Below are 121896 nucleotides of genomic sequence, written 5' to 3'. Positions count from 1 at the left end.
TAGAAGTGGTCTAAAATTATTTTAGATTTGTGGACCTCATATTTACTGAACGTGTAAAACTTCAGGTAGCAGAACTCTTAACACAAAAATGATTGTGATCAACTGACATTGTGCTAGTGTTTGCTACCTTAACTTATTCCCACCCTATGTTAAACTTCCAATGTGCTCTGGAGATGGGGGTGTTGAATGAGTCGGTTTGCAAACGTGAACTTTTTTTTGTTTTGGTCATGTAGCACTGTAGGGTTAAATTGATGCCTTTATTACCTTCACAAGTATGATTCACATTAAGAGATTTGGCAGAAGTAAAAGCTACTGGCTTGTTTTATTGAAGTAGTGTAAAACCAATATTTTCCCCTGTGCAAGAAATTGCATGTGCTGTACAGAAAGTCAGTGGTGAGAACTAGAAGAAAAATCCTTGAACATATTGAATACATGTGTACCACACTGAGGATGTTAGTACCCTCACTGCTTCAAATAAAGCTTTTACATCAAAATAATGAATTTACAGTGCAATGTGTAGCAAAAATTTTGCAGGTATAAATATTAACATGTTATGTTTTCTTTATGTGTAGCAGGAAGCACTGGCAGATGCAATTTATTGCCTATGAGGTCAGGGTGCCAAGTTCTTGGCATTGCAGTTACAGAATGTCTTCTAGTTACAAACCTCAACTTACTTTTAGGTGGTGGTGGTGTTTGTTGCTCCTCTTCAAACATTTCTGTGTTGTGCAGAGTCATATTCCTTTATTTGAATGAAAACCAAAAACTCTAAATAGCCCCATAAACAAAAGTATCCTGCAGTTAATAGTCCAAACTTTAAATGTGTTTCTGTGAAACAGGTACCAGTGTGCCAACAGTATCAGTCAAACATTGAAATCACCTTTTAAGGCACGGAACTTGCACATTCCCCACTTCTCGGTCTTTGAAAGATCTGTGACAAGAAGACACGTAGGGAGCATCAGATATTTACAGCCTACATGCTGAAGTTGATAACTGCTTCAACCTTTTGTATTCGAATTTCCTACGCACTGTTATAAAGTTTGTTCGTTTTTTTTTTGTATTCTACATTATGAAGAACACTGTTCGAGAACATGGAATGAGTGATGGTATATAACAGCAAAGGGACGGCAGCCCGAACTTAATTCTGTATACTTTATTACTGTTAAAGTGGTTATACTATTTGTAATGATACAGGTTACAATAATCATGCCTTTTGACACCTCTGTATGGTATTTAAGTCAAACAGCAGAGTAGAAGTCATCTGCAAGTTCATATTGGAAAGTCAACAATTACAGGAAAGCAGATCAACAAATCAGTGGCCATGGACAACCCTGTGGCTGTGCTTAAGTATATCTTGCCGCCCCCCCTCCATATAAAATTGTTCATTAGGATAAAACACTGATTAATGAGGTGGCTGATTTTTCCCCAATGGGCTCATTTGGTGGCATATATTCAAAACATAAATGAATTCCTATGAGCAATTATTACTGCACCTGCTTGTACGTAAGTCGCATGAAAATGTCTGCTGAATTAGGACTGGAACCCAGAACTTTTGGAGGACAGATGAGGGACTGGTTAAAGTAAAGCTATGAAGGCAGATCACGAGTAGTGCCTAGATGGCTCAGTAGGTGAGAGTCCTGCTATAGGAAAGATTTCAGGTGTGAGTCCAAGAGTAGCACACTTCTAATCTACCAGAACAGTTCTCTCACCCCCCCCCCCCCCCCTGCAGAACGATTCATTTTGGAAGGGATTTGTGTGTTACTTTTTAACAAACAATTGCCACTCCATTTGTTGTGTGTTCAGTAGAGGAAGAGCAGCATCTTGCCATGGGAGCACCATACAGCTCAATTTTTAAAACAAATCTTATTGCTCTATTTAGAAGTCTTGCTTCATTTGCTAATGATTTTGGCACCACAATGCACTATCATCGGTAATGAACTGGGTCACCACTATGAACACCTTGACAGAAGACTACTGAGTCAGTGTGTGACGAGTATAGTGTGATCAGAAAATGTAAACACAGGTGACCACCTTAGATATCCTTCCAGCAAAATAGATATCACAATGAATGAACTGTTGTCAACATCTTGTGCTACAACACAATTGTCAATGTACAGTATACTTACTGTCAACAAGTGATTGTTGGATTCAATTCATTAAGACATTGCAAAATGACTATTAAACTTTTTACTTTTTCATTTGTTATTTACAAAAGTTTTCAACAGATGAGTAAAATTAAGTAAAGCTTTAATTTTCCACAAAAGTTTGTTCACTCATACAATCATCTCAAGTTCCCTTGCATAATCTATCACTTGTTCTGAAAGTTCTATTGATGGAAGAGGGTCTTCACTCTTCTTCTCCTCAGTACCAAAGTAGTAGTAATTATCTGGATTAAGAGTCCAATTCTTCTGAAACATATTAAAAATGAATGAATTACTGTTGTTCACAAATAAAACAAATGCATTAGAACACAAAAGGGGAAAATAATACATTAAGTGTCTAAATTGCCTGTACAACGTGTGTGTGTGTGTCTCATACATAATAAATCAACAATGTATAAGTCTTGTCTTGGTGTAGTAATACAATTTCAAACCAGCACAATTTTGGGGCTCACAGGTACATTTTCAATGCATAATTTGCACATGACTGCATGCAATCAATTTATGGAACTCTACATTGCGACAATGGGCATATGTTTTTGTGACTACTTGTGTCACATGCAAATCAGATTTAACAAAGTAATATGTCTACTATACTATCCACACCACAACTATTCAGTAATGTATTTGTCTAAAAGAAAGGGAACTATCCATGAACAAAGACTTCCAATTAGATTTCAAATTTTCTCTTGTTCTGCTGAGACACAGACAACTTTAACAGTGAAAAAGGAAAGTCTGTTATGGGCATTACTAGTCCTCCCGAATTGCAATAAATTATTTATATCATGAAAGTGCAATTACAATGTCTAATTCTTTGATGAGGCGCTTAATGCTGACTAGGTGAACAGCATATAAGAGGGATGTTCAATAAGTAATGCAACACTTTTTCTGAAAGCTGGTTGGATTTATTCAGGATTCCAATACACCATATTTTCCACTCCTTTGGCTACAAAATCCATATTTCCAACATAATTTCTGCTCAATGCGACAAATAGGCAGCCTGTACGCCTCCGTGGTACCACTCCACTGCTCAACATCCGAACCGATGTCTTGCTGCATCAGTAACTTCCCCATCATCCATGTGCTGCTTCCCACAGAGTGCATCCTTCATTTGGCCGGAAGGCAAGGAAACCAGTGGGCACACACCTTTGTGTCAGCACTAAGAACAGACACATCCTGTTGAGCAGTGAGATGTCAGATTGTTAATCATCGATCACCTCAAATGATGAGTCTGCATGTTCCAGCATTGCAGGAGTCACAGTTGTGGACGGTCAGGCAGTGAACAGGAGATTGGACAGGTCTGTGTGATCTTTTTGTGATGATGAAAGACACCTCATCCAATGACTCACCTAGATTTAGGTCTCTAGACATTCTGCAAGTGCCTACAGATATCTGTGATGCTCTGGTTTTCTGCCAAAAGAAACTCAATGAAGAGCTCTATGCTTGGACTGCACCTCCATTACAGATGGCATTTTGAAGGCTATGTATGCAGCATGGATGTATCTGAACTTCATGAAACTAGAGGGGCTGAAGTGGGAATGTTCCACAATGCACCACAAGAAATTTTGCATTTTTCCAACCAAAATTAGCTGAGAAAAAAGTATTGCATTTCATATTGAACACCCCTCGTATTATCCTCACCGCTAGATGTACAATAAAGTCTTCATAAGTGACTACTCACGCCAAAATATTAGATTAGGAGAGAGTGGAAATACGCAGAACATGTCAATATGTTGACTTGTTTGTTTCCCAAACAAGTAATTTATTTTACTAAGCAATTTTACAATTAGTGTTACACTAGAGAATCTAAGAACATATGATCAAATCATGAATCTGTTACTGACCACATTGATGTAGCAACTGTGCACAGAATGGAACACGTGACCAAACTCAAGCTCTGATTGATTACTGTCCTGTAAACCTGTCACTTCGTTATTCTGATCCTGATAATATAATTCAATTTGGCATATCGAATTAATATACTATTTTCTTTCCAATTGAAGGCATAATCAGCTTGCAGAAAATCGCTTAATTCTTTAAGATGATTCTGTCCCAGTATAACTGGATTACTTTTAACACTCATTTCTTCTGCAAAAGAAGGAACTGTGCTTGAAGCAAGTAAGATGGAAAGTCATTCATAAATACAACTAACATGAGTGGACATAAAAGTGAAACTTGAGGTCTTCACGAGTTCTGCTGTGTGTGTGTGTGTGTGTGTGTGTGTGTGTGTGTGTGTGTGTGTGTGTGTGAGAGAGAGAGAGAGAGAGAGAGAGGGAGAGGGGGAGAGAGAGAGCGCGCATGCATTAGGGACACTCGACATCAAGATTATCTGCTCTCCTACAAAGAAAAAAATCATTAAAATTCTCTCACCTTCCGTCATTGTATAGCATCACATTTTTCATTTTTTTAGGATATGTCAAACCAGTTATTTTAACATTCTTTACAACTGAAGGCACTGCATACTGTGGTAATAGTTTAGAATCTGACTTCTGTATTAGCATGACAAAGAACATAGCTTATTTACACCAACACATAATATTCGTTAGCAGCTCTAATCAGAATCTACGCCTGAACACAATCTAATGCATTACGTGATCAATAGTATCTGGACACCCCCAAAAACATACTTTTTCATATCAGGTGCATTGTGCTGCCACCTACTGCCAGGTACTCCATATCAGAGACCTCAGGAGTCATTAGACATTGTGAGAGAGCAGAATGGGGTGCTCTGCAGAACTTGTGGACTTTGAAGATAGTCAGGTGATTTAGTGTCACTTGTGTCATATCTGTACGTGATATTTCCACATTCCTCAACATCCCTAGGTCCACTGTTTCCGATTTGATAGTGAAGTGGAAATGTGAAGGGACAGATACAGCACAAAAGCGCACAGGCCGATCTTGTCTGTTGACTGACAGACTGCCGACAGTTGAAAAGGGTTGTAATGTGTAATAGGCAGACACATGTCACACTAGTAAATGCCAAACGACGCCTCGCTTGTTTATCACTGGACGACTGAACAGTGGGAAAACATTGTGAGGAGTGACGAGTGACGAATAACGGTACACAATGTGGCGATCTGATGGCAGGGTGTGGGTATGGCAGATGCCCTGTAAACATCATCTGCTAGTGTGTGTAGTGCCAACAGTAAAATTCGGAGGCAGTGGTGTTATGCTGTGGTCATGTGTTTCATGGAGGGGGCTTGCACACCTTGTTTTGTGTGGTATCACAGCACAGGCCTACATTTATGTTTAAAGCACCTTATTGCTTCCCACTGTTGAAGAGCAATTCGGGGATGTTGACTGCATCTTTCAACGCTATTGAGCACTTGTTCATAATGTACGACCTGTGGCAGAGTGGTTACATGACAATAACATCCCTGTAATGGACTGGCCTGCACAGAGACCTGACCTGAATCCTATAGAACACTCTTGGGATGTTTGGAATGCCGACTTCGTGCCAGGCCTCTCCGACTGACATGAATACCTCTCCTCAGTGCAGCACTCCGTCAAGAATGGGCTGCCATTCCCCAAGAAACCTTCCAGCACCTGACTGAACATATGCCTGTGAGAGTGGAAGCTGTCATCAAGGCTAAGGGTGGGCCAACACCATATTTTATTCCAGCATTACCAATGGTGTGAGCTACGAACTTTTGATCATATAGTGTGTCTAATATGATGTGAAGTAGGTTGTGTCAGTTCAATTTCCCCCAAACACCAATTTTTTTGTGGCCTTCTCACTGTGGCATTGTCAATGGCCTGCAATAACTCATTTTATGCTGGTGACTTCTGTCCTTTGAAGTTTTTCTTATTTTTTGCACGCTCATAACCCACAATTACTAACTTGGTTTGAAGTCAACATTCATATTTTAGAAATAGAGCTCACTGATATCCCTATCAAATTCAGCAATTTATTTTATAGTTACTGTAGGCAGAGTACCTAAATGACATTGACTCTTTAAATTCCTGTCCTTATGAAATTAAAAACTTGTATTTTTTTAGACATCTTGTTGACCCCTCTACTTTCTCCCAATAATAGACAGAATGCTTTTCATGCATTTATATGTTTATTCTATTGTCTGCCTTCTGTGATGCTCGCATAATCATATTGACACTGTAGTGGTAAAAGAAAATAAACATGGAATTACAGCTTTTTTCATCATCTGAACAGGATTTCTTAAAACATTAAATCTCAAAATTTCTGATCTGATATTTAGTCTTCACTGTCCTATTCTTTTTGTTTCTAAAATACACTTATTTGAGTCTGGTGAGACAGGTGAGACAATCGAGTATGAAGGTACATTCAGAAATTTTAAATATTTTGAGTATCTGGTTCACTGCTGAAAGCGGTAACAGCAGTAGCCTTCAACAATTATCAGTACTATTCTCCTAGAAGCAGCAGAAATGGGAAATGGCTTTACACATTTGACATCAGTTAATAGCACATAAATCTATATTGTGGAGGACCTGAACTCTGAAACCCTCAACTGTTCACAAATTATCTGACCTACAGGAGATTCTCTGCACCAGTAATTTCCCTACAGCAACAAAATGTAACTTAGATTTAACAGGGACGGTTCCTTACTACTGAGTCTTTACTTTCTGCTGCCCACACAAAGTAGTTCTGATCCCTAAAGGTTAGAATCATATTCAGGATATCCATGCAAATTTAGTGGCCAGATGACGTAAAAATATTTACCAATAGGTCAAAAATGACTGGTCAATGGCATGTGGTTAGTGCCCTATTTATGCCCTAATTTCCAAGCAGAACGATCACACTCCCTCAGAACACAGCAGTGTTTACTGCAGGGACAGTGGCCCTCGTGCAGGCTCACAAGTTCATCAGATGATTATAAACGAACAAAATCCTGATTAAACTTTATGTAAGAGTGCCACTGGCTCTCAACAATATGCAGAAGCAACAATGTTCATCTTATGTACACATTGCTGAAGGTGGTCGATCTACAGCAGAATGGAACATTGGTGAACACTCTTTCGATACCAGCCCACTGAGGTTTCCAACAAAATAAGCGTTCAACTTCTAGTACAGGACAACACATAATGCTTATTTCAAATTTAAATGCATCAGAACCTTATCCCTGAACTTACAGCTAGTGCGTGCAAAGAAGAGTAGTTAGTTGGTGGTTAAGGCACTAAACAGCGAGGTCATCAGTCCCTCCACTCATAGGACAGTCCACCTGGAGTTAGTGACCTGAGCCAGAAATGTGATAGAATTGTGACACAATACAGGAGTGGTAAAATGAGGCATTAGAGGAAATATTGATGCCTGACTTAAGAAATAATGCCCCGAGGCAAGCATACGGATTGAGCCGGTCTGTAAGCAATATCCTTTCTGCCAGAAGTGCTAGTCTTGCAAGTTTCACAGGAGAGCTCCTGTGAAGTTTGGAAGGTAGGAGACGAGGTACTGGCGGAAGTAAAGTTGTGAGGACGGGTTGTGAGTCGTGCTCAGATGGTACAGCACTTGCCTGCGAAAGGCAAAGATCTCGAGTTCGAGTCTCGGCCCGGCACACAGTTTTGATCTGCCATGAAGCTTCAAAAAAGATAAGGTGAGGGTGCACCCTTCATATGTGGTAGCACTCCCCCCCCCCCCCCCCCCCAATCTCTTCATGCACTGATCTGAGGTGGAGTAAGACAGTAACTATAAATAATTCCTTCTAGCCATATGGTGACGGCATCAGTAATAGTGAACTTGAAAAGGCTAAACATGTATTGAAGACCAGCAGGACCAACAAAATAAGGTGAGAAATAATCAGTAGGTGGGTGAGCGCAGTATACAACCCACAATGCGGCTGGAAGTAACCCTCTCAAAACCGACCCAGCCCCAATCTGATAGTCAAAGTGTTAAAGATGGTAACAGAATCCAGGCTCTTGGAGGAAGCATGAAAACCTGTGCAACTTCCGTTTAGCCAGTAGTATCAAGGATAAGGAATCCTTAAGGTCTTTTATTCACTTGTGTGTTATACAAAGAGGTACTCCCAAAAAGTAAAATAAGTTCTGTAGAAAAATGATAAACCAAATACAAAAATAGAAACAGAATAAAAGAGGGATGACTAGGGCAACTACTGGCAATCTTTGGGTCATTGGACCTCTGGGCCCAGCATGTGGCAGGAGGCACAAGACACCAATTACCCTATCCCTGCCCTGAAAGCAGTTTAAAATGTTAGCTCTGAGAATAAAAACAACTTTTTCTAAGGAAACTAACAATCACTTCAACCACCCATATGTTGACCAGCAACATTAGAGGTTATTCCACCAGGATGTGAGCTACTGTCACAGCAAGGCTTTGTAACCACAATATAGTTGGTGACGGGGTAGGGAGGTGATCTTGTTGCAAATATGAAACTACAGATGAACTTCTCTGCCTGATGCAGAACTGATGTATGATGGTGGATTCCTTCTGGAAATAATGAAAAGGGAAACGACATGCAGTTGTAGTTTCCTTGATAGCCCAGAGGGGGCGGTAGCCCAGCAGATGATAAACCATCACCAAGAAGTGGCTTCATCTGCGGCCATTAATCTATGCCTGGGATCATCAAAGAGCATGTTGGTGAGTAATCTCTTCTCTAGCCAAATGATCAGCCTGTTTGATCCCTGTGATGCCAACATGACTTGGGACCCAGAGGAAGACAACTGAGCAGGTTGTAGAGCACTGCATTCCCATAGAGAAACTGCGTAGAAGTGCTTGTCTACGTCACTCACTATGCACATGCATGCAGCAGAAGCATTTGACTGACAGTTCCCCCACTCTGTATCTTGTAGGAGTCACTGGGTGCTGTGCAGGGCAGTGCCACATGGCTTAGGAAATGAATTCTTCAGTTTTCCCTGCAAGTGTTCAGTTAATTTACAAATTACCTCATTGCAGGTCTTAGGCTCTGCGAAGTCCGTGAACCCCTGAACTGTTGATCATTCATATGGCTGTAGAAGAATTCAAAACCAGGAGCCAACAACTCCTATTTATAGGAAGGCTTTTATTATGCCTTTAATTACAAAATTATATAATGTTGATCAACTATGTACATCTCACTTTTAAACAAACTCCAAAACGTCGAAACCAAAAAACGAGTATCCTTATTTCAGTATTTCCATAGTAATAATAATAATAATAATAATAATAATAATAACCTTCTGGTTGTTGTTATTCCTTGCCCCATGGTTCATGCAGAAGATTCTTTGCTGCCTCCAATTATTTTGCATGTCATGATGCCAATTGCAACTTTAATGTTCTTGGGATGACAAACAGCTCACATGGCATACTTCAGATGAAAGTAATCTAACATATGAAACAAGACTTGCTCTTTAATAAATCCGCTTACATAGTAATTAACCTTTTAACTTCTGGACGATTTTTTGCAACAAACAGATCTTCTGCTAATAAAGCTTGTTCTTTTATATTCAAAACTGGTTCAAGATTTTACCCTCAATCAACGAATCCAAAAACTTGGCTATAAAACATCTGCAAAAATCTTGTACCCTCACATCCCAAAACATAGTGTCACTAACAGGCCCAGCATGTATTCAAGAGTATTCAGAATTATTTCTTTTTAGCTGTCTATTTTCCATGTTGTCTATGGAGAAAGTGTGGTGCCACCTGAGATTCACAGAGTGTTACCACAGCGACTAAGTACAATCCCGGATACTGACCAGTCATATTAACGTGACCACATGTCATAAGCCTGAATAACCACCTTTTGCAGCACGGCCTGCTGCGAGATGAAGGAAGAGACATCACTGAGGTTGTGGAGCCATGCTGATTCCAGTGCCACGGCAAATTGTGCACGGTTTCTCGGTTAAGCATCCGTGTCACAAACAGTGCAATTGTGGTGGTCCCACAGACCAGTGCAACAATTAAACAAAGAAAATGCAGTGGCATTCCACGGCACTCCTTATTTTAAGTTACAAACAATTTAGTAGTGAATAAATTCACTAGAGTTATTTGCTTACTCTCATAATTACCAAGATAGAAATTTATTTGAATGATGTCCATTTTCTTAACCGATACACCTTACCCTTCTTTTCTTTTTACATTCATTACAACTCATTATGAACTGTAATGGGTATTAGTTCATCTGGTTGTTACACTCAAGCCTATGGGTGTGGCTGAATTGATGTAGTTTTGTTAAATACAAACAACATTGACAATTATAGCCTGTTGTCATGCATCTCAACTTACACCTTCTTTTAATTTGTTGTGCCCAAATTTTATCTCAATGTCAGTGAGAGTATAGTTGCTGGGTGAATGTGAGCACTATTTCATCAGCTCTTCTTTCAAGCTACAGTTACATAGCTGAAACTATGACCATCAGTAACATTATCACTTTAATTTTTGTTGTTCACGGTCCAGTCACATGTGACCGCCACCTACGTTTGATGTCGACGTGCAAAAGCCACCTGCAGACAGCATGTGGCAACGGTGGGTATATCAATCCTGTTCAGGGGTGGGGGGGACACAGGCAACACAGCAGATATAGTGTGGAAGGGGAGCAATTTATCTGCTGTTCAAAATGGTATATCATTGGCTTTCAGGGCAAGGGTGGTAGAATTTCCAAAATGTTTAAGTTCATAAACCGTTCATGCACCACTGTGGTTAAAGTATACAATGCAAGGCAAAATGGCACTATTCAAAACTGGTGCTGAGGCAACTGTGGTGCAGCACGGGCGACAGTTGATTTGGGGGAATACAAGTGCAACTGTTGAGCAGCTGACTGCACAGGTGAACCAAGGTTACCTGCAGTGTCTCCTCACCAACCATTCAGTGAATGCTGCTGTGTATGGACCTCTATAGCAAGCACCTGGATCATGCATCCATGCTGACTGCTGTATATTAGCGACGAAGGCTGGAATTTGCACGTCAGTATTGGAACTGGACAACCACGGAGTGGTGACAAGTAACCTTTTCAGATGGATCACATTTGATGTTCCATTGGAAAGATGGCTATTGTGTACAGCGTGACGTCAAAGCGAACACCGGCAGCAACTGCAAGAATGCTCCAGGCCAGAAGGCATTCCCTGGGTGATGCTGTCATTCTGGAAGGCACTATGGATCAATACAACTACTCATCTATCATTAGGGGCCACGTCCACCTCTACATGCAGATTTTTTTCCTTGGCATGTTGGCATCTACCAGCAGGACAATGCAATGTGTCGCACAGCTTTTGTGTGTGTGTGTGTGTGTGTGTGTGTGTGTGTGTGTGTGTGTGTGTGTGTTTTTTCGAAGAGCACCAGGATGAGTTTACTGTATTCTACAGATTTAAACCCAATTGAGAATCTGTGGGATCAGCTTGATTGGGCCATTTGCACCATGGATCCTCAACCAGGAAACACACTGTAGCTGGTCACAGATCTGGAGCCTGTGCATGGTTCCACATCCCTCTAGGTACCTTCAAGACTCTCACTGTTTCTTCCTGCAGGTCTCACAGTGGACCATGCTGCCGAAAGTGGTTAACGACTTTCCTTTTCTTCCCATCTGGTAAGTCACCCATTAATAGGGGTTGTGTGTGACTTTTACAACTCTCATTTGATGAACCTCGCCAGTCCTTTTTCTTCATCCCTCTTTCTCCCCCCTTCAACACTTCTGCCTGACGGAGCCAAAGGCTCTGAAATGTTTGTATATGTTTCCTCCTGCCGCCACAATCTGGTGAGTAGATTTTTTATGTATCGAATTACATTATATTATTAATGTTCAACCATTTTTCGTGAGTGCACCCATGATGTTAATAACTTGTCTACTGAGGTTTCAGCTGACAACCTTTCAGCCCTTCTCAAGGTGAGTCAGTTGCAAGATTTTTAAAGCACTTTACATTGCAGAGTAAATGCACGTGCGTCAAAGATAAGTCTGTTGGTAATGGCATCAGTCATAGATAAACTTTACCCTCAGAGAGAGAGAGAGAGAGAGAGAGAGACAGAGAGAGAGAGAGAGAGAGAGAGAGAGAGAGAGAGAGAGAGGGGAGAAGAAGAAGAAAGCAAGCACAGGGTCTGCGAATCCACATTGCTTATGAAGTCCTTGGTTTGGTATTATGGATGGCATAAGTTGCAACGTTAGGTAGAAGACCTAGATCAATGTTTCCTTAGAGAGCAAAGGCAAGAAATTTGGGGTTTCTACATTTTGTTTTGAGCTGCAAAACCTTGTCTTAGTTGAGCAGGTTGTCTGCTTACTGTATCTCCACAGCTTCCTCGATCACTGAATCCCAGCAGGATATGGCTCTGGCCAGTACTTTAACTTTCCCGTAATTGGCAGAATGGTCTGTGGAAATACAAAGATCTGCAGCTGCAGATTTGTTGGGTTGTAGAATCGAGTGTATCACTGGTGTTCTACGCAATGTTCTTTTGGAGTTCGTATTGTCTGCTCAGCGTACTGTTTACCTCGCACTCAAGGAATTTCATAAATATCCACGTTTCGTAAAAGCAGATTCCAGAAGAGCTGTTGTCATGGGTGATGGAAGGAAGATGACATCCAGTTTATTCTTCATTATTCTTCTAACTTTTGAAGAAATATTTCCCACATAAGTTAGAAAGGCTATGGAAATAGAATTAGCAGACAACCTGCTCAACCAAGATGTAGGTTTCCAACTCGACACATCACGAAAAACCCTCATTTCACATCTGTGCTCCCAATGGAAATATTGTTCTAAGTCTTCATTGCCTGGCATTTCAACATATACCATCCATAATGAGCAACCAAATATTTCATAAGCACTAAGGATTTGCTGACTCTGCACTTGCTTTGTCTTACTCTTGGAGGCATGAAATTTTATCTATGATTGACACTCATTACTAATAGTGTTACCTCTGACACGTGTGTTTACTCCACAGTGCAAAGTGCTTTAAAAATCTTGCAAGTGACTCACCTTGAGAATGGCTGATAGGTTGTCAGCTGAAATATCAGTAGAATATTTGAGAATAGTCTGTATGCAATCCTGAAAAAACTTCTTAATGAATTGTATGTAAATGTGCCTCAATGGCTAGTGGGTTAATCCATACAGAAATTACAATCAGACAGACAGATAGCACTATGAAGAAATGTGGGTCAATTTCAAAACCACAAAGCTAAATGTTTTGGATTCAATCCCCCGTTAGTATAATTTTTTCTCTACTGATCACTTCTTCCACCTCTAAAAATGAGAAAAATACCAAATTCAGTTGCAAAATGTTTAAGGGTGAATGTTGAACTATAGCCCCCACCCCACCCACCCCCATAACTGGCTGTGTAAGTTGGTTCAGAGGTGGAAGGCTACCAAGGACACAGTACCATGCGAAGTAAAGCATTGCAACAACATTCAATCCAACCTTCAGGTTGAGCACAGCTTTACTTTATTTACGCTGTCACAAATGCTACCAAAAATATTTTGTAAGTGGACAGCCTTAGCAGTTACACTACCAACACAGCCCAAATCAACATACTCTGCACCTGCCTGCCATTCTCCCCTCCCCTTTTTAACATTCAGAAGCACTCTACGCAAGTAGCCGAAGTTGAGAATGCAGCCAACAGATACTAATAACCTGCAACACCTTCCTCCATTGTACTAAGATTGTTAACACTATCGGATATATGCGTCTCACTGATACAATTACGGAACACCTCATGTTTGTAGTGCTACAAAATGAGAGAACAAATTTAGAAATCTATTGCTAACAACTAACATCAATACACTTTACATCTAATTAACTAGAACTTCTGTAGGACACTACTGGACACCCAAAGTGCTTCAGTGGAATGGAAGTAACGGCCAAACACTTGCAAAATACAGGTTTATTAAACCTTAACCATGGTTTCAACACTTTGGTCATGTTAGACAACGCTTAACATCTACCGAAAGAAGCACTTTCAACACTTTCCCTAATCACCTCCACTGAATAGGTGACAATCCAACTTGTACAAGTGACTCAAAATCAGAAGCTAACTGGAACAACATATTTTAAGAAACTGTAACCACACAATTCAAAGTGTGACTTTTTGAAGTACAGTGTGTGTGGTGTGCACCTGAGGATTTTTTAGGCTAGAGAAAACTCACCGAAAGCCTGATGTACAAGGCAATTATAATTAAACTTTCAAACCACTGTAGAAATAACACCACTGGTCAGAATGACGTCAAATTGCAACAGAATATTATCGGAGAAGGGGGAAAACATATTGCAGAAGAAAAATAAATAGTTACAAAATGTAGCAACAGATAGCGCTGTAAGCATCAAAATTTAATAGTAGTCGACTACAAATGACAAATGAATCCTACAACAACGCCTAAGGTGTATGCTTGATGTTAAACTGTACTACTCAGTGTGCATGTGTGTAAGGTGTGATACTGTTAGTTGTAAAGCCCATCCACCATGATAAGGTCATATCACATCGGATGGGGAAAATCAGTTTTTAATTGTCCTGAGATCAAAAACCGCATAAAAAGCATCAATCAAAATCAAATGGATTATTAATTTCCATGCAATGACGCAAAACATGTTCAATATGCTGTCCACAGTTTTCTGCAGAAAGTTGAAATCGAGAAACAGCATGTTCCACAACTGATCGAAGTGTTTCTGGGGTCACGTTCGGAATGTGTTGTGCAATGCATGCCTTTAATGCAGCTACGTTTGCCATCAGAACACTGAACACATCTTTCAGGTAGCCCCACAGATTGAGATTAGGTGATCGGGTCAGCCAGGATATAGGGAAATTGCGGCTGATAATTCTAGTATTTCCTAAATGGCGCTTCAGCAGCTGCTTAACTGGATTTTCAATGTGCGAAGGCGCACCATCTTGCATAAAAATGATCCCATCCACACATCCACAATGTTGGAGAGCTGGAATGAAGTGGTTGCACATTAGACACACATAGCAGTTACCAGTGGCGTAACAGGTAACAGTACCGGAAGCACCTGTCTCTTCAAAAGAATATGGCCCTATGATAAATGATGCTGTAAACCCGCACCACACAGTGACCTTTCCAGAATGAAGTGGTACTGGTTGATTTGAGTGTGGATTTTCTGTTGCCCATATTCGACAATTCTGTATATTGACACAGCCTGTCAGATTTAAGTGAGCTTCGTCTGTTCACAAAATCTTCCACGGCCAATCATTGTCCACTTCCATGCTAGCAAGAAATTCTAAAGCAGAGGCATGTCTTGCTGGCAGGTCAACAGGGAGCAACTTGTGCACATGGTTAATTTTGAATGGATAGCAAAGAAGGATGTTTCGTAGGATTTTATGTACCATGCTCATGGGTATGTTCAATGTTCGAGCAATTCTCCATGCACTACACATTTGCACACCACCACTCATCTCCTCCTGCATTGCTATGGCCACTGCTTCCACTGACATTGGATCAATTAGTTTTCTCTGTCTACCAGGTTGCATACCAAAAGACCCTGTCTTTTTGAATCATTTTCTCCAGGCCCACGCCAGTCATCAGACCAACGCCTTTTTTGAAACCCTTCAGTGTCCGGAACTTCTACAGAACAATGTGTGCACAGTCATTCTTGTAATACAGCTTTACAAACAGAACACAATCCTATATTCAGACAGTCATGGCTAACACTGCAGATTCAAGAGGAGGAAAAGCCATGTACCCGGTGTGTTTATACCAAGTGCAATGGGTCGTGCGCATGACAGGAGTTTTCATTTACATATTCTAACACATACAGCACCATCTATTGATCAATTTCCAAACAGTTTTTTCTTCTGCCGTATGTTTTCCCCTTCTTCGATAATATTCCGTTGCAATTTGACGTCATTTTGACCAGGGGTGTTATTTTTACAGTGTTCTGTAAGTTTAATTATAATCACCCTGTATTTTGTACTACACTCCTGGAAATTGAAATAAGAACATCGTGAATTCATTGTCCCAGGAAGGGGAAACTTTATTGACACATTCCTGGGCTCAGATACATCACATGATCACACTGACAGAACCACAGGCACATAGACACAGGCAACAGAGCATGCACAATGTCGGCACTAGTACAGTGTATATCCACCTTTCGCAGCAATGCAGGCTGCTATTCTCCCATGGAGACGATCGTAGAGATGCTGGATGTAGTCCTGTGGAACGGCTTGCAATGCCATTTCCACCTGGCGCCTCAGTTGGACCAGCGTTCGTGCTGGACGTGCAGACCGCGTGAGACGACGCTTCATCCACTCCCAAACATGCTCAATGGGGGACAGATCCGGAGATCTTGCTGGCCAGGGTAGTTGACTTACACCTTCTAGAGCACGTTGGGTGGCACGGGATACATGCGGACGTTCATTGTGCTGTTGGAACAGCAAGTTCCCTTGCCGGTCTAGGAATGGTAGAACGATGGGTTCGATGACGGTTTGGATGTACCGTGCACTATTCAGTGTCCCCTCGACGATCACCAGTGGTGTACGGCCAGTGTAGGAGATCGCTCCCCACACCATGATGCCGGGTGTTGGCCCTGTGTGCCTCGGTCGTATGCAGTCCTGATTGTGGCGCTCACCTGCACGGCGCCAAACACGCATACGACCATCATTGGCACCAAGGCAGATGCGACTCTCATCGCTGAAGACGACACGTCTCCATTCGTCCCTCCATTCACGCCTGTCGCGACACCACTGGAGGCGGGCTGCACGATGTTGGGGCGTGAGCGGAAGACGGCCTAACGGTGTGCGGGACCGTAGCCCAGCTTCATGGAGACGGTTGCGAATGGTCCTCGCCGATACCCCAGGAGCAACAGTGTCCCTAATTTGCTGGGAAGTGGCGGTGCGGTCCCCTACGGCACTGCGTAGGATCCTACGGTCTTGGCGTGCATCCGTGCGTCGCTGCGGTCCGGTCCCAGGTCGACGGGCACGTGCACCTTCCGCCGACCACTGGCGACAACATCGATGTACTGTGGAGACCTCACGCCCCACGTGTTGAGCAATTCGGCGGTACGTCCACCCGGCCTCCCGCATGCCCACTATACGCCCTCGCTCAAAGTCCGTCAACTGCACATACGGTTCACGTCCACGCTGTCGCGGCATGCTACCAGTGTTAAAGACTGCGATGGAGCTCCGTATGCCACGGCAAACTGGCTGACACTGACGGCGGCGGTGCACAAATGCTACGCAGCTAGCGCCATTCGACGGCCAACACCGCGGTTCCTGGTGTGTCCGCTGTGCCGTGCGTGTGATCATTGCTTGTACAGCCCTCTCGCAGTGTCCGGAGCAAGTATGGTGGGTCTGACACACCGGTGTCAATGTGTTCTTTTTTCCATTTCCAGGAGTGTATTTTCAGAGGGGGGGGGAGGGGGGGGGGGAGTGTCCGTCTATGATTAGTAAGTTTACCACTACACACTGCAGAATGAAGGAATAAAATGTTAGTATTAGTTTAATGTAGGAGCTTTACAGATAGATCCCAGAACAAGTCTCACTTTTAAGTGGTAATAGCACTGTTGTATATATATAAAACAATTTGGTGAAGGTAAGTGGTGAAGGTCGATCAAACCTATTCAAATTGTCTGGTGATGACTTGTTAACTCAAAATGAATGTTTCTGTGACCTGAGTGTTCAAATACAATAAAATAATTACATTACTGAATGATCCCTGTGTTCCAGTTAGACAGAATACGTAGGCCATGTGTAAATTTCCAGATCATGTTACAGTATTAGGGGAAAACTTCAATTTACCAGCTACAGACTGGGAGACACTAGTGTTTAGGATGAGTGGTAATGACAGGGATTCGTCTGATATTGTTCCAAATGCCTCAGTTGGAAAGTGAAGAAAGGTAGTACAATACTACTTTTATGTCAGTTTGAAAAGAAGCAGGATTCGAATTATCTGAGCATTCAGCATCTATCATTTGTCTCTAAGACTGAAAAACATTGCGTATAAATGGATGAAATTTGGAAGTACTGGACAATGCAACTTGGATAGGTACGTGCATCATATGACATAATATGCATTCACAGAATGTGATCTAAAATATACAACAGATTTTGTTTAGCAATATGGACCAACAGCTCTGTAAATCTGTTGCTGACTCTCTTTGAAAATGGGAGTGACCTGAGTATTTTTCTTGTTACTTGGTGCAGGGATTAGCTGTTGACCCTTAACATAAACAAATGTAGCATACTTTACACAAAAAGGTACAGAGACCCTTACTGTTTGATTCTATGGTTGCCAAACAACCACTGGAAACAATCACAGCCATCAAATATCGAAGTATGCGTACAAAGCAGTTTGAAGTGCAATGGCCATATAAACTAATTTCAGGAAAGAGATTCCAGATTCCTTGGAAGAATTCTCAGAGGTGTAGTTTCACCCATGAAGGAGGTAGCTTATAAAAAACCTTATACAAACAGTACCCAAGTACTTCTCCTGAGTATGGAACCCATACACAGGATTCACAGAGGAAATTTTATCTTCTCAAAGAAGAGCACTACGGTTTGACAAAATTTCAGGTGAACTGCCAGATGTTTGCAACTTGTTGCCATAATATTTTGGCACAGTCTTCTGTCCATCTTCAGGTGAATATTGACAAAAGTGCACTTAGCTCCCAAATTTGAGATCCCGCCGGCACGTGTGCTGTATCCAGTGTATGCTTGAATGCATGCGCTCCTGCTGCAAGTCTGAGTACTGTGCTGTGCACCCTCTTTTTATGTCAGATATATTGGTTTTAGATGGTAAAATCACAGAACACTGTTAGCAACAAGAGCATGAAGTGTTTCTATGAAAGGATGCTATGCAGAATTTAACTCGAAGCCACTGACTCAATGGATAAGAGCTTCTGACAATCTTTTTTCCACTGATACATTGATGACAGAGCTCTAAAAGTTTGGCATGAACCACAATTTATGTTTCATTGTAGTTCACCAAATTACCAGTGGAAATGCAGTATTCGGCAACAGCGGTTTGATTGCCTTGGAGGGGGCGAGTCACTACTGATGTTCCACAGTGCACATTGTTTGCTCTTTTATAATTTGCCATATTCGCATTGAAGCCAGTATGCACCTCCCTTGTGCAACTAAGTCTTGTTTAACAGAGCTCAAAAACACAAACTTGGGAGGACGACGAAAGATTCCTTCTTCATATTCAGCCTATTTTTACTGAAACGTTTTCAATATACATTGTAGATAAGCTTTTTTTTTTTTTTTTTTTTTAAGGCCTCATTCTCTTCCTAGACCTGTTGTTTGTAGCACACTCTTTACTTGCTGAGACAAATATCCATCGTTCAGAACAGCCTGAAGATTAATTACTTTTGAATACATCGTGGGAGCATACAGTGATCAATGTTATTACTAATAGTTACTATTAAAATCAGTCTTGATCACAAATTTATTTATTCTGGTTACCAGTTTCCACCATGCCTGTGGCCATCTTCAGACCTACAAGTCAAATTATGAAATTTTACGTTGTTATTTGCCTTTTAACCCATTGGCTAGTGATGACAACATTCTGTCAAAAGTGGGCAGAGCCTCCAGTATATACAGGGTGTTTAAAAATGACCGGTATATTTGAAACGGCAATAAAAACTAAACGAGCAGCGATAGAAATACACCGTTTGTTGCAATATGCTTGGAACAACAGTACATTTTCAGGCGGACAAACTTTCGAAATTACAGTAGTTACAATTTTCAACAACAGATGGCGCTGCAAGTGATGTGAAAGATATAGAAGACAACGCAGTCTGTGGGTGCGCCATTCTGTACGTCGTCTTTCTGCTGTAAGCGTGTGCTGTTCACAACGTGCAAGCGTGCTGTAGACAACATGGTTTATTCCTTAGAACAGAGGATTTTTCTGGTGTTGGAATTCCACCGCCTAGAACACAGTGTTGTTGCAACAAGACAAAGTTTTCAACGGAGGTTTAATGTAACCAAAGGACCGAAAAGCGATACAATAAAGGATCTGTTTGAAAAATTTCAACGGACTGGGAACGTGACGGATGAACGTGCTGGAAAGGTAGGGCGACCGCGTACAGCAACCACAGAGGGCAACGTGCAGCTAGTGCAGCAGGTGATCCATCCGCGGCCTCGGGTTTCCGTTCGCCGTGTTGCAGCTGCGGTCCAAATGACGCCAACGTCCACGTATCTTCTCATGCGCCAGAGTTTACACCTCTATCCATACAAAATTCAAATGTGGCAACCCCTCAGCGCCGCTACCATTGCTGCACGAGAGACATTCGCTAACGATATAGTGCACAGGATTGATGACAGCGATATGCATGTGGGCAGCATTTGGTTTACTGACGAAGCTTATTTTTACCTGGACGGCTTCGTCAATAAACAGAACTGGCGCATATGGGGAACCGAAAAGCCCCATGTTGCAGTCCCATCATCCCTGCATCCTCAAAAGGTACTGGTCTGGGCCGCCATTTCTTCAAAAGGAATCATTGGCCCATTTTTCAGATCCGAAATGATTACTGCATCACGCTATCTGGACATTCTTCGTGAATTTGCGGCGGTACAAACTGCATTAGACGACACTGGGAACACCTCGTGGTTTATGCAAGATGGTGCCCGGCCACATCGCACGGCCGACGTCCTTAATTTCCTGAATGAATATTTCGATGATCGTGTGATTGCTTTGGGCTATCCGAAACATACAGGAGGCGGCGTGGATTGGCCTCCCTATTCGCCAGACATGAACCCCTGTGACTTCTTTCTGTGGGGACTCTTGAAAGACCAGGTGTACCGCCAGAATCCAGAAACAATTGAACAGCTGAAGCAGTACATCTCATCTGCATGTGAAGCCATTCCGCCAGACACGTTGTCAAAGGTTTCGGCTAATTTCATTCAGAGACTACGCCATATTATTGCTACGCATGGTGGATATGTGGAAAATATCGTGCTATAGAGCTTCCTAGACCGCAGCGCCATCTGTTGTTGAAAATTTTAACTACTGTAATTTCGAAAGTTTGTCTGCCTGAAAATGTACTGTTGTCCCAAGCATACTGCAACAAACGGTGTATTTCTATCGCTGTTTGTTTAGTTTTTATTGCCGTTTCAAATATACCGGTCATTTTTGAAACGCCCTGTAAGTAAGATATGCACTGCACTATCTAGCAGTGATTTACCACCAGGAAGCGGCACCTGCTTGTACAGCATTTTGGTAATTCATTGTTTTATACCTTTGTAGTTTTATATAATTTTCTTTAATGTATGTAGCCCTCTGATCAGACTTTGTATTTGACTTGTAGATCTGAAGATGACCACAGGCGTGGTCGATACCGGTTACCAGAATAAATAAAATTGTGATCAAGACTGATTTTAATAGTAACTATTAGCTTGAAGGTGTTCCAGTTCCATTTGCAGGCTATCGGCATCCAACATGGTATGGGCTCTGTGGATTAACATCTTTACAGAGTACTCACCACCAGATGGTGGCAACTGGTAGCTTGTAAATATAGGCCCATGGATGGGCTTTCGAAAAATGAAGTGTTTTAGTGTGCCATTGCATTTACATCAACCAAGACATCTAAAAATGGCAAACAACCATCTTTCTCCATCTCCGTAATAAATTTCATGTTTTCATTTAACAAGTTCAGATGTTAAACTCAGGCTATACAAACCACGAGAGCTAACTATAAATGTGTTGTCAACATATCGCCAAAATACTGTTTTAAAATAGCTGAGGCAAATGCTCTCTCTCTCCTCAAGATCGTGCATCAAAAGATTGGTCAACAGGGCAGACAAACAGCTTCCTATGGCAACATCAGATTGTTCAAAACATTGCAGCCAACTTGTTTATGGAAGCTTGAGGAGCGAACACTCGCCTCAGCTATTTCAAAACCAACAGTATTTTTGTAGTAAGCCACCATCTGGCAAACTATGGGTGTTCTAATGACCTTAATTCACAGAGCCTGTACCATCTTTGATGCTGATAATCGGCAAACATGACTAACACCTACAAACTGTGAAGAATGGATATTTGTCTCAGCAAATACACAGAGTGCTACAAACATACAAATGCCAGAACAAGGAAAAGGATGAGGCCTCAAAAACGAATGTTTATGTACCCTACAACTGGAACTGTTCAAGCAGAAACAGGCAGAATATTAACAAGACAAAGCTAAAATTATTTTTCATCGTCCTTCGGAAATCTTGATACTTTTGGGATCTGTTTAGCCCTACTTACAATTGCGCAAGGCAGGTATTTACAGGATTCCATGCAAATGCGGCAAATTATATAAAGCCAAACAGTGCACATTGTGCAGGATCACATTATAAAAAATAAGTGGCATACCTGTCTCCTCCTAGTCAGTAAGACCACCATATCTAAGCACTGGCCATTGGATGAAACACAATGACGGAAAAATTGTGGCCCGTATGTCACATTTTAGCACCTCTATTAATGAATAAATGGAAAAATAACTTCCTGAGACTTATAAATCAAGACAGCAGCTTCTAAGTAAATTCTGCATGGAATCCTAACATAGAAAAACTTCGTACTCTGCATAGTCGGCATCATTCTGCAATTTCACTGTCTAAACATAAATTATCTGACATCAATGGGGCAAGCTTTCTAACACAAAGGGTGCGCACTGCACAGACTTGCAGCAGGAGCACATGCACTCGAGCAAGACCAACAGGATACACCACACACGTGCCAGCTCTGAATTTTCGCCAGTGTTCACCTGGAGGTGGCCAGGAGACTGCGCCAAAATACAGAAGCAGCAAGTTACAAGCATCCTGCAGCTTGTCCTGAATGTTATGGAACGATCTGTAGGCCAGAGAAATTTTAAATTTCACATGATCATGGTTCATCATGGGTTTTGTTTAGTAACCATGTAAGTGTCACTGAGATGTTCATTCAATTCCAGTGGCGAACAGAGGTGTTGGGCATGACCATGGTGCTACTTAATAAAACATATTTCTGGCATGGCCTTTCGTAAGTCTTTATCCGATTACTAAAGGAGCAATCCCTAGCCTGAGCAGGAATTTGCTTTACCACAAAGAAGTACCAACCACTGAAACCTGGCACTTCTTGAGCAATTCTAAAGATGGAAATCTTATTCATTTACATTACAGCCTAGATTTGTATCCTCATTCCTCTTACCACAAAAGAGAAAGGCACCACTTGGGGGTAGGCATTTATGCACTGTAGCAGCTTTAACTGGCTACAAAGAATTCCTAAAGAAACTATCTGTAAGGTATCACAGTGCCCTAATTTTGTAATTTGAAAAGCTGCATTTGTGTTTACTTTTCCACCTAGAAGTTTGAGAAGAAGGAAAGAGTTTTCAAGGAAGTGGGAATTTGCATTATTTTTCTGAAAAATTCTGGCAAGACTGCAGGACCACAACAACACCTATGAGCATGTAGTGTCAGCTGTTAAGTCTGTCACATTCCTTGACTTAATACCATTCACAAACATTGAAGCGTTTTACATACGAAGAAAAACTATCTGTCAATCTCTCTCCTTCCAAATAACCAGTGCAACAAACCTTTTCTCCGTATTTCTTCATGGCAGCAAGACTCGCCATGTTCAGCATTCTCGCTGCTTCTTGAACAGATATCTTTTCGTAGGACTTCTCCAAGCAAGTTGCTATTTCATTTCTAATAGTGTCCAGCAGAATGTCAATAAAAAAATTATAATTTTCTGCTGGAACGTTGCCTTTTGCCAGGAAGATCTGTGGAAAGCAAAGAAAAGGAACAGTTATCATCATGAGCATTAATAAACACTGGCATGGGTGGTAATGATATGCTTGTACCAGTTTATTAGAAAAGCATGTGAATTGTAAAGTATTAACTAAATCAAACAATGGAAAATCCAGGATGGAATGTAGTAATATTATGAGTAGGAAAGTTGCTACTCACCATATAGCTGAGATGCTGAGTCACAGATTGGCATAACAACGTACACAATACACTCGTCCATCCTTACACAATCCCTGCTCCCAATCCCTTACCTCATGGCTCATACCCCTGTAATAGACCTAGATGCAAGACCTGTCCCAAACATCCTCCCAGCACCACCTACTCTAGTCCAGTCACTAATATCACTTATCCCATCAAAGGCAGGGTTACCTGTGAAACCAGTCATGTGGCCTACAAGCTAAGCTGCAACCACTGTGTCGCATTCTATGTAGGCACGACAACCAATAAGCTGTCTGTACACATAAATGGGCACCGACAAACTGTGGTCAAGAAACAAGTGGACCACCCTGTTGCTCAACGCACTGCCAAACAAGAAATCCTTCATTTCAATGACTGCTTCACAGGCTGTGCCATATAGATCCTTCCCATCAACACCAGCTTTTCTGAATTGCACAGGTGGGAACTCTCCCTGAAATACATCCTACGTTCCCGTAACCCACCTGGCCTCAACCTTTGTTAGTCGCTGTCCTCACCCACCCAGCCCCTTCCCTGCTCCCATTCTAGCACTACACAGCCATCATTCCTTCACGTCCACACGCTGTCTTTATTTTTATTTTTTTTTTTTAATTTATTTCTCTCCTTTTCCACTACTTCCCCTAGGACCCCTCCCCACCGCCTAACCTGCAGCACTTCTCTGTGACTGTGTGTGTGTGTGTGTGTGTGTGTGTGTGTGTGTTAAAGGCCATTGGCCGAAAGCTGTAAGTGTGAAAGTCTGTTGTGCCTTATCTGAGACTCAGCATCACCACTATGTGGTGGGTAGCAACTTTCCTTCTCATAATATTGAGATATATGTAACACAAAACTAGGTACCAGACAGTCATATTCGATTACTGTAATGTGTAATAACAATATTATTGACATTATTATATGAGATATTTGGAAGCAAATAATCATTAAATTGCAGAGGTTTCAAGAATTTTGAGAGACGTGAAGTACACAGGGTGATTTTGCAAAATGGGGACAAATGCAGGAAAATCTCAGAGAATGAGGTGGTCGATTTGGAGGGGGGAACCAAACAGAGAGGTCATCTGTCCATCAGATTAGGGATGGATGGTGAACAAAGTTGGCTGTGTCCTTTCAAAGGAACCATCCTGGCATTTGCCTGACGTGATTTAGGGAAATCGCAGAAAACCTAAATGAGGATGGCTGGATGCGGGTTTGAACCATCACCTGGGAGGACAGGGAACAAACAAGGTCATATGGCTATGGAGATATGGCCGGAAACACACTGCAGGAGTGTTACATCCACTTCAAGATGGAAATGAAATATCTTTGACAGTGTAGATTTTAGTGATTGAAAGCACACAAACACACCAGGCCAGTGGATACATTGTGTATGTACTAGTGTTTTACTTCCACAGTCAAGAGGGCAGTAATGTTGCTCATGACAGTACGTTAGCCACAAAGGTACTGCATTCGCATACCAGTATACTGGGCAAAGTGGCATCCATTTCACTGCTGCTGTGAGGATGAAGAAGAAAAGGCAAAGGGAACAAAACTGGAAGGGATCCAGGAAACCAGGGGAATAGCCAGGTCGACATAAGTAATTAGACAAAGAGAGAGGAAAGAGGGCTCAGAGGGGAAGAAGTGAGAATGGGAGGGAGTACAAATGAAATGTGAGCCCCTGGAGGGAAATTTAGAGAGAATTCTGTGACCTAAAAATTTTGTATTTATGAAAAATAATACTGAAATATTTGTCACACCTATTTGATCGCCATAATTCTAGTATATTTTAATGAAAATGTAATTAATTTTTATGCCAAGTTTACAAATATTTATTAGTCTCAGAGTAAATTGCACCTGAAGATAAAAATCACACTTCCTGAAAACTACTTTGAAGTTTTTGACAGGATCTCTTCATCCTACATTCAAAATTAAAAGTTGCTAAGTCCGTAGGTGACATCATTGTCGGTTTCTGAATACTCCAGCTAACGTTTGGAGGCCCTCTTGAATTCTGGTCTCTCGTCATTTGTAGAACACTTTTCTCAGCCTTGAGCATCCTCAGTTAGTTGGATGACAAACACATCCTTCACATTCATTCACCCCAGGTTCTATGCCCATACCACTGAGAACTTCCAGCCCACTGACAATCACTGGAACACAGCATAGCACCTCTGACACCAGTTTTTATCCCACAAATACAGTTTTAGACAAGCATTTCCACACACTGTTATTGAACCTTTCATTGGGTATTCAAATTCTCCCATGGGTGAATTTAGTAAGCAAGTTTTTGCTAGCCAAGCCTCTATAGATAGTTTTTATAACACTCGCTACTGACATGGTAGGGGATGGTTACATATGTATTCATCAGCATTACGCTGGCATTCTGATATTTACATCATAATTTGAGGCCCTCTGGACAAAGAATGAAGGGGGTCCTTGTCTGTAGCAATACTGTGAAAGACTGTGGCCCTTACATCTTTTATCATTTCGGCTACATTATTAGTACTTCTTTGTATTCCCAGTCCATAATATGTTTGAAAGACTCCTATTTCCGAATTTGTTAGCCTGCCAAGCCCCAATATTCTCTTACCATCAGAAAGCTTTCTCCCCTTCATATCTCCAGTTTCCTCAATCTTGTACCAAAACGCTTTTGTGCATGGCCAACACATTCAAGTTGTAAAACATCTATATTACGTTGTACCACAGGCTGGAATGTATTGCTGCTACCATCAGCCAAATACACGGCATAACATACAGCAAGTTTCATCACTGAACAATTGAACATATTGCTTATACCAGTAACTCCCATTTCTGTTCAGTATCCATCTAAATTTTTTTACTCGCCTGTCTATACGCCATTTTCACGAAGTGTTGGAAAATGAATATTTTTTTTAATGTAACTTCCACTAACAGGTTTGATTTTTTATTTGTTTATTTATTTTACTATCAAACAGACATCGAAGGCTTAAGAAGAAATGTTAATAGAAATGCTTAAAATAGCATTGTAAAACACACTAAATTACTATGAAATATCCATGTGGAGGTCTTTGAAACTCTTACTGGCAATTTTTGATGGGCTGGTGGATGAGGAGGGTTTTGAAACTGATGAAATGATCTTTAGGCAACACAAAAGGATACAAAAATTCTTTATTTTAAACGAATCTGCAGACTTACATTCACTTTGTAATTATAGTATCAATATAGGATCAGTCTGTATTTCCATAATAGGAGTCTTCAGCATCATTAAATCCATTCTGGAAAGCCGATTCTATTTCCATGCAACACTTCAGATTGTCAATATTCCTCCAGTTACTACCAACATGTTTTGTTAACAACTTGCCCACATCTGACATTTTGTATACAGTGCCTTCCAATTTTTGTTTCGACTGGAGCTGATATAATTTGCTCTTCTTTGTTATGTATTTTGCTATTCCAATATCAGTTCTGTACGCTCATTCCCATTGAGCTTTAAAATCCGTCGAAGTTTTGTCATGTAGAATCTTTCGCAATGACTGAATTTGAAGTGCTACAATGCAAACTGTTTGAAATACACAGTTGCTTCATTCTTTTAGTCTCCAGTTTATGCAAAGTGGCATGATCATTTATTACATTCTCATACACGGAAGATTCAACTATAATATCCCTCTTGCTCATTTTTTTCTATTCTCGCATAAAACCTGTTACGCAGTATGAAGGAGTATCCTATAACAAAGTAATATTTCCACTTTATGTTAAAAGAGGTCTCTGAAGTCATTTACTGATCACGGTGATCGTACTCACATTTTTGTTTTGATACCCACAGGTATTTGCAAAGAATTTCACTATTTTCTGCCTGCATCAGTCTATGATATACGCATCTTGTTTTCTCATTTGAGCTTTTTGAGTTCCGAGTTTCATTCTGACAATAAGAGGGAACATTTTGTGTACACAAAAGAGCTTTTGAATTGCCAATCACTGAAGTGAAATCATAAAAAGTAAATTGCCTACTAAAATAAGCAGCTTAATCTGGAAGTTTTGGAAAAAACATTTTTCTATTAGTCAAAATATATAATCGATAATCCCTTTTTATCCTGACACAATAAATCACAAAATGCTCCAGCTTCAAATTACATACATTCTGTTCTACTAAAACTGCTTGTTTCTTTACAGGGCTTTCTCTTCATCATACAAAACAAACATCAGTTCTAAGACTTCCAAGCCAATTTGTAACTACTGCAAAAAACTACGAAAGAATCAGTCTTTCCATCTTCAAACTGGATTTTTATTACTTCTTAATATTAAGTTAGTGTGGTAAGGACAGTCTTCTACTCTTCTCCTAGATCTACAGTTTTGAGGTTCTGAACAACTGAATGACCAAAAATTTCCCTATGCTTCCTGGCAAGGTGCATTATTGTCACCTTCTGTAACAGATGACCATCTTAGAACACCTTGCAGGTAATTCTTTTTTCATCCCAAAATTCCAAGAATGCTCATCTACACACTATTGTATGTTCACAATTTGCCTTTCACATGTAGTAGGTGAATGTTAGGTCACTCTTTGACTCCCCTCAATTTTTTCTTCACTTAGGTTGTGAAACACCACAGTGACTGATTCTGCTTTCTGAAGCACAGAGGACTTGGTTGAACTGCCTAATACCTGCCATCTGCAGTATCAAACACTTAAATGCCTTTGTGTTAGATTTAGATCTGGGAGAAACTGGTGGAAAACTAGCAGAATATCTGAAAATGAATTTTCGTAATTCGTAAAATAAAAAAAAGGCAACCACTGTCACCTATAGCTGACTGATGTGTGGTGCATAGAAACAACTAACAGAAAACAATTCAAGCCAACTTTTGAGCTCTTGCTCAGCAAAAACACACACATTCATTCAACACATGCAACCTCACAGACACCAAAACACAATCACTTGCAGCTGTGGTGAAACTGACTAATAGTCAATAGTTTGAAAGTATTACTGTATTAGCATATGTAGTCTGTGCTGTAACATGATAGGCATAAATGTGTTGGTTGTGAAAATTTGTTATTCCATCAAACGAAACTGAAGAGATGAGCAATGGATGGCAGCCTGTTCAACAAACCACGGCAAAAGTCCTCCCATGTGTGATCAGCATGCATAAGGCCTGGAGTATGATATGGCAAATATGCCACTTCTGAAGTATTCTGCACAGTGAACCTGGAGATGTACGTATACCAGGGCCATTTATATTAAGCTGATACCTGGCTATTCTTTCACAGCCTGTAAAATGCACTCTTTCTTGTCAAGCGTTCGAATGACAGGTGGTCGTCTTCAGTCAATAGTTTGTGATGCTATGATGCTTCGCACACAGTCTCAGATATGCAATGATACACAGCACCGAAGACTGCACGACCTGGTTGCCTTTGATCTGGAAACACCATCTGATATAGCTGTGCAGCTTCGTGTAAGTTATTTGCATGGCTACACATAAAAAATCATGTCTGCCTACTCACAAACATAATATCCTACCAAGTTTGAATGGAGCATATTTTGTTAAACCACTACACACACACACACACACACACACACACACACACACACACAGACAGACAGACAGACAGACAGACAGACAGAGAGAGAGAGAGAGAGAGAGAGAGAGAGAGAGAGGGGGGGGGGAGGGGGGAGGGGGGACTAAGAAGCCTGGTAGCACAGTCTACTTTTAAATATCTGCCTGTTACTCAACACTTTTTATGTGGTGAGTAGCAATCTATCCTATTTTTTGTTGTTAATTTATATATAGCAAACCTTGTTATAGGAGCCTTCCATCAGGTACTGCTCAAGAGAAAGCGGATGGCGGATGTAGACGTTGGTCTGGATCTGATCAGCAGGCAACAGCTCCAACTCTGTGTGAAACTCTGCCACCCTGTTCTGAGATAGTAGGGACAGCAGATTCAGTCCCAAAAGTTGGTACTTGTATGCAGATTCTGGAAGCTGGTCCCTAGTGACAGAAGAGTCAAGATAAAAAAAGCTGTAGAAAACTTCTCTCTGTTCTCCAGCTACAAACATGCAATCTCAGAACATCATCCTCATTACTAGGAATTCAGGACTCTTATCTACGTCTTATATGCCACTCACATGAACATTGCATACCTAAAATAAAGATAGAGCAAAATATAGTGATGGACTGAACATATTAATTCCTCAAAAATTTGCTGCACTAACAAAGGATAACCAAAATTTAACAACAAACATTGGACCATCAACTCGAAAACAAGGAATGAACTGTCATGGAGCATCAAGACAATTTATTAATGTTTTATCTTTAATGACAATAATACTATGAAGTAGAATCTTTAGGAAACTACAGTTTTAGATTCCTGAATTGATGACTAGTAGGCCCAAGGAACCTAAGCAACAATACACATTTTACTTAATGTTCATATGTCACTGTTTTGACATGTAAATAATTATGTTAGTAATGATTAGCTGCAATTTTAGATTCATATAAAAAAATGCTGAGTGAAAGTTGCTACAAACGCTACCAATTATGCCTTGCATTGCAGTTTCTCTTACACAATCCTACATAAATACACAAAATGAAACAAAATTTTATCAGAATTTTAGCTCAGGATTGTTTTTACTGAATAATTACCTTTCATTTTTCTCTTCACATTGACATGATGTGTATAATAAGCCATAATGGGATAAAAGTATAGTATGTGAATTACTGACCACATGGTCAAAGGATTATTTTACAAATACTGATCCAGCATAGATCACAATGAAGATAATTTCACACTAAGGTGCCAACTTTGGCCAGTTTTAACCACAAACTACAAACTTTTGCCTCCAGGACATTGATTAACTTCAATGTTAAACAATTATTCACTTTTTCTTGTTTCCTCCTTTTTTCTTCCCAAAACCTCTTAATTCTTTGTGTTCCTGTGGTCTTTGCTCCGTCCATATTTTGCGTGTTCTTCCTTTATTTACTTGGAATTTCATGTTCACAATTTTGTTTCTGAGTTTGTCTCTCTCATTTATCATTTCAGTACTGATCCCTGCTTGTTTTAACCCGCCTTCTATTCCTTGAAGCCAATAAGCTTTTTTAGTGAACTGTTTACTACATCAAAAATCCTCTTTGTGAAACTACTGTTGTTCATTCTATGTACATGTCCACAGAATGCTAGTCGTCGTTTTCTGATCATGCCTGTGAGTGTTCATGTAATTCTTTGGTTGATCTCTTCATCCACACACCATCTCTGTCTACTGCTCCAAAAATATTTTTGAGGATTTTTACATTCTATTTTTTCTGTCTCTTTAATGCCTGATGCTCCAATTGTGGTTGTTTCCGAGGTGTACGGTGCTACTGCTAGTAAAACTGTGCTGCAATGTGAGTTTAGCCTGTCTTGAAACATTTCTTTTATTGCAGTGCATCTACGTCAATCTGTATTCTTTCTGAAGTTTTTCTGTTCTTTGTATGTTGGATGCCTTGTCTGATCCTCCTATTTGTATATATTCCCCACATATTTGAATTTTTCCACTCTGTTCCCTTTCCATATTTTGTGTACATGGCTTGGTCGTGGATGTTCTTTCCTTTCATGTATTGTGTGTTCTCATATGGTATCTGTACACCGGTTTTCACAGATACTTCATGCATGTATTCCAATGCTTCTTGTCTATTGTTGCTGAGTATTGTCAGGTCACCTGCAAATGCCATGCATTTTATGATCGTCTTGTTTGCACACATTCTTCCTGAGTTCCTTTGATTACTTCTTCCCTTTGTTTGATCATTCTGTCCAAGAAAATATTGAATAAAAGCGACGAGCGCCCATATTCTTGCCTGACCCCTATATGTATCTCGAATGGGTCAGATTTCTCTCATAAATTTTATTTTGGGAGTGGTGTCTGTAACTGTCTGTTGTATGAGTGTCTTAGTTATTCTGTCTATTCCAAATTATTCTAATGTGTCAAAGAGAATCTGCCAGTACATGGAGTTTTAGGCCTTCTTTAAGTCCCCGAATGTGACTACAGTCTTGTTCATCTATCTGCCTTTCAGGAAAGTTCACAGGTTCCAAATTTGTTCAATACATAACCTTCCTTTTCTGACGCCTGCTTGGTATTCACCTATCTTTGTATCAGCTTGTGGTTCTAGTCTGTTGAGTAATGTCTTGGAGAGAATTTTGTAGCTGATAAGTAACAATGAGATATCTCTGTAGTTATTAGGGTCTGTCTTGTCACCCTTTTCTATAGTGTGGGCAAATCAACACATTTCCATTCCTGTGGCACTTTCTCTGTGTTCCATACTTCTGTACGAATTCCATGTATTTTCTTTGTGATGGTTTGGTCTGAGTTTCCAGATCTCAGAGATAATGCAGTCTGCTGCTGGGGTTCCATTGCTTTTTTAGTTGTTTTATTATCTCTTCTAGCTCTGTTATTAAATACTGCTTTTGATCTGGGTTTGGTACGGTTTTCATGAAGAGTAATTTTTCTTCAGGCTTCTCGCAACTGAGGAGTTTGTCGAAATACTTTTTAACAATTTGGTGATTTACTTTAGTATTTGTTCCTCCAGACCCATCTGTTCTCTTGAAGCTAATATTTGAAGGCTGACAACCCTTTGTAATTTCCCTGAAAAGTCATTTCATTTGCTCCATTTTTGTTGTGTGTGCTTCTCACTCTTCTAGTATCATCCAATGATTGTTTCCCGACTTTGTGGGATCTTGCCATGTCTCTTTTGATCTGTTGCTGCCAAAGTTCTTCCACACCTGTATTCCATGTTCAATGACCTGCTCACAACTTGTGTTCCACCACATACATTTTCATTTCCTAGTAGGCTGACCCTGACTCCAACATATTGCACTCTGAATTGTTTTTGCGAGGTCTGTCCATTTTTCTGTTGAACTCTGATTAATTCTTCAATAATTTTGTCTATGTTTATCTTGAAGTATTCTGGATCCAGTCTTAGTTTTTTCTGTTTCTTGGGATTTACCCAATTTTTACTTGTAGCAAGTGAGGGTCGGAGTCTGGGAATCCTCTGCGTGTTCTCACATTCAGAATTTCGCTTTGACTTTTGCTTGTGATGGCTATGTGATCTATTTGAAATTTTCCCCATATGTATTTGGGTGTTTTCCATGTTGTGGGTTTTCGTTTTGGCTTTTTAAATTTACTTGTACTATTTCTCCTAGCCTATTTGTGCATTTACATCATGTCTTTTTGGTATTTTGTTTGTTAGTTCTTCCATTTTTTCCCAAAAGTCTGACTTCTTATGGTTTCTTTCTGTTGTGTTTGATTGTCAGTGCATGTGCATTGATGATTGTGTATCTTTTGTTTCCTGATTTGAAGGTTATTGTAGAGATTCTTTCTGTTACTGAATTGCAATCCAGGCTGTTGTCTATGACTGATTTGTTAACCACGAATCGTGAGCCAAACACTGCTGGCTGGTGTTCCTCTTCTGGCAGTAAGGTTTTCCTTCACATATCCTGTAGTTTTCTGTGCTGAAGTGGTTGTAGTCTGTGAAAAGCGTCTCTTGTATTGTGAAGATCCTGATGTGAAATTTTTCCAGAACATCCATAAGGTGTCCGAGTTTACCTATGTTGACCAGCATATTTGTGTTGAGCATGCCAATATAGTGTTTGCGAAGAGGTTTCGGGAAGATCCAATTCTTCTCCTTCTCATGAAGTTTGTGGTCCCCCAGAATCCAATAACCAGAGAAATCTAGTATATTTACTGGGGCCTGGGGTTGTGGATATTTTTCCTGTTGTTCCATATTTTTCCTGTTGTTCCATCATTACTTCTTCATGTTGAAGGTGGTTGTGGTGATCTCTTGGAGATCACAAATATTAAAGACTTAATTGTTAAGATCAACATGTTTGTAGCAGTTGCACCAACTGCTGCATGTCAGATCAGACACTAATGAATTTAGACCTAAGTATTCGGTCCAAACTGGGTATTTCACTTCCCCAATACCACCCACATCTGGGAGGCTTTCCCCTGTCCTCCACCTGGGGAGGCATCTGATGGGGATCTAACAACCCCATACAAGCAGCTACTCAATAATTAATATGATTACAATGTCATTAGCTACAAACCTAATTACCGAATTAATGGAACACAGAACAATATCAATATGCACTATGACAAAAGACCTTTGAGACATCCAAATACATTCACACAATGGTTTTAGTTTTGTAACATTTCATGTTTCTAGAAAATGAAATGATCCAGTTGCCAATAAAGTTTATATTTTATTCTCAGAAGCAGTTTTGTTTGAGATATAAATATCACTCTCAAGTAAACTGACATAGCACTGACACATAATAAATGTATGAAGTCAGATAACATGAATAGTAAGTTTGAGAACAAACTGGCTGTAGGTTCCTAAACATGATGGAACTTCCTGGCAGATTAAAACTGTGTGCCGGACTGAGACTAACTCTGGATCTTCGCCTTTCGCTGGCAAGTGCTCTACCATCTGAGCTACCCGAGCACGACTCTTGCCCCGTCTGCACAGCTTTACTTCTGCCAGTACCTCGTCTCCTACCTTCCAAACTTTACAGAAGCTCTCCTGCAGAGTGAAAATCTCATTCTGGAAACATCCCCCAGGCTGTGGCTTCGCCATGTCTCCGCAATATCCTTTCTTTCAGGGGTGCTAGTTCTGCAAGGTTCGCAGCACTTGCCCGCGAAAGGCAAAGGTTCCAAGTTCAAGTCTCGGTCCAGCACACAGTTTTAATCTGCCAGGAAGTTTCATATCAGCGTACACTTCACTGTAGAGTGAAAATCTCATCCTGATGGTTAGTGTTTGGAATAATATTGACTGAAATGTAGGTGTAAGTTGAGAAGTGGCTACTGTAAAGAATTTCATAGTTCTAAAAGGTATTGGATATTAATGTCTTTTAAATAGTTCCACATTAGAGACTTGGGCAGAACTATGGCTAAATGGATGTATTAAGCTACAAGAAGATTCAAATCACATACTGTGACTGGCTTCAGTACTGTTGCATTAATGTACAATGTGTGGCATTAACAATGTGCATGTGCAACCTAAATTCCATTTGGAACTGCTTACCGTACTGATGCCTCGATCTCCCTATTTGTCTTTCACCTCCCCCACCACACTCCCCCCCCCCCCCCTCTCAACTACCAAATTTACCGGTCCTTGATGCTTCAGGATGTGTCCTATCAACTGATCCCTTGATTTCGTCTGAAAACACAATGGAAATATCACTCATGTAGATCTCCCTGTACTGCTTCATTAGTTAGCCAATTTATCCATGTAATCTTCAGCATTCTTCTGTACAAGGCTAGGCACCAGACAAATGCCTTCAGAAAAGCCTTCTGAACACTTAAAATTCAACCTCTTTGCTTTACTTTTGTTGATGTTCATTTAATAACCTGCTGCAAACACTACCCATTCTATTCAATTGCTCTTCCAAGTCCCTTAACCCTAATTTCCAATCATGAGCACAGCTTGTGTGGCAGGCAAGCTACAAGCCTTAAGCTTTTTAACTCTGCTCATCTTCCTCCATTTGTATTGTTTTCGTTGTGTACACGGCCTCTATTTGGGCTTCACATGCTGTGAACTGGCCTCTGCAGTAAATGTTTAAGTTCTTGTCAATACTGAGATAGAGAAGGCTTTGAATGTATCATGTGAAGATTCTGGTTCCTAGGGGGACATTCTGGAAGTGAATACAGTGAAGTTGCTTCTGAAACTGACTCAGGCATGCAAACATCGCCGGGGGGGATTGCACCTCCAACAGTGCACCATATACTTCCTAATAATCAAGGTAATATTTCAAATGTAGCGCCACCTATAAAGCCACCATGCAAGAGAAGACATTCTACTGTTGCGAAATCTTCAGATGTGGATTTAGGATGAAACACTAAACACATCAAATGAGCATCACTGCCTGAATTCAGAGCAGAAAGTGGATGTGTGACAGAAACTGATGATAGTAGCAATCCTTTTGATATTTGTCAAATTTTTTCCTGAATCAATGATAAATCACATCAAGACAGGAGCTAAAAAGACAGAAAAAAAGGAAAATGAGAAAAATGAGAAAATCAAGCAAACAAACTGGGGTGAAACCGCACAGTGTATTTGGTCTTTGCTGTTATCCATATTTGCCCTGTAAAGAAAAACAGTCTGGGTGATTATTGGTCTACAAATAAATCTGTTTCCACAAATCTTCAAGGTCAGTCAGTAATGGCTAGAAATAGGTACTTTAGCTATTCTCTCTTACCTGCACAGAAATGACATTGCCTGATAATTCCAAGAAGTGAATCTGATCATAATCCCATGCATAAATATCAGATTATTTAATTTCACAATTTCCAGAATATTTTTCACTTGAGGCAAACCTTATCATTAAAGCAGGGAAGAGCTATTTTCTGTGTCTATACTGATGAATATGGTATCGAACTCTTTACCTTATGTGATTCAAAGGGAGGATCTGTTCCATACACAGAAGTTTACTTGGGTAACGGGCAGGAATACAAGCCAGTGACTGCCCTTTCTCAGAGACTTCTCTTTGGCTACCTTAACAATAGACATACTGTTTATACCAATAGATATTACATTTCACCAGCTGTTTTTGATTTTGTGAGAGAATAAGACGAAGGCTGTGGGAATTTGCATGCCTAATTATAAAGGACTTCCTAAACAAAGTATAGTCTACAATAAGCTAATGAAAGGTAACTGTATAATTATGAGGCAGAAACATTTTCTGTATCTGAGGTGGAGAGACATGAGATGTTTCATATTCGTCAAGTCTTCACAAGATGACAAAACAGCAGTAGAAGTTAACAGCAAAACAATGATGACGAAGAAAAATCTGATGCCATTCTAGAATACAGTCTCAAGACAGGTGTAGACCAGAATGATGAACTCATCTCAGATTAAAATATAATCAGCAGACCTAAAATTATTTGTTCATTGCCTGTAATATACTGCACCAGGAAAAATACAGCTCCACTGTGCATACTATTCTTGAACACACAATGAGTTGGTCGACATTCATAAGCAGCTGGAAATCATCGTAACTACTGTCAAATGATTGGCAGCTGCTGCGAATCATTGTGTTGGGGAGTCTTGTACCTTTGATAACGGTACTCTTCTTCGGACACTGTCTCCTCTGGAGAAAATACAGGATCTGTCATTACTCATCCACTTGACTGTGAGTGGCATGTCAATGGTAGATTTAGGCATCCTTTACAGGGTGGACGGGTACCTTGGAGGACGCAGGGTGTTGTAGCGAATCCCCTAACCAACATTTTTCAGGTGTTGTCTTTTATTGAAATTGAAACTGAGCCAGTGGGACTTGTTTTGGGGAAACCCGTTTTGTCCAGTGTCAAGAGGAGGAAAACACAAAAGGGTAGGGTTCTATTAATTGTTGGCAGTTCAAAAGTAGAGCAAATGATGGTAACACTTAGGGAAATGGCAGTGAGGCACAGAAAAGGACACCAGGTGCACTCAGTGTGCCTGGGGACCCTCAAACATGTTGGAGAGGCTATTCTGGCACCCAGAGCAAACAGGTGCAAGCAACTGCGGATTGTGGCGCACACTGGAACAAACGATGCCTGTTGTCTGGGCTCTGAGATCGTACTTCGTTCACTCCATCACTCCAGTGACTGGCAGAGATGGTTGAGAAGACCAGCCTTGTGCACGTAGGTTCAACAAAGCTCCCATTTTGCAGCATTACCCCTAGAGCAGATCATGTCCCTTTGGTTCTGAGTCAAGTGAAAGGGTTGAACCAGAGACTTTGAAGGTTCTGTGACAAGCAAAGCTGTGCTTCCTGCACTTGCGCAATATGGTTGACAAGTGTTGGTTCCCCTAAATGGGTCAGGTGTGCAATACATGTCAAAGGCTGCTACTCAGGTAGGTGACTGTGTATTGGTTGCACACTATGGTTTCATAGGTTAGGCAACACTCCATCCAATCCAGATAACGATACTATAAGAAACCTGGAAGGATCAGTGTAAGATCGGAAGCAATGCCTCCAACAGGTTACTATTAAAATCGTACAGGTTATCTGCTCCTATTATGCAGTAATTTCTTTCTTTAGAAGTTTCTTTACCGTGACCATATATCATGGAGGTTCTTTCGCATTATGAACTGTTCTGCTGGGTACATATCTTTCCAGTGCATGGTGAACTACTCTTACAAAGTTGAGCCAGAGTTCCTCACCTGTGCTGATAGTTTGAAGTTCCTCGTTGAGATACTTTTAAATAGTTTATTGAACACACACACACACACACACACACACACACACACACACACACATATATATATATATATATATATATATATATATATATATATATATATATATATGTGTGTGTGTTCAATAAACTATTTAAAAGTTAGTAGTATATATATATATGTGTGTGTGTTCAATAAACTATTTAAAAGTTAGTAGTGTCATATCTCAACGAGGAACTTTAAACTATCAGCACAGGTGAGGAACTCTGGCTCAACTTTGTAAGAGTAGTTCCCCATGCACTGGAAAGATATGTACCCAGCAGAACAGTTCATAATGCGAAAGAACCTCCATGATATATGGTCACGGTAAAGAAACTTCTAAAGAAAGAAATTACTGCATAATAGGTGTGAAACAAAGTGTACGGCTGTAGACAGACAGATACATAGATGCTCAATGAAACACATTTGGCTGTCAAGAGAGCAAAGCGTGATGCCTTCAATGACTACTGTAACAGAATATTGTCAAATAATCTTCCACAGAACCCAAAGAAATTCTGGTCATACGTAAAGGCTGTTAGTGGCACCAAAGATAGTGTCCAGTTGTTCCATATGTGAACGGAATAGGGAGAAATCCTAATAACTGGTATAATGGGACGTACTCTCTACCGTGCAATTCACGGTGGTTTGCAGCAGAGCTGTGCACGGAGACCAAGCCTGTGGGCCGCGTCCACACTGGACTGTAACAGTTTCAGATGAAGCGAGTCTGAAGTCATTGCACAGGCCGAGCACTGCGGCACACAGGCACTGGTGTGCTACAGGCTCAGCAGAGTCGCGAATAGACACACATCCTGCAGGCTGTGGCCTCACCGTTACACAATGGGCGAGCCCGTGATACCACCGTATGTGCCAGCCAGCGCCACGTGCCAAGCAGTGGTGTGCTGCAACCTATGAGTGGGTGGTAGCAATGAGTGCTGTTGCGAGCTACAGTCTATGAGTGGCAAGAGCACCTGTAGGAATGGTGCGACTGCTCCTTTTTTCTCTTAACACGAAAACAAGTGTGGAAACTAAATGTGATTTGCAGTGGAAGGAGAACATGCCAAGAAAAAGGAAAGTAAAAGGAAAGACTAATCAGTGGTGAGTGTAGAAACCCACAGCCTGAAACAAATCATTAAAGTTCAATTTCGACAATATTTAAGCCTACAGTGAATGACTATGGGAGAAATGTTAATTTTGTTTGCTGTTCACTGTGCAATGAAATTTACTGCTCATACTAAAAGGTCAAGTGGCACTTCGCACATTTCTTGCATTCATGTTTGTCTAATAAACAAGGGTCTTGTGTGGTCAAGAAACACCTTCCTAAACATGCTCAGACATGTTTGTCGGTAAGTTCGTGGCTATGTGTGCGTCAGACCTAAGGTCACACGGAACAATACGAGTTGGAGGAAGGGTTTTTGGATTTTGTTCAGATGTCAGTAGACACTGGAGTGACTTACAGTGAAGTATCCACAAGGGCTATTATACTCCAGCCCACAGCAGTGTCTTGGCACACAGCAGAAAGTGCTAAAGCCTGAGAGATATAATTATGCAAGAGATAACTGCTCATATAACAAAAGGTGAGTGCTCAGCTACTACAGAGTCTCAGATCTTGTGTTTTGTTTACAACCCAGTTTCCAGATGAACCAAAAATGGTAACATTAGAAGAGAACTGTTCAGATTATTTATGCCTCTCGGTATCCATGACTCTTCTTTAAAAGACATGCATTTTACGATAGACCTTTTAATTTTTCCAAAGAGGTAGAAAACATGATAAAAGAGGCAATCCATTCATCAAATCCCACTAGAACTCCACTACCAGAGGAAGTACAAAAGTTTGCTTTGTGGGTAGATGTCAATGACAGACAAGTTGGAGAAATATTTACATCAAAACTGTAAAATGGAAGAAAATGTGGCTTCTTACTGGAAAACGAGCTAGCAAAGTTTTCAGACTTTTCAGAAATTCACCAGAAAAATGCTATGTATACAAGCATCTAGCTCTGCTTCTCAAAGAAATTTTAGTTCTGTCAGTTTTATTCTCGATGCAAGATGGCCACTTTTACACCCGGAGATTGCTGATGCTCGTTTTTAATGCATAGTAACTCTACACAAGACAAATGAGTGAAAAAGAACGCTGAAGCTACTTTGGAACATTAAGTTTCAATTTCTGTTCTTTTTAGCAGTGGAAATATTTTCATTTATTGCACTTTTTTTTGCATATGTCTGAGTTATGTACACCATTTTCAAATTAGTTTTGAATTTTTGAAATGAAATAGTACTCCGTTTATTTCTAAATTATTACTGAGCAGCAGGGCCAAAACCAGCACCTTTATTTCAGCCTCAACTCACATGTTAAATTTAATAATTAGAAAAATATATCACTTTATTTACAAGAGTCTTGATGACAACTGTTATAAGTATTTTTGCTGTTTGACGGTTTCGACTGTAGTGAGTTACCATCAGAACTAAAAATGCAGTTTCTCGTTACGAGAGTATCTAAGTCGCCATCAAACATACACGGTGATCACTTAAAATACACAGTGAATGTTAATAAAACTGGCAAACTGCTGGTACAGATTCCCGACTGGAAATGGAGGGAAAAAAGATCCTGAAAACATGTGTCCAGAAATGCATCATTGCCTGGTAGATGGTGCTGATGAATGTAAGTTACTCTGACCATATGCCATGTGTCCCGTGTGTGTTGCAGGATGTGTGATTGACGCAGCATACTGTAAGCAGCAGAATGGTCTGGTATTCATGTTGGCAACCAACTGAGATGGTGTTTGTGTACGGCCAAGCATAGGGAAATGGTCGAGAGGCAGCACAGCTATACAAAACAAGTACCCTCACAGACACCAACCACATCACGTAACATTTCAAGCGCTTTTTATGTGTCTGTGAGATCATGGGTCTGTTCAGAGAGACAAACTTGTAGGTAGGCGGCAGACTGGGCATGCACCAGATTTAAAGGATCTGGGTCTGTGGGATGCTGAGACAAACCCCAGTACAAGCTCCAGGTAAGTGGCCCACCAACATGGGCTTGAAATATTCTGTGAGGGTACTTTTTTTTTTGGTATAGCTGTCCTACCTCTCTACTGTTTCAATCTGCTCGGCTGTACACAAACACCATCTCTGCTTGTTGTCGACATGAATACGGGACCATCCTGCTGTTACAGTACCCTGGATTTATCACAAAGCCTGCAATGTGCAAGGAACACACAGCACATGGCCAGAGGAACTTTCATTCTGTCAGTGCCATTACCGTGGCAACGATGTATTTATGAAGGTACGTTCATAGTAGCTTTTTCGCTCCATTTCCAGTCAGGAATCTGAGCCTGCAATTTGTCAGTTTTATTAATACTAACTCTGAATATCAAAGAAATGAGAGCAAGACATCTGAGAGTAAAGAAATCTTTCAGCAAGGGCAGGTGATGGTGCACTGGCAAGTCGTCCCACTGCTAATGATAATGTTCGGTGCGTCGCAAGTTGCGTGCGCCCCGTCAGTAGTGCAGTATGTCTGCCTAGTGCTGGCCGCGCTACGACACAGCAAGCCCAGTGCAGTGGGCTGGGGCAGCCCAGAGCCATGGGCCAGCGGGTAGCCACGTCAAATAGCAGTGCGCTGGGCTGGAAAATCCCCCGGGCTCAGAGTGCTCCACAGTGGGTCGCTCTGCACTCCTCTGGTTTGCATAATGTAGATGTAGATTTCGTACCACCACTTCAAGAGAAGGCAAATGAAATTTTGGAATAAATTATTTTTGCATCCTTTTGAAATGGTAGCAGTGAACACTTCCGTCTTATACTGTGAAACAAGAAATAATCAGGAAAAGAGCTGCCATCTGGGAAATTTTCTTATTCAGTTAGAAGAGGAATTTGCAAAGAAAGAGTGTGAACAACATGCTGCTAGGAAGACATTTTGCAGACAGAATTCCTTCCACAGGAAAGGCCCATCCCACAAGAGTGCGCAAAGTTTGTAGAGGAAAAGAAACTTTCCAGTGGAGAGTCTTCAAGAAAAGAAATATGTTGGTGCCTTGACTGTGAAGTTCAACTGCACATAGCAGTGTGTTTCAAATTGTACTATACAATGGTAAATTATTCTTAAATGTATCAATAAGAACCACCACAGATTTTTTTCACCAAGTAAGTACTGAAATTTAACCAATTTTTATTTACTGTGCCTTATTTTGTAACTACACATGCTCATAAATTAATTATAATGCTGATACGTAGTGAAACAACACTCTGGTAGGCGGTTTGCGGGTTTAAATCGCCTCGGGGTATGACCATGTGTTTCATTTGACCAGCAGTCATTGCACGGTGGTGCTGGCAGCAGTCCACATACGCAGAGGTGTGTTGGTGCAAGTCAAGAGTACAGTGCAGCGAGTAAGTTTGCAGACGTTTTCAGACATGCTAATGGTGACTGTGCGCTGAAAATGGCTCAAAGAACACATATTGATGACGTTATGAGGGGTAGAATACTAGGACAACTGGAGGCTGGTCAAACACAGCAGGTCAAAGCACGGGCCCACCGTGTGCCACAAAGTGTGGAAGATTATGGCAACGATTCCAGCAGACAGGAAACGTGTCCAGGCACTAAAGTACGGGACGTCCACAGTGTACAACACCACAAGAAGACTGACATGTCACCATCAGTGACCGCAGATGGCCACAGAGTACTGCAGGTAGCCTTGTTCGGGACCTTACCGCAGCCACTGGAACAGTTGTCTCCAGACAAACAGCCTACAGATGGCTGAACAGACATGATTCATTCACCCGAAGACCTGCAAGGTGCATTCCACTGACCCCTGGTCACAGGAGAGCTCGTAAAGCCTGGTGTCAAAAACACAGTACATGGTCATTCAAACAGTGGTCCCTGGTTATGTTCACGGACAAGTCCAGGTATAGCTTGAACAGTGATTCCTGCTGGCTTTTCATCTGGCGTGAACCAGGAACCAGAAACCCCTCAACGTCCTTGAAAGGGATCTGTATGGAGGTCGTGGTTTGATGGTGTGTGGTGGGATTATGATTGGTGCACATACACCCCTGTATGTCTTTGATAGAGGAACTGCAACAGGTCAGGTGTATCACGACATTATTTTGCACCAATATGTCCGCCTTTTCAGGTGTGCAGTGGGTCCCACCTTCATCCTGATGGATAACAACACACGGCCCCACCGAGCTGCCATCATGGAGAAGTATCTCGAAACAGATGATATCAGACAAATGGAGTAGCCTGCCTGTTCTCTAGACATAAACCCCATTGAGCATGTCTGGGATGCTCTCAGTCAATGTATAGCTGCACGTCTTGAAACCCCTACAACATTTCAGGAGCTCCAACAGGCACTGGTGCGAGAATGGAAGGTTATACCCCAGCAGCTGCATGAATATCTGATCCAGAGTATACCAACCCGTTGTGCAACCTGTGTACGTGTGCATGGTGATCATATTCCACATTGATGTCTGGGTACATGCGCAGGAAACAGTGGTGTTTTATAGCACATGTTTCAGGACAGTTTTCTCAATTTATCACCAATACTGTGGACTTACAGATCTGTCATGTGTGTTCCCTATGTGCCTATGCTATTAGCTACAGTTTTGTGTAGTGCCACATTGTATGGCACCACATTCTGCAAGTATCCTTAATTTATGAGCATGAGTAGATTAAAAAAGAACCTTTCTACCTCGAAAAACTACCTATATTTGCACATAACATTACAAGTATGAAATGGTAGGTACTCAAATAGATGCCAAAAATTCTCAGAATTCCACAACATGAATGCCGCAAAGGGCCCAGGACTCTAGACGTCAAGGTCTCTGACAGAGTTACATTGTCATCAGAAAACTTGTAAGTTTTTATTTCCTTCTCCCTGAACTTAAATTGCCTTTCTGAATTTCTTTCCGCTCCTTGACTCCTTGCTCAATGTACAGATTAGGCCAAGGGCTCCAACTCTGGCTCACTCCCTTCATTACTACTACCTACTGTCGTCGTAACTGCCGTCTGCTTCACATCTCCCACGTAGCAAGCTACGTAAATTTAAGTATTAACTGTGTTTTCTTACTTGTCATTTCTTTTTCCGTGTGTTTTTGCTTTTAGAAACCTTTAATTTTCGAATACTAGTAATAGTGTTCCACATTTCTCGTGTTTGTTTTGAATACCGTCCAGAGACAGTTAGTGCTTATTTTCATTTTTTCCAACAAGAAGTTTCTAGTAACCACAGTTTAGTCAGCTATCAGCCACCTTTACTGAATTAGCAGTCTAGTTAAAAGTTGATTACTTAACACTCTACAGTAAATCGTTGATTTCTTAGGATGGATAGGATGTGCGACTTGTGTACGGACGCAGGAGGAGCTGGCCACTGTTCACTAACACCTGAACGTGTTGATGGCCGTGGTCAACCATCTTCATGCTGCTGCCTCTGAGTGTAGCAGCAGTGGGCAATCTGGTGCGTTGCATGGTACACCCCATGTTACATGTTTCACCCACAGTCCCTGCTGTTGAGACATCTTCGCGGGTACTGGGTATGGTTGAGCCACCCTCTCCCCAAAGGGAGTGGTGGGTTCAATGGCGTTCGCGTCGTACGAGGTGGAGGGTCAATGTGGAGGCTGGCTGTGTGGCATCGCCCGCTCTGCCTGTGAGTGGACATGTGGCTGCTCCTTCAGCAAGGAGCGAGCAGGCACATTGGAGTGGAGGGGGGGGGGGGGGGGTATTAGTGATTGGGAGCTCCAATTTTAGGCGGGTGATGGAGCCCCTTAGGGAAGTAGTGGAAATGTCGCAGAAAAAGGCCAGTGTTCACTCTGTCTGCTGGCCGCGGGGTCTCATGCGAGATGTGCAGGAGGCCCTGCAGGCGGCGATAGAGAGCACAGGGTGCACACGACTGCAAATTAATGTTCATGTCAGCACCAATGACTCCTGACGTCTGGGTTCAGAGGTCATCATCAGTTCATACAGGCGGTTGGCGGAGTTGAAGGTGGAAAGATTAGCTCGCAGGGTGGAATCTGAGCTAACTATTTGTAGTGTCGTTCCCAGAACCGATCGCAGTACTCTGGTTTGGAGCCGAGTGGAAGGCTTAAACCAGAGGCTTAGACGATTGTGCGGAGATCTGTGGTGCAAATTTCTCTACATCTGCCATCGGGTGGAGAAATGTAGGGTCCCCCCGAGTATGTCAGGCGTGCACTACACGCAGGAAGCGGCTACAAGGGTAGCGGAATACGTGTGGAGTGAACATGTTTTTTTTTTTTATTTTTAGGTTAAAGAGTTCCCTCCCCAGGCCCGAAAAGACGCCTCCTGAGACGTGACAAGGTAGCGGTAGGCAAAATGCAACAGGGAACGACAATATTAATGTGGTAATAGTAAACTGCAGCAGTGTCTATAGAACCAGAACTGCTCCCATTAATAAACGGTCACAATGCCCACATAGTAATAGGGACAGAAAGTTGGCTGAAACCAGATGTAAACAGTAATGAAATCCTAAACTCAGATTGGAATGTATACCGCAGAGACAGGCTGGACAGTGAAGGGGGGGCGTGTTTATAGTGATAAGAAGTGCACTAGTATCAAAGGAAATTGACGGAGATCCGAAATGTGAAATAATTTGGATGAAGGTCACGGTTAAAGCAGGCTCAAACATGGTAATTGGATGTCTCTATAGGCCCCCTGGCTCAGCAGCTGTTGTGGCAGAGCACCTGAAGGAAACTTTGGAAAATATTTTGAGTAGATTTCCCAACCATGTTATAGTTCTGCGTGGAGATTTTAATTTACCAGATATGGACTGGGAGACAAACATTTATAACAGGTGGCAGGGACAAAGAACCCAGTGAAATTTTTTAAAGTTAATTATCTGCAAACTATCTTGAGCAATTAAACAGAGAACCGACTCATGGCGATAACAGATCTTCTAGCGACAAAAAGACCCGAACTATTTGAAACAGTTAATGCAGAACAGGGAATCAGCGATCACAAAGCGGTTACTGCATCGGTGATTTCAGCCGTAAATAGAAATATTAAAAAGGGAGGAAGATTTTTCTGTTTAGCAAAAGTGACAAAAAGCAGATTTCAGAGTACTTGACGGCTCAACAAAAAAGTTTTATCTCGAGTACAGATAGTGTTGTGGATCAGTGAACAAAGTTCAAAACCATCGTACAATATGCATTAGATGAGTATGTGCCAAGCAAAGATCATAAGAGATGGAAAAGAGCCACCGTTGTACAACAACCGAGTTAGAAAACTGCTACGGAAGCAAAGGGAACTTCACAGGCGTTCAATGAATTAGAAAGTAAAGTTCTATGTACTGACTTGGCAGAAAATCCAACGAAATTTTGGACTTATGTCAAAGCGGTAGGTGGATCAAAACAAAATGTCCAGACACACTGTTACCAAAATGGTACTGAAATAGAGGATGACAGACTAAAGGCCGAAATACTAAATGTGTTTTTCCAAAGCTGTTTCACAGAGGAAGACTGCACTGTAGTTCCTTCTCTAGATTGTCGTACAGATGACAAAATGGTAGATATCGAAATAGGTGGCAGAGAGATAGAAAAACAATTAAAATCGCTCAAAAGAGGAAAGGCCTCTGGACCTGATTGGATACCAGTTCGATGTTACACAGAGCACGCGAAGGAACTTGCCCCCCTTCTTGCAGCGGTACTGTAGGTCTCTAGTGGCGCCTAGCGTTTCGAAAGACTGGAAAAGGGCACAGGTCATCCCCGTTTTCAAGAAGTGACGTCGAACATATGTGCGTAAGTAATAGGTCTATATCTCTAACGTCGATCAGTTGTAGAATTTTGGAACATGTATTATGTTCGAGTATAATGACTTTTCTGGATACTAGAAATCTACTCTGTAGGAATCAGCATGGGTTTCGAAAAAGACGATCGTGTGAAACCCAGCTCGCGCTATTCATCCACGAGACTCAGATAGCTATACACACGGGTTCCCAGGTAGATGCCATGTTTCTTGACTTCCGCAAGGCGTTTGATACAGTTCCCCACAGTCGTTTAACGAACAAAGTAAGAGCATATGGACTATCAGACCAATTGTGTGATTGGGTTGGAGAGTTCCTAGATAATATAATGCAACATGTCATTCTCAATGGAGAGAAGTCTTCCGAAGTAAGAGTGATTTCAGGTGTGCTGTAGGGGAGTGTCGTAGAACCGTTGGTATTCACAATATATATATAAATGACCTTGTGGATAACACCGGAAGTTCACTGACGCTATTTGCAGATGATGTTGTTGTATATTGAGAGGTTGTAACAATGAAAAATTGTACTGAAATGCAGGAGGATCTGCAATGAATTGATGCATGGTGCAGGGAATGGCGAACTGAATCTCAATGTAGACAAGAGTAATGTGCTGCGAATACATAGAAAGATCCTTTATCATTTAGCTACAATATAGCAGGTCAGCAACTGGAAGCAGTTAATTCCATAAATTATCTGGGAGTACGCATTAGGAGTGATTTAAAATGGAATGATCATATAAAGTTGATCGTTGGTAAAGCAGGTGCCAGACAGATTCATTGGAAGAATCCTAAGGAAATGCAGTCCGAAAACAAAAGAAGTAGGTTACAGTACGCTTGTTTGCCCACTGCTTGAATACTGCTAGCAGTGTGGGATCCGTACCAGATAAGGTTGATAGAAGAGATAGAGAAGATCGAACGGAGAGCAGCGCTCTTCGTTAAGGATCATTTAGTAATCGGGAAAACGTTACGGAGATGATAGATAAACTCCAGTGGAAGACTCTGCAAGACAGACACTCACACAGTAGCTCGGTACGAACTTTTGTTGAAGTTTCGAGAACATACCTTCACCAACGAGTCAAGCAATATATTGCTCCCTCCTACGTATATCTCGCGGAGAGACCATGAGGATAAAACCAAAGAGATCAGAGCCCATATGCAGGCATACCGACAATCTTTCTTTCCACGAACAATACGAGACTGGAATAGAAGGGAGAACCGACATATGTACTCAAGCTGCCCTCCGCCACACACTGTCAGGTGGCTTGCGGAGTATGGATGTAGATGTATTTTTATGTCGTTTGACTTATTACTGCATTTTGTTCAAGTTGTAATTAATATTTTGTTCCCTATATTTTATAATTCCAACCTTCACAATTTTAAAAAGTATTCCAGCCAACAATGCCAAAATAGTCTTTTTTCGTAAATTCACAAATGCTGTAAAGGTAGGTTTGCTTTTTTCAATGTTATGTCCTGAGGTAAGGCATAGGGTCAGTATTGGCTTGTGTGTTTCTAAATTCCGTTAGAACGTTAAATAACCTTCCTTGAGATCACTTTCTAGCAATAAACATACATGTGACTAAAATATGTGTACACACACACACACACACACACACACACACACACACACACACACACAGAGAGAGAGAGAAAGAGAGAGAGAGAGAGAGAGAGAGAGAGAGAGAGAGAGAGCCATCATATCAGACAGAAATACTGCATGCCATCATTCTGACCAAGCAACAAGACAGCGAAACATAGGTCAACTTACCTATAATCCAAATAGTAACATTTCAGTTGTGCCATATATCTCTCAAATGAGGGTATATCTTTCATAGCAATGCTCCACTGAGCACCAATCTCCAGAATGTCTCCTGGAAGATTAAAAAAATTACAGCAATATGGAAATTTAAAAAATGAAGCGAATAAACACAAAATCTGACACTTGAGCGATTACTCCATCCGTAACACTAACAGAGTCAAACATTCCATTTTAAGGACTTTTTTCCATCTACATGTACAGCAACATTTGATTATCAAGTCATTTATCTACATGTTTCGTGGAAATTATTTTAAGGACAGTCGATTTAAAATTGTTTAAATGTAATACATACTTAGTAAGCACTGAGATACAACAGAGTGAAGTATCTAACAGTGTAAAAAAGTCAGATATAGAACTTTCTGCAAACAATGACTTTCTGAAGGAAGTACACTAGTGGTGACTGCTCCTGCAAGGAACTTTTATTGGAAGACATGGAGGAGTTGCACTTCTGAATGGAAGCGAGACAAAAACTTCGACACTGTGAAATAGATTTGAAAGTGTGTGCCACCTTGTGATAGATAGCTAATAACAATGTAAGCCATGAACACGGAGATAACATGTTGCAACAAAGTTCTTTAGAGAGTCATACACACACGCATTATTGCTGCAAAAGTCCTACAAACACACATTATTGCTGCGAAAGTCCTACACACACACACACACACACACACACACACACACGCGCGCGCGCATTATTACTGTGAACTGACGCCACAGGATTTCACCTTCCACAACATCAGCATCGCTTGAGTGTAAGACCAGTGTCTGAATAAAATATTTTTCAACTGTAAACCCCAGTGACTTTTTGATCAGGTTATTTGGAAAGGTTTTATTCCCATACAACTACTGTTTGCCTGAAGCCAAGTACTTCTTGACCTGATATAACAGCACTTTACAGAATGTTCCTGTTTACTTATTGCATGACAGATTAATTTATTTGAAAGAAAGTACAGAAAAAAGTTCTTTAACACAAGCTTTCCTTTTTCATAAAATCCACGAAGCAGTCAAGTTAAATTAAGGTTGATGTGCACTTGCTTTCAGTTTAATGTGATATTACATTAGGGGAATTAATGGTCATTTCAATTGTAAAGGAAAGATATTGCACTATTTTTCTTAATATTTCCATACTTTACTTATGGCTTTGTAATTTCCTGTGTCTCACTGTTTTCCCACTTTGTGTGCAGTACTTCAAAGTTATTTCTTCATTTGTTTTATTTTTTATTCTTATCATTTGAAAGTTTACTCAAGGTTCATACGTACAGTACCAAGTGTCTTCTAAAGTACTGAGCATCGAGAGTCACAAACCAAAATTCACAACTGACAGCAAAATTGTTCCGCCATTATGCAAATCATAAAAGTTGTAATCATTGTGCATATCCAATCATAGCATATGCTATCATGATTAATGAGTTTCATACTAAGACTGGTTCAACTGGATAACCAAACATTTTATTTGAAATGCAGACTGAAGGAAAATTGTAAAAGGAAGATTAGTATTTAATATTTTGTTCAATTAGATGAGAAATTGAGCACAAGTTCAGAAATAGTACTGTCTGAAAGCAAACTGGTCATGTTTTTGAAGAATCTGGTATTCACTGTAACTCATTTAGGCAAACTATGGAAAACATAAATCTGGATGGCTGGATAGAGATTCAAAACCTGCTTCTCTTTAATGTTAAGTCCATCATCACAAATCCAGCAACGCCTTACTCAGTGGGAAAACTGAACCAAGAACTGTGTGAACATTACAATATACACCAAATGGCGCACATCGCCAAAATTAGCATTATCAGATAATCCAAAAGAGTCTACTGAGCTACAGGTGTGACGTCCATTTAGCTTCCTGTATTTGTAGATAATATTCATTTTAGAAACAAGATTATGTACAGAAATCAAATACTCACTTGCAAGTAACAGCTCTTGCTGTGAAGCAGTCGAGTTGGAAGTTGGCAAGAACATTAAATGTGTAAGGCCAACCTGAAAGGAAGATATATAATAAGAATTATACGGCTGTTGTTAATCTATACAGTATGTGTACAACAGATAGTATTTCACTCAATATCGGTTTCTTCCCAAGTGGTCTGAATATTAATCAGTCCCATTAAACACAAGCATTATACGAAACAACATTCATTGTGATGTTCTTTCTTAAACATGAAAAACAACTTCCGATTTTAATATATGTATTAATTTTTGTTACATATGTTAAACATATAACAGGAGGATAAATCATCACTTTGCCATAGTAAGTCCCCATCAATATGATGGTAACTGCAATGTTAACAGCAGCAGGATCATCTCACACCTGCACTCTCCCCCTAAAGAAGAGGAAGAAGGCACACAACATGCACCTGGATTTTAGGAATGTTATGTGGTCGTCAGTGTAACACTAATGAAACATAGTAAGATTGAATGAGACGACTTCTTAAAGTATACTGTTTGTGATGTGTGCTGAATACATTGCTTCCAGTTCAAATATAAATTAAGAAATTCTGAAGCAGTAAATAATATGAAACAACCCATCAGCTTTGATGAGTGACACTCTCAAAGAATTAACTACTTGTCAACACTACACAACCACTATGGTGATACTGACTTCATATAGTGATCTGTGTATTTCAACTTTCTAAGTATTGAGACCTCCTCGAGAGTGCAGCGATCTCGGTCAGGGACATTCTTACATTAGTCATCATCACCACCACCATCACCACCACCATCACCACCACCACCACCATCACCATCACCATCTGAGACTGATTATGCCTTTCAGCGTTCAGTCTGGAGCATAGCCCCCCTTATAAAATTCCTCCATGATCCCCTATTCAGTGCTAACATTGGTGCCTCTTCTGATGTTAAACCTATTACTTCAAAATCATTCTTAACCGAATCCAGGTACCTTCTCCTTGGTCTGCCCCGACTCCTCCTACCCTCTACTGCTGAACCCATGAGTCTCTTGGGTAGCCTTACTTCTCCCATGCGTGTAACATGACCCCACCATCTAAGCCTGTTCACCCTGACTGCTACATCTATAAGAGTTCATTCCCAGTTTTTCTTTGATTTCCTCATTGTGGACATCCTCCTGCCATTGTTCCCATATACTAGTACCTGCAATCATCCTAGCTACTTTCATATCCGTAACCTCAACCTTGTTGATAAGGTAACCTGAATCCACCCAGCTTTCGCTCCCATACAACAAAGTTGGTTGAAAGATTGAACGGTGCACAGATAACTTAGTCTTGGTACTGACTTCCTCCTTGCTCGTAGTTGAGTGCTCACTGCATTAGCTTTGCTACACCTCACTTCCAGTTCTTTCACTATGTTGCCATCCTGTGAGAATATGCATCCTAAGTACTTGAAACCGTCCACCTGTTCTAACTTTGTTCCTCCTATTTGGCACTCAATCCATTTATATTTCTTTCCCACTGACATTACTTTCGTTTTGGAGATGCTAATCTTCATACCATAGTCCTTACATTTCTGATCTAGCTCTGAAATATTACTTTGCAAACTTTCAATCGAATCTGCCATCACAATTAAGTCATCCGCATATGCAAGACTGCTTATTTTGTGTTCACATATCTTAATCTCACCCAGCCAGTCTATTGTTTTCAACAAATGATCCATAAATAATATGAACAACAGTGGAGACAGGTTGCAGCCTTGTCTTACCCCTGAAACTACTCTGAACCATGAACTCAATTTACCGTCAACTAACTGCTGCCTGACTATCCATGTAAAGACCTTTAATTGCTTGCAAAAGTTTGCCTCCTATTCCATAATCTCGTAGAACAGACAGTAACTTCCTCCTAGGAACCCGGTCATATGCCTTTTCTAGATCTATAAAGCATAGATACAATTCCCTGTTCCACTCATAACACTTCTCCATTATTTGCCGTAAACTAAAGATCTGGTCCTGACAACCTCTAAGAGGCCTAAACCCACACTGATTTTCATCAAATTGGTCCACAACTAATACTCGCACTTTCCTTTCAACAATACCTGAGAAGATTTTACCCACAACGCTGATTAAAGAGATACCTCTGTAGTTGTTACAATCTTTTCTGTTTCCATGTTTAAAGATTGGTGCGATAACTGCTTTCATCCAGTCTGATGGAACCTGTCCCGGCTCCCAGGCCATTTCAATTATCCTGTGTAGCCATTTAAGACCCGACTTTCCACTGTATTTGATGAGTTCTTACTTAATTTCATCCACCCCAGCTGCTTTATTGCACTGCAATCTACTGACCATTTTCTCCACTTCCTCAAATGTGATCCTATTTCCATCATCATTCCTATCCCATTCTACCTCGAAATCTGAAATTTACTGATCGCATTTTCATCTACATTGAGCAACTCTTCAAAATATTCCCTCCATCTGCCCAAGGCGTCCACAGGATTCACCAGCAGTTTTCCTGACCTGTCCAAAATACTTGTCATTTCCTTCTTACCTCCCTTTCGAAGACTGCTAATTACACTCCAGAATGGTTTTCCAGCAGCTTGACCCATAGTCTCCAACCTCTTTCCAAAGTCTTCCCACGATTTCTTCTTGGATGCTGCAATTATCTGTTTGGCTTTGTTTCTTTCTTCAACATAACTTTCTCTGTCTACCTGGGTACTGGTATGTAGCCATTTTTGATACGCCTTCTTTTTCCTTTTACAGGCTGCCTTGACTGTATCATTCCACCAAGCTGTTTGCTTCATCCTACTTTTACACACTGCTGTTCCAAGACATTCTTTAGCCACTTCTAGTACTGTGTCCCTGTACCTTGTCCATTCCTTTTCCAATGACTGTAACTGACTACATTCAACTAACTGGTACCTTTCTGAGATCGCTGTTATGTACTTGTGCCTGATTTCCTTATCCTGAAGTTTCTCCACTCTTATCCTCCTACATGTGGACCTGACCTCCTGCACTTTCGGCCTCACAATCCCAATTTCACTGCAGATTAAATAATGATCAGTGTCATCAAAGAATCCCCTGAATACACGTGTGTCCCTCACAGCCTTCCTGAATTCCTGATCTGTTATTATATAGTCCATGACAGATCTGGTTCCCCTGCCTTCCCAAGTATACCGGTGAATGTTCTTATGTTTAAAAAAGGAGTTTGTGATTACTAAGCCCATACTGGCACAGAAATCCAAGAGTTGTTTCCGGTTCCTGTTGAACTCCATATCCTCTCCAAATTTACCCATTACCTTTTCATACCCTTCTGTTCGATTTCCAATCCTGGCGTTAAAATCACCCATGAGCAGAACACTGTCCTTGTCCTTTACTCTAACAACTACATCACTAAGTGCCTCATAAAAACTATCCATCTTATCTTGATCTGTCCCTTCACAATGCGAATATACTGACACAATCCTAATTTTCTTGCGAGACACTGTCAAATCTATCCACATCAGTCGTTCGTTTACATACCTTATTGCAACTACGCTGGGTTCCATTTCTTTCCTGATGTAAAGCCCTACACCCCATTGTGCTATTCCTGCTTTGACTCCTGACAGGTAGACCTTGTATTCTCCCACTTCCTCTTCTTTCTCACCCCTTACCCGAATGTCACTAACAGCTAAAACGTCCAGCCCCATCTTACTTGCAGCCTCTGCCAGCTCTACCTTCTTCCCAGAGTAGCCCCCATTGATATTAATAGCTCCCCATCTCATTACCATTTGTTTGCCAAGTCATATCTTAGGAGTCCCTGGTTTGTCAGTTAGAGGTGGGACTCCGTCACCTCCAAAGGTCCGAGGCATTTTGCTCTGATTGTTGCCAGCATCATATTTAAAGTACCAGGGAAGCAGGTTGCTAGCATTACTTGCCCCGAGTCCCATTGGGTTTTACCCCTAACGGCTGAGGGACTAACCGGTGGATTTGGTAGTCTTTGCCATATGAGCACAAAGGTGACCACGACTCAGAATATGTCCGAGATGCCCAGCCTTATTCCAAAGTAATTGGTATCCCGACTGTCGGGACCACTTACTTGGCCACTCATACGTTGCCCGTGGTTCATGAACTAGGACATGACTACAGGAACCCACACCATGAACCATTGAATCTATATTCAATGTCTACAAATTTCTCTTTCCCAGAAATGCTTTTTTGCCATTGACAGTCAACATTTTATATCCTTTCTACTTCAACTATCATGTTATTTTGCTGCCCAAATAGCAGAACTCATCTAGGCCCCTACTACTTTCAGTGCCTTGTCTCCTAATTTAATTCCCTCAGCATCACCTGATTTGACTACATTCCATTATCCTCATTTTGATTTTGTCGATGTCATTTTATATCCTCCTTTCAAGACAATGTCGATTCCATTCAACTGCTCTTGCAAGTTTTTTGCTGTCTCTAACAGAATTAAAATGTCAACAGCAAACATTAAAGTTTTTATTTCTTCTCCCTTGACTTTAATTCCTACTCCAAATTTTTCTTTTGTTTTCTTTACTGCTTGCTCAATATACAGACTGAATAACATCGGGGATAGGCTACAGCCCTGTCTTGCTCCCTTTTCAACCTGCTTCCCTCTCATGGCCGCCCGACTCTTAACCGCCATCTGGTTTCTGTACAAATTGTAAATAGCCTTTTGCTCCCTGTAGTGTACCCCTGCTACCCTCAGAACTTCAAACAGAGTATTCTAGTCAACATTGTCCAAAGCTTTCTCTAAGTCTACAAATGTTATAAATGTAGTTTGTCCCACCTCTAACTTCTATGAGAAGTTTTGAAGAGTCAGTATTACCTCATGTGTTCCTATATTTCTCAGGAATCTCAAGTGGTCTTCCCTAAGGTCAGCTTCCACCAGTTTTTCCATTCTGTAAAGAACTCCTGTTAGATTTTGCAACCATGACTTCTTGAACTGATAATTCAATTTCACACCTGCCAGCAACTGCTTTCTTTGGAACTGTAAGTACTACGTTTTTCTTGAAGTCTGACGGTATTTTGCCTGTTTCATACATCTTGCATACGACATGGAAGAGTTTTGTCACGGCTGTCTCTCCCAAGGCTATCAGTAATTCTGACAGAATATCTTCTTCTCCTGGGGCCTTGTTTCAGCTTATATCTTTCAGAGCTCCAGCAAATTACTCTCTCATTATCAAACCTTCCATCTCATCTACTTCTCTTTCTATAATATTGTTCTCAAGCACATCTCCCCTGTACAGACACTCTATATACTCCTTTCACTTTCTTTTTCTTTGCTTAGACTAGTTTACCATCTGAGCTCTCGATATTCCAGCAGGTGGTTCTCTTTTCTCCAAAAGTGTCTAATTTTCCTGCAGGAGGTATCTATCTTTCCCCTAGTGATTTATGCTTCTAAATCCTTAGATTTGTCCTCTAGTCATTCCTGCTTACCCATTTAGATTTTTGTATTCTGTTTCTCCTTTCATCAATCAAATCCAAGAATTCCTAGCAGACCATGTCTTTTTACCTATTTGATTCTCTGCTGCCTTCATTATTTCATATCTTAAAGCTACCTTTTCATTTTCTACAGTATTCCTTTCCCCTATCCTAGTCAACCATTGCCTACGCTTCCTCTGAAGCTCTCAGCAACCTCTGGTTTTTCAAATTATCCATGTCCCATCTCCTTAAGTTCCTACCTTTTCCCACCTTCTTCAGTTTTAAGCAACAGTTAATAACAAATAAATTGTGATCAGAGTCCGCGTCTGCCCCTGGAAATGTCTTACAATTTAAAACCTGGTTTCTAAATTTCTGCCTTACCATTATATAATCAACCTGAAACCTTCTGATGTCTCCAGGTCTCAGCCAAGTATAAAACCTATTACAATACTTAAACTACTGGTGAACCAAAATTTCAAATGCTCTGTAATACAATTATAGCAATTCCAGCTCCCTTACCAGCAACGTTGAGGAATTAGAATCTACCAGGACTATTGTTGAAACATCAAATGAAAGCTAATGGAGATTGGGAGTGTTCCTGGGCAAAGGGCACCGAGTAGGTTTGACACTATTTTTACACGAAACCAGGTTATTCGACTTTTGCTACTGCATGCAGTATCGCCATCGAGAGAGATGATGGTGCAGTGGACAGCTCTCCAGGAACATTTCCTCTCCTAAAATTCCCACCATCAATTTCATGTCATGTGAAGGGATCATTTTTCTCCTACAGTAACATTCTTTCTGATTGGCAAGATCCTATGCCTGCAAACAATTTGGACACGTATTTGGACGATCACTGCTTTCAAAATGAAAGGTAAGGTAGAGTAGGGTAGGGTACATAAGTAATTTCAGTGAAGGGTATTTTAATAAACAGTGACAAAAGATAATTTTCTTTTCCTAACACATTAGTGTACTTGGCATGGCAACAGTATAGACTTTTAAAATTTAGTAATTGAAACATACCTTCTTAATGTACTTTTCATGTTCCTTGACTGTTCAAGTGCATATTAAGATAATATAGCATGCTATAGTGTAACTCCGAAGTTGTTTTCAGTTAAAATTATTGTTCTATGCTGAATATCTAATAAAATATTGGATTGCATATATTCTTACACATTTTACTCGTTTTCATGACATAAATATGAACATATTTTGCATGTTGATATCACACAAAATTCTGAGCTCCAATTATTTGAGATGGAACACAAGTTCAGACTGAACACTGGTGTGGATGGGAATCAGTTGTTTCCAAAAGAACCATACTGTACTACAGTAGAGTTGGTGAGAGACTATCCCTGACATTTGCAATGGGCTTGGCATGGCTACCTCGACCAAGCACATAAAACAATTTTGTGCATGTCTACGGTAATGCTTCAGTGTTATTAAAGTTCTACATACTGTTTCCATCTGCAGCCATTTACAGTTCACAGCTGAAAGCTGTCAGCACTGCCAGGTGTCCAGGATCATATCTCATTGACTGGACTAAAAGTCTTAATTCAGAAAATCTAAATATGGCTGGCCAGATATAGATTTGAACCCCAATTCTTGGAAATGGGAGCAAGATGTCAGTGCAGCAGCTTTTTATTTATTTGGCATTTGCAAGGACCTTCCACAGGGAAACTCATCACACTGGATTTCTACTTATTTTCCTATTGTCTTGAATCTTACACGAGTTAATAATTCTAGTGAGCTTCAATGTTTCTTTTTTGAGAGAGACTGGCTCTACTGAGTCTTTACAACTGATTCTTGGAAAATGTGAAGCTAATTTTACTTTGTTTCAGCTCTTGCTTACTGTCACATGACCTTATTTAATAACATACTGAACAACTTGATGGTGTTACTTCAGGCAATCCTCTATCCCCTTTTTACACCTAGCTGTCAATTTATTTCTCCAATAATGTATAAAGACACAGAGGGAAGTGTGGGTTCTGCTTTAGGGGTGGGGGTGGGAGGGGGGGTAGGGGGGGGGGAGGCAGCTGAGGAGTAGGGGAAATTGTTTTGAAATACACGGATGCAACTTTTGTAGTGTTCCCCACATCAAGGGAAATTATCCATAATGTTTAAGCCACAGGAATATTTAATCTCCATAGAAATTTAAGCATAATCTTATTTTCAATATCTGGACATGTAAAAAGAGTATGTTACCATTGAGCATTCAGTTAAAATAAGCTCATAGGCAATGAGACTTATCAGCAAGCATCAAATTGGCACCATCCATATCAGACCACATGCCAGACATACACGGCAATACTACTTGTGCCATCTCTGAAGACATTTTGTGCAAGGGCTGTTAGAATGACTTGTTAGAATGGAAAAGCAAAGGTACTTGACTGACTAAGCTTTCCGTTGTTGCCCAGCCAGCCTGACTTCTTTGACAGGTAGCTCTGACTCTAGTTCACCATCTGCACTTGTATATGAAAGAAAATGTGACAAACAACACACTAACAAAATTCAGCACAGATTGTTAACAATCTGTCTGTATTCACAGCAATGAATGCTTGATTTAGTAATCTAAGATTAATATTAAAATACTTTTATTTATTAAGTCTTAGAGCTTTCATAAAACTTCAAAATGATGATATTGACACTATTAACTACTGTTTAAATTGTTTAACAAGCAAATGGTTTTGGCCACATACCATTATTGTGAGCCTATTGCACAGATATCCAAAACACAGAAAAATTTAGGAGAAAATGTTTGGGAATTGTAGTAGAAATACAAATTATACTTTTAGTTTGCATTCACTAAGAGCTAAATACATTATATACATCAAAGAAGAACAACATCAAACTATAAAATTTATAAATTACAGTTAACAATGAAGTAGATGCATACAGTGCCAATTATAAACCACCATCCAAGGAATGTACAAAATAGAACAGAAGAGAACCACAAACAACTATCTGCATAAAACATCGCTAATCTGTAAATTTATTGTGATGAAAAAAGTATCATAAATGAGAAATAACATTTAAGATTTTATACCACACCATGTCACAATTAGCCATCTCTCATAGCCAGCAGAGGGGGGGGGGGGGGGGACAGTTCTGGTGGAATATTATTACAGTAGCACACCTTTCATACATATACTATGCTACTCAGCCAAAGTAGTTTGTGGGTGGGTACGGCTTGGGACTGACATGTATATAGCTACATCAACACGAATGTTGAGGAATAATTGACTGGAGTGAAACCTGTCACAGTGGCAGCAATGCTTGGCCATATTAATAAATGACTCTCTCTTCCTTAACACTAATTGAACAATTTTGTGGTAAAAATTTGCTTGCAACACTTACAATTACGTATAACAACAGTTAAACCTAAATGTGTTTTCGCACAAAACATTCTCATGCTATAGGCGACAATCTGAAAAATTCCTTGCCGAGAGGCAAACTGCCCAAATGTAATATACCGCTTCCCTCACCATTTGCCACGAAAGCACACAATGACAGCTAAATAAGAATCATGAAGAACATTTCTGGGCATACGCAGTCACTAAAAAGTATAATCTTGTTCGAAAGAAATTGTATCTTCTAATTAAAAGCCAGCATATTCTCTGTTAATTCAAAAAACAAAACTTTCCTGTCAAGCGAACTTATTGCCTTAATATATTGGGAGATATCATGCGATAGTGGCCGTCCCCATGAAATCTTGGTCGTGGGAATGATACGAAACAAATGGGATGAGTACAGATTTGCTGGGTTTATTGAACTGACTACGAACAACAAGAGACTAAAATTCCGATTCAAAATATAAAATGATAAACTGATGATCAAAGGGCACAGAAACATGTCGAGAACTAAGGTGTGGGTGTCAGGTTTACCAGGTGTCACATAATTTATCTCCTTCGGTGCACAATCTTACCAAAAGCAAAGTAGATATTACTTAAGAAGTACTGCGTGAATGTTTTACAAAAGAATATTACTACCTTTAATTTCGTTAAAAGTTCTCCACATTTGTTCAGGTTCGGTGGTTTCTTGTTCCATTCTGTTTTCAGTTGCTGGTACAATGACACCACTTCTTTCATTGCCGCCATGACGCTTACCTTATTATGATGTTTGGCAAAAGATCTGTGCTCCCTTAACAAAGATACAGCTGTGAGCGCGCATAGCATTGAGTATACCACATACTGTGAGTATAATCTGTGCTCATTGACAGACTTCCAATTCAGTTAAAGTTCAGAGCAAGTTGGAATGCTTCACGAAACTTCAGACGGTTTTTTAGACTATCACGTAATTCATACCCTTAAAAATCTAGAAATAAGCTACCGAGTGTTTAAAAAACATTTTGAGTGCACGTTACACTTGGTTTTTGACAAAGTGAAACATGCAAATTCTAGATAAGAGCAACAATTGCTCTCATTCTTTCCGTGGCATTTATTCCTTGACCTGATCTATAGAAGAGCTTAGAAACAGCTGGAATGGAAAAATAATAAAATTATTCTCATTTTTATCTTATTGTACATGAATAACTGTTCTTAAATGTCCAATACAGTACTTTTTCGTTATGAATAATGGGGCTACCGTTTACTCCCAAAGAAGCGTGAAATTCAGTAATTTAAAAGAGTCATAAAATTGGAATTAATTTGGTGAAGTAGAAGGAAGCTAATGAACTATTTACTTAGTGTAGTTATAACAATATACTAGTATTGAACCGCGGGCGACGTCACGGAGTTTGAATCGTGAAACACGTGAAGACAGACGCCGACTAATTGCGAAAGCTCACATACTTACCAACTTCCAGCAGTAAGCGAGAAATATACTACAACCACCAACGTATCGTCCCCATTGAAGACGTGATGACAGCTCGCTCAGAGGCATTTCAGCAGTCATTCTTCCTGCGAAATGGGGAAAAAGTGGTACAATGGGATGTAGGCCTATCTTTTACTGTGTACTTCACACTGGTTTGCGCATTACGGATGTAGACATAGACCACAAGGCAATAAAGAAAGGAACAAATTGTATTTCAATATGTGGAGTAAATTATGTCTTTGGAAATGAAAGTATGTAGTTAAAGAACAAGGGTGCCAACAGAAACACTTGAGAGAATGCTACAGTGGAATGTGTTAGTAGTTAGTTCTCCACACAAGTACAACTTACGCCGATGGAAAACTCCTGTGCAAGCAAAAAATTAGTCGGGAAATTCAAGGACTTTTGCAGCAGAGTCCTAGATGCCACATGTGTATAGAAACCATAATTATATGATATGTCAAATGATTTCATCAGACATGGGATACTCAGAGATCACCAACCGCAAAGAGTCATCAGCATCAAAATCGTCACCTTCAGTAGAACTATCAAAGCAAGCATAAGTGTTACCAATAACAGAACTGTTCAGTTACCAGAAATGGAACCACTACATGCAGCATCACTGTCACCAACAGCAGTAATTTCACAGGCACACCAGCATCACTCTCATCACCAGTGCTAGAACTAGAAGATGATGAGGCCCCCACCTGCCCGCATTGTAGGCAAGTGCACTTCCTCCGGCAATGCCCTAACCTTCAATCCCCTCCCTCCTGCAATACCTGCAATCTCCCCCATCCCACCTACTCCCAAAAGTGTAAAGCCCGACCACCTCCGACCACTCCTGAACTCACCGTCCCTGTCCGTCCTCTGGACGCCCCCACCCCTCCCGGCAATTCCCTTCGCCCGCCCCCTACCGCTAAGGACATCATCAGATTCCTCACCATCGTCCTTCAGAATGTTCATCCCTTTCAGCGCCCTCACACCCTCCAACAGATATCCCTCGCCGCCCGTTCCGTTTTCCAACTCAAAATGTACGCCACCTACTCCAACAACCAGGCCCATTTCACCTTCTCCCGTCTTGACACCCTTGTCTAAATCCCTATCATGGAGCGACAGCACTGTATCCTTTTCAACAATATCCGCTCCCTTCCCGCCAACAAGAACCTCTTCCTGCACACCCTTGCCACCCACCACGTGGATGCCTTCCTCCTCAATGAAACCTTCCTCCAACGCCACCACACCGTCCACACTTCGCCCTATCTCCTCCACCACTCCGATAATCCCCTCCCAATTGCACGTGGCGGAGTTGCCATTGGTCACCACCGCCAGATCCCCGTTCGGCTCCAACCTCTCCTTCCCGACCCCACCGAACACCTGATCCTTAGTCTCTCTCCCACATTGACCGTACCTTCTCCTCCTACGTGATCGCCGCCGACTTCAACATCCATAGTCGTTCCGCTGCCCAGTTACGGCGGTGGCATCGGTTCCTCTCCTCCCTTCAAGGCGACCTTATCCCCATCCCCCAGTACACCCGTCCCGAATCCATCTTCACTGCCGATGTTATCCTCTCCTCCTCCAACCTCCTTGGCCGGTGGATGTCCTGGAGCCTATTGGTAGCGACCATCTCCCCGTCCTCCTCACCGTTTCAGACGGTCGTCGCCCCCGCCCCGACCCTCGTAATGACCCTCCCCCTAAGTACGTCCATGACTATTCCCGTGCCAACTGGAATGCCCACCGGGATACCCTCTCCACCCAGGTCGATAGCCACCCCTTCACCTACCACCACCCTGACGATGTCATCCATGCCGCCTCCTTTCTCCAGCAGACCTTGTCTGAGGCCGTGGAGGCCCATGTCCCTACTGTCGCCATCCACCCCCACCGTCCTACCTTACCCCCACAGGCCGTCCTCCTCCTCCGTGAATCCCGCCATCTCTACCATGCCTTCCCGGACACACTACGACACCACCGGCAACTCCAGCGACACATTCGTAATTTGCTCACGGCTAAGAAACGCCGGGACTGGTGACAGACATGCACCCGTTTAAATGCTACCCTACCTATCAACTCGTCCAAGTTCTGGTCAGCCTTCCATCGCCTTACCGGAACTAAACCCTCCCCCTACCATCCTCTTCTCCATGATGTTCACCCCTTCCCTGACACCCTTAGTAAGGCCAATCACTTTGCCTCCTACCTCTCCGATGTATTTTCCATCCCCGATGATCCCCAGTTCGATTACTCCCTCTTAATGGATGTCCGCGATCGAACTGACACCTCTGTCCCTCCCCTCGCTCCTGGTTTCCAGTACTTGGATACTATTGCACACACGGAACTCAATGCCCCTATCATGACATAGGATCTCATTGCTACACTCCGCACAAAATGCAACACCGCTCCTGGTCACGATCGTGTCACCTACTGTCACCTTCGTGAAGCTCCTGTCTCTTTCCTCTCCACCCTGGCCAGGCTCTACAATGTAGTCCTGTCCACCGGTTACTACCTCGACCTGTGGAAAACCTCCCGTATCCTGATGTTCCTTAAACCTGGCAAACCGCCGTCCACTGTCTCCTCCTACCGTCCCATCAGCCTTACCTCGGTCTTCAGCAAGGTCCTGGAATCTATCCTCACCCGACGCATCCACCAGCATCTCCGCAGCACCGCCTCCTTCCCGTTACCCAGTGTGGCTTTCGGTCGTCCTTCTCTTCCGATGACCTTCTCCTTCACCTCACTCATCTCCTTTCCGACCAGCTTAATTCCCGTCGCTCCACAATCTTCCTCTCCCTGGACCTCGAACGAGCTTATGACCACGTATGGCATTCCGGTCTCCTCTTCAAGCTCCAAACCTTCGCCCTTCCCATTAACTACGTCTATCTGATCGGCTCCTTTCTCTCCCGCCGTCCTTCCTATGTCACCATCCATAACACAGATTCCTACATCTTTTTCCCCTCCACCGGTGTGCCCCAAGGCTCCGTCCTCTCCCCCCTTCTGTACCTTTTGTACACGGTGGACATGCCACCGCCGTCACCCCCGTCCACCTTCTCCAGTTTGCCGATGACACCGCCTTCCTTGCCCTTGCCCCCACCCTGTAGCACTCCCAACACCTTCTCCAATCCCATCTTGACCGGTTCACCGCTTGGTGCAACCAGTGGTTGCTCAAGTTCAATCCCTCCAAAACCCAGGCGATCATTGTAGGCAAAACCACTTCCTTCCGCCTCCTCGATTTCTATCTCACCATCTATGACCGTCCTATCGCCCTCACTCCCACCCTTAAGTACCTTGGCGTCACCCTCGACCGTCGCCTCTCCTGGACTCCCCATCTCCGGACAATGCAAGCCGAGGCACACTCCCGACTCCGTCTCCTCAAGCTCCTTTCCGGCTGTATGTGGGGTCTGGACCCCTCCACCATCCTCCACACCTATAAATCCCTCATCTGCCCTATCCTTTGTTACGCCCATCCGGCCTGGATCTCCGCCCCCCCTTGAACGCCATGCTCTCCGCCTCGTCTATTGCATCCATCTCCCCTCCCCCACGCGGATCCTGTATGATCTCATCCCCTTCCCCCACCTCCTCCTTTTCCTTGAAAGGATACGGATCCTGTACACCTCCCACAAACTCGATCCTCCTCATCCACTTAGCTCACTCATCCTCTCCCACCCCCGCCCAGTGCCGTGCCTGTATTCCCACGTCCCACCCGGTCTCCATCTCTCCACCCTCCTTACCCTCTCCCAAGGTGGCTTCCGCCAGCTCCCTCTCCCTGATGTTGCCCTCCTCCCCTCCGTCTACCCCTCCTACCAACTTTGATCCTCCCACCCTCCTCCTGTGTTTGCTCCTCTGGGAACTCTCCCTCCCTTCTCTCCCTCTTCCCTCCCTCCTCCATTTCTCCACACTCCTCACCCGGGCTTCCCCTCCCCTGTCCCTCTCCTCCTCCCTCCATCTCCTCAGCCATTGGCACCCTTGTTCTCCCCTCTCCTCCACCTCACCCTTATTCCCCTCTTGGCAGGTCCCTGGACTCGCTAAGTGGACATTCGCGCGCTGGAGATCATCGCCATCAGTGTCTCGTGTGTGCCGTCGTGTTTAGTGTTCAGTGTTCACCGTCACACTCCATCGTTCACCAGTGGCATCGACATCTTCAGTGTTTGTGCTTCGTGTCAACAGTTTGTAGTGTGGATTGTCATCGAGTGTGAACGGCTTCATTTTTTTTTATGTTCATGTGTCTACTGTTTTTTCCCCGCCGTTTTGTTCCAAGTCATGTATCTTCTCTGTTTTTATCATTGTACTATCTTTGGCTGAAGAGCGGCGTATTGTGCTGCTGCCAGCCTACTTGTTCTATGGGTTTTAAAATTACAATAAAGAAAAAAAAATAGAAGATGATATAGGAGAAAGCAGAGAAATCATCATCATAGGCACCACTGGAAAGAGGTTAGGAGGGCCATCACAAAGTGGAAGCCTATGTGTCAGATGATCAGATGCTACCACAGATGTGCAAATGTCTAGGTCTTCTTACTGGGCAAGCTAAGCAGTTGAAGAGCCTTGCTTGATCCACTGACCATGTAAGGAATTGTAGCAGTTGAAACTTTGCATGGTGGAACAGATTCATTTGTCTAAATATTATTTCTAAATGTGCTTTTATCCTGTGGAGAAAAACCTTGCTAGACGCAGGCGTCTCTGGCTATAGTGTTTCACCTCTTGAGTGTACACTGTAGGGAAATTTCCTCTACCTGGAGTATATCTAGAGAATACCAAGTTAGACAACTCTGTGACCTATCTATATTGGAGAGGCTAGTTCAATAAGCATAAATTGAAAAAGGGCTGAACAATTTGTACAGTTATCATATTACATAGCCAGTTTTGGTGCTGGAAGAGGGACAACATGGCAGATAACTTATTGAGCACTATTGCATTAATTTTATGAGAATTTCTCTAAATTTAACAGATATTGTCAGCAGGGGTAACATTGACCCACTTTTCCACAATATTTGACATATTGAGCTCTTGGTAGCTGACAGAGTACTGATAAAGTGTAATACAATATTTTTAAAGCATCTATATTCCACGTGTGATGATCAGTCTAGTGTTAACGAATTTTAGAAACTGTTTATGACTGTAATATTTAAAAAAAAAAAAAAAAAAAAAAAACTGGGCCAATGGTAACTGCACTTGGGGTAACTTTGTCCCACATGTTCCCCATGTGTCTACAAAAACTTAAAAAAATGCAGTAGAATTATGGAATGTTACTAAACTTCAATAAGTCATTTAAATCCCAAAATTGAGTTAGATAACTGAAAGTTAAGGAGAGAGAATGAAAAAGGAAATACCAATTAGTTTATTTTTGTTTTTTTATTTATTGTAAAAGCTCAGAACAGTTTAAATATTGCAGTAATTGATTAATTAAAGTTGTCCAATTCAGGAACTGAAAATTGGTTCCTATTAGACACCTTTTTGGGTTCTTTTATTTTGAACAACACATCATTCCAAGAATATAACATCGAATCTGGTCTTTCAGGCCACCTACAACACGTAAGTCTCTTCTCCATGCATTCAACAACACAGCCCATCTCGTTAATCTGTTTTATTTGTCCTGGATACTTTTCCCCATTAAAAAGGACAATTACAAAGTAATTTTCAACGTAATCCTCATTACAGTTTGATGAACACTCCTCAAGCACTGAAAATATTTCATTTTTTCCACTTGATTCTCCCAGTGATACATCATCAGGATCATCATCACCTGAGCAACTTGGCAGTATGTTTCTCTTCTGTCTTTCCTTATTTCTGGGTGAAAGTGGAGAAGAGGCAGATATCTTGGCAGCAAGTGGTTTCAGATTGTTAATGGAGATGCTTTTCCCAGCACATACATCTAGCTTCTTTCTTCTTTTCTTAGCATCAGTCGAGGAAGTTAAATATTCACTTCTTTTTCTCTCTAACTGTTCTAGGAATGCCTCTCGTACCATGTCAACTTGATTTTGATTCATCGGCAAACATTCTATAAGCTTTTCTCTGTTTAATGAAAAAAGCCCACACTTTTCAAAGCCGGATATAAGATTTTTGGATATGTTCACTTTTAAGCCATTCATTAGTTCATACAGGAGCACAGGAAACATGTCTTTAGGGACTGTAGTAAACTTGGAGCTGGACTTGGACTCTTTCCACTTCCTCAAGATCCCTCAACATAGTTTCTTCATCGAAGCAAAAACAGCAACATCTAATGGTTGTGTGAGCTGACTGGTGTTAGGTGGTAAATACACAAACCTAATGACATTTTCCTCACACACCTGTATCATTTGTTGGTTAATATGAGAAGATAGATTATCACCAATGAGTACAATTTGTTGTTCTTCATGCTTCACTGGAGGGAGAAAGTGAGATAAAAACCAATCTTCAAATGTCACTCCATCAAACCAGCCACTTTTGGTCCTGTTGTATCGAGTGAGCTGAGGTCCATTTTCTGTCCATGTGGACCAAATGTGCTCAGCTTTATACACTACATAAGGTGGCAAGTACCTGCCCTCAGCATTTCCACAGAACAGTGTAGAAGTTGAGCTCTTACTAAAGTTACAAATGTTTTCTACATGTTTTGCATCTCATTTGCAAATCACCTTCTTACTTCCTGGGTCATCACAGAGGTTCGTTTCATAATAATTCTAGATTCTGGACGGTGGAACATCTTTCACAGCTTCACTCAAGTTATCCATATAACTGTTCAAGCCTGCTTCAGTGATTTGAGCTCTGGCCTTTTTGATGTTTGAGCTCATTCTAACAGAGACTTCATTGTGGTGCTTCAAAAAGTATTTTGTCCACTCATAATCAAGCAAATTATTCCTGAACACAGGAATATTGTCACCCTTTTTATCTAAATAACTTTTGACAGCCATACAAAAGTCCAGTTCATCAATTGGAAATCCAAAATCGCACAACTTTATGAGATGGTGTTGAAAGGAAAGTTCTTCCTCATCTGTAAACAGTTGAGATTGACCTACATTTTTTGAATGCTTGCAAGCAAGCTTGTTTTTTATTGTCAATCTGGGTATCCCAAACCTTTGTTCTGCTTCACACTGCGTCATTTGATGTGCACGAATTGCTTCTAAGGATTCTTCCAACTTCTCCAGTGAGTAATTTGTGTATGATCTGCAACCAAGTTTCTTCTTGGATATTCGTGGCATTGTCTGTTAAATAAGAAGAAAACCATTTCTCAATCTCATTGGGAAGAATTCTGTTCAAAACAACAATGAAAAAAATTACTGGTAGATAACGAAATAAACAACCTGTAAGCCTAACATCGTTTGGGCCAATGTAACCCCAAAACATGGCCCAATGTTACCCCATCGTGAAATACAATATTTATTTCGTACTTATATGGAGAAATTGACATCTCTCTGTTTTAAATCTTAATCTAGACAAACAAAGCAAAAACAAAAACTAGGCCTACTTACTGAAAACTAAATCACTTCCGTAACTGATAACCAAATGAAAGTTGGAACCACACTAACTTGCTGCAAGTTGCAGACCGTAACAAAACAAGTGCTGGTGCAGTGGCAAATTCGTGAATTACAAAAACAGTGAACAAGCAGTGTAGCTGATGCTACCATCTATCGTTCAAGACTAGAAACAAGGATATTTGATGGTGCATGTATGCATCTCCTTATACCTCCATGCATGTATGAGCTGCAAGACATAGAATCTTTGTTTTTCTCTGGGCAAATGTTGCTTGCAGAGGGCCAACATTACCCCAGCTCAAGGTACTGCAAGTCTCATGTTAATCATGTTGAACCATACAATCGCATTAACTGTCAATTTCAGGAATGATAATACAGAACAACAATAATTTTAACGTATCAGCAACCTTCCTCATGCACACACAACAGGAAACTCTTATTTTTTCTTTAATGCAGATAGGCTGTTTTTATTTTATTTTTGAGTGTGTCATGAATATCTTCTTTCCTTATGCTGGCAATGGTCTGAAGAAATGACAGTTGACTGAAATTCATGTATTCTCTCTTCCTTTTGGCACCTGATGCTGCCTTGACATTTTTCCTATGTTGCAGTTCATGCCCAAAAGATCCCCTGAGGTTCTTCTAGCTCTTCTATAATGCCAAGCTTGTAAGCAAGTTGTTTTACAATTTTGTATATTTTTTTTTTTTAATAACTTGCATCAGTTTTTGTAATTCAAATATATAATAGGGGAGACGTTCACCTCTGAAAAATACCCAACATTTTGTTCGGCTGAAAAAAAAAGTTGATCAGTGCGACTATTTGTATTCTGAAATAAATAAATAAAGTAATTAATTAATTAATTACAGTGCTATAGTCTCTGTTTCTGTAGTTCAAACATTTGGATCCAAGAGCAACGTGAATTCCTTTAATTTCTTTTGCTACTTAAATACATCTGTCAAATAAAGTTAAACATGTGATTGGTTCTTTTATCTTGAAATAAGATAAACGTCTTATACTGCATTTTGTGATAATATAAGTAGAATATTACTCAAAGGAAAACTACACCAAATATTCTCTTTGAACTGATTATGAAATGAAGAAGGAACATTTTTTGGAAAACAAAAAAATTCGAAATGTCCCACAACATCGGAAACCGTAAAATGGCGTGTGCAGTGCATTGTTAAATAACATGCATATCCTCCACGAATCCTCAGTCACTCTCTTGAATGCGATAGGGCATTTCAGCATCAATGCTTTGCAGGCCTCTTGAGACATATCGTCCCACAATGGCAGCATTCCTGACAGCTTCATTCATTAACGGAGGATGTTAATGACTAGAAATCGCTCTTCTGAGCAAACTCCATGCATGTTCTATGTAATTCAGATCCAATGAGCTTGCTGGCCAATCCATTCTTCGAATCCCATGTCCTGTCAGATACCAAGACAGACTGCGAACATGATGTCAGGTTTTATCATTCTGTAGAGTGAGGTCTTCCCCTACAGTCTCTGCAAAACCACTGACTATGGGTCAGTCTACATTTATTAATTGTGTCATTCCATTTACTGTGTGGAACTGTATATACTGTGTTTTGTCAAAGTTTAATGAGAGCCCATTTGCAGAGAACCACTTTATGATTTTCTGAAAAACATTGTTTACAATTTCACCAGTTAATTCCTGTCTGTTGGGTGTGATAGCTATACTTGTATCATCGGCGAAAAGTACCAGCTTTGCATCTTCGTGAATATAGAATGGCAAGTCATTAATATATATTAAGAACAGCAGAGGACCCAAGACCGAATCTTGCCCCAGTTTGAGAAATCACCAGTTTTTTGCATATTATGTGAACTGTTTATTTCAACTTTCTGCACTCTTCCCGTTAGGTATGATTTAAACCATTTGAGCACTGTCCCATTCATACCATAGTGCTTGAGTTTATCTAGAAGTATTCCATGATTTACACAATCAAAAGCCTTTGATAGATCACAAAAAATCCCAGTGGGTGACTTCCGGTTACTCAGAGTATTTAATATTTCATTAGTGAAAGTATATATAGCATTTTCCATTGAAAAACCCTTTTGGAAACCAAACTGACATTTTGTTAAAACTTTATTTTTACAAAAGTGTGAAGCTACTCCACAATACATTACTTTTTCAAGAATTTTGAATAAGGCAGTCAGAAGGGAGATTGGGCAATAGTTGTTGACATCAGACGTATCCCCTTTTTTATGCAGTGGTTTAACAATGGCACACTTCAGTCTAACTGGGAAAATACCCTGCTTCGGAGAGCTATTACATATGTGGCTAAGAATCCCACTTATTTCTTGGGAACAAGCTTTTATTATCCTGCTGGAAATGCCATCAATTCCATGTGAGCTCTTATTCTTGAGAGAGTTTATTATCTTCCTAATTTCAGATGGAGAGGCGAGTGGAATTTCAATTGTATCAAATGGTGTTGGTAAGGCCTCTTCCATTAACTGCCTTGCTTCTTCTAATGAATATTTAGATCCTATTTTCTCTACAACATTTAAAAAATGATTATTCATAATGTTTTCAACTTCTGGCGTGTTGTTTATCAAATTTCCATTTGCTTTGATGGTGATGCCATCATCCTGTACTCTTGGTTGCCCTGTCTCCCTTGTAACAATATTCCAAATTGTTTTGATTTTGTTATCAGAAGTATTAATCTCAGACATGATGCACATGCTTCTGGACTTTTTAATAACCTTTCTTAATGTAGCACAGTAGTTTTTATAATATTTGGCTGTTTCTGGATCATTACTCTTTCTTGTTGTTAGATACAGTTCCCTTCTGTGGTGACAAGATATTTTTATTCCTTTAGTAAGCCAAGGTTTTTGCATGGTTTCTTATAATTAGATTTAACTACTTTCTTGGGGAAACAGTTTTCAAATTCTCTTACAAGTGTATCATGAAATAAGTTATATTTTAAATTAGCATCAGGTTCCTTGTACACACACCTCATCCCAGTCTAACTGCTGAAGATTTTCTCTGAAATCTCTAATTGTTGAGTCATTAATTGAACGCACAACTTTGGAGAGTAGTTTTGAATTACTGAATGGAGCTATATCATATATTGTAACTAGCTGAGCATCATGATCAGAAAGCCCATTCTCAACAGGACAAGAATTTATGTTTTTAAACCTATCTTGGTCTAGAAAAGTGTTATCTATCAATGTGCTGCTGTCCTTTACTACCCGAGTAGGAAAATTAATGACAGATGACAAATTGAAAGAACCGAGCAAGACTTCCAGGTCATTCTTCCTATTACACTCTTTCAGTGAATCAACATTGAAGTCCCCACAAATAATAAATTGCTTTCCCCTATCTGACAGATAGCACAACAAGGCATCCAAGTTTTCCAGTAATAAATGAAGTTTTCCTGAAGGGGACCTATATACTGTTACAATTATAAAAGAGCCCTCCATCAGTTTGACAGGCACAATTATAAAAGAGCCCTCCTTCAGTTTAAGTTGACAGGCACATGCTTCTATATTGTTGCTCTAGACAAAATATTTTTGTATCTAAGCTTTCTACACAGTGATAACTTTTGACATATATGGCAACTCCTCCTCCCACCTTATTCTCTCTACTCATATGTGCAGCTAGTTTATAACCACTGATATTTACCTTTTCCATATCAGACACAATGTGATGCTCAGACAGGCCTAGTATATCTATTACATTATCAGATTCAATGTCATCTAAACAAACCAGGAGCTCATCTACTTTACTCTTCAATCCCGGAATATTTTGGTGAAAAATGGCAACATTATTTTTTACTTTACTTTTGTGAGAATCTACTTTTTTCTTTAATCTACCAATATTTTGGTTAAATATGGTAACATTATTATTTACTTTCCTGTTGTGAGATTTTTGTGAGTTTTGGACCTCTTTAGCACCTGCCTGCCTGAACTTCTCATTGGACACTGATATTTGTCTAAAAAGAGGTATATCCATGCGTACTAGTGCATAAAATATGCAGGATTAATATTTTGCCAGGAATCTGAATTTTTAATTTTTTATTGTCTTTTTTATAAAAAGCCAAAAGTCAAATTCTAATCATGCAATTAATCTGAAAATTTTATTGTAGTGTCCTGAGAAGGTTGTAAGACCACTAAACTACAGTTATTAATTTATGGTACAAATTGTATCATTAACAGAGTTTTTAATTTTACACATCCAAAATTAAATTTATTTCTACGTACAATCATCTAAAAATAAGAATATCATTGCAGGATCTCGTATTTTTTTAGTTCCAGGAAGACAGCAAAATGTTGCGAACAGTTCCTGAAACTTTCATAGCAGCGCATACACTTTTTGAGAAAAGGCTTCTAATAACGTAAAAAATGTAAAACAGAGAAAATGAGGTTCAAAGATTTTCTTCTCAGACTTCTACATGTAATAAGCTTACCTCAATTTAGAATCCTCGATACTGACACTCCTCATCCTCCAAGGTTCTCTTCTCTCCTCTTTGAATCTGCCTGGCCTGTATTTGCAGGTAAGACACTGATCTGTTAGCTTTCTTTTCCCTGCTCTCCTCGATGGTGTAAAATGTTTTTTTGGTAAACACACTGGAAACTACACCAACTCTCTTCTACACTTCAATTCTGCCATTATTTCGTTATTGTAACATAAAACTGCATCATATACACCTATTTTGAGTACTTTAATTCCACATTATGTCCTATTTGAGCATCTAATTCAAATTAAATTATTGAGGCTTTCATTTGCATTTTGTGTCTTTTCATGAAGGCACTTCCTCAATAAATCAGGGTTTGCAAGAAACCTGAATGTGGGCTTAATTGCATTCAACAAGCATTTATGTGAATGTATCATTTCTATTGTTGAACTTACAACAATCATGTTTTGGAGACAGATTGTGCATTGGTGTTTGGTTAATGGATAGTTTGTGTGAAAACATTGCCAACACAGCATGCCTCATTGCCTCTAAATTATGTGTGTGTTTTCCTGATAGCTCTCCCATAAAATAACTGAAGAGATTCCATTTCTTTCAGAGTAATTGTTGTTGTGGTCTTCAGTCCAGAGACTGGTTTGATGCAGCTCTCCATGCTACTCTATCCTGTGCAAGCTTCTTCATCTCCCAGTACCTACTGCAACCTACATCCTTCTGGATCTGTTTAGTGTATTCATCTCTTGGTCTCCCTCTACGATTTTTACTCTCCACGCTGCCCTCCAATGCTAAATTTGTGATCCCTTGAGGCCTCAGAATATGTCCTACCAACTGATTCCTTCTTCTAGTCAAGTTGTGCCACAAATTTCTCTTCTCTCCAATTCTGTTCAATACCTCCTCATTAGTTATGTGATCTACCCATCTAACCTTCAGCATTCTTCTGTAGCACCATATTTAAAGCTTCTATTCTCTTCTTGTCCAAACTATTTATCGTCCACGTTTCAGGTCCATACACGGCTACACTCCATACAAATACTTTCAGAAACGACTTCCTGACACTTAAAATTTAGACTCGACATTAACAAATTTCTCTTCTTCAGAAACGCTTTCCTAGCCATTGCCAGTCTATATTTTATATCTTCTCTACTTTGACCATCATCAGTTATTTTGCTCCCCAAATAGCAAAACGCCTTTACTACTTTAAGTGTCTCATTTTCTAATCTAATGCCCTCAGTATCACCTGACTTAATTCAACTACATTCCATTATCCTTGTTTTGCTTTTGTTGATGTTCATCTTATATCCTCCTTTAAAGACACTGTCTATTCCATTCAGCTGCTCTTCCAGGTCCTTTGCCTCTAACAGAATTACAATGTCATCGGTGAACCTCAAAGTTTTAATTTCTTCTCCATGGATTTTAATTCCTACTCCAAATTTTTCTTTTGTTTCCTTTACTGCTTGCTCAATATACAGATTGAATAACATCAGGGATAGGCTACAACCCTGTCTCACTCCCTTCCCAACCACTGCTTTCCTTTCATGCCCTTATAACTGCCATCTGGTTTCTGTAGAAATTGTAAATAGCCTTTCGCTCCCTGTATTTTACCTCTGCCACCTTCAGAATTTGAAACAGAGTATTCCAGTCAAAATTGTCAAAACCTTTCTCTAAGTCTACAAATGCTAGAAACATAGGTTTGCCTTTCCTTAATCTATTTTCTAAGATAAGTCGTAGGGTCAGTATTGCCTCATGTGTTGCAACATTTCTACGGAATCCGAACTGATCTTCCCTGAGGTTGGCTTCTATCAGTTTTTCCATTCGTCCGTAAAGAATTTGTGTTAGTAGTTTGCAGCCGTGGCTTATAGTTTGTTAATTTTCACATCTGTTAACCCCTGCTTTCTTCAGGATTGGAATTATTATATTCGTTTTGAAGTCTGAGGGCATTTCGCCAGTCACATACATCTTGCTCACCAGATGGTAGAGTTTTGTCAGGACTGGCTCTCCCAATGCTATCAGTTGTTCTGATGGAATGCTGTCTATTCCCAGGGCCTTGTTCCGACTTAGGTGTTTCAGTGCTCTGTCAATCTCTTCACGCTGTATCATATCTCCCATTTCATCTTCATCTACATCCTCTTCCATTTCCATACTATTGTCCTCAAGGACATCGCCCTTGTATAGACCCTCTATATACTCCTTCCACCTTTCTGCTTTCCCTTCTTAGCTTAGAACTGGGTTTCCATCTGAGCATAGAAACTTGTACTACTATGGTAGGCATGGGTTTCATATCTATCTTGGCCACAAAATGCGTTCACTATGCTGTTTATAGTAGCTTACCCACATTCCTAATTTTTATTTATTATTAAACCTACTTCTGCATTACCCTTATTTGATTTTGTATTTATAATCCTGCATTCACTTGACCAGAAGTCTTGTTCCTCCTGCCACTGAACTTCACTAATTCCCACTATATATAACTTTAACCTATCCATTTCCCTTTTTAAATTTTCTAACCTACCTGCCCGATTAAGGGATCTGACATTCCACGCTCAGACCCGTAGAACGCCAGTTGTCTTTCTCCTGATAACAACGTCCTCCAGAGTAGTCCCCGCCTGGAGATCCTAATGGGGGACTATTTTACCTCTGGAATATTTTACCCAAGAGAATTCCATCATCATTTAACCATACAGTAAAGCTGCATGCCCTCGGGGAAAAGTATGGCTGTAGTTTCCCCTTGCTTTCAACTGTTCGCAGTACCAGCACAGCAAGACCGTTTTTGTTAGTGTTACAAGGCCAGATCAGTCAATCATCCAGACTGCAACCCCTACAACCACTGAAAAGGCTGGTGCCCCTCTTCAGGAACCACATTTGTCTAGCCTCTCAACAGATACCCCTCCGTTGTGGTTGCACCTACAGTACGGCTATCTGTATCGTTGAGGCACGCAAGCCTCCCCATCAATGGCAAGGTCCATGGCTCATGGCGGGGGGTCTTTCAGAGTAAGCCTGCCTTTTCCTTCTAGTGGTTTTCCATCCTCAAGTACTTCATCTTTCTTCTCTTTCAGCAAGCGACGGAGCCTACCACCAAGCTTCTTTTGGATGTGGCCCACACATTACAAGTTTTCTATTGTTGTATTGTACTGAGTTTTATGTGCTACAGCTTTGAACGAAGAGGAGTTCCCATCCCTAAGGTATTTAGTATGTGTAACACCATACTGGTCCTCAGATCTGGAGAACATCCTCACAACTGCAGCAGCCTCCATGCCCCTACTTCAGCCACTATAATTTTTAGAGCCTGCTACTGCATGTTTTTCTTGCCACAGTTTCTCACTGTCTTCATTGTTGTACATTTTCCTTGTTGCACAATGGTGGCAGTATTTAGACATAATTTCTACATCTTAAACTTTACCTGAGTCAATAACATTAATAGATGCAACTCCATACAGAGATGTGTGGCCCCTTTTCATCCAGGTCCCACCTACAGACACACACAGGTCAGTAACATTTGTAGGAGATTCACTGTCATGAATATCTACCCCAGGATCTATTTCTTTTTGGTATATTTCCACCTGTTACTCCATTCATAGAAACTTTGGTAGTGTCGCATACAGTATCAGACATTACTTTATTTATTTTTTTCAAGCCTTGCACAAGGTAGAGGCATGTTCAGAAAACCACACAATAAATTACCTTCTTCTCTGCTTTGTCCAAGGCATCTCAGAGCAGATGCTAACCTAAAATTGCTTTCATAGGTACCAGTGTCAGTTTTTTTTTTTTTTTTTTTAGGAGGAAAAACGAAAATTCATAGCCACATGAATTACAAATTAATTTAAAATTACAAGCTATTTCCACTCTTCTTTTTTCAACAGTCATGCAGTCTGTATTTTTTAACACATGAACATGAAAATTTTATAGCCTCTCAGAGAAGTTCTGCTTCATGATGTAAACGTATTTTGGCATCACAATCAAGCTGAAATCCAACTCGTCGAATCAGCAGATTCTGATCCTCCTCAGAGAAGTCACCAATTGACTTCAGAAGGCATTTGTTCAATGGTGCACTGCTCTAGGTCCATATTTCCATTGCTTGAAGCCATAATAAGTTGTAACTTCAGCAATGATTCTACAATGGATTGAAGGAATCAACCAAGCTGCAAGGTAAACATTCACAGGTAATAAACACAACTGATACAATGATTGACAATTTGCATACAAACATGAATGATACCCTAATCAAATTACATCACACATAGTGTGAATGTATAAAATAAGAGTACTGAAGAACATACAGAAAATTCTGGAAGTTTCTAGAGCCTTGTTATAAAACTGTTGTACCTGCATACAAGTTTCTGGAATAGATGCTTTCTTCTTATAAAACAGTCATACGTGCATATTAAATATCCAGAAATTTCCGGTACCCAAGTGTTGTTATAAAATAGTCATGCCAACATATCGAACTTTCAGAAGTTTATGTTATCCATGCCTTGTGTTATAAAACAGCAATATCTGCATCTCAATTTCTGGAACCCATGCCCTGTGTTATAAAACAGTCATACCTGCATATCTAACTTCCAGAAGTTTCTGGAATCCATATATGAAACAGTTGTACCTGCACATCAGAGGAACAAAAGATCATGCTGCAAATAATTTGTACTAACAAAACACACCACAAGTGCCTTGACATTTTCCAGCACAACAGCTGCCAACACTGTAATACATGTGGTAAGCATAACAGCTTAGATTTTTTAAAATCTATTTTAAATGCCTTATATGGAACATTACCATTCTGTTTTTTCAAGTCCCTTCTAGCAAAAAATGTGCTCTTTCCAGTGGTGGTGTCAATAAAAAGAAGATCAGAGTTGATAGCAATATAGAAAACTGATGTTGAGAAAAGTGCTAGAAATTTGCAATTTTCAGTTTGACGCTTGAGACAAGGGACAATGAAATCAGAACTATTCACTCATAGATGCTAATACTGGTGTAGTATAGTGAGCACCTGGTTGTTGGCTAGCAGCCCAAAAACCAGGGTTCCAGCTGCCTTTCCCTTATAGTAAAGGATGGTTACAGCAGGGCTCGAATCCTTTGCAATAACTTTTACAAGGCACTTTCAGACCAAGTAGCATAATGGATAGTAATTTCTAAGGAATTTGAAGCATTCAGCAAGAAATGTTGTACTAGGATACAAAAATTCAGAGTGATAGATATCACAGAAGATGCACAAAATTAACCAAATTCTTCACACTGTGCACTCTAACAGTTGAGCCAAAATTTTGCTCATTCACCTAACACATACATATATATATACAAAAACAAGCTTTGAACTGAATCTGAGATGGTCGATTGGGGACCTTTTTTTTATTCTAGGGCACTTGATACGGAATTACCTCAATTGTGCTGCACAAAAACTGTGCCATTTAATGTATGATGACTCCCTCCATTGGAAATATGTCCGGTTCTGAGCAATTCTGCAACTCTGCAGTATTGAACCTAGAGGTTGATGAACTCTACCAAAAGACTCCGAATCTGAGGGTCGCTGGTTCGATTCCAAGACAGAGCACTCCGCACCAGGCTGTAGTTGCTTGTTACTAACGCAATGAGTGAACTCACAAGGAGAAGACAGTGCCATCGCCACAGTAGATCACAGGTACAGTACTGAGTGAATGGAAGAATGTGCTGCCTGGTGCTCCACTGTTTGCTGCCCGAGTTTGATTATGGTGTGATGTTTATTCAGGAAATCTAACCCAAGGATAACATCCTCTTGGAATGTTACACCCTCAGTGTGAAACACAGTGATGTACAGCCTACTGAATGTATATCATCTCTGCCTATATCACTTAACTTACATGTTGGAGGGTCATATCTCCTGACCTTCGTGCACTGTTTACTTATGACTGACATGTCAACCCCAGTGTCAACTAATAGTCTGTGTTTTACACTTATAGTGCCTGGTAACCAGCATTCCGCCTTTGTATGCACTCTAATAGCATAGAATTTTAATAGGAACGCCTGGCAGCGGTTCCAGGGTCCCCGTTCCTGTTTAACTGGCCCCTGTTTGCAAATTTGCCTGTACAGCTACACTCGCAATGTGATGGCCCACCCTTTGACAATTTGTACACTGTGGTTGATGACAGTTTCTTGCAGTGTTTCCCTGCCAATTGCACGTGAAACATAGAACTCCTGTGGAAAATATGCGTCTATTTTCTCTAATGCTGTAGCAACATTCACTGTGTCAGTTGAATTCTTCGGAAATTCTCCCATAACACAGTGCAAAGTTTTGGGTGGCAATCCTAGCAAAAAACTATCTGCGGCCCTATTCTCTGCTTCTTGTAGAACATACGTATTGGCTTCATTACTGGCTGACAATTGGTAAGTGTTAATATTAACTACTCGTATTTTATCCACAAAGCTTTCTATTGTTTTGTTGTGTCTTTTGGTCATGGAGTTCAACTGTACCCTATAAAAACGATAACTATTCTACTTTTTAAATCTTTCGAGCAAACCTTGTTTCAATTCTGCAAAAGTTAATGCATTTCATAACTCCTTGTGATATTATACATATGCCTTAGTAGCCCTGATTAAGCATAACTTTGTCATTTGCAACATACGTTCATCTGACCAGGAGCCAAATTTAGCAGCTGCTAACAAATCAGCAAAAAAATGCTTCTATATCCTCACTTGGCTTGCCAGAGAAGGTAGTCACAAGGGCATCTCTGATTAATCTAGTATGGGAAATGTTACACTAGATGTTGACCTATACTCGGATAATCGATTCAACAATTCATTATTGTCACATCTTAATTTGGCTACCTGATTAAGTAGGCTCTGAACAGCCTTGTGGGTGGGAACTCCTTGCGTCTTACTGTATGTTATAATAATGGTCTCATGCTTAACTAATGGTTGTATGTATGTATGTATGTATGTATCCGGATCCCGCTCCAGCTGCTGCCGGGTCCTCTCCATTTGGCTTGGTCCTCCCACCACTTTTCTTCCTCCACTTGCTGCCAGGTCACACCTCTCCTTTCCACAGATATTCTCGCTCCCATTTTCCACCATGTTCTTGGGTGCCCTCTAGGTCTTTTTCCATCCATCTTCCATAATTTTGGGAAGTCTCTGTCCATGCATCCTCTTAACATGCCCATACCATCTTAATCTCTTATCTTTATTTCTTCTCTCATACTTTCTTGTTTAAGGTCCTTTCTAATATTTAAATTCCTTACTCTGTTCATTCTTGTTTTTCCCTTAACTGCTCTGAGAAACTTCATTTCTCCTGCTGGCAGTCTGCTCCAGTCCCTTTCTGTCATTGACTATGTTTCTCCTCCATAGGTGACAATAGGGAAGTAATAACTCTCACACATAAGGAGTTTTGCTTTTTCTGAAACTTACTTATTCCAAATCAGGTGTTTTATTGTTTGGTAGAAATTACCTCCCTTCTGTAACCTCCTATTAATTTCGTTGGTTATTCTTCCATCACTAGATATTTCACTCCCTAATAAGTGAAACTTTCTACCACTTTGAGGGGTTCTCCATTCGATGTAATATTTCCGTTGATCCCTTTCTCTCTTCCAAAAACCATTACTTCACTCTTATCTTTATTTATTTTTAATCCATCCCTTTTCATTATTTCCTTCCATGCATCAAGTTGTAACTGTACATCTACCTCTTTATTGCCCCCATATTACCATATCATCTGCAAAAATCATCTTTTTGTCTTTTTCTGTTACTATTTGCCCTATTCATTCCTTCCATCACAACATTAAAAAGTTCAGGAGATAGAACACTTCCTTGTCTAAGTCCTTGTCTCATTTCAAAGTATTCAGAGTTCCCCAACAGTGTTGTGATTCCACAATTGTGTCCTCTGTACATTGTCTTTATTACATTAGTGTGTCCATCTTCTATATCTTCTTCATTTCTTCCCAGAGTCTTTCCCTGTTAACTGAATCATATACGTTTCCTATGTCTATAAAAACCATTATCGCCCTTTTGTTATACTCCCAACTTTTTTCCATCAGATGACAGATAGAAAATATCAGGTTGAGTGTGCTTCTTCTTTTCCTAAACCCATGTTGTTGTTCACTCAGCTCCCCAAAAATCTTGACTGTATGACTCATAAGGGTTATTCCTCTGTGATCGTCAGGTATTTTACTATTTCTCCACACACTTCACAGTACTCTACGCAGCCACTGCATTCCTACTGGAACTGCTGCTCTCATCATGTCCACTGATACTTCATCAGGTCCTGGGGCTTTCCTCTCAATCATCTTCTTCACATATATTTCCATTTCTTCCCGTGTAATTTTTCCTAATTCTGCTTTCCAGCTTCTCTCAATTTCTCCGTTATTTGTTGTTTCCCTCATGTACCTGCTCCTCAGCCTTTAACAGTTTCTTAAAATGTTCTCTCCAGAGATCTTTTATATTCCCTGGATCTTCAGCTGCACTATCATCCTCTGTTTCCATCTTAACTGGTACTTTAGAAGCCTTCCTTTTATTTTTCATCATTTTATAGAACATTTTCTTATTACTCTTCAATCTTCTTCCAGTTTTTTTGTAAACTCTTCCCAGGCCCTTTTCTTTGCTGTTTCCACTATTTCTTTGCACTTCTTCTTTTCCTTTATATATCTTCTATGGTCCTCGTCATTTTTAGTTTTCCATCATTTTCTCCATGCTCCATTTTTTCTCCTGACTGCTTGGATGGTTGTATCATCCCACCAACTTGTCTGTCTTACTTTTTCCTTTCCAGAAGTTCTACCACATACTTTTTGTGCTGCTCTGACTACAGTGTCTTTGAATAAACTCCATTCTTTTTCTACATAGCAGAAAACTTCTTTTGGAAATTTTTGTGTGATTAATTCTCTATATTTCTCAGCATTTTCACTCTCCTTCAGTTTCCAATTCCATATCATCATCACTTTCTTCTGTTTTCTATTTTTCACACACTGATTCATTTTACATTCTCCCACCAGTAATCTATGTCTCCATCTGCACTTGCACTTGGAGTTATCTTCACATTTGTTACTTTCTCTCCCCATTCCCTATCTACTAGAATATAATCAGTTACACTCTTGGTTCTTCCATCCCACCTGTATCTGGTGATAACATGACTTTCTCTCTTCATAAACCAGCTGTCTGCTATTTTCATTCCATTCCTCTGGAACAAATCCAGGAGTCTTTCCCCTTCTTCATTTCTGCCTCCATATCCAAAACATCCTGTCCGCCGCTCGTGGTCTCGCGGTAGCGTTCTCGCTTCCCGAGCATGGGGTCCCGGGTTCGATTCCCGGCGGGGTCAGGGATTTTCACCTGCCTCGAGATGACTGGGTGTTTGTGTTGTCCTCATCATTTCATCATCATCCAGGAAAGTGGCGAAATTGGACTGAGCAAAGGTTGGGAAATTGTACGGGCGCTAATAACCATGCAGTTGAGCGCCCCACAAACCAAACATCATCATCATCATCATCATCATCCAAAACATCCCAATACTTGCTCAAATCCCTTTCTGTATTTGCCTACCTGTGCATTAAAATCTCCCATCACTATATTAGCATACTCTACATGGTTCTCTAACTCACTTTCAAAGTTCATCTTCTCTTCTTCACTACGTCCCACTTGAAGTGCATAAATCCAGATAACTTTTAGTGTTTCTTTTTGGAATCTTGGGTTTAAGACTACGATCCTGTCTGATTTATATCTCAATACAGCTTTGTACATTCTTATTCACCACCACTGCCACACCATTTCTTCCAAACCTGTTATTCCCACTCCAGTACAGTTTTCCTCCTTCTCTGAAATTCTTCTCACTTTTTCCCTTCCACTTTGTTTCACTTAATCCCAAAATATCTAACTTTGTCTCTGTTAGTACATCTGTCATTTCTTCAATTTTTCCATCGAGGGTTAATATATTAAGGGTGCAAATATTTAGGTTATTTTTTAGTCCATTTGGTTTCATCTTCTTGTACTGCTGAATATCATTAGGTCTCCCATCATTCGTTCCAGTACTTGAAGAAGCAGTGGGGTCAAATACTGAGTGGTTTGTTCTGATGCTCACCTGTGTTTTGAAAGTGACATGTGAAGACTTTCCTACTGGCTTGCTAGGCCTAATGCAAGAAAGGATTTTCTGTTGGGGTTGACTCCCTTAGCCTTTGGAGTTTCTCCTCCACCACAAAGCAGTGGTTCCCCTCTCTTTAATCCCCAGAAAGGAGGGTCACCTCATCTGCCAGCTTCACCTTTCGCAAGTCTTTCTTCTCCGCCGACTCTGCCATTATGGTCTTCACCCGTAACCCTGGGCACGGGTTCCGTGTTATACCGCACGGGATTGGGTCCCTGCCTGAACTCAGCCATCCTATCACTCATGCCTACTGACGTGTAGGATGCCCACCAATGAAATGTGAATGCGCCAGATGGGAATTACCTCAGTGTAGAAATATGGAAGGGGACCCTATCTCCCTGTAGCTGGGTTAATGATTGTATTTGGTGCCACAATCAAAGGCTTAACTAATGGTTATTCCCACAACTATACTTCCTGTGACCACAAGAATGTAGACTCAGCTATATAAAATGTAACATTAGAAATTTGATTACAATTCCGATAAAAATAATGAGAACGTTTAACACTATCTGAAAAGAAATTTATTAGCGTCAAATTTGTTTGAAAGAATGAGAGCTTTAGATAGTTTTTTTTTACCCCGCAAAAGCATTACTTGAAAAGGAAAAACATCTGGGACCAATTTGCACTTACCAATGTGCTGAAGTACTGTCCATCAGCAGCAGCTTGCCGTCTGCTGTCTGTGAGTCGTTCGGCCCGTTGCTAGTGATGGCATCACCAATTTCTCATACCACAAATTCCCTACCGTGTACAACTCAAAATAGAGCCAAGGTTATCTGACACCAAATGTAGCAGGCCGAGGTTTCGTGACACTACATATTGAGCATCAGTGGCAGAGGGGAACAGAGATCATTATTTTGTCAGGGATTGTGGGAGGGAGTGTGACACTTCATGGGCAGTGGAATGGGCTCTTTCCTTGGCTCAGTGAATTCACAAGTAGAAGACAGTGCCCCACTGCAGTGGGTCACGGGTACTGTACTGAATGGAAGAATACACCGTCTGGTGCTCCGCTGAAACACAAGCTGTCGCCACGTCAGCTGTCACTGGAATCTGTGTGCTACGACTTCGTGCTGCACTACTGTCATGAGGAATTGAGCGAGTTAAAACATGATGTATTACTCTGTTTGTTTAAAGGGTCTTATGTGTCAATAAATGACTGACTGGTGTAACCACCACTCACCCTTTCCCACTGGAACCAATTACATCGCCCCCAAAGTGTCGCTTTCCCTCGTGCCATCCCGACAAAACAACAACCTTTGCTCCCCTGTCACTGATGCTCAATATCTAGTGTCACAAAAACCCGACCTGCTACAGTATAGGAGCAACCTGCAATTTCATCACCTTTTACTGTCCTTAAAGATATAAATTGTAGGATTTGTTCTTTGCACCTGGGAAACTGGAAATATCTCTGCTGACCAGTTTAGCAGGTCTGATTTCTCAAAGGCAGTCTTATGATGTTGGGTTGCAAGTCTTGTATCTGAGGGTACACAAACTGCTCCAACATGTCCAGATACACTGACCCGTTCATTGTTTGTTCCGCAAAGAAGAACGGTTCAACAATCCTGACGCGCATTAGCCTGCACCAGGCTTTTAGTTTAAGTCTATCACGAACTTGTTTAATGAGATGTGGATTTTGCAAACCCCAAATCCGAACATTATGCTTATTAATCCTTCCTGATAGATGTCTCATCTGAGAATAAACATCTTTCCAGGAAGCTGGCATCCATATCAATATGCTGCAGCATATCTGCAGAAAATTGTTGTTGGTGTGGTTTGTTGTTCAGGGTCAGATATTACAGAATTTGCACTCCGTAAGCATACATACGAAGATGCCGGTGAACTACATGATGCAATGTTGATTGGGGTGCATCAAGTTGCCTAGATGTTTGATGAATTGACTTCCGTGGGCTTCTGAGAAACGTTTGTCTGATGTCATCTACTGTCTCTTCTGAAACTCTGTAACATGCACTGCCAGAATGTGTCAGAACACTCAGAACATTTCCTCTTGCCAGAAACTTCCTATACCATTCCTTAATTATTTTCACATCAGGTGGATCACATTCACACACACGGCGATAATTTCTTTGCATAGTGATCGGTGATTTTGTTTCTGCAAACCCACTAATGCTTTAGCACGGTGCTGTGGAGTCGCCATTTTTACTTCATGCGACCATGCTGCACTCTGGCGATGATATTTGGCACTTCTGACACTGGAATATAAATTCTTTGAGATGCTATACAATGTGGTGCATTTTTCATTGTTGTATCTACTGTGGCTTTCCTCTCCTGGGTCCTTGAAATCAGGGAGGTTTGAGTAGGACACCTTGTATATCCTTCACACTTCAAAAACCAACAGTAGCCACTTATCATTGAAGGGTTCCATCTACCATCCAATTCGCAAAATGTCCTGATGGAACCTTTCTCCATGTTCATCTCTAATGGCTCCCAAATTGGTAGGAAAGAAATCTAAATGAGGCTGAAGGAAGCGCATTTTTTGTGACATTCTGCATCCAAGATTTTTATAGTTTCTGCACTTGTATTCCCTAATAAACCTTCAATAAAATCCTTAAAAGAATGCCAGGCTGCAAGTTCTAACTGACTTAATTATTCTTCAAAGTTCTTATCATGAATTAACTTCCTAATTTGTGGCCCAGTAAAAATCCCAGCTTTCAATTTGGCGTCACTTAATTCAAGGAACACTTCATGTACATACATGACACCATTAGCATTTTTGTCCATTCCCTTGACAAAATTCTTCATAAGGCCGAGCTTAATCTGCAGTGGGGGAAGGAAAACATTTTGAGAATTCAGCAAAGGTACATATTTCACATTTTCTCTCCGTGGAGCCAATTTCTCTCATGGTGGCCACTGCTTAACTGTATAATATTTATCTGTTGCACGGCTGTCCCAAAGACAAAGGAAGCAGCAATAATTTGTGAAACCACTTTGGAGACCAGTTAGTAAAGAACCACCTTAACATCACCACATATTTTCCAATTTTCTTCCTTATACTTAATAGCTTCAAGTATCTCTGACAAATTTATGTAGTTCTCTTTCATAGTCACAGAATACCCTACAGGTACAGATGGAAATGTATTACCATTACGCAATAGTACAGCCTTCAGACTTGTCTTGGAAGCATCAATAAACAGGTGCCACTCAGCATTTTCGTATGGTATGTTTAACTGTTTCATTAATCTTACTACATCACTACAAGCACAAACGTTGCCCATCATACAGTAATATGTCATCAGATCTTTCCCACAGTGCCTAAAGTGAGTAGTTTATGTTTCTTCATGAAGTAAGTTCCATTCCTTGCACTGATCGCAACACCTGCCCTAACATCATACTAAGCAAATGCCTTTCGGAAACAACTTTAATTAGTGTATGATATCTCATAACAAAATGGGCTGTATTGGCCAGATCCATTACAATAGCCCCCCAAGAATTTTGTAAGCATGAACATGAAAACAAAATTCAGACACCAGAATAATGGAACTGCCAAGAATATGATTTTAAATAAATTAAAATTTTCAATAGAACTGTTTTCTTTGAATTTTACTAACTTTCCACCCATAGCAATTGGCATGACATTAGGTTTAACATTGGAATTCTGTTACACAAAGTAAAGGAAAACATACAATTGTTAATTTTAAGGTAAATGAAATACAAAAGATGATTTATGATTTTCACTTAGATGAGTCTATAAAGTAACACTTCACATTAAACCGTTAATAGCTTGCAAATTTTGACTATCGGTTTGTTTTACTTTCTTTTGTTGACCACTTTACTCGATACTCACAGTAATGTGGCACATTGTCCGTCTGCACTTTCCTGAGCTCCCTTAATAGGTTTGTTTTCTGCTTGTACTGAAGCAACTCCATTTCCACAGCTTAGCTGTTTGTATTGTTTCTTTGATTATAATGCCACATAGTCTAAAATTAAAATACAGAGATCACCTGTTGGTTACACAATGGTTGTATGTAAGTACATAGTTATGATATATACTTAATGTTCCGGTAATGTTTATCTAGTGGGAGAAGTTTACAGGATCTGTCTGAGTAATACTACAAAGGTATGGACTGGTCCAAAAAGGATCCTAGAACTAACAATAAATTCAATAAACTTGTAGTACAAATGCATTAAAGTTTTGGGTGTAAAATGTCTTATTGCAAATTATATCACCTACACCAAGGATAAACAAAAAATTAAATTGTTTTCAAAAGAAAAGCTACAGTCAGTCTGTTACAGGAGTCCATATTCAAAGTAAAAGTGCAAGGGTAGAGCCACGGTTGTTTGAAAGTATTAGGATAATATGTATTTATCAAATTAGAAAAATATTGCTGCCTATGCTTTGTAGTGTTTGAGAAACAAATACACAGTAATTCATGTTGTTTACTTAAAATGATTCTCCCCTTTGTTTAGTTGGACGTTTCAACAACTTAGGTGTGTAGTAATTATAGTGTGTGTCTTTAAGATTAAAAAAATAAAAAACTGCTAATTGTTGTGGGGCAGATTTAGTGCTGATTAGTGGTGTACATTTTAAATGATGTCTCAACGAGTGTCGTGTTACACAAGCTAAACTTGCACACATTATCAAATATCATTCAAATTGAATAGACATATAGAAACCTCAAGAACTAACATGATGAGCATATTACATGCAAAGAAAATCCCTTGCAAACACTTAACATGGCAAATACGTTTTAAAGAAATAATAAACATTTTCAAGGACATTAAACTGTATCATAAAATCAGTAAATTTTTTTATACATAACATTTCATAAGATGTTCCCGACACTTGACTCCCTGTGTCTATAAGGCACTTGCCTTCCCAGATACCAACATTTACTATGATTAATGGACTACATATGCCATCACCTTTTTCAGACTGAAAATATTCATACAATAAATCATTTTCAATTTCACTAAAACAATGACTCCCTGAATTACAATTACCTATATTACTGTCACGTTTATTACCAACTGTCATTACATTAAAATACACATCATTAACACTGTCACTTGCATTGATAATTTCATTAATCCAAACACTTTCATCGGTATAAATTTGTCACTAAGGTCCTTATCTTTCAGTTGTTCGAGAATAATATATTTAGTCTTTTCCCACCAATCAGGATATGAAATTTAACACACATTAAGAATCATTTTTCTAAAATTACTATCATTTCTAATTGAATCAATTTTTAGCCACATATTATAAAGAAATAATTCACCTTTGTTCATCACAAATGGTAGCCTACTTGCACAATCAGGTTTACTATTCAGAGAATATTTATCATCTACACATGTTTCTTCATAAGATGTTGGATTACAGAACCTATTGGTTGTGACACTGACATTAACACCACTTGAATTGTTAACAACATCCTTGCATATATCTACAACATCCATAGTATCAGTTTCTCCCACAACACCTAAATACCCAAGTGTATTTAATTCTTTGCTCTTTAAATCAGTGTCAACAATTTCCTCACCTTGTTCTCTCATCAGTGCTTGAATTCCTAATCATGTAAATTGTTAACCTGCTGATCCTCTGACAAACTACAAGTTTCTGCCCAGTCATAAAAGTCATCTAAGTCAATCACTTCCTCTGGCTCTTATTTATGACCAGTGTGTTCATTCTTAACAGTTGCTGTGTTTACAAGGTAGTACGCATTTGTAAGATAACTACTCATTACTTCAGATGTTCTTCTTCTTCTGCTTCCTTAGGACCCTTCAGGATCATGTGTGGCTTGTTTTGCACATATTCTTTCATCCCAATAACTCTTCATTCTCTCCCTTCATGTGTTTCTTTCTTCTTCTGTTAAGATAACTTTGATTTTGGAGTCTGGCCATCTGTGGCCATCCACCAACCCTTTATACTTCTCCCTGTCCCGTATTATTGCCTGCAAATTCCTTTCTTTTATCCCCACAGCCTTCCAGTCATCTCTGACTTCCTACACCCAGTTGTTTTCCATGTGACATGTTGCATTCCATATCTTCTTTGTCAATCTCTCCTCATTCATCCTCATGGTGTGCCCAACAAATCGTAACCTTCTCTTCTGTATCTCGCTCAATATGGGTTCAATATTTTCATACAGTTCCTGTTGTGTTCTGTGTATCCAGCTATCCCCATGTTTTTTGGTGCTCCATATGTCTCGCTGTGTCCTGCCTACTGCACTACTGTTGCTCTGTATGCCACCAGTTATCTCCCTCCCCCCCTCCCCCCACCTGCAAATAATGAACCACTTGGTCATCTATCTTCCAGTCAGACTCAGTGTTCAATGTCTCGGTCTTCTTATATTTGATCTTCAGTCTAACATTTTCTGCTGTTTCGGCTAGATTTTTTGTGCTGTCTTTGCCTTTTCTTCTGTCTGATTTAAGAGTGCCATGTCATCTGCAAATGGACGCTAAGCTAAGATTATCTTTGCTCTTGTCCGCCTTAGTTAGTTCTTTGTAAGCCTTGCTTGTGTAAAGAGGTGAATAAATGAACCACTGTTAATAAGGTGTTGGTCGGTGTAACTGACCCGAACACCCACCTCACTGGTGACCGCGAGTTGTAAAGTCTTCCGTTTTCGCCATTTTAGTGTGACCGCGGCCACCACGTCGGTTATTTTCGCATGTATTACATCAACACAACATTCGAACAATGACTTCGGCCCAATGCCTAATGCCGGATTTTGTGATCGACGTGCATCGTATTGCGGACGATGTACACCTGCCAGGACTGCAACACGATGCCTCTCACTCGACGATTACGCCGATTTTGCCGGACATTTCTGAGCCTGCAACAATAAATGAGGTTAGGAGTGTGTATGACTCTGGCTATCAGACGCCTTTGTTCCCACCACATGTGCCCTCCCTCATCGAAAGTGCAGTTACCTCTTACGGATCTCCGTGCAGTGTGGGACCAATGCCGATTTCTGCAAATGCTTTGTTGGACAACCTACCACCGCCAGGACAACGATTTGCCACACCGCAATCCGTGCAGTACCACACAGATTCCTGTCATGTGGCCGGAACTGCTTTCTTCACAGGTCTACCTCCTCAGAATCCGAGCACGCCCGCGCCTGCCTCGGGTCAGCATCAGCACATGCCTTCCTGCTTCTATACCTCGGCCTGCAACAGGAACAATTGCTTGTTATCTGTGCCTGACCTCCATCTCTGTCCCACTGCTACGCCTCAGTGTTTTGTGCCACGACATTCACCTCATCCGCACGCCATTTTGAGTGGAGTGACTATGAACAGTGAACATTCACACATTCCGTCCGATGTTTGACATCATTTTCCGCACTGTGCTTCTGGACAGCCTGCACCTCCACAGCCTCCCTGCAACACAGGTGGCTTCGGCTCTGATTGTACATTGAGCTTTCTGCTGACTAGCACGCATTTTCAAACTTCGAACTTTTTCTCACCTGTCGCCCCCACGCCGGCCCCAGTCGAGCTTCCAACACCGTTCTCGGCACATCTCGGTGCCTCACCCGTGTCGATCTTCCACAATGCATCAATCTGAATGCACCCGTAATGTGTCGAGCTTCCACAACCACAATCGACACATTACGGTGCCTCACCCGCGTCAGCCTTCCGCGTCGTGATGGATCACTGCCACCCGACCAGCCGTCGTCGCCACATCACCGGGAGGCACACTCTCCTGGAATACTATGACAACAACAGCTCGTGTCAGGCAGTGCCCCAAAGAATCCAACTCAACCTGTTCTTCTGAACATTCTACAATGCTTACCGATGCTGCTGCTGTTTAATCCCGCCAGGGCAACAACCTGGTTCAAAATTGTGGATGAAGTGTTCGACCATTACAAACTCTATGAGTCAACTAGATTTCTGTGCCTTATCACCCACCTGCACTCCCAGGAGGACTTGATTGCTGACCTGGTTGATGCCCCAGACTCAGCTACCCGGTACACTCTAGCCAAAAAGACAGTTCTACATTGGCTTGCGCGCTCAACTGAGACAGCAATACGACAAGTGCTCCATGTCGAGCAAGTAGGCAATGACAAACCTTCCCAACTCTGGAGACGGCTACGTGCCCTGGTCAGTGCCGATCTACTTTCTGACACAGCTCTCCTCACCATCTGGCCAGACAAACTGTCTCCTCACATCCGCTTTGCCCTGGCTCAGAGGTCTCCCGAACCTGTCGATCAACGAATTTCAATTGCTGACAAACCACATGATGCATCACTGCTCTATTTCGCCAGCCACTGCGTACCTGGCAAGTCTCAGGTTCAGGCTTTTCGTCCCGTGGCTGGGGCCGCGCTTTACCGGCTGTTCTGCTCACTCTGGGAAGCAGTAAGCAAGCAGCTGAGATGTCACCGGCTCTGCCCTTGGTCATGCCCCCTCCTGCAACTGAACCTGCTGCAGCCACCGAACCTCGGCCACCGCCTCTGGCAATGAACTTTCTGCAGGAAATGTAACCGCACTACCCGTACTGTTACTTTCACACACGGTTTGGTGAGGCGGCACGGAACTGCAGACCACCCTGCTGCTTCCCAAACGCCAATCGCAGGTAGGTCCGGGTGCCACCTCCTGTGTACAACATGACAGGCACCTCCCAGTGGTCCATTCTGTCCGGGAACGACCGGATAATTGTGGATGACTTTACATTAAAGACATTTCGTCGGGATACTTTTTCCTAGTGGACACAGGCGCCGATGTCTCACTGCTGCCTGAGTCCTTAGTGCCGTTGAACATCCGCCCTCATCATACTTCACTGCAAGCCGTGAATTCAACTAAACTGCAATGCTCGGGTTCAACCTCCCATGTCGTCTCACTCTCCGCAAACTGCAAACTCGAGTGGACTTTTTTAGTGTGCAATATTGAGGAACCTATACTATGCACTGACTTCTTGTGACATTACAAACTTTCACCGGACCTAGTGCAAAACACCGTGTTTCATCACCCGTCCAAGACTCACTTCCCCTGTGCTCCGTTGAGCAAACCCCCCCGTGACACATCGGTCCGGGTTCATCTCATCCATACATGCTCGTCTCTGTCGACGACGTTACAAGAAACAACGCACAAGTGCCTTGTCGAGCTTGAAAACGTTGCTCACCTATGCAAGGAAAACTTTGAGCTCTCCCTTTGGCTCCAAGAAACTCAGCTCCAGCTCTCTGATGCAGCAAAGGAATTACAGACACTGCAGCAATCTGCTTGTAGTCCCAGCAATCGAGCCTCCGTGTGCTTACCTCCTGTTACCCCTCACAAATGTGCTATCAAGTCTGCCATAACGTGTACTGACAGTTCCACAGGGACACACCCCCTTAACATGGCCACATTTGACACTCGGCCGGACCTGAGTGCGCATGCGTGACCACGTGTTTCTGAACAGACAGCTGTGCAGCTGCCACTAACACCTTATTAACAGTGGTTCATGTATTCACCTCTTTACACAAGCAAGGCTTACAAAGAACTAAGGCGGAAGAGAGCAAAGATAATCTTAGCTTAGTGTCCAAAGACGCTGCTCGTAGTCTAGAGAAAAACATATATCGATGCTGGTGTCGACCTCATCGGCGCCACACGTGCTCATAGAAAAAAGTTTTGTTAGCCACGTAATTGGTAAATATTTCAAAATTATGGTTTAACTCTGATATTCTACTTTTTAGTTCACTGATGTTTGTCTTAGTTTCAATCTCATTGAGTTTTACAGTGTCACTGAGTGTTTCCACTTTTATCATTCACAACAGCTAGTTTGAAGTCTACTCTACTTTCATCTATAGCCATAGCTTTTACATTTACACACACTGTATCTATTTGTCTGTTAACATTATAAAAACTCTTTGCATTTTTCTCTCTGTCAGCGACCAGTTCATTTCTTACAGATTGAATTTTGTTACTCAGACTAGATTTTACTTCTCCCACTTTAGAGTCTACCACCAAAATCTTTGTTTTTGCAGTGCCAAGTTTCTTGTCTGTCTTTGATGTGTCGTTGCGAAGTTTATTACCCCAAAGTAAGACACTGTCAATTTTTTTGTTCATCACTCGCTCGAGATGTGACACTTTCTGATATATAGTGTATTCTACATTATTGATTACTGATTTTAGTCATTTGTCAAATTTCTGACCCACGACCTGAAAAATGTTCGCGACCGTCTGATTCATGTTTTGTAACTGTTCCTCATTAGCTTGTAAGCGTGCTGCAACTGTTTGATTTAAAGATAATCATTGTTACATCATCTGTAACACTGATTTTGTGTGCGACATCTCCTGTGCTGATGGAGTCAGACTTTGATCTGCTTCTTTGAATGACTCATCTTCCATTTCTATCGGCATGTCTCAGTCCCCAGAGAGTAAAAAATTTTCACAATCCTGTTCGGATTTGGCACCACTTTCCTCTTTTTCAATGGTCATTTTCATAAAATTTCACAAATAAAATAATAAAAGGAATAAAAAGCACTACACAAATATACTTACCTAGTCAGTGGGTCTTCACTCATGTGTCAGTATACTTTACCATTTCGTTTCATCTCCCTTTACTTCCATGTATTGCACTTCTTTGCACCACCTGGTTATTAGACTCAAGAAAATCATTGTTTGTTTTTTCTTTAGGCTCTTGCAAAACATAGATTTCGTCAATCCATGTACATATAAATGTCTTCATCCTGGACAAGCCCCCAATTATCATGGACCCCCTCTACTATGATGCAAAGTTATTTCCATAAAGACACCATTATGGTGTGGCTAATGGGTGTATAGTAATTTGTAGAGATGTAAATGATGTCACTTGTCTTTATGCTGCTGAATATCCATTGTACATATGACTTCATTGTCTGGGCAGTGATTGATTCCTTTGCTGCTCTGGGTGAAAAAGGTGCGGGTTTTGACTATTACCAGACTACTGAAATCATGAAGAAAAAACACATATTTACTGTCAGAACTTTTAACTCTAAAGTAATTTAGTAACTTTCACAATCTCGAGTCACAAAAATAAAGTACCATGTGCATTGTGGATACCACTCATTTATCAAGAATAACGACTCTCGACTGGGGCCAAAACACAAGTAGACAAAATCACATTACTGACCAAAGATCACAGAGTCATATCGACAAAACTTGCAATTTCTGTATCAATTGCTGATACTGCATTTTTAAGTTACATGAAATATCCAATAGCATAAAACAGGGGTAGGCAACCACAAAGCCTACACGATCTACTACTCTGTACCAACATATTAAAGTAATCTACTTTTAAAAATTCAAGTGCTATGTTTTTAATTTTTGGATACCAGTACTGTAAAACAACTATTTAAAATAAAAGTTTTAAATGTTCACTATTTATTCGAAACATAATAATTTTATTTCATAAAATTCTCAAGTATATTCTTACATTAACAACACATTAATTATTTTACATTTAATGTCAAATCAGAGTAGCTGTTTTGTCAAAAATGTCTTGTTACACTTAGTTGAATTCACGAGTCCAGATTTTCATCAGTCAACCTTGTTCTGTGTTTATTTTTAATAAATTTCATAATTGAAAACAGTGATTCACACAGGTAGGTAGAAGCAAACAGGACCTTTATTTTAAGACAACATTAATTAAGATAGGGTATTTCCCCTGAGGAATTAGAGGCCACCAGGTTTTGGGTTCTGCAACACTTTAGAGAAACAAATCATTTTTTAATGATATTATTTCAAGTTCAAAAGGTGCCCGATCTATGTCAAAAACTATTGCAGTGGAAGAAGATATATTCAATAGTTCAATGTTAGTCAAAGGGGAAGATACAAACTGGGTTACCACTGAAATCTTTTTGAAGTCTGAAAACCGATCACTGAAATCATCCCTCAAATTGGAGATCATTATTGCATGACATTCACTATTGTAAGGTATCTCACTTTCTTCTGTTTGTGAGTTGGAAAATGTCTTAATTCACCCCTCTTAAGACAGCACTCACACAAAAACAATTCTTCAGTAAAATAATTTATTTCAGATATCATATCAGGAATATCTTTGTCACTGCCTTGAAATTTCAAATTCAGCTCATTAAGCTTTTCTGTTAGGTCAATTAAGGAAGCAAAATTCATAAGCCGGAGAGGATCTTCAATACAAGCTGACAGACTATTCTCATCTTGTTCTCACAAAAACAGTTTGATAGCTGGTAAAAACTTGTGGAAACCTTGCAGCACTTTTCCCTTGCTGAGCCAACACACTTCAGTGTGGAGCAGTAAATCTCCAGACTGTAGTTCCAGTTCATCTGCCAAATTTTGGAAAGTCTTCTTTGAAGAGAGTGAGACCTAATTTTGTTGGCTATTTTTACAACGGCATTCATAGTTTCATTCAAATTTAAAAACTTTCCACACAGAGAATGCTGGTGTAAAATTCAGTGATAAGTTAAAAACAGTCAAAAACTGTCATCTCTTTGGCACAGAGCAATAAAACCACTTTTAGAACCTCTCAAGGCTGGGGCTCCATCTGTGGTAATGCTTACAAGCTTGTGGATAGGTATTTTCTCTGATAGAATGAGTTGCTTCATGGCAAGAAATATATCTTCTCCTCTTATATAGCGTTTCAAAGAAATTACTTTCAAAAGTTCTTCCTTGACAGTAAAGTTATTAAAAACCATCCTTACAAAAACTGGCAACTGACCAGTACCTGTTGCATCAATGGACTCACCTAATTGCATTGAAAAATAACAGCACTCACCCAAATCTGTTTTCAGTTGAGAGAGAACATCATTAGACATATTTACAACTCTCATTGTTACCGTTCTTGACGAAAGTTGAAGGGATTTGATGGCAGCAACTATTTCAGACTTGTTCTTGAAATTATGAAACAACTCATCAGCAGCTTCTCGAAATGCTTCTTTTACGAATTCACAATCTTCCTCTTCACCAATACATTTGAAACACGATAAGAAGCAAGAGGGGCAGCAACAATTTTTCTACTGGTTTTGTGAACATGCTTTGTTGAACACTTAATTGATTTTTAAGTTTCTTGATTTTCTCTTTTCTCGGTTCGGAGTTTACAGGAAACTCTGTGTTAACATGTGGGTGCACAGTTTAGAAATGTCTCCCGACGTTTGTCTTTTTCACAAACGCAATCTTAGCATCACACAATAAACAAATGCATGTGCCATTTCTTTCTGTTACAAAAAATTCGTGTTCCCATTCAGAATGAAAATGATAAATTTTATGTTCTTTTTAATGCACAACTCATTATGCGTGAAATCGCTGCACTACTCACATGTTCTCGAAAAGTGTCAACAAGGTATGCAATTATGCATGCTCAGTGCTGAGTACTGATGGCACAAATAAGTTCTACCTATGTCCTTTCCACACTCTATTACATCGCAGAAGTTGGTAGTACACGGCACAAAACTCACCGCCTTCTCCTGACACGTATCGAACACATTTCACAGAGATGAGTGAAACAGTGCAGCAACGAGACATGCCACTGGGGACAGCTCGGCTCGAAACGAGACCAACCAATAGCATTTCAAGATAGCTACAGGCAATAGGATTGCTTCGCTTCAGATGAACCTAGCTTGGACATTTTTATCTTTGGTGTTTACTGTGGTGTCACGTCAAGGCCACCACACTGGCTAGGTTGTAGGCTTCAAATTGGCCGCAGTCTGTCAGTAAACATCGGACCCCCGAGTCACCACTGTCGACACTAGCAGACCGAGTGCTGCCACTCAGCTGGTCTTACGAGACAAGCCAGTGCACTGCCCAGTTCTACAGCCAACTCTAATAGGAATGGTTCACTTGTTATAGCTTCAGAGATCTCATTTGCAGAGATTCTAGTTAGCATAGCCTTCAGCTAAGTCAGTAGCTACGACCTAGCCAGGCGCCACATACAGTTCATGCATTGACAATTGATCTATATGTGTGAAGCCATCAGAATTGTAAAGAAGTATTTCCAGTTCAGTCTATAACTGCACTTGTAAATATTATTGTACAAATTCAAGATTGACGTTCACTGCTGATGCTGAATTAAAGCTAAGTATTTAATTGTATTCCTGTCTACTTACTTTCTAATCACATAAGATGTTCCAGATACATCCCGTCAAGAATAGTTCATTGATCCTCATGTCAGCCTATGTGATCAAAGTGTGCAATGGCCACACCTCATGATGAGGCTAAGAGTCAAACTGCGTGACTCACACGGGTCACCCTTTTCCATGAGTCACATAGTTTCGCCTCATATACATTTACGTGTCATTTTAAATAACATAGACCGCATATGCTCCAATCTTTTGAGATAGTTCTTGTTTTTCTCATTTATAACTAAAATCAAGCATTAATTTTAGCAATAAAAGTCTTGTCATATTGCCTTTACACATGCAGAGATACAGTTAACGTAGTTACAGTGAAATTCCTTATATTAGTTACAGTTTTTACGTGCTGCCAGGTGAAACGTATTGACAACTCTTTTTACGAGAAACAAAATTATGCATCATCAGTGAATACCTGTTTTCCTTGCACCGACTGTCTTTTAGTTGTATGATTACTCAGGAGAATAATACAAAATATCTGTTTCACAACAGCTTTTTGACGATTTCTCAGCTATACTAGTGAAATGTTTCGTTACATTTTTATAAGAAGTGGAATGGTGTATTTTGTCACTGCAGTCATTTTTGTGAAAAAGGGGAGGCAAACATAATGTGGCCCATATTTTCAATACGTGAGTGCTTATTGTGCTAGAACATTCACGTACTGTGAAGATCCACTGATATTCTTGTAATTTGTAGCACTTAGTTAAATGAATATCTGTCTTGACGAACTACATTTCTTGCTACAATTGTGTGTTTATTTTATCATTAAACGATCATTTGTCTTATAACAAAAAAATGGCAGTTTATATGCCACGAAAAAATTGCATAAATCTGGTAGAAAAAGAATTTGTAACATTGCAATGTAAAATTCCTTTGAAAGTTTCAATTTAGTTTCTTGTGGGTATATTCAAAGCCATCCACTTCTGCAACTTTTTATTCAATATCCGTCCAAATTAATAATAAAAAGTTATTCCTTTTTACAAACTTAAAACATTATGTTGTATGCAGTGTCAGTACGTGTCACAATAAACAACTTTGTACACAACAGAGAATGGACATTGAGATTAAGGTGTTCGACTATGGTTTGTTCCGTAATTTTCGCACATTAGCCGTGTTTTAATTCTCATTATATTTGGGCCTAGTGAAAGTGGTTAAGATTTTACACATAAAGGGTGCACAGCAAAGTTGTCCCATTCCCTAACTGTAGCTTCACACACATGTACTGCCTGTAATATTTAGTGGCTTTTGTTCTGAAAGTGTTACAGTTAGTGCAGCAAACTGACTGCGATATGGCATGTTCCATGGTAGTTTAACATAATTAAGTAGGGTCGAGGCACCCCTTATGGCCCCATTAAGGACAATTTAAGATAGGTTATATGATTGCTACACAAAAGTAGTTTACAAATTACTTCAGTAATACTAATGTTTCAGATTCTGTGGGGAGAAAGTGCTCTAAATTATATAACAAAAGCAAACAAAAATATTGAAATTGAAATGTCACACACATTTCCCCAATTTTTGCCATGTTAAATCTCACTATGGCCAGACATTTCCTTGCTTTTGGCTGCTACCTATTATAATGAAACTGAGGCTTTACATAATTTCAGAATCTATTTGCATAAAAGCAATTTGTTCTTTGAACAAACATCAGGATGGCCACCAAATCTTAATTTTCAAATTCAAGGTTGTCACGTATTATATTTACTATATGGGGTCAGGCATACATACGACACTGGAAAGAACAAATTGCTTATTTTAAAAATATATGACATCCGATATGAACCATGTCAAGATGTGCACCACACACAGCATAATTGACCAAGTGGAGTGATCATCTGGAGGATAGTGCACATCAAAATGTCACATGGTTGCATTTATGGAACACTGTCTGTTTCTTTAAGCCAGACTTATTAGGGTCAACTTAATAGTTAAATGGCCAGTGCATGAAAAAAGTGACACAGAGCAGACAGATTAAAATCCACAGTCACTTCTCATGAATTAATGATGGTAGAATGTTGCAGTTAATCTTGAAAGAAAACTTGAAGTTTCATATAGAAGTTTCTCATTGAATTTTGCTAAGGTATTCATATTCTTAAATTTATTTGTTTACAAAAAAGTCCTCTTGTAACAAATTTTATGTTACAAGTTCTATGTTTCTCAATTTGTCATTACACCTACACTATGCAATATGAAGTCACAGAACTGTGTATTAGCTATATTTGAATAAACTATGGTGAGTCATCAATGATGACGTGTGATGTGACAGTTTGAATGTTTATCAAGAAAACTGATTTTTCATCGCATCAAGCCTGTCGAGACTAGCAATCAGGTGTGTGTAACAGGTAATTATACACCCTAAATGCAGATGATAAACAGGTATTCATTGGACAAATATATTGTACTAGAACTGACATGTGATTACATTTTCACGCAATTTGGGTGTATAGATCCTGAGAAATCAGTACCCAGAACAACCATCTATGGCCGTAATAATGGCCTTGATACACCTGGGCATTGAGTCAAACAGAGCTTGGTGTGTACAGTTGCAGCTGCCCATGCAGCTTCAACACGATACCATAGACTCGAACTCGGGACCTTTGCCTTTTGCGGGCAAGTGCTCTACCAACTGAGCTACCGAAGCACGACTCACGCCCGGTACTCACAGCTTTACTTCTGCCAGTATCTCGTCTCCTACCTTCCAAACTTTACAGAAGCTCTCCTGCAAACCTTGCAGAACTAGCACTCCTGAAAGAAAGGATATTGCGGACACATGGCTTAGCCACAGCCTTGTGTCATGCAGTCATCAAGGGTACACATGTGGGCCTTCTGCTCAGGAAGCTCACATCGATGATGTTTCGTTGAATGGTTCGCTTGCTGACACTTGTTAATGGCCCAGCATTAAAATCCCAGCATTAAAATGTGCATCAATTTGCGGAAGGGTTGCACTTCTGTCGTGTTAAACGATTCTCTTCAGTCGTCGTCGGCCCATTTCTTCCAGAATCTTTCTCCGGCCGCAGCAATGTCGGAGATTTGATGTTTTACCGGATTCCTGATATTAATGATACGCTCTTGGAATGGTCGTACGGGAAAATCACCACTTTTTCGCTACCTCGGAGAAGCTGTGTCCCATCATTCATGCGCTGACTGTAACGCCACGTTCATACTCACTTAAAACTTGGTAACCTACCATTGTAGCAGCAGTAACCAATCTAACAACTGCGCCAGACACTTGTCCTATTCTGACGGTTTACATATCTCTGTATTTGAATAATAATGCCTATATCAGTTTCTTTGACGCTTCAGTATAGTTACCTAAGTCCACTAGATCCGTTTCCAATACACTACCACTTCCAATGCAACATTACAACACTATTGCTTGCCATTTAGCTAATAGAATGGTTCAGTCACCGAATCTGGATATTCAGATAATTTGCAGTCACAGTGCGTAATGAGATGCGTAAAACTGAGCAACTTTGTGGCACTTTTAGCACTTTAGCACTTCTAGCACGAACATGCACTGCGACATTTAATTCATACAGCTATAGAATATTACAACTTTTATCCTTTAATTTTGATAGCAATGAAGTTTTCATGTGCAGGTATCAGAACATGAAATACTAATTGTTAATTGTGCCCGCCCGGTTAGCCGAGCGGTCTAACGCACGGCTTTCCGGAGCGGGAAGGAGCGCCTGGTCCCCGGCACGAATCCACCCGGTGGACTTGTGTCGTGGTCCGGTGTGTAGATGGTTTTAGGCGGTTTTCCATCTGCCTCGACGAATGCGGGCAGATTCCCCTTATTCCGCCTCAGCTACGCTATGTCGGCAATTGCTGTGCAAACAAGTTCTCCACGTACGTGTACACCGCCATTACTCTACCATGCACCGGCCGGGGGGCCGAGCTGTTCTAGGCACTTCAGTCTGGATCTGCGCTACCGCTACAATCGCAGGTTCGAATCCTGCCTCGGGCATGGATATGTGTGATGTCCTTATGTTAGTTAAGCTTAAGTAGTTGTAAGTTCTAAGGGACTGATGCCCTCAGATGTTAAGTCCCATAGTACTCAGAGCCATTTGAACCATTTACCCTACCACGCAAACATAGGCTCTGAGCACTATGGGACTTAACATCTATGGTCATCAGTCCCCTAGAACTTACAACTACTTAAACCTAACTAACCTAGGGACAGCACAGAACACCCAGTCATCACGAGGCAGAGACGCAAACGTAGGGGTTACAGTCCTCTGGCGTGAGACGTTCCCTGGGGGGTCCACCGGGGGCCGAACCGCACAATAACCCTGGGTTCGGTGTGGGGCGGAGGAGGGGTGAAGTGGACTGTGGTAGTCGTCGTGGGGTTGTGGACCACTGCGGCTGCGGCGGGGACGGAGCCTCTCCGTCGCTTCTGGGTCCCCGGTTGACATACAACATACAATTGTTAATTGTCAAGTAGTTGCCATCTCCCTAGCTCAGGACAACATTGTGACATGAAGTCTAGAACATCGAGATTAGAGTTAAATTCAAGAACTGTTTTCTACAATTGCAGTTCTTATATTTGTGTCTGCAGGTATGTGTGCTGATTATCCCTATAATCTAGAGAAATAAATTGTTTCGCTTTCTGCTGGTTGAATAAAATCTTCTTGAAACTTAACCCTTACACATAATGGTCTACACATATAAATTGTTTACATCAACTTAGCTTAAGTTAATCAGATCTTCTAATTTATCAACAATAGCAGAAAGTTACCAACAAATCTACAGACACGTTTTCTGTGTAATGCATACATTTGTAGCTTCCATAATTAACGGCAACAATATACAAGAACACGCTGCAGTATAGCTACACCGAAGCGCCAAAGAAACTGCTATAGGCGTGCGTATTCAAATACAGAAATACGCAAACAGACAGAATACGGCGGTGCGGTCGGCAGCGCCTATGTGAGACAAGTGTCTGGCGCAGTCGTTAGATCGGTTACTGCTGCTACAATGGCAGGTTATCAAGATTTAAGTGAGCGTGGTGTTACAGCCGGCGCACGAGCGACAGGACACAGCAAAGTGGGAATTTTCCCGTACGACCGTTTCATGAGTGTACCGTAAACATCAGGAATCCGGTAAAACATCAAAACTCCGATATCGCTGCGGCTGGGAAAAGATCCTGCAAGAATCAACGACGACTGAAGAGAACCGTTCAACGTGACAGAAGTGCAACTCTTCCGCAAATTGCTGCACATTTCAATGCTGGGCCATTAACAAGTGTCAGCGTGCGAACCATTCAACGAAACACCATCGATATGGGCTTTCGCAGCCGAAGTCCCACTCGTGTAGCCTTGATGACTGCATGACACAAAGCCTTGCACTTGTGCCCGTCAACACCGACGCTGGACTGTTGACGACTGGAAAGATGTTGACTGGTCGGACGACTCTCGTTTCAAACTGTATCGAGCAGATGGATGTGTATGGGTACGGAGAGAACCTCATGAATCCATGGACCCTGCATGTCAGCAGGGGACTGTTCAAGCTGGTGGAGGTTCTGTAATGGTGTGGGGCGTGTACAGTTGGAGTGATATGGGACCCCTGATACGTCTAGATACGACTGTGACAGCTGACATCCTGTGACATCCTGCCTGATCACCTGCATCCAATTATGACCATTGTGCGTTCCGACAGACTTGGATAATTCCAGCTGACAATGCGACGCCCCACAAGTCCAGAATTGCTACATAGTGGCTCCAGTAACACTCTTCTGAGTTGAAACACTTCCGCTGGCCACCAAACTCCCCAGGCATGAACATTACTGAGTGTATCTGGGATGCCTTGCAACGGGCTGTTCAGAAGAGATCTCCACCCCCTCGTACTCTTACGGATTTATGGACAGCCCTGCAGAATTCGTGGTGTCAGTTTACTCGAAAAGTACTAGACACATTAGTCGCGTCCATCTCAGGTCGTGTTGCGGCACTTCTGCGTGCCCACGGGGGTCGTACACGATATTAGGCAGGTGAACTAATTTCTTTGGCTCTTCAGTATATATACTGAATGTTAACGCAAGGTACAGTATTTCAGAATGAAACATGAAAGCATGCTCTTGTCGGAAAGTAATATCACAGCCACAAAGCAGCCCAATCTTACGCAATGTTTTCAGTCCTGCTTTGAATTGGATGGGATTCTCAGTGTCTCCCTCTATGTTAGACGGCCAAATGTTGAATGTCTTTCCACCGAAGCACACTGCTCTTCTTTGAACTTAGACGAGAAGACAGACTCTACATAAAAGTTACTTTTGTACCTTGTATTGTGATTCGGTAGGTGACAGTTCAGCTGTAACCTTTAAAGAGTAAATGTAGTGAAAAGTGTAAAAATTTCAAGACGCATAAAAAGGCTTCTGGGAAATGTGTAGCTGTGTGTTTTTCTTTTTCTTTTTTTTTTCCTCTTCTGGAAAAACTTACTCCCAAAGCTAAGCAATGTGTGATTGGTACTAACACCTTACCCTCGTTATCAACATCTCACTCGTTATAGAGAGGTGCTGAGTCAGTTTTTCCGGCTATCAAATGGGAAGTTGCGATACACAAGATGCTCCTGACGTCAAGTGTTGGAAACTGGTGTTTTGTCTCACGAAACAATGTGTGTGTGTGTGTACTGAGCGCAGTGGCTGGGAGTGAGACATAAACGAACAGTGCAGCATTAGCTTTTTATTATTATTAAATAACTTATTTGTAAGACATTAATGTTCAATAGGGGTGAATCGAATTGAGGCAGCACAGTTTTGAACAGACAGCCCTTATATTCGGGAGCGTGGAGGCTCCAATCTTCATTCAGCCATCCTGTTTTAGGTTTTCCGTGGTTTCCCTGAAATACTTCAGGCAAATTCCGTGATCGTTCCTACTTAAGGTCACAGCCGGCCACCTATCCCATCCCGTAAGTCGGTAAATGCCAGCATACCTTTATTTTTGTTGTTCTTAAATTGTAATTTTAAGATACGTCCATTGTCGTTGTAAAAGGAATTTACGGATGAATAAAATTGCTACTGCTGCTGCTGCTTCACACAGTATTTTTTTCCTGCTCTCTTCTCGTTTGCAAGTGATCATGTCCTTATTTATACCGAGCGTGGTGGCGCAGTGGTTAGACACTGGACTCGCATTCGGGAGGACGACGGTTCAATCCCGCGTCCGGCCATCCTGATTTAGGTTTTCCGTGATTTCCCTAAATCGCTCCAGGCAAATGCCGGGATGGTTCCTTTGGTAGGGCATGGCCGACTTCCTTCCCCCTCCTTCCCTAATCCGATGATACCGATGACCTCGCTGTCTGGTCTCCTTCCCCAAACAACCCCCCAACCCCCTTATTTATAGCTTTTACCTGTATGAGGATGGCAGGTGGAAGGCATATAAGTGACGAAAATTTTGCCAGATGAATTTTGGAGGACTCTGAGAAGTGACATGTATGAGTCAGAAGAATCGTTTCCGCTATACACTAGTATTAATCACAATGAACCTTAAATTAGCCACGAAGAAGAGCGTTGACGATGGAAAATGGAAAAGAGCGTTTGGCGTCATTGGTCGGAAGGACCCAAGCGTTTACGATAATGTGCAGTGTGCCACATGTGAATGGAAAACTGTCCTAACGGTGAGCTTACCAAGTTCCTGTTTTCTGTCTGGCAATAGGGATGTACTGTTCCTCAAACTGGCCGGTCAACGTTGGAATTCGAATATTTCCAGGACTTTTCGTTTCTTACAGACGACCTCATTCGTAAAATTATGTGCGTAAGAAATTCGTTTGAGGCCAGAGAAATATAACACCCCAACGACCCCCTTAAAGTCAATTAAGACAGAATATCATAATATGAAGTAGGGAAGAGTTATCTTGGCAAATACGACATCTTTGCCGATAAGCTAACACCAATAAGTTTTGATAACAACAACATTATACATCACTGAGGGTTTTTGTTATGAAAAGAGGAGGAAGAAACCGCAGATTTAATTAATTGACAAATATCCAAGTGATAATTGCAATTAATATCTTGAATGCTAAGTCCAAGGTGATGTTAGTCAGAGATAACTTTTATGTGGAAGAGAGTTGTAAGCGCAACGAAGAAATTCAATGCGCCTACAGTACTCTTTCACAGAAGTCGCTTGCTGGCTCTCGTCCTGTAAAGACGTACGAGAACAATTCTTGTCGTAGTTATTGAGAGTACGGAACGCGACGAGATTGTTTTGCGTTCAGAAGTGTTTCTTTTGTGTGACGTGTTTCATGAACTTCGGAAACTGATTTTCTGAGCAGAGACAGGAACTCATAGACGCGTTTAACCGTGCATAACGGATTAATTGAACTTTATTGACGAAACTAGTGAATATTGGACTTGACTTTCAAATAGTTGGAACTAAAAGAAGAGTGGGTAGTATATCAAAGGACTACACTCAATTAGTCAAGAGTAGGACACAATTACACGACTTCACGAAGATAATACAATTACGCTGAAGAGTCAAGTTGGCGTAATTGTCAAGAAACTTAATTTTAATACAACTGACTTTACCAACCAACTGCGTGTGCGTGTGGTGCGGAAGTTATAAAGTATTCAGTGGCCAAGGAACAATAAACTGTTCGTTCCAAGTGAAATATCAAGCGTGGACTACATTATTAAGTGAGTTAGTCAATGATAGTTAACCAATGACTGTTCAGCAGGGACAATTCAATCTGAATATCAAAATACCTACTTCATTAATTAAAAAGAGAACTTTTGAACGTATTTTTGAACATTACCGCGTAGGTTCACTCAGACGTGATCAAAGAGTATCTGTGGATCTCGCTTCATACAGGTTCAACAACTCCATAGCAACGAGTCAACAACGTACGAGAAGACTGATTATTACAATGTTTCCTCGCAATTGGTGGTGTGTGCGATGCGGATGAGATAAGGATTTAACAACTACTGCATATCCGGGCAATGAATCATTCAATTTTAAATCAGAAGAAGCATCCATCGTACTAGTTCGCATTTCTGTCTCCCGTTCACCAACGGGGACCTACGTCATCGCGCATCGTGTCTCAACTCCACTGCGAGAGCTGTGGCAGTAGCAGCTCTACGGCGCCGACAACATCAGCACGCGGTTGGAGTGCGGGGACGCCACAGAAAGGAACCCCACTAAACAAAATATTCAGTATGGCACTTGCCGAAAGATGTTTCATCACGAGAAGTGAAGGCATTGCTTAGGACAATGACGAACATGGCTCTGAATTCTACGACGTGATTGGGTGACTGTTTTAGCTAAGATTGGGCAGAGCGCACTCACGTTTTCATGGGCGTTTCTCCCAACTCCTGTTTTTATTGTGGTCTGTAACGCCATTTCCTTCCGAAAATAAGCAGCAGCTGGCGGGACACGGCTGGGAAAACCACAAGAATCCAAAAGGATTAAGACTTAAACCGTCTGCTGCGAACCAGTTTTATGTCCGTTCAGCTGTCATCTGAGACGCGACTCGGAAGAATGAATTTGGATCCTTGATTAGTACGAATGTATGATCAGGAGACGTTAGAGTTTTTGGAAGATCACTTACGTTGATTAAGAATAAGAGTGTGCCCAGTATCGACCATTGCGGGAACTCATGCCTTACGTTCTACAGTTTGTTTCACGCCTGTGATGTAATCTGTCAATGACACTCAGCTTGCTACTATTGAGGCTAGATTTAGTACAGAGGAATACCACTGCTGCCATAACAGTTTAGTTTTTTCTGTAAACTACGTAACTAAGAACTTTGTCGAAGTCATAGAGTATTCAAAAATGGTTCAAATGGCTCTGAGCAGTATGGGACTCAACATATTAGGTCATAAGTCCCCTAGAATTTAGAACTACTTAAACCTAACTACCCTAAGGACATCACACACACCCATGCCCGAGGCAGGATTCGAACCTGCGACCGTAGCAGTCCCGCGGTTCCGGACTGCAGCACCAGAGCCGCTAGACCACCGCGGCCGGCACAGAGTATTCCTGATGAGAGTACATAAAGAAGTAAAACTAGCAGCACGCGTGGTCTTTCTTATCTAAATGAAGTAAGATACCGGTACTGAGATAAGACAATCTGTAGAAATAGCAATACGGTGCACTTGAAACGAAGATAATCAGTCGTCAGCTGAAAGCTTTAAGCTGTGCAACATACACAGCACTTCCACAGACACGGAAAGCATTCCTTTAAGTTCTCGGCGCAGAGGTGAGTATCTTGAACGTGTACAGCGCACGTTCAGTTTGCACTTACTGAGAGTTCAGTTTCTACTGACTCTGGCTGCCGCACTACGCCTGATGATACACAAGTACATTCCGTCATGAATCCCGGCGTACTGTGGAGCCGTTTCGGCGATGTATCTCCTAAATGTATTGTTGTGCTAGCTGGGAGTTGAGACATTCGGAGTGACGTCTCTGGGATTTCCAGGGGCTAAGCAGACATGCAGGCTGTGGTATGTAGATGGTAGCGAATGTTCATTGAGGGTATAAAAATGTTCATTGCGAAGGTTGAGGGATGAAGACTCTTTAGATGGCAGAAGAATTATTGGAAACTGTTGAGGCTGCAATTCCAAATAACGACTCTACATTCCCATTATAATTGTTCCAGCAGAGTACAATGTGTATGCATCTTAAATATTCAGAGAATAAGCAGAACAGTCAGAAGTAGTCCAAGCTTACGGGGTCGTTTAAGAGCTAGTGGTATGGAGTAATAGTTTTCAGACTTTACAACCAATGTTTTAGGGTAAACTTACTGCTAGTCAGTATCCATTATACGAGGCGTGTTTTTAAAGTAAGTACTGTTTTGAAATTAAAAAAAGACGTGCTAAGATATCTCAATAATTTTATTTTTACATCAAAGCCTGTGCCTTAATCTACGCACTGACGCCATTACAGTCTGATTCTTCCTTGCTTACGTTGTGTACTGAGTGTTTAAGATGCCTCCGATAATCGCACCGACTGTGAAGTACGGGCTGTTATAAGATTTCTTAGTGCTAAAGGCCTAAAAGCGATCGATATTGATCGTGAGATCTGTGCAGTTTACGGAGAAATCACTATGAGTGATGGAATGGTAAGAAAGTGGGTGAGGGCATTTGAAGGTGGCCGCACAAATGTGTATGATGAACAACGGAGTGGGCGTCCTTCGGTCTTTAATAAAAGTTTGGTGCAGGGAGCGGACAATAAGGTGAGAGAAAACAGACACTTTACGATTTCCTCCCTGTGGGATGACTTTCCTAATGTTTCTCGTAGTGTTTTGAATGACACTGTGACCGAGCACTTGAATTACCGAAAATTGTGCGCACGTTGGGTGTCGAAAATGTTGGCGGATGTGCACAAAACCAAACGCTTAGACAGTGCATTGACTTTCCTCGAACGGTACCGACGGTGGTGATTTCTTAAGCCAAATTGTTACGGGCGATGAAACATGGGTGGCCTACGTCACACCAGAATCAAAGCAACAGTCCATGGAAGTTGAGCACGGACATCGTTTTGCTGCAAGACAATGCCTGTCCGCATGTGGCGAATCAGACCAAAGATCTCATCCCATCTTTGCGATGGGTAACTCTAGATCATCCTCCGTACAGCCCCGATCTTGCGCCCAGTGGCTACCATCTGTTCCTGCACTTGACCTCGACGGACAGCGTCTTCAAGACGATGACGAAATCAAAACAGTGGTGATGCAGTCGTTAACAAGTCAGGCGGCAGACTTCTATGAGGAGGGTATTCAAAAACTGGTACAACGTTATGACAAGTGCCTCAATATTGACGGAAATTATGTAGAAAAGTAGATTAAGGTACAGGCTTTCACGTAAAAATAAAATTATTGGGATATCTTAGCACGTCTTTTTTAAATTTCAAAACGGTACTCACTTAAAAAACACGCCTCGTACATCTCACCTTTTCAGCGATACTGAATCCACACGTCCGTCTGTGTGCGAGTTCTGTAGGGGATAATAGTCTTCTCCTTTTTTGGGCTGACTAGGCTTGGGGGGGGGGGGGAGGGGGAAGAGAGAAAGGTAACAATCCACATTCTCCCGTCAGGTGGATACGTCCACGAACTCGTTACTGTTGACTGTTGTGTATAAGAAAGTTGCAAAGCAAGAAAATTGCAGCGAAATCGAAGAAGACATGCAGAACAACAACGTTTGGTGCGGATACTCACTGTATATAAATGTAGCAAACCGAGCATAAACAGGAAGAAACGACCGGTATTATTACATTACATTCCGCAGTATATCAATGACAATTGTAACAGTTGTAAAATATTTATTTTTTTGAGATCTGTGTTTAAGTATACAGTGATCAGTTGGTTGGTTGGTTGGTTTAAAGATTAAAGGGACCAAACTGCAAAGGTCATCGGTTCCTCGCTTCATAAAAAACACAGAGCACAGTGAAACCATCCACCAGTCAGGCGAAGCACTAAAATAAAAATTCCGGGGGAAGAAAAGCCCCATGGTCAATGGTAAGACAACACGGAAAACGGAGCACAGCAACAAAAACTACATAGAGAACAAAGGCAGAAGGAATTAAAACTGCACAGCAGAGGACTGTGGCTGGCTGATCACGAAAATAATAGGATGAGCCAGCCACTCTGCAACACGTTAAAACCTCCAGCCTAAAAGATTAGGGTGGAGTCGAATTACAACACAAAACAAAGTAAAAGATACAGCACAAAAGAGGGTGATGTAATAAAATTAAATGGACCTATAAAAGCAGCTTGCGCGAATAAAACTTAAAACCCGATCTGCCAGAGAGACATTGTCACCTAAAAGAGATGATCACCCTGGAGATTAAATGCCAGAATATTATGATCACCGACCTACTATCGATATAAACCCGCCCAGGCGATAGAAGCGTCACTTGGCGAGGAATGACTGCCAGTCAGACACACGCACTGTGCATGCGGCATCAGTGAGGGCGTTGTCGTGTGTAGAGTGGGGAAAGCGCGCTACCTATTTGAGTATGATCGAGAGCAGATTGTGATGGCCCGAGCATTTTGAGACTGCTTAACTTGTCTGTTGTTCGAGGTGTGCAGTGGCGAGTGTCTTGAACACGTTCCGAAACTGAGAAGAAACCACGCCCAGGCGACGTCGGGTTGGGCGGCCACGCCTCATTACAGATGTCAGGCGTCGTAGGGTGGGCAGGCTGGTAAAACTGGACAGGCGGCGACCTCTGGTGGAATCAGACTTTAATGCTGGCAGAGTGCGAGTGTGTCTGAACTCACAGTGCACCAAACGCTCCTAACAATGGGCCTCCGCGGCCGAGCACCAGCACGCGTGCCATTGTTGAGACCACGACATCGTCAACTACGGCTGAAATGGGCACGTGACCTCCAGCGCTGGACGTTGGCGCATTGGCAGATTGGTTCAAATGGCTCTGAGCACTATGGGACTTAACTTCTGTGGTCATCAGTCCCCTAGAACTAAGAACTACTTAAACTTAACTAACCCAAGGACATCACACACATGCATGCCCGAGGCAGGATTCGAACCTGCGACCGTAGCGTACAGTGGATGTAGACCATCTACACCCTTTCATGTTTCCAGATGGCTGTGGCATTTTTCAGCAAGATGATATGCAATGTCACTTGGCCAGGGATGTGATAGAGTGATTCGAGGAAGACAATGGCGAGTTCCAATTGATGTGCTGTCCCGCCCCCCCCCTCCCCCCCCCCCCCCCCCCCCCCAGTGCGCCAGATCTGAACCTGATAAACACATCTGCTATATGACTGAGAGTGGCATCAGATCTTATCACCCATTCCCGAGAATTTGCAGAAATTGGGTGACTTGTGTGTGCAGATGTGGTGCCAACTCCCTCCAGTTATTTACACACACACTTTTATGAAATGTATCTGGACAGCCCCAAAAAAATACGCTTTTCATAATACGTGCATTGTGCTGCCACCTACTGCCAGGTACTCCAAATCAGCGACCTCAGTAGTCATTAGACATCGTGAGAGAGCAGAATGGGGCTCTCCGCGGATCTCACGGACTTCGAACGTGGTCAGGTGATTGGGTGTCACTTGTGTCATACGTCTGTTCGCGAGGTTTCCACACTCCTAAGCCTCCCTAGGTCCACTGTTTCCAGTGTGATAGTGAGGTGGAAACGTGAAGGGACACGTACAGCACGAAAGCGTACAGGCCGACCTAGTCTATTGACCACCGACAGTTGAAGAGGGTCGTAAAGTGGCAGACATCTATCTAGACCATCTCACACGAATTCCAAACTGCATCCGGATCCACTGCAAGTACTATGACAGTTTGGCGGAAGGTGAGAAAACTTGAATTTCATGGTCGAGCGGCTGTTCATAAGCCACACATCACGCCGCTAAATGCCAAACGACGCCACGTTTGGTGTAAGCAGCGTAAACATTAGATGACTGTACAGTGGAAAAACGTTGTGTGAAGTGATGAATCACGGTACACAATGTGGCGGCCCGAAGGCAGGGTGTGGGTATGGCGAATGCCCGGTGTACATCATCTGCCAGCGTGTGTAGTGCCGACAGTAAAATTTGGAGGCGGTGGTGTTATGGTGTGGTCGTGTTTTTCATGGAGGGGGCTTGCACCCCTTATTGTTTTGCGTGGCACTATCACAGCACAGGCCCAAATTGATGTTGGAACCACCTTCTTGCTTCCCACTGTTGAAGAGCAATTCGGGGATGGCGACTGCATCTTTCAACATTATCGAGCACCTGTTCATATTGCACGGCCGGTGGCGGAGTGGTTACATGACAATAACATCCCTGTAATGGACTGGCCTGCACAGATTCCTGACCTGAATCCTAAAGAATACCTTTGGGATGGTTTGGAACGCCGACTTCGTGCCAGGCCTCACAGACCGACATCGATACCTCCCCACAGTGCAGCACTCCGTGAAGAATGGGCTGCCATTCCCCAAGAAACCTTCCAGCTCCTGATTGAATGTACGTCTGCGAGAGTGGAAGCTGTCATCAAGGGTAAGGGTGGGCCAATACCACATTGAATTCCGTCATTACGGATGGAGGGCGTCACGAACTTTTAAGTCATTTTCAGCCATGTGTCCGGATACTCTTGAACACATGGTGTATTACAAACAGTAAAGGTCCAAACACAACACTTTGCGGAAAACTCTCAATGACACCCAGAACATTTTATTTCCTATTATTGACCTGCACTATTTTTCTCTATCACTCAGGTATCATCTGTTCAGAGTGTTCTGAATATCTAAATCCGTAGACGCGCAGTTTTTATTTGGAGAACCAATGCGCTGACGGACTCAAATGTTTTGCTGAGATTCACAAGCATACCTTTAAATGAGATCCCGTTGAATTCTCGGATGGAATTTGCACTTGCCGTCATGACCGACGCGAGTTCAGCGCTAGAAACTCCGTTTCTGTCCAGGAGAGTCAGGGAAGCCAACATGCTTAAATTTTTTTCTTGACGATTTCACAGAAGTCGGAACTGTATTGTTAGTATCCACATCATCGTAATTGCAGCTTTGCAGAAATTTGCATAATAGATTTTGTTAATTGCACCAAAATAAGAAACGGCCAATAGTTTCACACAAGAGAAATTGTCGTTTGGGCAACACGGATAAATCGGCAGTAGCAGAACATGCACAAAGACGAAGAGACCACCAAATTCCTTTCTCTGATACTGTAGTTTTATCAAAATCGAGTAATTCCTATACTAGGGTGCACAAAGAGGTCATAGAAATTCGCAAACACAAAACAACTTAATGAGAAAAGAAGAACCTGTGGGTTCAGTAATAAATAAACGTCCATAACACACTATCTAAAGCACTGGTCAGATGATGTCACTCACCGGCTGTTGCCTGGATACGTATAAGTGATGCAGACTGCTGAGCTTGTTTGAGGTTATAACTACTTTCTGAGTTATTACAGCCTCTGAAGGTGTCACCAGCATTAGAAGACGAAACGTAAGATAGAGAAATATGTCTTGGCCCATGGCCCTACATATAACACAAATACTATCAAAATTTTATACAGAAATCATTCATTTTTCCTCATTGTAGTGTCTGTTCTGACACATTGTGAACTTTAAGTAGTTAAACGATCTTCAACCCCTTACTGATTCATGAGCAGTTTTTGGCATTTCCAACACAGCAAACTTTAGGTAACCCGTATCTTCTTCACAATCCCCATTGCATCTAACAACTTCACTATACCTGAGACTACTCTGTCTTCATTCCATAACACAAATTCTTCATTTAAACCAACAAACTGATCTAATTCTACATCGTCGTAGTCTCCATTTGTTCATCTCTCCACATCTTTAATTAAATCATTACCCCTAAGAAAAAAGGCCGTACCATATCCCCCATCACACGTTCATTATTCTGACCAGCTACTGGTCAATTAATTCAAACACGTTTTGCATTCTCAGTTCATTATTCTTATTCTCATATGGTTCATCCCCAGTTCCTGACTGAACAACATTTGTAATTCCCTTTCGCCAAACAAAACTTACCATCTTTGATTTCTTCTCCTTTTTGCCTTTTTAAGTAACCCTCCAAAAATCCCTCATTAATGGCAATTTTATTTATTTGAAATAATTTCACTTCTGTATTACCATTACAATCACAGTACTGACTTAAGCATTTATTACTACAACTAATCCCAGTATTAAAACCATCATAAGCTCACATTGTGGAACGCCAACGTAGAGGTCCTTAGTTTACTGCGTTATTCCTCCCCTCTTTGATTCTACATTGTTGTTATGGTTGACTGTGATCTGGCCAAGATCTGGTTCTCCCTTCACTACCTCTATTACCATTTCTGTTTCTGTTATGAAATGTTGACTCCGTCACGTAGATCACCTTTCTGGATAACAATTTCTATACTTATAGCCTTCGACTATCTATTATTTACTGTTTGTAAGGTTGCTATTACCTCCAATTTTGTCTCCCAAAGTCAAATTTTGTCTCTTTGTTCTATCTAATGCCCTATCCAGTATGTGTACATATTTCAGAAACTGTCAACTCGAATCAACTGCATCCTTAAACCAACTCCCTCTGTAGTCTCCAAATTTAACACATCGACTTGTTTTCAACTAAGTTTTGCAAAATTATTTCACATCTCCCTTCCGTAGCATAGCCCTCTCGTAACAGTTGAAATGGTTTTGGATATTCGTCACGTTCTCCTTCAAAGTACCCATATTTCTCCCACACTGATCATTAGTACCAGTTAGAAAGTTTGCTCTACTTACTCAGTTTTCTCATTTCAGTTATTGATTTGACATTTTTTTGACTTATGGCGATCTGGATTTGCCAATTCAGCTTCGAACGGACGTTTGAAATTTGACATTTGGGCTTACGCTGCATGTCAGCCACCTTTAATTACATTGCAACTTGGATTCTGTGGAAGTCGCTCTGTTGCCTACATTATGCACCCTTTCAGTCAAACTTTCATCTTGTCATTTGTACCTGTTAGTTGACCAATCATCTCGTTATTAAAATCAACTATCTGAGAACTGATCATATTGTTACGTGTTTCTTACATCTTGTTATCTGTTGGCAGTATTCTTTTGAAATCTTGTTATCCATTTCCGGAAATGCTATCTTTTCGGCTGATTTCTTACGAAATCCTTTTATCTGTTCTGAAGCCTTGTTATCAATTCGGCAAAGTTCTTTTGAAATCCTGTTATCTGCACGACAAATATCTTTGTGACGTTCACTACTTAGTCTGTGTTCTGTTTCAGAGAAGAGTTTACTCATTTCTTTAAACATTTGTTCTAGCGTGCTATCCTGGCCCGATAAAACACCTCTCACACTCTGCTCTACAACTGAATCGTTCCCTTCCTCTGGTTTATGTTCCACTTCCACTGTCACACGTTGGACTGCCATATCGAAAAATTTAAATATTCCAGTAGTAGAAAAATATAAACATAAATGTATAATTAGAAACACAAGCTACGTTCCTCACAGTTTCACAAGCCAAAGCACAGGGTCAAAAAATGAGTGAATTATATGAGTATACTAAACATTGATGAAGGTTTCTCGGGTCTCCAGCCGGGTGGTAGCGTTGATATCTCGCGACGTTTCGGGAAGTGTCATACTACCCATCTTCTGGCGAAGTGTCGAGATTCTGTCTGCGCCCGCGGCGGAGGACGTTTTAACGGGCGCGCTCCCGACGGAGCTGGGTTCCATGCTGCGCTGAGTTGGTATCCCTCATCTCCGTCGACCAGATTGTCGTGAATCCTTATTTCTATGGACTCTTTAATAACGCTTTTCCAGAAGCCAGATGCTCGGCACAGTACCTTCGTGTTTTCGAACTTTTAGGTGTGTTCTTCATTTATGCTGTGTTCGGCTATGGCTAATTTTTCTGTGTGACCGCGTCGCACACATCTGATATGTTCTTCGCAGCGTTTAGATAGACAGCGCTGTGTTTGCCCAATGTATTGCTTTCCGCATTCGCATGGTATGCTATATACTCCTGTTGTGTTAAGGGTGTGGTGACCCAGGGAATGAAATCGGATCTTCGGAAAGGAAGCTACAACACTTCTGTGAAGATGTCCACCGCACACGACGACGAAACGATAGGTTTCAAGGAGAAATTCAACCGACCACGGTTTATGAACTCGTAATATTTTAGCGTCTGAGAGACTTGCACTAGATGAATAAATAGCTGCGTTGAATTGATCTTTCCACTGAAGACCGCAACAAGAAATTGATGTAGTGGCACATATTATTATCGCAGATTGAATACTTTTCTAACTCTATATACAGTCTACGTCACTTATCACTTTTCTCATCTCCGGCGATCGTTATTTACACTACTGGCCATTGAAATTGCTACACCAAGAAGAAATGCAGATGATAAACGGATATTCATTGGACAAATATATTATACTGGAACTGACATGTGATTACATTTTCACGCAATTTGGGTGCATAGATCCTGAGAAATCAGTACCCAGAACAACCACCTCTGGACGTAATAACGGCCTTGATACGCCTGGGCAATGAGTCAAACAGAGCTTAGATGGCGTGTACAGACACAGCTGCCCATGCAGCTTCAACACGATACCACAGTTCATCAAGAGTAGTGACTGGCGTATTGTGACGAGCCAGTTGCTCGGCCACCATTGACCAGACGTTTTCAATTGGTGAGAGATCTGGAGAATGTGCTGGCCAGGGTAGCAGTCGAACATTTTCTGTATCCAGAAAGGCCTGTGTATGACCTGCAACATGCGGTCGTGCATTATCCTGCTGAAATGTACGGTTTTGCAGGGATCGAATGAAGGGTAGAGCCACGGGTCGTAACACATCTGAAATGTAACGTTCACTGTTCAAAGTGCCGTCAATGAGAACAAGAGGTGACCGGGACTTGTAACCAATGGCACCCCATACCATCACGCCGGGTGACACGCCAGTATGGCGACGACGAATACACGCTTCCAATGTGCGTTCACCGCGATGTCGCCAAACATGGATGCGACCATCATGATGCTGTAAATAGAACCTGAATTCATCCAAAAAAACGACGTTTTGCCATTCGTGTACCCAGGTTCGTCGTTGAGTACACCATCGCAGGCGCTCCTGTCTGTGATGCAGCATTGAGACGTGGCTGCACGATCCGTTACAAGCCGTGCTGAAAAGATGCCTGTCATCTCGACTGCTAGTGATACGAGGCCGTTGGGATCCAGCATGGCGTTCCGTATTACCCTCATGAACCCACCGATTCCATAATCTGCTAACAGTTATTGGATCTCGACCAACGCGAGCAGCAATGTCGCGTGTCGCGATACGATAAACCGCAATCGCGATAGGCTACAATCCGACCTTTATCGAAGCCGGAAACATGATGGTACTCATTTCTCCTCCTTACGCGAGGCATCACAACAACGTTTCACCAGGCAACGCCGGTCAACTGATGTTTGTGTATGAGAAATCGGTTGTAAACTTTCCTCATGTGAGCACGTTGTAGGTGTCGCCACCGGCGCCAACCTTGTGTGAATACTCTGAAAAGCTACTCATTTGCATATCACAGCATGTTCTTGCTGTCGGTTAAATTTCGCGCCTGTAGCACATCTTCGTGGTGTAGTAATTTTAATGGCCAGTAGTGTATTAATAAGAAAATTTCCGAATTGCGCTGTGGTTCGTAGTCCACATTAAAATGCAGGTCCGCCTGGGACTGCTGTGTCAATCGGAGTGGAAGTTGGAGAGACGCCACAGTTGACAGGAAGGTGAGGCTAGCGAGCAATGCAGCGACGAGACCAGTTTTTGCCCCGTGGATAGGTTTCATTACATAAGTCACAAATGACATATTATGAAGTATGGGAGTCTTCCAGTAGGGCTTTGGGAGGTGGCAGAATTTGATTTGATTTGCTCTGTTACTGCTAATGCTATTTTTAACATTTTGCAGGATGTCGTTCTTCGAGGAGCGAGCTGAACTGCTGAAGAAGTCAACTGAGTGAGTACCGCACAAAAATACTTCTCAAAATTCTCCAGTTCCACCTCATTTATCTGCCGCATAAACTGCTTACGCTTGCTAATTTTGCTCAAGTGAACCACTTCTTATAACGTGTATACACTTGTGAGTAACATTCGTATGAGCAACTCGCTTTATTATTATTATTATTATTATTTCGAATGGTGTGATACGGCGCTAACACGCTACTCACATTTTGGGGATAACGGTTCAAACGCCCATCTGAACCATCTAGTCGTCCAGTTCCTGGCTGTCATCTTGTGCGTCCCCCCTAATGTAGGCATAATTGACTGGGCATAAATCCCTAATATTTCGTCTTCCCTTTATTCAAAATTTCAAAGAAAAGAAATTAATGATGAAATGTGGTTTGGAGATGATGGAATACTTTGCGCAAACGAACAATAAGAAAAAACAGCGCAGTGGCATACGGAGCTCTGTAAAAGTGAACGGGCATGGAATTAATGCTACATATGCCATCTGAGAGTGTTTACGGGCAATACAAGAATTCTGTGATGGATTTCACCCGTTGCTAAACAGCATTAACTGTGCAAAATGGGGCAGAAAGCTCTGTAGCAGGATACCATTGGTTGGTTTTCCCTTCCAGCGTAAAACAGCTTCGTTGCTTACCCAATCATTTACATCCCTGTGCACACGACTCAATACGAATTATGTTTCTGCTGTAATGTGAGTACAGTACAGTGCTTCCTCTGCTTTCGGGCAAAACCCTTCGTAAACTTATTGCTGCTAGTGTCTTTTCTCTGATAATAATCAGGTTATTACATTTATGTGATGCATCGTAATCACCTGTATTGTAAAGAGCCTTTCGCTAAACTAAACAAATTTATGAAAATTATGATGTGAGGCTTTTTATGTATACTCCATTTTTCCATTTCAAGTGCTTTTTTCTCTTTGTTCATCTCCTACTGGTTTCAAAACAACCGAACGAACAGGTTTCCCACACATTTCTCTCTGGGTCAAGGCGCATTTCGGTCCGTCATTCTTGTAGTATAGTCTATAAGCCTTTGCATGAAATGGTTCAAATGGCTCTGAGCACTATGGACTTAACATCTGAGGTCATCAGTCCCCTAGAACTTAGAACTACCTAAACCCAACTAACCTAAGGACATCACACACATCCATGCCCGAGGCAGGATTCGAACCTACGACCGTAGTAGTCGCTCGGTTCCTGACTGCAGCGCCTAGAACCGCTCAGCCACAGCGGCCGGCTTTGTATGAAATGTGTGCTTCGATTAACTAGAAGGATTCTTCGTCCATCCACTACTGCGACAGTCTGGTTATCACTACACACACACACACACACACACACACACACACACACACACACACTTGTCAACAACTGTGTCGTGTCCACAGAGACTCAGAGCCACTATACTCTTGCTGGAAAAACCAGCTGCAGGAGGCCCACACGTTGGCCATTTGCGTCATGCACACTGGTGAGCAAACGGCACATGAGTGGCTCATGTGAACATTGACTCACAAGTCTGTACGCAAGCTATTAGGAGGAGAGAGTCCGAACAAACTCCAGGACTTGTGAGAACGAAGCATCTCGTACACCAAAAAAGTACAATTTCCTTCATACTAAGTATGTTGACACACTGAAGAGCCAAATAAACTGCCTAATATCGTCTAGGGCCCCCGAAAGCACGCAGAAGTGCCACAACACGACGTGGCGTGGACTTGATTACTGTCTGAGGTAGTGCTGGAGGGAAATGTCACCATGAATCCTGCAGGGCAGTCCATAAACCCGTAAGAGTACGCGGGCACGGAGATCTCTTCTGAACAGCACATTGCAAGGCATCCCAGATGTGCTCAATAAAGTTCATACCTGGGGAGTTTGGTGGCCAGCGGAAGTGTTTAAACACAGAAGAGTGTTCCTGGAGCCACTCTTTAGCAACTCTAGATGTGTGGGGTATCGCATTGTCCTGCTGGAATTCCCCATTCCGTCGGAATGCACAACGGATATGAACGGACGCAGGTAATCAGACAGGATGCTTACTTTGTATCACCTGTCGCATTCGTATCTAGACGTACCAGGGACCCCATATCAATCCAACTGCACTCGCCCCACACCATTACAGAGCCGCCACCAGCTTGAACAGCCCCCTGCTGGCATGCAGGGTCCGTGTGGTCATCAACTTGTCTCCATATCTGAACACGTCCATCCGCTCGACACAATTTGAAATAAGACTCGTCCGACCACCGGCCGGGGTGGCCGAGAGGTTCTAGGCGCTACAGTCTGGAACCGCGAGACCGCTACGGTCGCAGGTTCGAATCGTGCCTCGGGCATGGATGTGTATGATGTCCTTAGGTTAGTTAGGTTTAAGTAGTTCTAAGTTGTAGGGGTCCGCAGCTCGTGGTCTCGCGGTAGCGTTCTCGCTTCCCGAGCACGGGGTCCCGGTTTCGATTCCCGGCGGGGTCAGGGATTTTTCCTGCCTCGAGATGACTGGGTGTTGTTGCGTCGTCTTCATCATCATCATTCATCCCCATTACGGTCGGAGGAAGGCAATGGCAAACCACCTCCACTAGGAGGTAAAGAAGTATGGAACTCATCATCAAGTTGTAGGGGACTGATGACCTCAGAAGTTAAGTCCCATAGTGCTCAGAGCCATTTGAACCATTTGAACTCGTCCGACCAGGCTACATGTTTCCAGTCATCAACAGTCCAACGTCGGTGTTGACAGGCCCAAGTGTGGCGTCAAGCGTTTTGTCGTTTTGTCGTCAAGGGTACACGAGTGGGCCTTCGGCTCCAAAAACCCATATCGATGACGTTTCGTTGAATGGTTTGCACTTTGACAGTCGCTGACTGCCTAGAATTGAAATTGCAGAAATTTGCAGAAGGGTTGCACTTCTGTCACGTTGTACCATTCCGTTCAGTTGTCGTTGGTCCTGTTCTTGTAGGATCTTCTTCTGGCGACAGTAGTATGGACATCTGATGTTTTACTGGATTCCTGATATTCACGGTACACTCGTGAAATGGTCGTATGGGAAAATCCCCACTTCCCCGCTACCTCGGAGATTCTGTGTCCCATCGCCGACTGTAATACCACGTTCTAACTCATTTAAATGATGATAACCTGCCATTGTAGCAGTAGTAACCGATCTAACAACTGTCTTATATAGGCGTTGTCGACTGCAGCGCCGTATTCTGCCTGTTTACATATCGCTGTATTTGAATACACATGCCTGTATCAGCTGCTCTAGCGCATCAGTGTAGTTGTTGGAACCAACGCCTTTCCCATCCCGTCAGATCACCGCAGTGAGGTGCAGTCGGGCCTGGATAGCGCCTGGGTGGTTGACTTTCCGGGTGACTGCCGAGCGCTGTTGGAAGGCGAGGAGCACTCAGCCCTTGCGATGCCGGTAGAGGAGCTACCTGGTTGGGAAGTGGCGGCTCCGGTCACGAAAACTGACCATGTGCGGGAGAGCGGTGTGCTGACCATGTGCCTCTCCACATGTGCATCCAGTGATGCCTGTTGGCTGAGAATGACATGGCGGGCTCTCAGCACTGCTGAGACTTGTTTGGACAGTGTTTTAATTTAATATTTGTTTGAGCTAAGTGCACTTCGACTGAGTTCACTGAGTGGAGTTAACAGCGGCGTCCGAAGATAGGGGACTAGTAACTCAAACTGACCTCAATACAACAATCGTGTATCAGCATTTCCATTGTGTTGTTATTGTCCTCTTCAATCCAAACATTGGTTCGGTGCCTCTCTCCATACTACTCTATCCTGTGCAAGTCTCTTCATCTCCAAGTAACTACTGCAACCTACATCCTTGTGAACCTGCTTACTGTATTCGCCTCTTGGTGTCCCTCTATGATTTTTAGCTTCCACGCTTCCATCCAGTACTAAATTGGTGATCCCTTGATGCCTCAGCCGGCCGAAGTGGCCGTGCGGTTAAAGGCGCTGCAGTCTGGAACCGCAAGACCGCTACGGTCGCAGGTTCGAATCCTGCCTCGGGCGTGGATGTTTGTGATGTCCTTAGGTTAGTTAGGTTTAACTAGTTCTAAGTTCTAGGCGACTAATGACCTCAGCAGTTGAGTCCCATAGTGCTCAGAGCCATTTTGAACCTTGATGCCTTAGGCTGTGTGCTACCAACCGATCCCTTCTTTAGGTTGTATCACAAACTTATCTTCTCTCCAATTCTCTTCAGTACCTCCTCATTAGATCTACCCATCTAATCTCCAGCATTCTTCTGTAGCAGCACATCTCAAAAGTTTCTATTCTCTTTTTGTCCCGGGTTCGATTCCCGGCGGGGTCAGGGATTTTTACCTGCCTCGAGATGACTGGGTGTTTGTGTTGTCCTCATCATTTCCTCATCATCCAGGAAAGTGGCGAAATTGGACTGAGCAAAGATTGGGTAATTGTACGGGCGCTGATAACGACGCAGTTGAGCGCCCCACAAACCAAACATCATCATCATCATCATCTCTTTTTGTCTAAAATGTTTATCGTCCATGTTTCGCTTCCATACATGGCTACACTCCAGACAAATAATTTGAGAAAGAATTCCCTGACTCTTAAGTGTACGATGGTTGCCCATAAAGTAATGCACCGCATTTTTTTCTCAGCTGAAAACAATGTTGCGAATGCGAAACGTTATGTATGTATTATTTGAAGTTTCCTGAGTAAGTGCGCCAAGTTTCCATCATTTCCGACAGGTAGCGTAGCTGCAGGACAGTCTCAAAATGGCGTCTGTAGGTGATGTCCGTTACAAGAAATGTGCCGTCATTGAATT

The 121896-nt window shown here is 41.4% G+C and overlaps 1 protein-coding gene across 2 annotated transcripts; it reads right to left on the bottom strand.

The window, feature by feature from the left end:
• Positions 1–2169: 2169 nt before the first annotated feature.
• On the bottom strand, positions 2170–60121 carry LOC126106711 (26S proteasome non-ATPase regulatory subunit 8). Of its 2 annotated transcripts, none has more exons than XM_049913091.1 (6): positions 59968–60121; positions 50556–50628; positions 48601–48703; positions 29677–29869; positions 23539–23724; positions 2170–2405 (listed from the first exon to the last, which is right to left on the bottom strand). In XM_049913091.1, the coding sequence occupies exons 1-6, from the start codon at positions 60073–60075 to the stop codon at positions 2271–2273; spliced, it is 798 nt and encodes a 265-aa protein (XP_049769048.1). In that variant the 5' UTR covers positions 60076–60121; the 3' UTR covers positions 2170–2270. The 2 variants fall into 2 exon arrangements, with proteins under 2 accessions (XP_049769048.1, XP_049769049.1); XM_049913092.1 differs by having other exon boundaries at positions 2170–2402.
• Positions 60122–121896: the final 61775 nt, after the last annotated feature.

The sequence above is a fragment of the Schistocerca cancellata genome, chromosome 10 (assembly GCF_023864275.1).
Source record: "Schistocerca cancellata isolate TAMUIC-IGC-003103 chromosome 10, iqSchCanc2.1, whole genome shotgun sequence".
NCBI lineage: Eukaryota > Metazoa > Arthropoda > Insecta > Orthoptera > Acrididae > Schistocerca > Schistocerca cancellata.
This window is presented reverse-complemented; position numbering and strand designations above follow the sequence as displayed.

Excerpts from the sequence above, each read along its gene's own strand:
- LOC126106711 (XM_049913091.1), bottom strand. The coding sequence starts at position 60,075 with ATGGCGGCAATGAAAGAAGTGGTGTCATTGTACCAGCAACTGAAAACA. Across the intron at positions 50,629-59,967 it reads AACTTTTAACGAAATTAAAG|GTTGGCCTTACACATTTAAT; the intron begins GTAGTAATATTC and ends TCTTCCTTTCAG. Across the intron at positions 48,704-50,555 it reads GCAAGAGCTGTTACTTGCAA|GAGACATTCTGGAGATTGGT; the intron begins GTGAGTATTTGA and ends TTAATCTTCCAG.